The sequence below is a fragment of the Muntiacus reevesi genome, chromosome 2 (assembly GCF_963930625.1).
Source record: "Muntiacus reevesi chromosome 2, mMunRee1.1, whole genome shotgun sequence".
NCBI lineage: Eukaryota > Metazoa > Chordata > Mammalia > Artiodactyla > Cervidae > Muntiacus > Muntiacus reevesi.
In genome coordinates, this window is record NC_089250.1 from 70,678,835 (window position 1) to 70,821,435 (window position 142,601).

Here is a 142,601-nt window from a genome sequence, read left to right on the forward strand (position 1 = left end):
GCTTCCCAGGTGGCACTGAAGGAGACATTAGAGTCATGGGTTCAGTCCCTGGGTTGGGAAGAGCCCCTGGATGAGGGCATGGCAGCCCACTCCAGTATTCTAGCCTGGAGAATCCTTTGGACAGAGGAGCCCGGTGGGCTACAGTCCACAGGGTCGCCCAGAGTTGGACACGACTGAAGAGACTTTGCACACACGCATGCATGCACATAAAAACATGTGTGTGTGTGCATGTATGTAAGAATGATTATTTGTTTAGAGTAGAATTTTATACCTGGAACACTTGAGTAAGAAGGTATGAGCTGTTTAAAGTCTCCAGTAACACACTGATAAGTTGCCTGAATGAAAGATTATCGCCCATTTACACACTCAGGCCCACCTTCTTACACCCTCTCCATCAGTGAGATGAGTATGTTTAAGTCTGCTTGTTGTGGCTGCCCTTCCTTTTATAAGGTCACTTTTATTTAGCACATTTCTCTGAGTTGGTGGTAGATGGTTTCCTGCCCAAGGCGCTTCCGCATACATTACCTTTTATAACGTTAATAAATTAACTGAGGTGTCCCACAAAGCCTGGATAGGGTTTGTATGTCTGTGTTAACTTGCTTCCTGCCTGGTCCATTTTCCCATGGGTGCAATTTTCTCAAATAAAAACATGGTCAATTAGATAAAGCTGGCTAAAACAAATGAGAAATTGAAAATCGAGTTCAGAACAGGCCCAGTTCCTATTGGTTAGTTTTTCTTATTCAAAAGTAATAGATGCTCAGAACAGAAAAGCTGCCAGTATTTCAAGTTCAAATCCCCCATCCTCTGCCTTCAGAATTTCTTGATTGCTCTTCCAAAGCACCGTCTCCCAGCAGACACCCAGGCCTAGGAGCCACCTCCAAGAAACATTTTAGCCCAGAGAGACACGCCTCACCACAGACCAGGGCTCCAGGGCAAAATGTATCCCAGGCTGACCTTAGGGCCCCCAGAGCACCTGCCATGCACCCATCTGCCCAGAAGCCAGGAAAAAAAAAATCCTCAAGCTCCTTTCTCAGCTGTGAAACCTGATATCCACTCACCCGTGTATCTCCCAGGCAGCATGGTCAGCCTTTACTGGGCTTCTGCAGAGCCTGGGGCTGCTGCCATGGGCTCTGATGCAGCAGGGACACTCTCACGTTCCCTCCACTGTCGTTGTTTTCCAGTTGCTAAGTAATATCTGACTATTTATGATCCCATGGACTGCAGCACACTAGGCTCCCCTGTCCTTCACTAACTCCCAGAGTTTGCTCAAACTCATGTCCATTGAATCGGTGATGCTATCTAACCATCTCATCCTCTGTCACCCCCTTTTCCTTTTGCCTTCAGTCTTTCCCAGCATCAGGGTCTTTTCCAGTAAGTTAGCTCTTCACATCAGGTGTTGGACCTTCTGCTTCAGCATCAGTCCTTCCAATGAATAGTCAGGGTTGATCTCCTTTAGGATTGACTGATTTGATCTCCTTATGGTCCTACTCTCACATCCATACATGACTACTGGAAAAACCATAGCTTTGAATAGCTTTGACCTCCACTGGGTCTTACCCAAATGGAAAAAGGGCTAGAGCCCCATCCCAAGCCCAACCCAAAATGCCAAGGACCCTTCCAGAAGAGTCCCATTTCATTTACTTGGCTCAGAGCAAGCCACAGCCAGCCTAGAGGAAATGCCCATGGAGGACTTGTCAGTATTACCTGGATCCTTCCAGGTAACGTCCCAGGTGACAGAAATACAAAGGCCTGCCTTCTGTCTTCACAGATCTCCCAAAAGCAGACTTTTGACGTGGGCAGACAGGACTTCCTGGTGGCCCAGTGGTTAGGAATCTGGCTTCCCACGCAGGGGGCACCAGTTCCATCCCTGGTCTGGGAACTGAGATCCCGCATGCTGTGCACAGCTGCCAAAATAAACACATTTTTTTGTTTGTTTGTATTGCTTTTTTTAAACACATTTTTAAAAAGCTTTATGAAGTGGGCAGACAGCTCCCGGCCTGGGGCTGGGTGGGTGGGCAGGACTTCCGTCAGCAGTTCGGTGCATTTGCTCTGCAGCCTACTGTGGTTTTACAGGAAGTGAGGGCCGATGAGGGCTTCCCTGGTAGCTCAGCTGGTAAAGAGTCTGCCTGCGATGCAGGAAACCCCGGTTCGATTTCTGGGTCAGGGAGATCCGCTGGAGAAGGGATAGGCAACCCACTTCAGTATTCTTGAGCTTCCCTGGTAGCTCAGACGGTAAGAATTTGCCTGCAGTGCAGGAGACCTGGGTTGGGAAGATCCCCTGGAGGAGGGCATGGCAACCCACTCCAGTATTCTTGGCTGGAGAATCCCCATGGACAGAGGAGCCTGGCGGGCTACAGTCCAAGGGGTCACAAAGAGTCGGACACGACTGGACAAGTAAGCGCAGCACAGCAAAGGGCAGACGAAAGAGGCTGCCTGGGCTAAGGACTCTGCCTGGCCTCTGGAATCGACCGGACCAGCCACACAGCAGAATGTCCAGCCTGTGAAGCCATGGATGACGGATGCCTGAAACACCCGTGAATTGTGACTTAATGAAAGAGAGAGGGAGGGAGACAGGAAGAGAGAGAGCGCTGTCGGAGGCTCCCAGAGGGCACGGAAAGGAGCGCGGTGAGGGCAAGGGTGCCCGTCAACAAGTCAGGGCCTGCGCTCTGCCCCGACCAGCTGCTTCTCCGGCGCACAGAAAGCCCTTTACTTCTTTGGCTCTCAGCTTCCTTGCTCACTGGTTATTGGTAACGTTAACTTTTTTTTCCAATGTGCAATTTTCACAAGTAAAAGGATTGTCAATTAGATCAGTTCAGTTCAGTTCAGTCGCTCAGTCATGACTCTTTGGGACCCCGTGGACTGCACCACACCAGGCTTCCCCACTGCCTTCAATCTTTCCCAGCATCAGGGTCTTTTCCAGTGAGTCAGTTCTTCGCATGAGGTGGCCAAAGTATTGGAGTTTCAGCTTCAACATCAGTCCTTCCAATGAATATTCAGGACTGATTTCCTTTAGGAGGGACTGGTTGGATATCCTTGCAGTCCAAGGGACTCTCAAGAATCTTCTCCAACACCACAGTTCAAAAGTATCATTTCTTCGGTGCTCAACTTTCTTTATAGTCCAACTCTCACATCCATACATGACTACTGGAAAAACCATAGCTTTGACTAGATGGACCTTTGTTGGCAAAGTAATGTCTTTGCTTTTTAATATGCTGTCTAGGTTGGTCATAGCTTTTCTCCCAAGGAGCAAGCATCTTTTAATATCATGGCTGCTGTACCATCTGCAGTGATTTTGGAGCCCCCCAAAATAAAGTCAGCCACTGTTTCCACTCTTTCCCCATCTATTCACATGAAGTGATGGGACCGGATGCCATGATCTTAGTTTTCTGAATGTTGAGCTTTAAGTCAACTTTTTCACTCTCCTCTTTCACTTTCATCAAGAGACTCTTTAGTTCTTCTTTGCTTTCTTCCATAGGGGTGGTGTCATCTGCATATCTGAGGTTATTGATATTTCTCCTGGCAGTCTTGATTTCAGCTTGTGCTTTATCCAGTTCAGCATTTCTCATGATGTACTCTGCATATAAGTTAAATAAGCAAGGTGACAATATACAGTCAATTAGATAAAGCTGGCTAAAATAAATGAGAGGTTGAAAATCAAGTTTAGAACAGGTCCAGTTCCTGTTGGCTAGTTTTTCTTACTCAAAAGTAATAGATACTCAGAACAGGAAAAGTCAGAAGATAGAGCCAAGCAGAAAGTAGTTCATAGAGAATTCCTAGAGAACACTCATACTATCATCCATCCAGAGACCATGCTGTTGATGTCTTGTTGGGATCCTTCCAGCTAAAAAGTTTTTAATGTGTATTGGTGAATAGCCTTTGGGGGAAGAGAGTTCAGGAATAATTTTTTTTTAACATTTATTTATTTAGCTGTGCTGGGTCTCAATTGCAGCATGTGGGATCTTCAATCTTCACTGTAGCATGCCAGATGTTTACTTTTGGTATTTGGGATCTAGTTCCCTGACCAGGGATTAAACCCAAGCCCCCCGGCATTAGCAGTGTGGAGTCTTAACCCCCGGACCACTAGGGAAGTTCCCTCCCCAATCCCTGCCCCCCAACTGATGATTTAGCAAACTCCCTCTCATGGGCCATTTAGGATATTTCAGTTGTTTTACCATTACAATGAACACCATGTAGAGAGAGGCCAGATGAAAAAGAAATCGAACTTAATGAGAAAACAAGAAAAACTCAATCGGAACACCTGACAAAAACGCTTTAAAGGACACAAAAGGAGTGCACAAAAATTACCATTCACAAACAGAAAAGATTAAACCTTATTTTCAGCCATTTTAACATTTTCACTTTCAGACATTTACATTTACATCAACAAACATTTACTGGGCAGATGCTCTCATGTGCCAGACTCTATGTCAGCTGCCGTGGACCCCACCAGCAGCCCAGCCACTGTCTTCACTGAGCTTTCACGCTAGCAGGGACCCACAGGGAAATTGTTTCATGTACCAACAATAGTTTATATTTAGTCAAACGGCCTTCATGACTGACAGGCACAATGGAACCCTAAATTATCTTGGTCCTCTCACTTCCTGACTGAGCCTCCCTGCCTTCCGGGGCACTATATGTTTCAGCCTCCACCAGGGGTCTCCCCTAAACTCGTGTCCAATCCAGAGGTTGCAACTAGGTGCCTCTGAACGAAGGCCATTCAACTTCCAGGAACAAGAAGCTCCCTCTGCTTGACTCAGGCAGGAATGCTCATTTGAAACTTTTCCTTCCACTGAACTGCAACCTCCATCCCTATGACTCTGGTTGGTCCCAGAACCTCACAAAACAAGTCTGCCTTCTCCAACCTGCAGATCTAAAGAAATTGTCTTCCTCTTTCTAAAAAATAGTTCTTTAATTAATTTATAAGCACCAGGTCTTAGTTTCAGCACTCAGGACCTTTAGCTGTGGCGTGTGAACTCTTAGTTTCGGCATGTGGGGTCTAGTTCCCTGACCAGGATTGAACTTCAGGCTTCCTGTATTGGAAATGTGGACTCTTACTCCCTGGACCACCAGGGCAGTCCGTAAAGACATCTTCCTGTGAAGCAACCAATCCCACGATCTGGTGCTCAAGTCAATGCCTCACATCTGTGATGTCCTGCTCTGGCTGGAGGCACCTGCAAGCCCCCTGTTGAGTCATCAGTCAGTGCGCATGCCCAGACCTTCTAACAAAGTATCCACGAACAGATGCTCATGATATGGGGGCCGCAAGGCCCAGACCTTTGAGAACAGTCTATCTTTTGAGGATAGACTATGCTGGTGACACTAGAAAAGGTTCTGCAGCCTCAAAAGGGGGTGAGTGGAGATGGGAGAAAAGCTGGACCGACCCTGATTGAAGGACTAAACTGCTGTCCTCCTGGCAAAAAGCTTGTGAGTCTGAGAGCAGTGCCTCTCCCATTCATGCTCATCTCCTAGGGGTCTTGTTAAATTGTGGGTTTTGATTTAGCAGGTCCTGGGTAGGGCCTGGGAGTCTGCACTTCTTACAAGTTCCCAGTGATGCACTGATACTTCAGATCGGACTTTGAGTAGCAAAGCCCTAGGGCAGTGGAATCACAGTCTCCACTTTAAAAATACAGAAAGTTTGGCTTATGCCAAATCTACTGAATCAGAATCTTCTGGTCCATTTATTCAGTAGGTCGCAACATGGATTGCATGTTAGAATCATTTGAAAAGTTTTTTTAAAATGCTGATTCTGGGACTTCCCTGGTGCTCCAGTGGTTAAGACTCCATGTTTCTACTTCAGAGGGAATGGGTTTGATCCCCTGTTTAGGGAACTAAGATCTCACATGCAGTGTGGCCAAAAGTTTTTGTTTTTTTTTTTTAATGCTGATTCTGAAGATTGAGAATCATGTGACATCCCTCCCTATCTTCCTCCCTCATTCCTTCCCTTCCTTCCCTCTTTCTTGCTGCTTTAGTTTGTAAATCTCCCTCGACCCAGTTAGACTGGGGACCAGAGGCAGTGTTTCTGAGTCTTGGCTCCACATCAGAGTCACCTGAGAGCTTGACAACAGGTCCATGTCAGGGGCCCTCCCTATGGACCAATTGAATGAGAATTTCTAAGGGTTGGAACCAAGAGATTAGCATTTCACAAAGTTCCCCAGACAATTCCGGGGTGCATCCTGGGATTCTCAGTGAAAGTACAGGTTACCACATTCTCCCCCCAGACATTCAGTTCAGGTTCCAGGATGAGGTCTAGGAATCTGTATATTAAACAAGTGATGCTCACTAGATGGCAAGTTTGGGAAAGGTTAAGGTAGAAAAATGATCCCTCGGTTGGGTCAGAAAGACAGTGCTCCTGGCTATGTGACTTCTCATGGGTCAATTTGCCTCTCTGGGATTTGGATCTCCACTGATAAACCAAAGATGATAATAACTGCCTGAGGCAGGGATGGATAAGATTTGTGGATGGGTCTGCAGAATAGAGTTGTTGGAAAGTGGCTGTCACAGGCCAGGGACTTACATACCCAGCTCTGATCTGTGTTCAAGTGAGGTGGCCACAGCGTTCTGTCCAATAGAAGGTGGGCAGAGTGAGGGGTGCTCATCTGGTCTTCTGTTTTCTCTCTTCACTATCTGCCTGTTAGTGATCAATGACCATTGGATGTCAATGCCTGGGTGCTCTTTGAAGCCACCGAGGCAGATTGACTGCACTCCCTGCCTCTCTCCTCACCTGCTGCTAACTGGACCAATATGAGTGAAAAAATAAACTGCAAGTGCGTAAAGTCCCTATGACTTGGCAGTTTAGCTGTTACAGTGGCTAGTGCTACATTAACTAACACACTGCCTCCAGGATTGTGGCAAAAATTAAATTATCAAAAACAAAGGCTTCAAACTAACTGTATGAGAGTTTAACTCTGACTCACAAGTCATTTTGTTATGCCTGCCCTGTGGCTTTTTTTTTTTCAATCTACCAAAAAAATTTTAATTGAACAATTTCCCACGAACCTCTGCATTTCCAGGTCTTGAAAACCCAGAATAACTGGCAGCTGGGTTTGCATTCCCGTAAGGCAGTATAGGACGCATCTGGCCCCACAGGGTGGGACTTGTCTATGACTCGCCACAGCCTCCACCCCACCCTGTGGGTTCATACCTGGTTAACCTCATAGTTATGGCATTTATGGCATTTCTCTGATCCCTGTAGCTTCCTGAGTCAGCAGCTCCTGATGTAATAAATGTAGCCATTAGAATCATTTGCTGTTAGGATTTTTCCCAGTGAATTCCTTCAGGTGACGTCTATTAATAACTTTCAGGAGAACCATTCATCCTGCCCAGAACTTGGAAGGAAAATTTCCTGACTAATGCTTACTGGCCGAAGGATGTCGGCCACCTCCACCCCACCCACGTCTGTGACCATTTCAGCACCTGCTCCATGGAGACAGTGGCAGGAGGAGAAGAGAACTCAGGTGTATCTGGGGATCAGGTAGACCTGGAGCCCAGCATGAGCTCGGCTGGTCCCTAGATAGTGATGTGAGGTCCGGCATTTCATATTTGCTGAGCCTGTTTTCCCATTTGTCAAGTGTGGACATTAGTACTCTTCTTGTGGGATTTCTGTAAAGGGTCTGGCTACAGGACACGGAGGGGATTCCAGATGGCTCAGTGGTAAAGACTCCGACTGCCGATGCAGGAGATGCAGGTTTGATCCGTGGGTTCAGTCCCTGGGTGGGGAGGATCCCCTGGAGTATGAAATGGCAACCCACTCCAGTATTTTTGCCTGAAAAATCTCATGGACAGAGGAACCTGGCAGGCTACAGTCCATAGGGTTGCAAAGAGTCAGACACAGACCACGTTAATTCCTCTCTCTTTGAAGCCTGTAGTGTGGGAACCAAGACTAGCTTTGCTTCCAGGAGTAAAGGGAAATCCAATAGTATCTTTTTTTTTAATCGACTTTGAATTCTTTTGAAAATATAGGCATATTAATCTGTTGTAGGTGTATTAATCTGTTCTGGCTGCCTTAACAAAGCATCACAAATTGATGACTTAAAGAATAGAAATGTACTTTCTCACAGTTCTGGGAGCTGAAAGTTCAAGATCAAAGTCCCGCCAGGGTTGGTTTCTGGTGAGATCTCTCTTGTGGCTTGTCGAAGGTCACCTTCTCACTGTGTCCCCAGATGGCCTTTCCGTGGTGCTCGAGAGACGAGAGAGAGAGAGATCTGGTGTTTCTTCCTCTTAAAAGACACCAGTCCTATTAGGTATTTTGATTATTTCAATAAACGCCCCACCTCCAAATACGGTCACACTGGGGGTTAGGGCTTCAACATATGAATTTTGTGGGGATGCAAAATTCAGACAATAATGGTAGGAAAACCAGAAAATCCAATTAAGAAGGAAAAAAAAATCACTCATCATTTTCTCTTGCCCCTGTCTCCACCCACCCCAGTCTAACCACAGAACCACTTTTATTGACTATCCTTCCATGATTCATATATTTTTAAAATTAAAATTGAATTCTACATACTTTTTTGTTAACCTGCTTTTTCTTTTCTTTTTACATTTATAGTAATCTAAGCTAAATAGGAAATTTACAGTAACTTATATCATTGTAACTTGTTTTTAATTGTAACCTTCCTCGTATAATGAATATAAATTGACCCCTTGTAAGGATTTACTCATATATTTAATCCTTAATTGTCTCAATCATAATTCCATTTTCTCTGGACTTGGGTGTTTGTTAGCTTCTGGCTTTGACCTAATAATAACCCCATCCTCCTGAGCATCAGTTTCCTCATCTGTGTTATCAGGATGATAAAAATATCACCTCAACTGAGACAATAACTGTATAGTGCTTAGCGCAGTGTCTGGCACATGGAAAACCCTCAGAGCTGTTATTTAAAAAAACATGCATTATACATTAGAATCTGCCAGTAGTGGGGCCAAGTGAAATGTTTCCCTAAGACTCTCCATCTCACCGTGCCCTGAGCTCACATTCAAGCCCAGTCCATCCCTAGTCGTCATGGAAGAAGGACAGGAGTCCCATCACTAGGGAGGAAGGAACATCTAGCCTCCAATGTGGATCAATCCATTGGCATGCCAGTATGCACACTTTCAGCTTTTCCACATTTCTGGGACCCAAACTAATGTTACTTCCCTGCTTACAACTCTCCAGATGGGCTTCCCTGGTGATCCAGGGGTTAAGAATCCGTCTGCCAGTGCAGGGGACGTGGGTTCGATCCCTGGTCTGGGAGGATCTCACATGCCATGAGGCAACTAAGCCCCTGTGCCGCAAGTACTGAGCTGGGCTCTGGAGCGCACGCGCCGAAACTGCTGAAGGCCTGCAGGCCCTAGAGCCTGCGCGCTGCCAGCAAGCGAAGTCACTGCAGTGAGAAGCCTGCGAACCTCAACTAGAGAGTAGCCCTGCTCTCTCCAACTCGAGGAAGCCCGTGTGCAGCAACAAAAACCCAGAGCAGCCAAAAATAAATTTAAAAACCAACTCTCCAGTGACTCCCCTGTGCCCTCGGCATGATGTGACAAGTTCTAAAGGTGGCTGAACCGGTCTGACACGGCCTCACCTCTCACCTCTGCCCCCAGCCACATGAAAGTCCATTGGTCCCTCAGGCTCACCTAACTCTCACCTCTGGGCTCTGGCACCTGCTGCTCTCTCTCTACCTGGAGCATGCATCCCTTTCCCCATCGTCTCTTCAACAGGCTCATGTCTCCACATCCTTAGAATCTCTGCTTAGAGATCCCTGCAGAAGCCATTGGTCCTCACTTTTACCATGTCAGTGCATGCTGGCTGACCCCAGCTAGCAGCACCCACATTTGTTGCCTGAAGGCTTTTGTGGTCACTAGAGCCCACTCTGCCAACTTCAAGGCAGGCCTGAAATGCTGGGAAATTAACACTCCCTCAAGGACAAACATTTAAGCAATGACGAACTGGACTTGGTGTACAATTACAAGAGTTCTCTTCCTTTAGTGTATAATGCCAAGGTACTTTACAATGGCCTCAGAATTTTCCCATGGAAACTAAGCTCTAGACATTCACAGTGCTAACTAGCTTGATAACACACCTTCTTTGGCTGCTTTTCCTGTCTCATTTCCCCCCTTGCCTCCAGGGTTTAATTCATCTCCCAAATCAATTGCTTCTCCTTCAATTCTTGTCTCAAGGTCTGCTTTGGAGGAAACCATATCAGGAGCCTCCATCTCCTGAGAGCCTTCCCTGGCATGTCCATCATCTAGGTGGGGCAGACCCATGGTCCCTTCCCAGCTCTATCTCAACCCCATGTTCCTACCCTGGTCATAGCCCTCATCACGCTGTGCCATAATTGCCCAGGTTCCCATGGAAACACAGACAATTCACTGGGAGAGAAATCTAAATGGCTTTTAAACACTTGAGAGGATGGTCAACTCCACTCATAATTAATGAAATTCAAATGAAGAATGCCAGCTGAGAAATGCAAGTGAAAGGACAAAATTAGAAAATCATGGTTCAACCTCCAATTATTTGCTCAGTCAAGGACCATGCATGGATGAGAAACTGGATACCCCAGGTTCTGATGGAAGAGGAAAAACAGACATTTGGGGAGAGACGTGATCACCACCTTACCCTGGAGTCAGACTTGGCATAAATAATAATGGGATAGCAAGACATCATGGACCTCCTGTTTTGAGACAGGATAAATCAAACAGCAACACCCATGACATGTTGATTAAATTCTTGATGTCAAAATGTTTAACCTGAATCTAATCTATCCTAAAAAAAAAAAAAGATCTTCATGACCCAGATAATCACAATGGTGTGATCACTCACCTAGAGCCAGACATCCTGGAATGTGAAGTCAAGTGGGCCTTAGAAAGTATCACTATGAACAAAGCTAGTGGATGTGATGGAATTCCAGTTGAGCTATTTCAAATCCTGAAACATGACGCTGTGAAAGTGCTGTACTCAATATGCCAGCAAATTTGGAAAACTCAGCAGTGGCCACAGGACTGGAAAAGGTCCATTTTCATTCCAATCCTTAAGAAAGACAATGTCAAAGAATGCTCAAACTACCACACAATTGCACTCATCGCACACACTAGTAAAGTAACGCTCAAAATTCTCCAAGCCAGGCTTCAGCAATACGTGAACCGAGAACTTCCAGATGTTCAAGCTGGTTTTAGAAAACGCAGAGGAACCAGAGATCAAATTGCCAATATCCACTGGATCACTGAAAAAGCAAGAGAGTTCCAGAAAAACATCTATTTCTGCTTTACTGACTACACCAAAGCCTTCGACTGTGTGGATCACAATAAACTGTGGAAAATTCTGAAGGAGATGGGAATACCAAACCACCTGACCTGCATCTTGAGAAACCTGTATGCAGGTCAGGAAGCAACAGTTAGAACTGGACATGGAACAACAGACTGGTTCCAAACAGGGAAAGGAGTACGTCAAGGCTGTATATTGTCACCCTGCTTATTTAACTTATATGCAGAGTATATCATGAGAAACGCTGGGCTGGAAGAAGCACAAGCTGGAATTAAGATTGCCGGGAGAAATATCAATAACCTCAGATATGCAGATGACACCACCCTTATGGCAGAAAGTGAAGAGGAACTAAAAAACCTCTTGATGAAAGTGAAAGAGGAGAGTGAAAAAGTTGGCTTAAAGCTCAACATTCAGAAAACTAAGATCATGGCATCTGGTCCCATCACCTCATGGGAAATAGATGGGGAGACAGTGGAAACAGTGTCAGACTTTATTTTTTTAGGGCTCCAAAATCACTGCAGATGGTGACTGCAGCCATGAAATTAAAAGACGCTTACTCCTTGGAAGGAAAGTTATGACCAACCTAGACAGCATATTGAAAAGCAGAGACATTACTTTGCCAACAAAGGTCCGTCTGGTCAAGGCTATGATTTTTCCAGTGGTCATGTATGGATGTGAGAATTGGACTGTGAAGAAAGCTGAGTGCTGAAAAATTGATGCTTTTGAACTGTGGCGTTGGAGAAGACTCTTGAGAGTCCCTTGGACTGCAAGGAGATCCAACCAGTCCATCCTAAAGGAGATCAGTCCTGGGTTTCATTGGAAGGACTGATGATGAAGCTGAAACTCCAATACTTTGGCCACCTCATGCAAGGAGTTGACTCATTGGAAAAGACCCTGATGCTGGGAGGGATTGGGGGCAGGAGGAGAAGGGGATGACAGAGGATGAGGATGGCATCACCAGAGGATGACTGGATGGCATCACCGACTCGATGGGGATGAGTCTGAGTAAACTCTGGGAGTTTGTGATGGACAGGGAGGCCTGGCGTGCTGCAATTCATGGGGTCACAAAGAGTCGGACACGACTGAGTGACTGAACTGACTGAACTAACTGAACTGACTAGTTTAAAGAAATACAGGGGGCAGGGCAAGTGGGGGCGTACCACAAGTTAAAGGATCCTGCAATCAGGCAAATCCCAAAGTGGGACATTGTACAAGACAACCAGTCCAGTCTCTTCATGAGTCAATGTTGGGGAAGAGTGGGTAAGAACCATTCAAGATTAAGAGACTTAAGAGATGTAACAGAATTAAAACAGAACTCATTGCAAGATCCTTGATTGAAAGTAGCTATAAAGACATTCTGGTACAGCTGGAGAAATTCAAATACAGTGAGTCCCCTACATATGAACCTTCAAGTTGTAAACTTTCAAAGTTTATTCAAACACGCATCCACATGTCCAATCACATGAGCTAGTTCATATGTCTGGTGTACACTGTCACATGCGTAAATCCTCTATAAGTGGTTGCGCTTTTCCATACTTAATTGTACAGTGTTGCAGAGTACAGTATCTTTATTTCAAGCTACATTTGCAAGAGGACAGCTGCACTGAACTCCTTGCCGTGCAACAGGAGGAACTTACCAATGATGGAATCGGAGGCCCAAAGAAAGGACGAAGAGAGGCAAGAAGAAAAAGTCACTGAAGAGTCAAAGAGATCCACAATGCAGGAAATGGCAAGAGGATTTTCTTTATTTGAGGAAGCATTGTTAATTTTGAGGTATAGGACCTGAACATAGAATGAACATGTAGGTTGCAGCCGCCGTTCAGAATGCAATCTGGTGTACCGTGTCATCTCTGGTGAGAAAAAGAGAGCTACTATCCAGACATCACTGGATCGTTTTTTCAAAAAGGTAGATAGAATTGAACTCAGCGAAGAACCAGAACCTGTGTCATTGACTTCAGGCCTGAGTGAAACTACAGCTTGCCCTCCATCTCCTATTGTTGTTGGTTCTTCAGCGCTACCATCTCCCACCTCCTTCTGGTCAGTAACTCTTCTTGCCCATTCGCTTGATGCCAGCCCCATATGCCAGATGCTGTACTGAACTACTGTGCTACTACTTTTCAAGGCACTGTGCGGTAAGATCAAAAATGTTTTCTTCATTTTTTGTTTGTTTATGTGTTATTTATATGTGAAAAATACTATAAACCTTTTACAGTGTAGTAGTATATAGCCGGTTGTGTTAATAGGGTACCTAGGCTACCTTTGTTAGACTTACAAACTGGATTTATGAATATGCTCTTGGAATGGAACTCATTCATATGTAAAGGACTTACAGTCTAAGCTAGATATTAGGATCTTATTTTTAACTTTTTAAATGTGAAAATGACATTTAAAAATGACCTAGGTTAGATATAAACTAATGCTGAAGTATTTAATGAATGAAATACTATACAATTTTTTTCAAAATATCATACAATTTATTTCAAAATATCATATAATTTATTTCAAAATACTTCAAGTCCTCACTGCACCCCCCCCAATTAAACAAATGTAAAATTTTAACAATGATTCTGTCTTGGTGATTGATTCATGGGTGTTCACTGAGCTATTTTCTTTGTTGCTTCATATGTTGGAATTCTTTACAATAAAAGTCAAAAAAGAAAAGCAAATAAAAACTACAAGATATCATTTTCACCCATAGAAAATGTAAAAAAGATTTCAAAGTATGCTGTGTTGTCAAGGGTGTAGAGAAATGGGCAGTTTCATAGATCATTAGTGGGGGAATGTAAATTGGTATGGGCTTCCCTAGTCACTCAGACAGTAAAGAATCTGCCTGCAACGCAGTAGACAAGAGTTCCATTCCTGAGTCGGGAAGATCCCCTGGAGAAGGGAATGGCGGCCCACTCCAGTATCTTGCCTGGAGACTCCCATGGACAGAGGAGCCTGGCGGGCTACAGTTCATGAGGTTGCAAAGAGACTGAAACAATTTAGCACTCATGCATAAACTGGTACAGCCTCTTCAGAGGGAACTTTGGCAAAGACATACTTTGGATCCAGCAATTCCAATTCTAAAATTTATCATGTAGATTATCTTCAAACATGTGCATAAGTTTATATGAATAAGGATATTTACTGCGGCATTGTTTTTATAACAAAAGACTGGAGATAGCATATATATTCATCGGTTTATGTTGCATCCACACAGCGTGGACTGTTATAAAGTATAGGTTATACCTGTGCTGGTAGGAAAGTCTTTCCAAGATGTATTGCTAAGTGAAAAATGCAAAGAACAAACCAGTGTCTGTCTTATTACTTTGCCTCAAAAAGTGTTTTGCACATAGTGAGTACATGATTAATATTAATGTTTCTTGAGATAAATAATACATATTTCAATGTGACTGCTCTGAGTCAGGCTCTCTGTATGCATTCAGGTCAAAGATACAGATAGGGGCCCAGATTTTCCACACTGATCAGATTTCTAAGGTCTTACTCTCCTGTATTCACAGATTTTTGAATTTTCCAAGACACATCATGTCCTTTGCAAAATTAAACTGTGAACAAAACATTTTGAGGAAGAAATAAAACTTTCATAAAAAGAGAATTTGCTAAACTTCTCCGGTTAGCCAGTGGTTAAAAATCCACCTGCCAAAGAAGAGGACACATGTTTGATCCCTGGTCCGGGAAGATTTCACACGCCTACTTGGGGCAACTAAGCCCGTGTGCTACAATGACTGAAGCCTGTATGCTCTAGAGTCCATGTTCTGCAACGAGAAGCCACCACAATGAAAAGTCCTCGCATCACAACTAGAGAGTAGCCCCCACTTGCCACAACTAGAGAAACCCCAGGAGCAGAAACAAAGACCCCACACAGCCAAAAATAAATAAATTAATTAAATTTTTTAAAAAGAGAGAGAGAGATTTTGCTGAACCAGGGAGGTTGATGTGGCAACTAGAACATCGTTTCAAGGTTCTTGGCAATCAACACAAACAGGAAACTCTCAGACCACAGAACTGTTGTTATCTGGTGGAAGAAAGGACACTCGTTCCACCAGAAATATGCTAACTGATCTGGGGGTGATGGGCTCAAGGGCCCTTGGTAGCATGACCTAGGGTGGGCAGTAGAGGGCAAACTGAGAAGCTAATGTTTTTATTTGCATCTATTTGCTCAATGATAAATAAAATACAGCAAGGAAAGCAAGAATATATTAGGGAACTTTATGTAAACTTCCATGAATTTTGGGCCTCTCGGGTGGTGCTAGTGGTAAAGAACCCGCCTGCCAATGCAGGAGATGTGAGAGACTTGGGTTCAAGTTCAGGGTCAGGAAGATCCCCTGGAGGAGGGCATGGCAACCCACTCCAGTATTCTTGCCTGGCGAATTCCATGGACAGAAGAGACGTGGGCTACCATCCATGGGGTCACACAGTTGGACACGACTGAAGCGACTTAGCATGCACACACCCATGAATGTTTAGGGTAAATCATGTGACAGCAAAGCCGATACAGGGCTTCTCTAGTTATGCTTCAGTCTTCTGGGGTGAAGATGTGACCTTGGACCAATGACTTGATGCCTCTGAGCCTCACCTCCCTCACCTGGGAAAAATGATTACTGTGCAGATGAAATGAGCTGATGCATGTAGATTACTTGGGTTGATAAATGCTTGCTCTGTTGTTCTTTATATTAATGTCACATAATGACCTTATGGCTAAAATCAAAGACTGGAGCTGCTAAGCCTGGGTTTGGATCTCAACTCCACCACTTACTAGCTAGGTGACCTTGCCCAAGGTCACCTAGACCCTCTGTGCCTCAGTTTCCTCCTCTGTTTATAAAATGAAGCTAATAGGGCTATTGTGATGGTTAAATAAATGGATGGTTGAAAAGCCTTTAGGACAAGAGTCTGGACACACAGGAAGTGCTATATAAGTGTTTGTTCAATAGATCATAATGTGTTCCCTTTAACCCTTAAAGGTCCTTCTGGAGAAAAGTTAGAAAACAACAGCTTCAAAGAGAAACCAGCTATTTCCAGACTTTAATTGATAAAAGGAATGAATTCCTATAATCCCAGCGGTCCCATTTGCCTTTTAGAAGATTGAGAGGCAGAATGGGTTTGCAATGGTGGAATCTTCGGCAGGTGACTGGCCAGATTGGAGCTACTTGGAGGCATGGTCCACTTTCCTACGGCGCCTCGCGCCCTCCCACCGAGCTTGACCGAGGACTGACGGCTTTTCCGACACGGGCCGGGGGCGGGCCAAGGGGAGGAAGAGGGAATGAGCTCCCGGGATCCCCTCGCCCCTCCCCCCGCGCCCAGTGAGTAATGACATTCACGGGAAGGGAGGGAGCGCGCGAGCGAAGGAGAGGGGCAGGCTCGCGAGGCCATGTGATGCTGGGCGAGAGAGAGCCGCCGCCGCCGAAGCCTCCTGCTTTCCTCCCTCGGATTTCGGGCTGTCATGGCGACCCCCAACAACCTGACCCCCACCAACTGCAGCTGGTGGCCCATCTCGGCGCTGGAGAGCGATGCTGCGAAGCCGGCAGAGGCCCCCGACGCACCCGAAGCGGCCAGCCACGCCCATTGGCCCAAGGAGAGCCTGGTTCTGTACCACTGGACCCAGTCCTTCAGCTCGCAGAAGGTAGCCAGGAGGGAGCCGGGGAACCCGATGCGCCCCGCGGCTAGGAGACTTGGGGGAGGGGACCCGGGAGGGTTTAAAGATCTGAAGATCTGCTCAGAGACTGGAGGGTAGAATCTGCGGTTGGGGGCACCTGGAGGACGGGGGGGCCTGGAGGACGGGGGACGCTGGGCTGCCCTCCGGGGACTGGCCTTGTCTTGGGCCCCAGGAGCACCGTCCCTCATTCTAGGCACAGCCATTCTGCCTCTTTCCCTCCCAGAAAGACCCAATCTGTTGGAGGGCTGAGAAGAGAGACAAAGGCTAGAGGAAGCGAATGGGCACTGCTGGAAAGGCGGCCTGTTGGAGGGGGCGGCTGCTGCGGGGAGGGGGAGGAGAGCTTCCTGGGGTCCAGCCTCCAGCCCCAGTCCCATCGCAGGCCTGCCCTCTGCGCTGCTATCCCGATACCACAGGCCTCGGGTCAAAGCTCTCTCCCTCTCTGTCCGCCCGGGGGCCGTCTTCTGACTGGGGTTTGAAGGGTCTGACCCTAGCCCTCGCCTTATCCCCCCTAATTTTGAGCTGAGAAGCTACGAGTTAACCCATCTCCCCAAACCTCAGCTCGGCCCATATCTGTGTTTGCGGCTCTTAAAGGCACAGACAACCCCACGGCCCTTTCTCAGACTCAGGGGAGCAGGAAGGTGGTTGGGAACCAGCCCGGTGTTAAGTTATCGGGGTTCCCGCTTTCTGGGGGTGAGGTCCGAACACCGTGACTGTAAGACCCGGGCACCTCTAGGGGCGCAATCTTCAATCCTGGGCTGTCCTTTGAGGCACAAATTCAGCACCATGGCCAGGTCCCAGCAGCGGGGTCCTGGAGGAGCCTACGGGTCACCCATTGCCTGACCCTTCCACTTCTCCCTGGAAGATCCTTCTGTTCCACTCACGTATTTCCCAGATGGAGAAATGGATGCCTTAAAGAGAAATGGCCTTGGAACCAGTCTTTGGTTTGATTTTGGGGTTCAGGCTCAGTTTTCATCATCTGGAAAATGGGATGATAATAACAATTATAGCTATTTCCTCTAATTGCAACCCCTTCTCAGGGTTGCTGAGAGCGTTGTTGAAAAGGTGTTACAGCTTATAGTTTTACACTTGTTCAGTCGCTAAGTCCTGCTCTACACTGGCACTAGTCACACGTTAGCATACATTACTGTTTCAAACACAGAACACTGGGTCCCACCTCAGAGATTTTGATTCAGTAGATCTGGAGTGGGGTCAAAGATGCTGCATCCTAACAGACTACCAGGTGATGCTGATGAAGCTGGTCCACTGACTCTCCTTTGAGTAGTTTCGAGTTTAAAGTACAGACTCTGAGGCCAGACAGTCCCCAGCAGGAGAGCCATCTTCCCCAATAATTCACCATGGAGTTTTTGGCAGGTCATTTTGCCTCCCCCAAAGCCTCAGTTTTATAATCTGTAAAATGGAGCTAATGGCAGTACCTTCTACAGAAGGTTATTTGTGATGGTGAAATGAGATGATGCACAAAAAGTGCTGAGAGCAGTGCCTGGCACGAGACCAGGGCTCTGTTGATAATGATATCACTAAAGTGTTAGATAAAGAGGAGATGGAGTTAACCAAGGTCACGCGGGGACTCGTCCATAAATTATATACATGTGTGCTGAACACCTACTGCACGCCAGGCTCGATAAAGTTGCTGGGGATTTGGGAATGAGTCAGACCCACTTCCAGATGCCAGGATCTCCTCCTCCCCCAGAACCTCAGGAGCCAAGCCCCAGTGTCCAGGACTGGACAGGAAGTTGAGGGTGGCACCTCCCATCACCATTTCCCCAGGAAGCCTCCTGAGCATTTCTTATTCAGGATGAGTTCAGGGTTAAGTTGTCCCCTAAGTCAAGGATGGGGCCACCCACTGCAATCCCATTTGTGACCAAGCCTCTGACCAAGGCATTCTCCTGCCTCTCCTACCAGGGCCTTCTCCTTGCCGAGGTGCCCTTGGTGGGTTCTAGAGGCAGGGTAGCCTGGCAGAAAGCTCTTGGACTGTGCAGTCAGATGGTCCTGGCTTCTAGTTTCATCTTGGGTGCTCACCGGCTGTGTGACCTTGGACAAGTCACTTCACCTCTCTATGCCCCTATATCCTCCTCTGGAAAGGGGGACATTTGCATTTGGCTCTGCAGGATTTCTGGGGGATTCAGAGGACATGGACACGTGTTAAGTGTCAGGCACACAGCAGCAGCTTAGCATTGCCTTCTTTCCCATCAGTCCTAAAGGTCCCTGCCTGTATGCACAGCAGTTCCCAGAGGGCCCTCCCAGACATGGAAGAAGGCAGGTAAATGGCCTCTACCTGCCCCTCTGGCCTTGCATTTCAAGCTCTTGGGCACTGACATCCCAGCCCTGTCCCTGTTGCCCTTGGCCATGGACCACCTCCACCCCCACTCCCAGGAGTTCCACAGGCGAGGACTGCACAGCCCACCACTCCTCTGCTCAGAAGTCTGCAGTGGCTCCCAAGTCCCTCTGGAAAAAGCCAGAGTTGTCATAATGGCCTCAGGCCCTCCTGCAGGATCTAACCTTGCCTGGTCGTGGAACCCTCATCAATCGGGGGAAGCCTATGAACTTTTCTCAGAATAGTGTTTTTCACTGAGTAACATCAATACAAAGGAGAATTAGATTAGAAGGAAAACCAGTCCTACCAAAGTATAGTTATTGACATATTTTCCAAAACAAATTTATTACATAATAACATGTGTTTCTGTATTAACCCACCATATCACACGATCGAGTGGCAGGAGTGATAACTACTGTAATGTTGAAGTCATGACAGTTATAACTGCGGCAACTGTGAAGTGATGACAGTATCTGATTCCTAGTGGTAACAATATTGCAGGCACTGCTAACACTACCATGCTTTGTCGCCTACACTCATAATTGAAGTGAATGCTAAGTGTCAGTTTGAGATGACTGAAAATAAACCTGTAATTTTCCCATCCTAGTTCAAGGACTCCCTGATTTTATTCATAGACCCCTGGGTCTAGGAATCTCCATTAAAAACCCCTGTGCACGAGTCTTCCTGATCCCCTCTCCTCCCTCTCCCATACATCCTGCTCCAGTCACCCTGGCCATCTCATCATTTCTCAAAAATTTCAGACATCTCCACCTCAGGGCCTTTGCACGGGCTGTCCCCTCTGCCTGGAACTCTCTTCCTCAGATCACTGAACTACCCCTTCACTTCGTTCTTTGCTCAAGTGGCACCTTCTCAGAGAGGCCTGCCCTGATGGATCACTCTATTGTTTTTTTATTTGGGCCGCCCTGGGTCTTCGTTACGGTGCGTGGGCCTCTCCAGCTGTGGTGCCCCGGCTTCTTTCTTATTGCGGAGCACTGACTCTACTGAAGCAGGCACAGTAGTTGCGACACAGGCACTCTAGTGGCGTGTGGGCTTCGTTGCCCCACGGCATGTGGGATCTTAGTTCCCCATCCAGGGATCGAACCTGCATCCCCTGCACTGGTAGGTGGATTGTTAACCACTGGACCACCAGGGAAGCCCCTGGATCACCCTATTTAAAATGCCCTGGACCCCCAGTTTTCCTTACCTGGCTCTACTTTTGTCCTTTTTTTCCCAATGAACTATCTTTTGTCACACTATCTCATTTTAACTGCTCGTCTTCTGTCTGCACCCGATAGAATGTCAGCTCCCCGTGGGCGGTTACCTTTGTTTTGTCCCCCGCTGAGTTTCAAGCACTTAGAACAAGCCCTGGCACAGAGTAAGCATTCAGTAAATAAGTGCTGAAAAAGGGCTCGTGTGTAAGCTTTACGATGTTATATTAAAAGGCATTTGATTCTATAAGCCTAAAACTGCTCTAAGAAACAAAGCTTATTAATTTTTTCAAAAAAGTATTTGAGGCAAATAAACTAAGGTTCAGAGACTCCAAGTGTCTTTTACAAAGTCACCAGAGACACCAACCGAGCCCATCACCATTTGTTCAAGGGCCTGGGTGAAGGGGGACTGCCTAACCACGACAGTGAAGCACCAGCGGGTGAATTCCAGGCACCCACAGGGAGACAGTTTGCCCAGAGATGGCTGATGCCTGGTCACACTGAGTGGTGACCACCTAAGTCTGACCCAGCCTCCAAGAGGTGGAGATGGCAGATGGCCTTGATGGCTGCATGCCCTTCCCCCGGGCCTGGCTTCCTCCCACACTCTCCTCCCCCGCAGAATAGCACATGGCTGTGGCCTGCAGCACAGCTAAAGGAGAAAGTCTCCTTGGCTGCTTGCCAGCGTGACCCCGAAGCAGCTCCAAGCAGGACTGTTGTTCCTCTAAAGATAGTCCCCTCCCCAGGCAGGAGTCCCACCCTAGGCATCCTCACTGAAGTTGAAGGGCAGGGCCCTGGGAGCAGACACCCTACCAGGATGCACCGTCAAATGTCTGGACCTGCCAAGGGCAAAGGCCTGATTTAGTTTCTGTTTCCATACATCCAGAGATCCCAGCCTGACTCAGGCTGGATGGCCCGGCAGAGCCCGCCAGGATGGGCTGGAGGGGAATGGGTTGGTTGGGTTCCAGCTGAACTCCAGCTTCGACTGCCCTGAATCTCCTACAGGGCACGGGCGCCACCCATGAGCTCAAAGATACCCATATAAATGCTTTCCTTCGTGCCCACTCACACTTACACATATCCACATGGGCACACACACTCATCCACACTCGTGTACACGTGCTCACACAAGACTGGATGCTCACACTTATTTGTATCCATACCCACGCACACTCGTGCACACACATGCACAGACATTTGCTCCCTTACACAGCTGCCAGTCAGACACACGCACACACACTCATACGGCTAGACCTAATAAATACCACCCTGGTGCTCCCTCTGCCGCAGTCCCCTCCCCACCTTAGAACCAGCAGTTCCCACCCTCTGCTGAGGAGGGCAGAGCCAGCCCTGTCTCCTGCAGGATCTGAATGTAGCATCAGTTCAAAGCAGGGCCATAGGGCACTCTGAGAACAGAGTTCACCCTTTCATTTTACTAACAATTAAAAGGAGGTTCAGAGAGGGGCAGCAGTAGTTCTAAGGTCACACAGCATTGCTGTGGCAGAGCCAGGCTGAGGACCTGAGCCCCTGGCTCCCCATCCCACCCGCAGGGCCTGCTTTTGGCTGCTGCAGCAAATGAATCTGGGTGAGGGCTGGGGGCTCAAGGGCTGACTACCTCTCCCTCCCCACAGTCCAGCACACAGACGGGGTTGTTCACGTCAGCTGTGAGGGTGGGGCATGAAGCCAGGAGTGCCGGACAGGGCAGTGTGCGTGTGTGTGTGGGGGGGGGGGGGGGAGGATAACAGTGATTTTGGAACCCATGTATTAACCTCCCACACTGGCACTTTATCCTCATCATTCCACCTCAACCTTTTGCCAGCCCTGAAGGAATAGAATACATTCCTCATTTCACAGAAGCTAGGGATCAGAGAAGTCAAGCGACTTGCCCAAAGTCACATAGCAAATAAGCAGCAGAGTCAGCCTCCAAGTTCAAGTCTGTCTGCCTCCAAAACCTAGTCTAATTCAAGGAGCCAAGACACACATTACCCCTACCATATGCCAGGCACTGTTCCACAGGGACTAATTTATCTAATCCTCACAACAGCCCTCTGAGGAAATTACTCGTGAGACTTCCATTGAACAGATGAGGAAACTGAGGCACACAGATGGAGAGCTACTTGTAAAGCCAAGCCATCCAGCAATTAAGTGCTAGAGCTGGGACTTGAATTGGCACAGTCTGGCACGCAGCTCAGTGTTTTGACCATAACACCATGTTGCCTCTTCTGGGAGCTTACCTCTTGGCATCTGGGAGGAAGACTGGGGACACCCAGGATCAGGAGATACCACCTAGCTATGGATGGAGGTCATCAATGCTTTACCAGAAGAGACCTGTGCCTCTCTCCAGATGCCTTCTCTTTCTCCTCGACTGGAGTCAGAAGTAGGGAGAGCTTGTAGGTGTGGATCTTGCCATCTTTTTGCTGGGGGACCTTGGACAAGCCCAGCTTTCTCTCTGAGTCTCAGTTCACAGGGAGGGGACAGTTGGACTAGGTGGTTATTAACCATCTCCCAACTCAGAACTGTTGGGCTGGATCAGGAGCAAGCTAGCCTCAAAACTCTCCATTAGCATCTACCAGCTCCAGTCTGGGACCCTCTGAACCTTAGAGAAAGATTACAGAGAGGGCAGGTCCAGGACTCCCTGGAAGGAGCCCCTTGGGCAGAGAACACTAGTCTGGGAGTCAGGAACCTTCTAGTTTTACGTCTACTGCCAAAGTGGCTGTTTGGCTTTGAGTAAGCTAGTTGCCCTCTCTGGGCAATTTTCTCATCAAGAAAAACAGGGAGATGGTCCCTGCTCTGCCCAGCTACGGAAGGCTGCCGTGAGCATCCAACAACCAGATCAGAAGGTGTTTGGGGACAATAAAGGGCTAGGCTGATGTCAGTAAATTCTTTTCACCTCACTTTAGATTTCTCAAATCATTTGAGAAATTTTGCTCTTGATTATGACGATGATGAGAAATTCTGCAAATCTCCTGGCCAGATTCACATTGGGAGGCCAGGCTGAGAGTCCAATCCTGATAATGAGAATCATGAATTAAGTGCCTTCTATGTACCAGACACTGTGTTGGTACTATTATTAATACTTCAATTCGGCAAAAAAAAAAAAAAAAAAACCTGAAGCCCGGAAAGTGTAAGGAATTTGCCCAAACTCACACAGCAGAGCCAGAAATCCTATCCCAGCCACTTCCAACTATAACACCCAGCTCCGTAACCACAGCACTGCCCCCGGTCCCCAGGGCGGAGCTGTCTTCCTCCCTCCACCAGGCACCAGGCCCCGGGAGGTTCCCCACCCCCTCCTGCACCCCAGGGGCCCAGGAATGGGTTCCAGCAACAGGGTCCCCTCCGGTGTGTGACCTCTGACCCCTCTTCCCGCACGCCCCGCCCCACCGGGGCAGAGGGTCCCCGTGTGTCCGCCCGCCTTCCCGGCTCTGACCCTGGCGCCCGCAGGTGCGGCTGGTGATCGCCGAGAAGGGCCTGGCGTGTGAGGAGCGGGACGTGAGCCTGCCGCAGAGCGAGCACAAGGAGCCCTGGTTCATGCGGCTCAACCTGGGCGAGGAGGTGCCCGTCATCATCCACCGCGACAACATCATCAGCGACTACGACCAGATCATCGACTACGTGGAGCGCACGTTCACGGGAGGTACGGCGGCCGCGCAGGCCCAGACAGCACCCTGGAAGCTTGGAAAGCCTGGGGACCCACCCCTACCCCCGCCACCCCTGACCCAGGCCTGGTCTCCCCGACAAGGAACCACGGGCTACAGGCCGGGCTCAGATACCGCACCCCCAGGACCCGCAGATCCCCGGGGACCCCCAGTTGGAGCGCTGGGGCTGTAGCCTCCTCCCAGGAACTCAGGAGTCACAGACTCGGCTGCAGAATCTCCGAAGCCCCCCCTGGCTCGAGCAGGGCCCAGACCCCCTTCGAAGTCCCCACAGACAGGACCCAGATCTCCCAGAGAGGCCAGGGCTTGGGCAGGATCCTGAAACCCTGTAAGCATTGTCAGGACCAACAGACTCTCCGGACCCCGGAGACAGGCTCAGATATCCGAGAACTTTCCAGAGGTGAGCAGAGCCCAGCGCCTCAGAACCCCCCAAAGTCCTCCTCCTCCCCCTCCCTGTCTCCTTCCCTCCCTCTGGCCCTGCTCAAGTTCAGGAGTTCAGTCCCCATGGCAGAGGCAGGCCCAGATGCACAGTGTTTTTTGTTTTTTTTAAAATGTGAATTAGTTGCCAACATTTAAAAACCAAGGATGTTTCGGTTTCAAACATCCAGGATTCCAACTTCTCGCCAAGTCTGGCAACATTAGGCCTAGACCCCCACCTGGAAACAAGCCCGGGCAGGTGAGGAGCTGTCCCTCGAAGGACAGTCTGGTAGGGCTCCCTTGAAGAGAGGTAGGCAGGCAGGACCACACTGGGATCCCGTCTTAGCCTGGTAAGGACTTTATCTCGAGTCAAGGAAAGAGGGTGGGCCCAAGAAAGTGTTAGTCACTCAGTCATGTCCGACTCTGTTTGACTCCATTGACTGCAGCCGGCCAGACTCCTCTGTTCGTGGGATTCTCCAGGCAAGAATACTGGGGTGGGTTACCATGCCCTCCTCCAGGGGATCTTCCCGACCCAGGGATTGAACCAGCATCTCTTATATCTCCTGTATTCGCAGGCAGGTTCTTTACCACTAGCATCACCTGGGAAGTCAAGGAGAGGGCGTGGGCACCAGACCGCTGGATAATTCGCGGTTCCAGGATGCTGCGGTTGGGGGGTGTGGTGCCAGAGGCTGGCCTCTCTGGAGCAGGGGGGCGGGAGGCCCAAGACGGGGCCCTCCATCCCCTCCCCAGCCCCGCACTCTGCCCCGCAGAGCACGTGGTGGCGCTCATGCCGGAGGCGGGCAGCCCCCAGCACGCGCGGGTGCTGCAGTACCGCGAGCTGCTAGACGCGCTGCCCATGGACGCCTACACGCACGGCTGCATTCTGCACCCCGAGCTCACCACCGACTCCATGATCCCCAAGTACGCGACGGCCGAGATCCGCAGTGAGTGCCGGGCTCGGGGGGCGGGGCCGCCGGACCCTCCGGTCACGTTGGCTTAGCCCTCCTCCTCCCTGTAAACCCAACCCTCGCTCCTCCTCCTCTTCCTCCTGTTTCTGCGTCTCTTACTCACTTTCTTCCTTTTATTTCTCCTCCTTTTACTCCTTCTCTCCTCTTTCCCGTGGATCTCTCTCTCCATCCCTGTGTCTGTTTCTCTGCTCAGTTCTCTATCTCTCACTCTGGGTCTGTCTCTCTCTCTCTCTCTGACTTTCCATCTCACTCACCCTGTTTTGAACTGAACATCTCTCTTCATCTCTGGACAAGAAAGTCGCTCTTTCTTGTCCCCCTCTCCTGCCCCCTCCTCTTGTCCTGCTATCCCATACAGAGGCTATTAGGCTATAGGTCGCCCCAGAGGTTTGTCTGTCCATGGGAGCTTGGACACCTCTCCAAAGGCATCCCAGCCCCAGACACCTGGGATTGGCAACCCAGGGCATTGAGTGACATTAGGGCTGGCATCACCAAAGATGACTGCCCAGATATTGCAAGGCCCCCAGTGGAGTCTCTGATTTCTGATTCGTCCATCACCCGGTATTGTCGTAACTGCCAGCTTGAATGTGCCCACATCCTGTGTTATCCTTTCTTTTTTTTTTTTTTTTTTTCAGTACTCAGTAAATAAAGGTTGGATGAAATCAGATCATCCATCAACAACTGTTTACAGACTTTGGTCCAGGCTGTATGCAGACACCATGGTGTCCTATACACAGAGGAAGTGTGACAAGTCTAAGTAGATAATAGATGCTTGGTAAATGATCACTTCCTGTCAAGGAAACGAGGCTCATGTCTGAAGGTGAAGCAGGTTGTGGAACTTGATTTCATCCTTTTAGAGTGCCCCTGAACAAGACTCAGGATGTGTCTATATTGTCCTGTCCCCAGTGAATCAACAATATTTTTGAGGTCTTCTATGACCCAGGCTTTGGATAGGGGGCTGCAGACAGAAAGAGAATGTCACAGCTTCTACCCTCCCAGGGTCATAGTTTCCTGGAAGCAGAAAGACAGATGACCAGGAAATTACAATGCAGGACTAAGTACATTTGAACAACCTCTCAGGAGAGCAGTCTGGCACACTGTATTGAATATTAAAAGGCCCACACCTTTAGAGAGTGTCCTGCAATGACAGTTGGATGTGTGAGCCAAAGAAATATGTACAAAGATATGCATTGCAGCATAGGAGCTAATAGCAAGAAGCTGGAGATAACCTAGTTGTCCATGATCTGGGGACATGAATGCATGAATGTGTATGCGTGCTTAGTCATGTCCGACTCTTTGTGACCCTATGGACTGTAGCCCCCCAAGCTCCTCTGTCAATGGGGTTTTCCAGGCAAGAGTACTGGACAAGGTTGCCATTTCCTTCTTCAGGGGATTTTCCCAACCCAGGGATCGACCCCGAGTCTCCTGTGTCTCCTGCATTGGCAGGCAGATTATTTACCCACTGAGTCATCAGAGAAATAAACTTGTTGTCCATGATTTAGGGATTAGGTAGATAAATTCTATTTCTTACAAACAATGGAATATTGTGCAGCTGTTAAAAAATAATAGGCATATGGAATGCTCTCTAAGATGTATCAGTAAAGAGGAAGAAAGTGAAGCATCTGATGCACTATCATTTATATATGTAAAAGGGGGTCCAGTGGCTACCCAAGTGCTTGCAAACACAAAGTATATTTCTGGAAGGATGCATGAGAAGATTAAGGGAGCAGGACTAAGGGACTGAAGATTGAGAGAAGAAAGATTTACTTTTCTCTGTACATTCTTTAATATTGTTTGAATTCTTAAGCAAGTATGCATGTATAGTCTGTTCGGGACTAATTGATTTAAATTTTTCTTTTCTAGTACCAGTCAGTGTTATGATAATGGGACACAGAGGTTAGGGCTAAAGAAGATGCCCATCCCAGCCCCTGGGGTCGTGGAGGGCTTCTGGAAGGCAGTAATATTCAAGGATGACCAGGAACTGGAAAGGGAAATAAAAGAGAGAATCCTTTTGGGTGAAGGGATAAGAGAGGGCATGGTGTGAAACCGAAGGACACTTAACCTGGTTGATGTATATAGCCCAATGGGGGTAGGTGTGGTCCTGGTGTGAATCTAGGGAGTAGGACTGGCAGAATTGGAATTTTATCTGAAGAGCAGCAGAGAAACAGTGGTGGAAAGTGACAGGATCAGATTTGCATTTTATAAAAATCATTCAACAGAAAGAAGAGTGGGTGGGACATTTAAAGGGCCATGACTGTCATCTAGGTGAGCAATGATGCTGGTCTGGACTAGGTGGAAGGAGTTCCTAAGTGCTTCTGAAAGATAGAGGTGCTCCCCTATCCTGTCCTCAGTTATTTGAAGGTACCTAGAAGGCACTGGGGTGCAGAGAGGATCTCAAGGCTCCAGCCCAGCTGAGGGAGAGAGGAAGGGCCTCACAGGATGCAGAAGTCATCCTGCAGTGACCCCTCCCCCATCCCAATTAGTCAAATGTCTTTCTTTGGCCTGATCTGCCCTCCTGGGGTCTAAAGAAAGCCACATGGGCAGCCCTGGGTGACTGGCAAGAGGAGAAGATGCTGTCCTTGAACTTCAAACTCATAAAACATCAATGAGACTTAATATAGACCCATAGCTGAAAGATCTGGGAAGTGTGCTTGCTGATATCAACCCAGGAGATGGGATGGTGGACAGTGAAACCTCAGAGGGCAGAAGCTGAACAATTGCAGTCACTCATTTATTTTCTCATTCTATACCATTCATTCATTCATAAACTACTATTTTGTGCCAGGCCTGTGCTGAGTTTTAAGGGAACAGAGATGAATCAGATATATTCACTGCTCCCCAGAGACTCAGATTCCAGTGGAGGACACGTACATCCAGAGATTAGTACATTGGCATCAAAATCTCCATGTACAGCAGTACATGTTGTGCACTGCACAAGTCCAGGGGGCACTTTTCACATAGACTGCAATGTGAATAGATCTGTGCACTGGCAGCTAATTAATGTGCTTGGATTCTCTGGTGGAAATCTGCACAGCATATGCTGGAGGACAAAAAGATCTCCAAGAGGATCAGGAAGGGCTTCATAGAAGAGGTAATCTTGAGCTGGATCTGGAAGGGGAGTTTCAGGAATACAGGAGAAGGCCCTTCCAGGAAGAAGCAGTCAGAGCAAAGGCCTAGAGGTTTGGAATGATCTGGACATTCGTGGAGTATCAAGCGTTTGGAGGGGTTGAAATGTTACCATACAGGGATAGAGGCAGTTGGGGGAACTCAGTGGAAGAAGGTGGAGCTGGTAAGGGAAGAGGGGGTGATCCTGCTGCATCTTTTAAGGCAAGTTGAAGAGCTTGAACATTTTCCGAGGGCAGTGAGGAGCAATAGATGGGTTTTCAGCTGGAGTGCCATAATCAGGTATTTGTTTGAGGAGGATCTCTCTGGCAGAACCAGGAAGAAGGGCTTGGAGGGGAGAGAGTACAGGTGACCAGGGGTAGGTCACAGCATCCAGGAAAGAGGTCAGTGGGGGAAGGGGGGCCTGAATTAAAGGAGAGTCAGAAAAATGAAAGGGAGAAGTTAAATGTGAGAAAGATTAAATAGGAAAATCAACGGAAACTGTGACAAATTTGGCTTGGGGAGGAAGGAGAAGCAGAGTTGAGGACAACCCCTGGTCATCTGGGCTTCCCAGGTAGTGCTAGTGGTAAAGAACCCACCTGCCAATGCAGGAGACATAAGAGATACAGGTTTGATCCCTGGGTCAGGAAGATCCCCTGGAGGAGGGCTTGGCCACCCACTCCAGTATTCCTGCCTAAAGAACCCCATGGACAGAGGAGCCTGGCAGGCTATGGTCCATTGGGTTGCAGGGAGTAAAACAAGACTGAAGTGACTTAGCACATGCGCATGCTCAGGCATCTGGCTTGGCTTAGTGCTTCAGTCTGGGGAGTATGCGAACAAGGAGGAGGTGGAGCAGAGAAGCTGATGGGGTTGGGTGAGTGAGAATGAATTTGAGGAGCCCAAGAGATGTCCAAATGGACTTGGGGCTCAGAAGAGAAGGCAGGTCAGATTTGCACACCACCTGACCCACTATGTCTCAGGCTCACTGGCTAAGAATTCTGGAGAAATTCTACCCCACACATGTAAACTGTTCCCATGCAGGAACTTATCCCACTTAATCTTTCCATCTCCTCTTGTAAAACCTACGGCTCACAGTTAGACTTTTTAAGGTAGATTACAGGACAGTTTCTCTCACCCATTAAGAATAATTCTCATGGTGCTGCCTTGAGTTCTATCACTGACCCATGTTCCATCACTCTGGCCTTTTTGGCATCTTTAAAAAGTCAGTTTTCCCAGAAAACATGGTCAATGTGTCCCTATATCTTCAGGGAAGTTCCCTCACTAGAAGTGGACACCAAGCTCTCTTATGATTTTTCATTTGTTTAACTGAACAAGTTTTTCCTTGTGGGTTACAGTGAGTGAGCACCAGACTGATAATCAGACAGATTTAGCTTCAAAATCTCCGCTTGTTGTTTACTAGTGTGTTATGTTATTTAGCCTCTCTGAACTTGTTTCTTCACTACAGAAAGGGGTGGGGAAATGTAGTTGAAATAGGAGCTTGTCCAGGTTTAGGGTGATATTCATTTCTGGCCAAACCCTACTCATCCCCCAGAGTTGCATCCTCCTTGAGGTTTCTTGATACCTTATGCTCTAGACAGGTGGCTCTCTGGGTCCCACAGCATCCGTTCATTCTTCATTAGAGTTTGGCCATGCTGTGTCTTGTAAGGGTCTGTCTCTCCCACTAGCCTGAGCCTAAGGCAGGAAGGCGTCTCATCCATCCCTATGTCCTGGCCCGAGGTGACATAGTGTCTGCTAGTTATGCCTATTGATATTGTTATCCCAGACTAGTATTTGAGTGGGACCTATTCCAAGTTGTGTGGGGGAAGGGAAAGGAAAAGCACCAGGTGTCAGATGAATGGGACCTTTCCTATTTTCTCCCCAGGACATTTAGCCAATGCCACCACAGACCTCATGAAATTAGACCATGAAGAGGAGCACCAGCTATCTGAGCCCTACCTTTCTAAACAGAAGAAGCTCATGGTGAGTGCCCTTAGGCCTGCTCATTCCCCTCTCCCACCATCTTTTCCATGGAAGAGAAGAATTGAGAGGAGCTTGTTCTAAGTAGACATCATTTGATGACCTGAAATGGGAAAACCACCAGCTTGCTTTTCCAATCCTGTCTCCTCTGTCATATACTGGCTCTTTGACCTTGAGCAAGTCACTGTGCCCCTGGGGCCTCCCTTTCCTCATGAATTCAGTTGTATCTCTTAAGAGCAGAGCTTTGTACTGAGATTCTTGGGTAAATGTAGTATTGAGGGAATGCTTTGAGGAGAATCCAGTAAGGATGGGTTAGGAATGAAGAAGGAGCTAAGTTCACCTGACCTGGAGCTTAAAGGGTACCACAAAGTCACCTTGAACAAAGGGATAGACTTTTATACCTCTGTATTAGCCATTGGCCCAAGTATTTCTCAAGTATTTTCTGGAAACTCCTTTTTGGCCGAAAGCAATTCTCTGGAGAAGGGGCAACTGTGAGCCACTATCAACCAGTTTTTACACCCATGAAAGGGGTCTGGTCAGGACAGCTAAGCTCACCAGACTGCTGTGAGCAGCAGATGAAGATGGTTTGTAATGTTGGGGTATCCAACACACTTGAGGAATTATTTGGAGACTGGGTTTGCAGAAGGAGGTTTGGACCAAGATTCTTCCATCCCTGGTCATCTTTGCTCTATTGAAGCCAACTCAGCTCCTCTAGCTCCTGCCTGTCCTGCCCACAGGCCAAGATCTTGGAACACGACGACGTGAGCTACCTGAAGAAGATCCTGGGGGAGCTGGCCATGGTGCTGGACCAGATCGAGGCTGAGCTGGAGAAGAGGAAGCTTGAGAACGAGGGTGGGTGCCGGTTCTGGGGTAGGTGAGGGCTGGAGCTCATCCAGCCCACCCTGTCTGTGTCTCATCATCTTTTCCCCAAAGGTCTCAGAGGGCTATCCAGGTGGTTAGGATCACGGGCCATGGAGTCAGAAAACCTAGGTTTAAGTCCTAGGTTGACCACTTGCTAGGTGAATGGGCCTGGGCCAGGTGTTTCACCTCCCTGGACCTCAGTTCCCTGTCTATAAAATGGGGATAATAATAAGACCTACTTCAGAGAGATAGTGAGACATTGCATGAAATAGAAGACTGGTGTAGAGTCAGACAGAGTCAGATTAGGGTTCCAGCTTTGCTGCCTGTACTGTGCGACCTGGACAAGTTTCTTTCCCTATTGGAGCCTCAGTTTCCTCTTCTGTAAAACAGGATATGTATGCACATGCACAGTCACTTCAGTCTTATCTGACTCTTTGCAACCCCATGGACTGTAGCCTGCCAGGCTCCTCTGTCCATGGGATTCTCCAGGCAAGAAAACTGGAGTGGGTTGCCATGGCCTTCTCCAGGGAATCTTCCCAGGGATCAAACCACGTCCCCTGTGGCTCCTGCACTGCAGGTGGATTCTTTACCTCTGAACCACCAGGGAAGCCCAAAATAGGATGGTAATAGTACACTTTAAAACCCTAACTCCATCCTGTTGAACTCTTTAAATGGTGAAAAGCACTCAGCACAGTGTTTAGAACAAACTAGTTAATTACATGTGACAGCTAAAGACATGTGCATTCTTCAGATCAGAAAACTGAGGCTCAGAGAGGTAAAGTGACTTGCTCAAGGTCACACAGCTCTTTAATGGCATAGTTAGGGCAAGAACAGCTTCCATCTTGGTGGGTCCAATGTTCATCCAGCATTTCACAGCTGAGGCTCCAAGTGCAAGGCACACACAGGTACCTAAAGTCCTAAAGAGGGACATTGTCATGCATGCTGAAACCAACTGTCATGAATCTTTTCTACAAAAAAAGCACAGTATGGCTAAATGAGTAAAAAGAGTATATGTTGAGTTGGCCAAAAAGTTCGTTTGGATTCTTCCGCATGATGTTAGGGAAAAACCTGAATGAGCTTTTTGACCAACCTGATACCTCAAGAAGGAATTTTCTCATTTCTATCTGACAGGGTGCTGGAGAAGGGCTATTATGGAAGAGTGTTCAGGGGCCAGTGGACCTAGCTGGACTACATGCTGCCCATCATCGGGAAGGCTAAGCAAGACTAAGCCAAATGATGGTCACAGGGATTCCGAGAGCAGCAACAGAGCAGAGACCCAGTGTGCAAACACATGTTAAGCATCTTCTTGTGCCACATTGACTAAAGCCTCATTGGCTAAAGCAAGTGACACAGCAGAGCTAGGATTTAACGGGTGGAGGGTTGGATTCTGCCTCTTGGTGGCAGGATCAGTAAAGCCTTTGTGAAGGGGTGCGCCTGCAAGAATGGGAAGCATTTGTGGCTGTTTTTGCAGGCTACTCAGGGTGAGGTGTTCTGATTTTACTTTTAGTGGATTTTAAGGGAGACAGAAGCACAGATCACTACCACCAAGATGGTGGTGGCTAGGACTGAGGTGGTGGCCGTGGAGATGGGAAGGCATGAAAGACTGGAGAGGTATTTTGGAGATCAAAATGGGCAGGAACTTGCTGAAAGGTTGAGGGTGTGGGGGGAGGGGTGGGGAGTAAGAGGGGAGAAAGGAATCAAAGAGGACTTCTGAGGTCTTGGTCTGAGTTACTGATGATACCATTTCCTGATATGGGCAAGGGGGACCCAAGAGTTCAGTTTGGGACACAGTCAGTTTGAGATGCTTTTGCAGCACCCAAGAGGGTGTGTCACATAAGCTATTAGATATTCCAGTCTGACTTTCAAAGGAGAGGTCAGAATTTGGAGATGGAGATTTGCGAGTCTTCAGCATATACATGATATTTTTGGTTTTGTTATTTATTTATTTATTTTGGCCATGTGGCTTGTAGGATCTTAGTTCCCTGACCAGCGATTGAACCCACACCCTTGGCAGTGAAAGCATAGCGTTCTAACCACTGAACCCCCAGGGAATTCCCATATATGTTGTGATTCAAGTTATAGAATTGGATAATGTCATGTAGAGGATGGTGGAGAGAGAAAGACGCATCAAGACCTGCTTATTAGTTATTTATTGCTTATACCAAACTGTTCCCAAACTCAGCAGCTTAAACAAAAAGCTTTTGTCATATCACACATTTTTCTGTGAATCAGGAATTTTGGAGCAGCTTTGCTGAGTGGTTCTAATTTGGGGTTGCATGATGCAGGCTGCAGTCCAGCTGTTGGCTGGGGCTGCAGCACTTTGAGCTGAAGGATCGGAGATGTCTCATTCACATGGGTCTTGACTAGAGGTCCCAGTTCCTCAGTGGCTGATGGCAGGAGACCTCGGTTCCTATGTGGGCTTCATATTAGGGCTGCTTGAGTTTCTTCACAACATGGCACCTGGTTTTCCCCTGAGTGAGTGACCCCAGAGAGATAGAAGCAGCAGAAGCCACATTATCTTTTATGATCTACCCTTGAAAGTCATTCTGTCACTTCTACCACATTCTGTTCATTCAAAGCCAGTCATTAAATACAGCATATATTCAAAGGGAAGAAAATTGGGCTCCACAAAAGAGATAAGTATCAAGTAATCTTAGGCATATTTTTTCTTTTTAAGTTGAAGTATAGTTGATGCTCAACATTATATTAGTTTCAAGTAACATTATATTAGTTTCAGGCAGTTTACCTTCTGAGCCACCAGGGAAGTCAGGTTCAAGTGTACAGCATAGTAACTGAGTATTTTTACAGATTATACTCCATTAAAAGTCTTTACAGGGTAATGGCCATAATTGCCTGTGCTATACAGTATATCCTATTACATACATAGTAATTTGCATACATAGTAACTTGCATCTCTTAATCCCATACCCCTAATTTGCCCCCACACTTCCTTCTCCACTTTGGGAACCACTGGGGTTTTTTAAAGTAATTAATTAGCTGCTTTTGGATGCTCTGGGTCTTCATTGCTGCAGGTGGGCTTTCACTAGTTGCTGTGCACAGGCTTCTCACTGTGGTGGCTTCTCTTCCCTAGAGCTCGGGGGCTCTAGGGCCTGTGGGTTCAGTAGTTGTGATGCACGGACTTAATTGCTCCATGGCATGTGGGATGTTCCGGGACTAGGGATTGAACCCGTGTCCCTTGCACTGGCAGGCAGATTCTTAACCACTAGACGACCAGGGAAGTCCAACCACTAGTTTATTTTCTCTCTTCTTTATGGAAAGGCATTCTATTCTATTATTTATTTGGCTGCACTGGGTCTTAGTTGCACCATGCAGGATCTCTGATCTTCGTTACCACATGCAAGATCTTTAGTTGCTGCATGTGAACACTTAGCTGAGGCACATGAGATCTAGTTCCCTGACCAAGGATTGAACCTGGGCCCTCTGCATTGGGAGTGCAGAGACTTAGCCACTGGAACACCAGGGAAGTCCCAGGAATGGACATTCTTATAGTGACGCACATGTACATGCTTGCAAACATCTGTCTGCAGGCAAACAACAGATGCACGTGGGTGTACACTTCACTCACACGTGTGGTAACCCAGCCCACTTCATGGACACAGACACCCATGTGTGCAGCTGTCTACATGTCTACATACACAATCAGCTGCACAGATCTGAGCAGACATTCACAGAGCTAAACATACACACCATGCAGGTTGCAGACACATAGGTTCACATACAGATCCAAATCAAAATGCACCCATTGAAAGGGGATTGTGTGTCTGTAGAAATACATACAGATGTGCGTATTTGCACATAGAAAGAAGCAGCTTAATGCAATGGTTATAAGCACAGGCTCTGGAACCAGCTGGCCTGTGTTCGAATCCACACTCTGCTCTGCCACTTACTAGCTGTGTGACTTCTACTAAGTTACTTAACCTCTCTGGGCCTCAAATTCCCTCACCTGTGAAACAGGGATAATAGCACCTATATGATTGGACTGATGTGTGGATTAAGGAAATGAAACCACACTCTCCTGGTTCATCTCATGCCTCACAGACTGTGCCTTCTCGTGCACCGTCACTAGTTTCTCTCATTGCCCAATATCTAAACCTTGGCGTGTCCCACAGCTTAGTCCGTGGTCCTGTTCTCAAATCTGTCTACACTAATCCAGTGCGTACTCCGGCACTTCCATCCCTTGGTCCTTCCTCCTCTCACTGTCCCTCACCCTGATCATGATCTTACCCCTCTTCTTACACAGCAGTAATTCCCTGATCCATCATTATTAGCAGCCCCTTGTCTGCACCTCCAGCTCCCTTATCCCTCTCCTACTTCATCACACTTTGCAAAACCTCAGTTCAGTTCAGTTCAGTCGCTCAGTTGTGTCCGATTCTTTGCGACTCCATGGACTGCAGCACGCCAGGCCTCCCTGTCTATCCCAACTCCCGGAGCTTGCTCAAACTCATGTCCATCGCGTCGGTGATGCCATCCAAACATCTCACCCTCTCTTGCCCCTTCTCCTCCTGCCTTTAATCTTTCTCAGCATCAGGGTCTTTTCCAAAGAGTCAGTTCTTCGCATCAGGTGGCCAAAGTATTGGAGTTCAGCTTCAGTATCAGTCCTTCCAATGAATATTTAGGATTGATTTCCTTTAGGATGGACTGGTTTGATCTCCTTGCAGTCCAAGGGACCCTCAAGAGTCTTCTCTAACACTACAGTTCAAAGGCATCAATTCTTCGGCACTCAGGTTTCTTTATAGTCCATCTCTCGCATCCATACATGACTACTGGGAAAACCATAACTTTTACTAGATGGACCTTTGTTGGCAAAGTAATGTCTCTACTTTTTAAGATGATGTCTAGGTTGACCCCATGGACTATACAGTCCATGGAATTCTCCGGGCCAGAATACTGGAGTGGGTAGCTTTTTCCCTTCTCCAACAGACCTTCCCAACCCAGGAATCGAATTGATTTCAAAACCTCAAACCTAGTTAAACCCAACTCCCCACCTATTCAGCCTATACCCAAGAGCCTAAACATGGCTGGAGAAATGTAGAAGGATGGTGGCTGATCTTTCTTTCTTTCTTATGATTATTTATTTAACTGTGCCAAGTCTTGGTTACAACATATGTAATCTTTGGTGCCACATGTGGTATCTTTAATTGTAGCATTTGAACTCTTAGTTGTGGCATGTGGGATCTAGTTCCTTGACTAGGAATTGAACCTGGGCCCCCTGCACTGGAAATGCAGAGTCTTAGCCACTGGACCACAAGGGAAGTCCCTGGCTGGTCTCATTTTGAACTCAGGACCACTAGCCTTAGATGGCCTTCCTGGTGCCCCAGGCCTCCCACTAGGTGACGATTTATTACCTCTCCTTTCTCCTGAACCCTCCAGCTGCTTCTCCCACATCCTCACTCTCAACTCACCCCCATGCTACCCTCCCCCCAGTCTTAGTGCCCATACATACACTGTATTTTATCGATTCTAAGATGCATCTTTGTTAAATCACTTGTCAACATCCCTGAAATTGGAAGGTTTTCAGTAGTTTAATTGGCATTGCTTGTTCTCTCTCGGGTGGATATCTTACATTTGAAATTTAGAATTAGAAACTTAGATGTCTTGAAAGACAGTGCGGTACATCCTCTTGCTAACAAGGATGAATTGTTCTTGAACTAGCTAAGCCCAGTCCCTTCCCTGTGTACTGGATTTCACCCACGCTCATCCACTCGAGGACAACCACAGCAGTAATTCTCTCCACTCTCTCCTGTAGCATCTCTTCCTCTCTCGGCTCGATCATTCCCATCAACGTGTTTTTTTTTTTCTTCCAACTTATGAAAACACTCTTGACTCATCTCATAGTATCGGTGTATCCTTCCCATCACAGCAGAACTCTTTGGAGGGGGGGCTTTTGCTCAACATCTCCATTTCCCTTCCTCCGTTTCTCTCTTGGACTCTCTCCAGCCAGGCTTTCATTGTCAGCATGTCCTCCAGCTGTTCTTGTCAAGGTCAGCAGCCGCCGAATGCAGTCTCCAGTATCAGCCTCCCCTTCTGTGACCTTCCGTCAGCATCTGACCTCAGCTGAGCCCTCTCTCCCTGGCACACTTTCTTATCTTGGTTTCTAGGGCACCCCCCTTTCCTGGGTCATCTCCCACTCCATAGGCTGCTGCTTCTCATGCTGCTTTGCTGGTTGCCTCTTGTTGCCCAAGATCTCAATCGTGATGCCCCCAAAGCTCCGCTCTTGGTCTCGTTCTCAGCCCTGTCTCCACTCATGCCCTTGATGGTGCCACTAACTGTGCCTCTAACTGCAGACACATCATCTCTCCTCAGATGTCTCATTAGCATCTGGAAGGTTCCATAGTCAAGAACAAACTTTTGATCAGAGCCTTCATTACATTTTAGCTCCTCCTCCCATGAAACCATGAACCTCTTGAGGGAAGACACTGTGTCTTCACCTCTTCATGACCAGCACACATGCTCAGTCATGTCTGACTCTGCGACCCATGGAACATACCACCAGATACACGTTTAAAATGTTTTGAATTATTATTTAATTAATTCTTGACTGCATTGGGTCTTCCTTGCAGTGAATAGGCTTTATCTAGCTGCAGCAAGTAGGGGCTACTCTCCAGTTGCAGCGTGCAGGCTTCTCATGGTGGCTTCTCTTGTTGCAAAGCACAGGCTGTAGGTGCTCAGGCTTCAGCAGTTGTGGCACGCAGGCTTAGTTGCCCCGCGGCATGTGGAATCATCCCAGACTAGGGATCAAACGCATGTCCCCTGCATTGTCAAGCGAATTCTTTACCACTGAGCCACCAGGGAAGCCCAGGGCTTCAGCTTTTACTCTGACCACGACAGGCAGTCATTACAAGGCTTTGATCAGAGAGAAGGACATGATCTGACTTAAGGTTTAACAAGATTCCTCTGACTATTGTGCTGAGAATAGACTCTAGGGAGTCAAAGACAAAAGATAATTGTTATTAGGACCAGGATGGTAACAGTGGAGGTAACACCCAACTTTGGATGTTTTTTGAAAATAAAGTTGATGGGAACTTCTGCCAAAGTGTATGTGGGTGTGAAACAAAGAGAAGAATTCAATATGGCATGAGGCTTTGGGCCTGAATAACTGAATGGACAGAGGTGCTGTTACTGACGTGTGGATGAGTGTGATAGATTTGGGGTGCTGGTCAGGAATTCAGTTTTGGACTTGTCCAGTTTGAAACACCCAGTGAACAGGCAAGTAGAGCTGGAAAATAAACAGTGTGATATGTGAGTCCAGAGTTTAAATACATCTTCCTGACCTAGGAATCGAACCAGGGTCTCTTACATCTCCTCCATTGGCAGGTGGATTCTTTTACCCCTGTGCCACCTGGAAAGTCCCTAAACACATATATTTGCATTTAACAAGTCACCTGAGTTAAAAGAAAAAAATAATAGAGGAAGTATATGCATATGGCCCAAATCATGAAAGAAGTACAGAAGTGGGTGACCTTGGGGAAACACTATGGCCGGCAGACAGGAGCCAGAGGTGTAAGTGATGAGAGAGAAGGGAGTTATGGGAAGACAGAAGGTGAGCCCGCCCCACCGCCATCTTGTTTCTCTTCCACCCCAGGGCAGAAATGCGAGCTGTGGCTCTGCGGCTGTGCCTTCACCCTTGCGGATGTCCTCCTGGGAGCCACCCTGCACCGCCTCAAATTCCTGGGACTGTCCAAGAAATACTGGGAAGACGGCAGCCGGCCCAACCTGCAGTCCTTTTTCGAGAGGGTCCAGAAACGCTTTGCCTTCCGGAAAGTTCTGGGCGACATCCACACCACTCTACTGTCGGCGGTCATCCCCAACGCGTTCCGGCTGGTCAAGCGGAAACCGCCATCTTTCTTTGGGGCGTCCTTCCTCATGGGCTCCCTGGGAGGGATGGGCTACTTTGCCTACTGGTACCTCAAGAAAAAATACATCTAAAGCCAGGCCCCGGGCTTGGTGTCTGACTGTCGGTGTCTCTGTGCTGTGTGATTCCCAACGAGCTCTCGGTAACCACCGTCTCGTCTCACGAACACTTGGACAGCCCCCTCCCACCCCTTGTTCGGAGTAATTCTATAGTCAGTGTGAAAACATTCCATAGTTTAGGAGTAGATATTGCCAATGCCGTGAGTTGAGGCCACGGCTCTACTAAAGGAGAAAAAGAACGAGTAGGAAAGAGAGAGAGAGGAAAAACAAAAACACGAATGCCTTTTGTTTGTTTTGAGTCAAGGTCTCAAGATGGAACTGTGGGGACTAGTTGGGATCTGAGGTGAGTCCCAGGCCATTTCATTCACCAGGGCCCAAATTCTGGGAGGTGCTGGGGGCTCACAGGGCCTGACCCTCGCCTCCCCTTCCCTCTTGCCCAGGGAACTCTTCCACAGGACAAAGCCAACATCAAGACTCGACTCTTCTAAGCGGTACTTCCGGGTGGGGCTGGAGACCCAGAGACCCGCATGGGAGACCCCTGAAGATCGGCTTAGGGGCTTCATTCTTCTCCTGGACCTGAACTGAGTCAGCACTGGCTGAAGCCAAGGCCGTGACATCCAACCAGAGGCTGTGTCTGGACCGATGCCACAAGCACACCCTCCCATTCCTCTCTCGATTTGAGCAGAGCGCTTGACCTGGCTTTACCGGAAGTTCCTGAAGGCAGCGTCCGTCCCATCCTCCTCCTCCCACCTGGAGTTGAGTTTTCCCACCATGTGAGGTGGACTTTCAGTAAAAGCCATGTTGACCTTCTCTCGGCAGTTCAGCCCTGGCCGGAGTGTTGGGTCTGGAGATGGAGGGTCCTTGGGTCCTTCTCCTGCCTCTGCCAAAGCCATCTCCGTCAACGCCTGCCTCCCCCATCACTCTCGGGGCTTCCTCCGTGCCCCACCATGTGTTGCAGGGGGTCTCTGCATCCACGCTGCCAGCCCCGCTGCGTCTCACTTCCCTGTGCCTTTTGCATGTTGGGAAAGGGTCTGGGTGTCACTGCCCCTCATGCTTAAAAACCACTGAAAGCCCCCAATAAAGCATCCAGGAGGAGCCGCCGCTTTTCATTTCTAAACCTGAGCTGTCCATCTAGCTCTCATTTCCAGAGGTCAGGGCTAGAGGGGTAGAGACACAACATTCAGACTCTTAGTCTGACTCTCCCGACTCTGTCGCCATTTTTGACCATTTCACTTCTATAAAGAAGGAAGAAATGACTGACGGCTTTGGGGGAGCCCAAGGCTTGAGCTGGGGAGACCAAGTTTTAGCTGATATGAAAGGACAGAGAGGATATTAGAGCACCTGTCCAGTATTTTAAGGCCCAGTCGTGCAAGAGGGTCAGGTGACTTCCAATCTTGGTTCAAGGCTAAGAATTTAATTGCTGGGTCTCACCCAGCTGCAAAGGAGGCTGGGAAATGTAGTCCCTGGTTGGCCAACCTATTGCTCAGGAAGAAGAGAACAGATCATAAGGAGAAACTGAACGAGAAGAGGCACAGACAGACTTCTGGAGACACCTGTAGACTCAAAGCCTCTGAGCTCCCACCTGCCTGTTCTACATATGCAGAAATTGAAGCCTTGGATGGGCACGTGCCTGGTTTGGTCAGGATCCCACTATGAGTGAGCTAGAGAGCCAAGTGTCCTTTTCCACTCCCATTCCATCTAGGAATATTATGGAGAGAGCTAGGGTGTGGACAAGAGTCAGCATGCAAACGATTACTCAGAATCCATCCACTGCTGAACCTTCTGTGAGGTCCCTTGGAGGGATGCAGAGATGAAGAGGAGGTGGGGCTATCAGAGTTCAGTCTAGTCATGAAGACACCACCACCAGCACCAGGACTGTGGTAATGGGTGCCCCCAGTGTTTACACTGTTGAGAAGGTCTCTCCAGCATTCACAGAAAGATGCTGTTGGGCAGGACAGTAAGGGCTGCTGAAGGCTGTATTCTTCAGTTCACTGGCTGCTCACTGCCAAAGTCACAGAATCTACTGCCCAGGTCATAACAGCATATTTCCGAAGACCTATTTGGTTCTTCCCTTGCAACCTGGGCCCACATTGCCTAAAACCCTTAGTTTTCTCATCTCTAAATGGAGCTGATAACAATAACTGCCATCCTTTTGAGTCCTAACCAGGAGCTAGGAAATTCACATAAATTATTTCTAACTCTGCAAAGCATTGTTTTGCATATACATATATCTATATATATATAATGTTTATTTGGCTGCACCGGGTCCTAGTTGTGGCATGCAGGCTCTTTAGTTGCAGCATGTGGGATCTACTTCCAGGACCAGAAGTTGAACCTGGGCTCCCTGCACGGGGAGCATGGAGTCTCAGTCACTGGACCACCAGGGAAGTCCCCAACAGTTTCTCATGTTTCACTGATGAGGAAACAGCCAGCTCAGAGAGTTAGCACCCTAGGTGCAAGTGGTAGATTGGATTGTTGGATTCCCTAGTGGGTTTATGGGCTTCCCTGGTGGCTCAAGGGTAAACAAGCCACCTGCCAAGCAGGTAGACAAAAAAGACCTGGGCTTAATCCCTGGGTGGGGAAGATCCCTTGGAGAAGGAAATGGCAACCCACTCCAGTATTTTTGCCTGGGAAGTCTCAGGGACAGAGGAGCCCAGCAGGCTACAATCCATGGGGTCACAAAAGATTCAGATACCACTTAGCGACTAAACAACAAATAGGTTTATACATCCATAACCCTTGACATGTGACTTTGTAGCACCTCCCACTGTGGGTGGAGTATATTCCCTGCCCAAGGGAATTGCCCATGTGACCCGTGGGCTGTTAGTGGAAGGGTGTGATGGGAGCAGAGGCTTTAAACGTGCCATGTGGGTGCCTCAGTGTTCATCACAAGAAGAACAGGCCCCTGGTATTATATACATATTCTTAAAAATTAATTAATTAATTTTTTATACTTGGCTGCACTGGGTCTTTGTGTGCCAGCCTTCTCTATTTATGGCGAATGGGGGCTACTTTCTAGTTGCGGAGTGTGGGCTTCTCACTGCAGTGGCTTCTCTTGCTGCTCTTCTTCACGGGCTGCGCAGCTTCAGTAGCTGTAGCACGTGGATTTAGTTGCCCCGCAGCATGTGGAATCTTCCCAGACCAAGGATCAAACTGGTGTCCCTGCATTGGCAGGGGGATTCTTAACCACTGGACCACCAGCGTGATCTAGCCCCAGGTATTATAGTTACTGCATTTTTCACTTGGACCTTAGAGTGAAAGTAGAACAGACTTGAGCCCAGCCTGTGACCCGGGACCAAGTCCAGCTTGCCAGGAGCAGAGCTCACCAACTGAGGCCAGCCCATATCTGCAGAGCTGAAGCTACCTGTGAGCATTTGCTGTCACAAATCATCAGGTTTGGAGGTTGTTACTGCAATAGCTGACTAATACAGTGGCAGAGCTGGGATGAAGCCAAAGCCCTTCCTGTTTTCTCTATGGCCTAGTTGGGAGCTACAGCTGAGATAATTCACTAAAAATATCAGGCAGCAGATTTAAAAATTCACAACAAATGTTAGTTGTTACTAATTCTTATTCAATGCTGCATTTAAAAGTATTTACTTATTTGGCTGCCCTGGTCTTAGCTGTGGCACGAGGGATCTTTGATCTTCATTGCGTAATGCAGAATCTTGAGTTGCAGCATGCGGACTTTTAGTTGGGGCGTGTTGGCTCTCATTCCCTGACCAGGGATTGAACCTGGGCCCCTAGCATTGTGAGTGTGGAGTCTTAGCCACTGGACCATGGGGAAGTCCCAGTGCTGCATTTTAAAAATTATATTAAAGACACCAAGCCAGTTCAGGTTACTGGGAACATGTAGAAGTTATAGTGTCCTGGCTTCTGAGAGACAATCACCAAAGTAAATCTCTCAGCTCAACATTTTAAAGCTTATGACATATCTCCCTGTCTATGATCTCATTAAACCAGTCAAAGACCAGTGATGTAGAAAGAATCATCCCCGTTTCATAGTTGCGTAACAAGTCCAGAGAGGTAAAGCGACTTGCTTAAGGTCACACAGCTGAGGCATTGAAAGGCAGGATTTGAACAGCCTGCTTATTCTAGTTCAAGGCTTCTAATAACTCCAGGTAAGATTAAGTTTATATCCCCATCTATTCAGCCCTGCATCCCTCCCCATCCCTGGCAGATGCTCAGGAGATGCAAACTGAAGGCAAGAAGGCATGAGAATATGTAGATAGCTAGTGGGAAGTTGCTCGCAGGGATCTCATGGCGCTACTTTGTAACAACTTAGAGCCGCGGGATGGATGGGGGGCTGGGAGGGAGGGTCAAGACAGAGGGGACATAGGTATCCGTGGGTGATGTGTGCTCACTCCTTTCCAGCCCTTTGGAGCCCCCTAGACTGTAGCCTGCCAGGCTCCTCTGTTCATGGAATTTTCCAGGCAAGAATACTGGAGTGGGTAGCCATTTCCGTCTCCAGGGGATCTTCATGGCTGATTCACTTTGTTGTATGGCAGAAATCTACAGAACATTGTAAGGCAATTATCCTCCAATTAAAAAAAAATTTTTTAAAGCATGAGAAGAGTGGAGCTGGGAGAGGGTGACAGCTGCGTGCTCAGGTGGGGCCTGATGCCTTTGCTTTAGAAATTAAGATGCTAATCAGAGTAGCTCTCAGGCTACCCCACCTACGCACCTCCTGGGCACTCAGACACACACCCCGCGGGAGCGACGCCCTGGCAGAGAAGACAGGGGACGTGATAAGGCTTCCAGCCCAATCCCTCAAATAAGCAGCCTGGAAACCAGGGCCAGGCAGCCCGTAGCTTAGCTCCAAAGGGACAGCATCTCAAACACTTACTTTATGTTGCCCCAAAGGACCCCAGGGATGCATGGATGTCCTTTCCCTTCAGCTCTCCCTGAAAACACCTCTCACTCTCCCCCACCCCCTAGTTAACCCTGAAATCAGATTGCAGTCCCAGAGACTCTGCTTGTTCTAGAGATCCTGGGACATGGCCTTCCACATTTGACTTCATTTTAACTACCTCTGAGTCAATAACAATTGAAACATTGACATCTCTGGGGTTTCTTTTTCCTGATTTTAAAGTAGCTATAGTATTGATGGCACATTAGGGACTTACTGTGCTGGCACATTAGGGACTTACTGTGCACTTGAAAGACATTTATATAGTGCCTCCCTGTTCTAAGGAAGCCCTTTGTAAGCATTGATTTATTTAATCCTCACAACAACTCTACAAGTTAGGTACTTACAGAATTTCCATTTTACAGATGAGGAAACTGAGGAACTTGTTCAAGGTCACACTGCCAGTGTGTATGGCAGAAGCAGAATAATCTCCTCCTTCCTTTTCTTTCCTTCCCCCACCCCCACCCCCACCCCCCAGTATTTCATTTATTTAATTGACTGCACTGGGCCTTAGTTGCAGCCTGTGGGCTCCTTTAGGTTGTGGTCTGTGAACTCTTGGTTGCAGCATGTGGGATCTAGTTCCCTGACCAGGGGTTGAACCCAGGCCCCCTGCATTGGGAGTGCAGAGTCTCAGCCACTGGACCACCAGGCAAGCCCCCTTCTCTGCTTTTCTGCATACATTATGAACATCCTCTCTGCCTGAGCTGGGGCAGTGTTGGGGCAGGGTGGGGAAACATTCTGCCTTTGATACTTTGCACCCTTTTGGATTTGCCTGTGCCTGGCTGACTATAAACCCCCAGGGGGCAGAACAGTGTCTCTGAATTAACACTGTGCCCAGCACAGTGCCCCCTCAACTAGCGGGGCAATGAATGTTGAGTGAGGTGTGGCATTATCCCCATCTTACCCTTCACAAAGAGGCTCCAAGATTCTGACCTGACCGAGGTCACACGGCTGCAAGTTCTAGCACAGCACAAACGCAGTCTTTCTGCTTCTAGATTCCCTAAATATAATACTACTTATTCTTTGCAGTGACTGTATTATATTCCTGGTAGGTGTGTATATTAGTTGCTCAGTCATGTCCAACTCTGTGCGACCCCATGGACTGTAGCCTGCCAGCCTCCTCTGTCCATGGAATTCTCCAGGCAAGAATACTGGAGCAGGTTGCCATTTGCTTCTCCAGGGGATCCTCCTGAGTCAAGAATTGAACCTGGGTCTCCTGCATTGCAGGCAGATTCTTTACCATCTGAGGCACTAGAGAAGCCCCCTGATATAGTTACCATAATTTATTTATCTGATTGGCAACAGATAAATCTTGACAACTTTTCACTATCACAAATAGCTGCAATAAAATCTTTTCTGTTTATCTTTGCCCACCTCGGTGAGCATTCCCACAGCCTAAATCCCTAGACAGAGATTGTCGGGTCTGCACAAACTTTTGGTTTGTTTTTGCCTTTGGCCATGCTGCACAACTTGTGGGATCTCAGTTCCCCAACCAGGGACTGAACCCAGGCCGAGGCAGGGAAAATCTGGAGTTCTAACCACTAGACCATCAGGGAACTCCCAGGTCTGCAAATTTTAAGTTTGGATGCTACAAGGTTACCATGTAATCATGTGGGCCCAATGTACCATCTCCTCTCTCCTCAGGGTATGGGAGGACCTGTTTTCTGTGCTGTGTGTGTTCAATTTTAAAACTCCCCAGAGACGGCATTAGGGGTTTCTGCGACAATTTCTGAAGGTGACTATAGTGCACAGGGTTTCCCTTAACAGAACCTGCCTTCTTCTTGACAGATATTGAAATTGGTTTGATTTTGGAGACTTTTTTAAAAAAGCCTTCTGAAGTTCATTCCTCTGGGAGCCAGGTCCAGCTCTCCATGCCCAGGAAGTAGCTACGAAGCCAAGCAATCAGGTCTGAACTGCATTAGTTCTGAACTGAACTGCATTAATTGTTGATGCAGAGAAAAGCTGGGGTGTGATCAAGTGCACCCAGAGGTCAGCTCCCCCATCACTCACTGGGAAGCCAGCTGCCACCTCAGCTGAGTGGGAGTCTCTTTTCATGCTGTTTCCTTAAATAAAAGTCCTAACCCACTTGGGAGAACTTTTCATCAAGTGCAACAGAGAAAGAGAGTAGAAGAGTTGGTGAGGTTAACCAGTCTGTGCCCACCATTTATCAGATATGGAAATTGAGACCCAGAGATGTTGAGTGACTCGGTCAAGGTCACACAGAAGAGCAGAAAAAGCAGTGGGGGAAGCCAGCTCAAAGCAGGCGTTTGTATTTCTAGCTGAGTGCTCTTGAGAGTGCAGCAGGGTGCATCCAGGATCCCCACTGACATTCTTTAGTCTGCCATGTTTCATGCTGTTGCTCTTGACCATTAGGGGAAAGTTAGGTCTCTTGAGAAAGAGCCCTCTGAATGAAAGTCACAGCAATGCAGGCCTGCGCCTTTGTGTGCTGTTCTCAGGTCCCTGGATTCTGTTCTCAACTGTTTGACCGTTTCCCCATCCTTCAAGACCCGAAAGAACTAGGTTCTGGGGAAATCTCCCAGGATCCTGCAGGGTAGCTGGTGGTCCCCTGCTGTGTCGCCAGGCCCTGCCCTTGGCCAGCGCTCGGAACACTTGATGGTGGCTGTTGGCTCATCAGACATCTTCTCCATGAGTGAAAATTTCTCAGATGCAAAGATGTAGCAAATTCACCTTTGCAACCCCAGCACACACCTCAAGCTCTGAAGGGACGAACTTTGGACCACAAGCTTCAGAAGGCAGGGACTTTATTATCCTGCCCCAGCTCCTGGCTCACAGGATAAACTCAAGAAGGGTTTGGTGCTGCTGAGGGCATTTGAACTGGGAAGTTCTGCCGTAGGAGGAGCGTCAAACCCTGGAGCCCTTGAACTTTCTACAGACACTGCGTGGCGGTGCCAAGCGGGTCAGGCTGACAAAGGAGTAGGTGCTAAAAGGTACAGAAAGTTCTCACAGGCTACAGGCCTCCAGAGTGAGAAGGAGTTTTCACAGATGACCTCGTGTGAGTCAACTTTGTAACTGCCCTTTGTGTTACTTCTGTGAGGCTTAGCCTTCCTCCTACTGCCAAGAAAACTGCTTGCAAATCTGGCAGATACAGACATCAGGGCGCTGAGACACGGATGTGGCACAGAGGCAAGGAGTAAAACAGGCTAAGAAACACATACACGGCAACCCATCCTTAGTTTCCAGGGTTGAGGAGAAAATAATTCAGAGTGACGACAGCCTTGAAATTCCCTATCTGTGATGAGGGGCTCCACAAAAAATTACCCTCCTTTCGTAAAGCGGGCTGAGCTCTCCTGGTTCTGGAATTAGGGGTTGTGGAAAAGAACACACAAAACGCAGCAATGTGGGGTTTTCATTATCTCCAGTTTACTTCATTTGCCTGTTTACACACACGATCTGTGTGTATACAAAAACAGTGGCAAGAGTCATTCACTAAATACAAACTGGTACTCAGACTATGACAGATGCATGTGGAAAACGAGGTGCCAGTGAATGAACCTCAACACAGAGGCAAAACTAGCACGGCGGTGTTCTGTGATTGCAGATGCCCTCGGAAGCCTCTTGTTCAGCACCGGGGGAACAGACACTTTTCAAAAGACGAGGCTATTTCAACAGGACACCCAGAGCCTGAATGGCACTCCAAAGAAGATGCTGGTCTCCCTGCCTTCTCTAGAGGAGCCAAAAAGTCCTCAAGGCGTAATCAAGAAAAAGGAAGCAGGGGGATGGTCACCTGCTCTGCCCATGTGCTGGGCATTTTACCTTCATCATTTCCCTTCATCCCGACAGGACCACCTCCATTTCACAGATGGAGAAATTGAGGCATGCCCACGGTCAGACAGCTCTCCGTGGTGGTGGTGCTGAGATCTGGACCCACCTCTCACACCTGCCCAAACCCCAATGCTTTCAGCCTTGCCATGTTATGTCCCATACGGATGGAGAGCATGTCCCCCAGCGACAGGCAAAGGTGGTAAGACTGAGCAGGAAGTGGAGGGAGACTGATGACTCGACAAGATTCGGCAATGGACGCGTGCCATGGAGTTAATGTATGGCTGAGCTTGAATCAGACCTGCAGGAGAGAGATGTCTGGAGATTTACGTGGGACAAACAAGTATCCGGCGTCACCTTGTCTGTTGCCTTTCAGTGCTGAACGTGACACTTCAGAGAGATTTCGATCCCTTCAACAAGCCCCTGCCACCTATCTTACCCCCTCGGCCGCCCCTGGTTTACAGACGAAGCTCCAGAGAGCAAAACCATTCTCCAGGGGCACCATGGCGACACCTCCAGAATCTCACTGCCAGGCGCTTCTGCCGCCTCTGGGTGCAATGCGTCACACCTCACATTTTGATCAATACAGGATAACCTGTGGCCGGATGAGATACGTATTTTAAATACATCTTTTAAATACATCTTTGTAAGCAATATGTTTTACACTGAAGATTTCCCAGACATCAAGCTCCTAGCAACCTAAACTTGAGTTAAACCAGTCAAGTGCTTATCAGTTAATGCTATTACGAGGCTTGATTGGGGGCAAAGAGTATAGGAGAAGCTTCCAGGATGATTATCCAAAATGCAAGGGGCTGGGTATGAAAGGCTTACGGAGACACTGAGAGTGGAAGGGGTATCTTATCACAGCACTAACTGTGTCTTTGCAGGGCAGACGAAAGAGAGTATCTAACCCTTTCCAGCATTCTCACAGTGAAGGCCGCAGGAGGACAAGGCTGGAAATTGAGAATGCTGCAAATGGGAAAGAAAAAGTCAAGTTCAAGGGCAGAGGAACAGACCCTGGTTTGGTGTGGTTTTGGTGGTAGTCCAATTAAGAAGAGGGAGGGGTCAAAGTCAAGTCACCATTTAACAGGGACGTTCTTGCAAAGAAGTTGGCTTCTTGCCCTCAGAAGCAAGGGAAGACACCTTCCTCCACTTCTGACTTATCATAATCTCGTCTAAACGGGTAAAAATGCTCTAGGCCATAGCAGCAGACAGAAGACGTATTATCACACGACTCTGAAACACTGTTCAGTCTAACACCACTGATGCGTGGTCAGGAGAGTTTCAGTGCAAATAGGCATTTTGCAAAATTACTCTGACTCAGCTTAAAATTCAACAAGTTATTCAAATGTCTGCTTCCCAGTTTGATCCTTAACCAAGAAAACAGCCCCGCAAGCTTGAATAAATGCCATAAAGCCAAGAGTGTTTTAGTGTTCTTAAAAACCCTCAAGGCACTCGACATGTGTGCCAAAGTGCAACACTGGAGTCGTGAGTTATTTTTGGAAGTTCTGTCAACAAAGAACAAATACCATGGTTGTTATTAAAAACTATAAAGCATTCACTCAAAACAGAAGGGGAGGGGAGATAACCTTATTGCTTCAAAAACCAATATATACTAGAGGACACAGACAGAAAATTATCAGTGTTCGTTACATAAAAAGTATCCAATACTCCGTGGCAGAGGCACTCAAGTGTGACTATTTTGGTAGTCAATCACAAGTCAGTTGAAGTATTTGACACTCCACAGATAGAGCAAATACTAGAACCAGAGTGTGTCTTTTAGGCGGTTGGTAGTTGATATATATAAAGAACCCTGCTGGAAATAAATGCTTATGCAAAACTGACCAGAGGGCATGGTTGTTGACTAATAGCATCAGCAGCCCTTGACACAGAAGACAGCTAAGAATCAGGGAGCGAGTGACGCAGCAGGGGAGTCCCCCACCTCAATTCAGCCACCCCAGAGAGGCCTTCCTGATTCTGCCCTCTCGCTGAGCCTCAGCTCGCCATCCAGGGACAAAAGAGATGTAACAGATTAAGGTCAAGTCTTGCCAGGGACGCAAAGTGCCTGACTGGGGATGGCGGTGCTTGTGACACAGCATGATGTCGCCAAGAACTGTCTGGGGCCTGGCCCAGCTCCCCAGACTCCACCACCGCACCCCCACCCCAAAACTGCCCGGTAAGCTTCCTTCCCGAAGCGGGATCGATCATTTAGTCAAACAATTAAGGAGAAAAAGAAACGGAAAAACCTTTTAGCCCCGGTCCTGCCCTCATCCCTTTTGTTTCTCTTTTATTTCTTATAAGTGTCTTGCTTCAAATTCAAACTGGAGCTCTGGGGAGGAAGTCCTGGAGAAAAGGATTTCAGATACCAACAGCCGTACGTCCCATACCAGCCCAGCAGACCGAAGAGGGTGCCAAACACCTTCTGGGACAAGTTGTGGAAGTAGATGGCCGTGCAGAGAAACATCCACACCCAGATGAAGGTCAGGAAGCCCAGGGCCACCACCAGGGTGGTGATGGCCGCGTGGAGACAGTGGCTTCGGTCCGTCTTCACCTCGTGCAGCACGGCCATCTCCTCCACAATCATGAGGGCACAGAAGGTCAGCAGGAAGGAGTGGCCTGAGATGTCGAAGCCGTGCCAAAAGCCGCCTTCCCCGTGACACTGCTGCTTGCTCTGGTGCTCCTTTCTCTCCCCCTCCAGGGTGGGCGACTGGTAGCAGCTGCCCGTGTAGTGCTCGATGTTGGAGAAGATGGCTGTGCAGACGTACCAGATGGCCGTGCCCACGAGCAGGGTGCTCAGCCGCCGCAGGACCAGGCCGGCCTTGCCCGTCAGGTGGTAGTTGGTGAGGGCAATGAAAGGCAGGAGGAGGCAGAAGGTCCAGCCCCAGGCCACTTTGACAAAATACCTGGTAGAGGAGGAAAGCGGAGGTGAAGACCGGGAATGTGGCGGAGAGGCCTGTGTCACGTCCCAGGACTCAGGACTCATGAGCAGGGAAAAAGGCAAGAGGCGATAAAAGCTAGAGACGACAACTTCACCTATTTGAGTGCATGAACTATGAATACCTCAAAGAAAGTGAAAGCGTTAGTTGCTCAGTCGCGTCCAACTCTTGACGATCCCGTGGACTGTAGCCCACCAGGCTCCTCTGTCCATGGAATTCTCCAGGCAAGAATACCGGAGTGAGTAGCCATTCCCTTCTCCAGGGGATCTTCCCAGCCCAGGGAATCTCCAGGGGATCTTCCCAATCAAACCTGGGTCTCCCACACTGCAGGCAGATTCTTTACCATCTAAGCCACCAAGGAAGCCATTAACACCTAATCTTCACACAACTCTATGAGGGAGGTACTGCTATTATCCCCACTTTATGGATAAGAAAACTTTACCCGTACAGAGATACAAACACAGAGCACAGAGAAGCATCATGCCCAAAGCTGGGGTCATCGGTGGTGGAGCTGGGGTTCAAATCCAGGGCCTACTATCTTAAGAACTATGTTATTTGCTCAGGAAAGTAATTACAGACCTTTCACGCACATCCACTTTCCCACAGAACACCCAGCTACCCTGTGAGGAAAGTGTCATTAGCCCCATATTATAGATAAAGCATAGTTTGGTAACTTGCCCAGGATCACACTCACACGACCAGCAAGCCCAAGTGAAACCAAGATTCGGCCAGCCCCCAAACCCATGTTTTTCTATACCAAGGCTTTTTCCTATGTGGCAGAAATGATCAAACAGAAGCTTGGTTTCAGGCTAGAAGACCCAGGTTCCAATCCTGACTCTGACTTAATCACCACACTTCTCCAGGTTTTCGTTTCCTCAACTGTTAAATAGAACTGAGGGGATGAAATGACCTTTAAAATCCCTTTCAGAGCCAATGATTCACTAGGTCCCTTTGATTAATTATCGCGTTGACCAGGAAATTCATTCAAGTTTTTCTGTAACATTTTGGCCAACACAATAACTAGCACAGAGGGATGGAACAAAACACCAGAATTCATGGAAACTCTCAAATGACAGGAACTCGTCTACCAGGCTGCTGGGCACCCAGCTCACCCAGACCAGATTAAGCAAGCAGCTGCCTTGCCTGCCACCCCTGAGTTCAGCAAAGGTGGATGACCTGGATACCAGGTGCAGTCAAGACACATGCAAGTGACACCTGGGGCCAGGACCACTCTCATAATCTAGTCTCAGCCCAGCGTCCACGAGTGGGTGAGGAAGGAAGGTGGGCCAGAGACAGTAAGACTCTTTCTTGGGTCCCAAAGCTTCCTCAGACAATACCCAAGTGCCTGTCATGAAAGTTTTCCCTGGGACTGACATGCGAGGATCTGGCTAGAGTCAAGACCTGACAGGTATGTGAGGAAGCTGCTGGAGAAAGAAAACTAGGGTTTTAAGTAGAAGAGCAAAGTTGGACTGATTCTTGCGAGATACTGCAGACACTGTAATTCCAAAGAAGAATGGAAGCTAACATCAAGGGAGAAGTTTTATCTTTCAGAGTTTCCCTTCACTATAAATCAGTGTTTGAGTCAAAAACTTAAAATCCAAGAGGTTTAAAAAAAGAAGAAAAGGACTTCCTTGGTCATCCAATGGTTAAGACTCCACATTTCCAATGCGAGGGCGTGGGTTCAATCCCTGGTGGGGGAACAAGCATCCCACATGCCTCAGGACACGGCCAGAAAATAAATAAATTAAAAGAAAAAAAGGAGCAGGTGGGTGGACTTAAGGAGAAGTCTCAAAGAGCTCAGTTGGAATTGCATTCCTGGGCCACTGCCATGAACTTTGAGTAGCTGAGAAGATCCAAGCAGATCCAGGGGAAAGGTCATAGACTGTAGGGTTCCACTCCCGGGTGATTATCTTGGACCGCGGGGCGGGGGTGGGGGGGGTTGTCACAGGCTAGGACAGGCTTTCAAAGGTGGGGGGGCGGGAAGGAAGGGGTGTTGGGGAAAGAAGGCAGGTCTACTTGCCCCACCCAAGTGTGATGGGATTCCGTCACCAGCTGAGGGGGATACAGGGCTTAGGGCAGAGGCTCTGGATCTGACACTGGCAGGCAGGAGGGAGGTGGCATCTCCCCTAGAGCAGGGGCCAACTCCCAATCCTGAGGGGAGGCACGGGGAGCAGCCACAGAGGCTGGTTCATGCCCCCTTCCCATCTCCCAGCTCTACACACACAGAGATACACGCACCCTGCCCGTCACCCCTGCCCAGTCAAACTCAGACTGTCTGCTCTGGATGTGCAAACGCGACTTGCCAGTGACACTAGCCATCTCAGGGTCCCCTCATCGCGACACGCGTGTAGACACAGCTGCCACGATGCGGAGAAGGACCTCCCCTTCCAATGACCCGTCCATCAGAGCAGCTAAGCCCCGGCTTTCTGGGCAAGCCGACAGTGATGGCTACGGCGCGGGCAGGAGAGGACCCGCGGCGCACTCACACGTTGAGGACGTTGCGCTTGTTGCTGAGATAGCTCTCGGGCAGCGGAGAGAGCTCCTTGAGGAGGGAGCCTGCCAGCATAGAGGCCGCCAGAGCCCAGGGCAGGTATCGCCGCACTGCCGATCGCACCAGCGTCCCCCGTAGGACCCACGCGCAGCGCTCCAGGTGCTCCATGCCGAACCTCGTCGGCCACCGTCCGCCTCCGCGTACCCTCTCGGCCACCGTCTCGCCCTTCAGCTGGGCCGGCGCCGCCGCCTCCCTTTGGGCGCATGCGCGCCGCTCGAAGGTCCCGCCCTGAGGGGCGTCGGGCTTTGGAACCCGTGCGCTCCCCCTCCTGGCCACCTGCAGCCTCTGCAGCGCGCCTGTCTCCGAATTGCTCATCCCTCTTTTTTGTTGTCCCTGGAGAAGGAAATGGCAACCCACTCCAGTATTCTTGCCTGAAGAATCCCATGGACAGAGGAGCCTAGCGTGCTGTAGGCCAGGGGGTCACAAAGAGTTGGACACAACTGAGTGACTGACACTTTTTTCTATCTGCCTAAAATAATCCTCTGTCCCTAAACCAAGGGTAGCCACTGCACTTTGGGGAACACCTGTCTGATTTATGCCAATAATAGGCTGATATTTAAAATCTCTCATGCAGAGAGTCAATAAAATAATAAAGGTATTAATTCCTTAAAATTGTCTCAAGATGATTTTCCATCTGTAAACTGCATTGATCTGATGATAGTTTTTATATATCAAGATATCTCTGCGTCTTTAAAAAACTAGATTTAAGAAAGCAAATGTGGGACTTCCCTGGTGACCCAATGGTTAAGAATCCACCTCCCAGTGCAGGGGACATGGGTTCAAGATCTGGTCTGGGAACTAAGATCCCACATGAACCCGAGGTAACTAAGTCCCATGCCACAACTAGAGAGAAGTCCTCACGCTGCAATGAAAGATCCCCAAGTGCCCCAGCTAAGACCCAACACGGGCCTAAAATGAATACATACTTTCGTAAAAAAAAAAGATGTTTACATTTCCAGTAATCATAGATGGATGTGAGAGAAGGCTGAACATCAAAAAATTGATGCTTTCAAACTGTGGTGCTAGAGAAGACTCTTGAGAGTCCCTTGGACAGCAAGGAGATCCAACCAGTCAATTCTAAAGGAAATCAACCCTGGATTTCAGGATTGAATCAATATTCATTGGAAAGATGGATGCTGAAGCTTAAGCCCCAGTACTTTGGCCACCTGATGTGAAGAGCCAACTCATTGGAAAAGACCCTGATGCTGGGAAAGATTGAGGGCGTGAAGAGAAAGGGACGACAGAGGATGAGATGATTGGATGGCATCACCGACTCAATGGACGTGAGTTTGAGCAAGCTCTGAGAGATAGTGAAGGACAGGGAAGCCTGCCGTGCTGCAGTTCATGGGGTTGCAAAGAGTCGGACATGACTTAGCAACAGTAGTGATTATACAGTCACTAATTTGGCTTTTCATAATTGGGGATGAAAACCACACAGCCGGAAAGATGTTAATTGTGAAGGCAGCTTGTAAATAGTATCTGAAACGATCTCTATCTCCTGCAGATTGTCAGTTGCTCAATTATTGTCACTTTCTAGAACAAGCTGCATGATGGTTAGGAACAGAGAGATACACTGGGCATTATAAGCTAAGTGGTCCCTCCTGGTGAAAATCCAGATGTTGATCCCCCATCTCAAGAGAAAGGGAAAGGGTTCTTCTGGGTGACAAAAACTGTAGACATCACCCAGAGGAACTAGCAAAAAATTTACCGCCTGTAAATTTCAGGATTGGTATTCCTCTAGAAAGGAAATGGGTTTGTTCCAATTGAGACTTTGCAGCTTCATCCCTGAAGATTTTCAAAGACAGGGTTAAACCCAGACCTGAAAAATGGTAGGTCTCTAGAGAATTTTTCTTGTTTTCGTTAAACTTCAACCTACAATAAGAAATACATATTCATGTTGTAAGTCTCGCTGTGTGCGTATGAGAACAAATTGTTAAATTTTCAGAACTTTTGCAAGTTGATTGTTAAAGCCATCTTTAAAAATCACAATGTATACATGAACAATTAAATGCATAATAAATATTCAAAAGTCATCATTCCCTAATTATTTTACTCTATTTTATTACTATCCACGCCCCTTAGGTTGCTTATATGTCTTGTATGTTACGGTGCAAATTCGCCAACTGTGTGTTCGTCGGCATCAATTTGTAGCTTGAAACCAGCTCTGGTGGGAGTGTTTACATTAAGAGAAATGGCAAATACTGTAAATCAGGGCTTTATTTGGTGTATTGAGTGTTTATTGATTGTCTGGACTGAGATGAAACTCCATTTGTCAAAACATGGTTAAACTGAAACATGAGGTTGGCTGTGGAGACAAGAGACCAGTAAACATCAAGAAAAGCATTCTAGAAGAAGCAGTTCACTATACGGAATTTAGAGTGAAGAGTATTTGCATATTTTATTATTTTAAAATTATATGCCACATTCTTTATATTAAGAGAAATTTATTATACTTTTATGTATGTAGAAACATCCCCAGTGGCTCAGCAGTAAAGAATCTGCCTGCAAGGCAGGCGACACAGGAGACAAGAGTTTGATCCCTGGGTCAGGAAGATCTCCTGGAAGACAAAATGGCAACCCACTCCAGTATTCTTGCCTGGAGAAACCCCATGGAGAGGGGAGCCTGGTGGGCTGCAGTCCATGGGGGTCACAAAGAATTGGACATGACTGAAGTGATTAAGTTAACAGCACAACACAATACTTAACATTTTCCCTTAGAGAGAGGGTTGCTAAACATTTGTCAACACATCACTGGTTGTGATCCAGTACACACATATGTAGCATAAGTGACTATGTTTGTTAATAAGCATATAGATATAGCTGTAAATATAGCTTCATGACAGTTCATGACAGAGTTTGCCTCTACTGTGTGAGGCACACCGATAGTTTCTATTCAATTATAAATTGAATTTTTAAAATATGCTGGTCATGACCCACTGAATTGATTTTACAGCTCACTAATAGGTGTGGATCTGTAATTTGAGAAACACTTCCTTAGAAGATTCCAGAGCATTGGAGGACCATGCCCTACTCTTCCCTACCAGGAGGTAATGGAAAAGTACAAACATCAAGGCTTTGCCCTGCCTAAGACTGAGTGGTATCACCTAATTTGTTGGGTTTCAGTCCTTCATTTATTTATTCAAGAATAAATAAATAACTTGTTTGACTTATATGGCCTCAGACCTCAAGCAACTTCACCTTGTGAAGCTGATCATCATTAATTTATTCAGCAAACAACACTTATGAACTATTTGCCATGCACCAAGCATTGGGCTAGATGTTAAGACCTCTGATGTTTTGGATGGACGAGTGTCCTTAATAACTATAGATTCATCTTTTAAAAAACAACATTTTTCAAACCTGAGGCAAGACAAAGCTGAGCCATCTTATCAAAACCAGAAAGTAAGGAAGTCATAACCTACCAAGGACTGCTAAGGTCATTTCAGGAGGACGCAGAAGCCAATTAGAAAAGGTCCCACAGGCCAAAGACGGGACAACTTGAGCCTAAATAAAAGTATTAACTGCACTGGATGGAAACACACACATTTGTTTAGGAGCTTTTTTTCTGGTTGTGCTGTGAGGCATGTGGAATCTGAGTTCCCTGACCAGGGATCGAACCTGGAACCTGTGCCCCCTGCATTGGAAGCATGAAGTCTTAACCACTGGACTTTCAGGGATGTCCCAAAGGTTCATAATGTGCTTTAAAATTAGTAACTATCGGAAAAAAAATAAAAAAGAGTAATGGCTACCTTTGGAGAAATCAGCTCTCATTATTTTGACAGCTATTAAATAAAAGGAAATAATCAAGCATTTTTCCTGCCACTCTTATGGGAATAAAGTCAATGAATAGCCAGGGAGCCAGTGAATTTCTTGCTAAAGAAATATCTCAGCAAGTAAATGAAGGAACAACAGAATCAGACATGAAAGTTTAAAATGTTCATTTGAAATATTGGTGAGACAGATTTATTCTTTATAAAAAGTCAGCTTGCGGATATTCATAAAAAGAAAAGTTTAATACAAATACATACTTGAAAGCACTTTCAAATAAATCTCTACAAATCCATCTCATAAGTTTTCAAAATTTAAAATCAGATTATCATAATTGTGACCTTTGCTCAGAATTTTATATTTTAGGTTTTTTGCTGTCAGATTTTATTAAGCACATGGCTTCATGTTTACTATAGAAATGAAGAGAAAAAAAAAAGAAATGGAGAACTAGAATAAAAAATATGTCTGCTACAAAAAAAAAGTAGCTTTTTCTTGCTGAATGCAAAATGCAATTTCATAAGCAAGCTCCACATGTACGTCACTTGCTGCAAGAGTTTGGAGACTATAGAATTTATCTTGGCATCTAAGTCTCCCTTGGACAGATAAACAGTCTGCTCTTTGAATTTTTTGAAAATCACATTTATTTGTCTTTTTATTTTGATGGCAGTTTGAGTTCTTTGAAAAATGTAAAATTACTAAATCTGTGAATGGTTGTGTGGGAATCTTCTGAGGCTATAACTGGACTTTGGCCAGCCTGAACATGAATATATGTGCACTAAAGATTAAATAAAAGGAAATGTGGGGACTTCCCTGATGGTGCAGTGGTTAGGAATCTGCCTGCCAGTGCAGGGGACATGGGTTCAATCCCTGGTCCGAGAAGATCCCACATTCAGCGGAGCAACAAAGTCTGTGATCTGTGTCCCACGACTACTCAGCCCTTCCTCTAGAGCCTCAGGGTCACAATTACTGAGCCCGTGTGCTGCAGCTTCTGAAGCCTGAGGTCTGCAATATGAGAAGCCACCGAAGTGAGAAGCCCAGGCACTCCAACGAGAGAGTAGCCCTGGCTCTCCACAACTGGAGAAAGCCCTCATGCGGCAATGAAGACCCGGCACACCCAAAAAGGAGAAAGTGTGAGATTTTCCTGGTGGTCCAGAGGCCAAGACTCCATACTCCCAACGCAGGGGGCCCAGGTTCAATCTCTGGTCAGGGAACTAGATCCCACGTGCCGCAGCTAAGAGTTCACGGGCAGCAATGAAAGCTCCTGCATGCTGCAACCAAGACCTGCCACAGCCAAATAAATAAATAAATGCAAGCTTTGATTGCCTTCCCATATGGAATTTTTCTGCTTTATAACCATATTACATTATAATGCCACAGACTCATAAGGTTAAATTCTACTGGGGTAGAATAACAACAAAAAGTGAGTGTTTCCACTGGAAAAGAGATCTTTATTTTGACAATGATCTTGGTCAGTTTTAAAAGTAAATTGGCCTGTATTACTTGATTTAATGCAAAAAGCAGGAGGTTTTAATGGATTAGGAGTATCATCAACGAGTCTTTTAAAAATGTACTTTATAAAAAATGTATTTTATAATTTACTTAATTATTTTCTGTCTTTTCTACTTGCTTACCAGCCCTAGAAGGTAGGGAGCATTGCCTGTTTTGTTCACTAATGCATCCCAAGCATTAAAACTATATCTGGCACCTACTAAGCACTCAAAAAATTTTATTTTGTTACATGAAGAATAATTATTAATATGTGAATATAAAGGAAATTATTTTAAAATTTAAATTGTTTCCTTATAAACAGAAGAGAAACAGCAGAAAGTAATAATGATAAATTTTTTAATCTTTTTTTTTTTTTTTTTTACTAATAAGGGGTTCCCAAGATGATAAATCGCTGTGAGAGGGGTTTCTGGTCCATAAAACCTTGAAAGAAGTAGCAAAAAAATGAGAAGGGGTTAAGTAGAGGATGCTCGGGGGCATGAGGAGAAGACCCTGTAGAGTCAGGGAAGGGTCAGGGAAGAATTCTTAGAAGAGAGGATTTCTGTCCAAGCTGGGGTTGGAAGGACTGGCCAGAGGGTGGCCAGAGGAACAGTGGGAAGCAGTCATTCCAGGAAGAGCAACCAGCAGGTGCTTTTTTGTTGGCTGGTGTGCCTGAAATAATTCATTCCTGGTGTGGTGGGGAGAGCAGTAGACAGCCCAGTAATTCTCCCAGCGGGCAGACCTCTGTCCACAGCTCCTGGCCAGAGGGCAGAAGTATTCCTCCCCAGCGGCCAGTCCCTTCCTTCTGAGCTCTCCTCTGCAATGCCTCCCTCATTCCGAACCTCTGGCCACATCTCTTTCTGGCTGGAGGGGACGGCTAGCCACTGCCTAGGGTGAGGCAGCTGAGCAAAGCCAGCAGCTGCCAGAGGCCAGGCTGCCTGACTGCCAAACTGGGAGGGGGCTGGATCCACTGGCTGCGCCCCCAGCACACACACGCCCAGCCTCTGGGACTGCCTGGGCACAGGGTCAGGAGAGCTGGCACCGCAGGGCAGCGATCTGGCTTTGCTCATCTTCGGGCCACGGGGAGAGAGGCAGGAGAGCCGGCCAACAGCCCCAGCAGCCCTGAGTACCTGCCTGCTTTCCCTCTGGCCACTGCATCCTGCATGCCCCAGGACCCTGCTCTCTGAAACAGTCACCGGGCTGAGGCTTGGAAAGTGTTAGTCGCTCAGTCGTGTCCAACTCTCTGCAACCCCATGGACGGTAGCCCGCCAGGCTTCTCTGTCCAGGGGATTCTCCAGGCAAGAACACTGAAGTGGGTTGCCATTTCCTTCTCCAGGGGATCGACCCAGGGATCAAACCTGAGTCTCCTGCATTGACAGGAGGGTTCATTACCATCTGAACCACCAGGGAATCCCAAGTTTTGGAAGCAGGGCTTTCTGATTGGTTTGGTTTGGTTTGGTTTTTTATTTGTTTTTGCCTGAAAGAGCATTGGTAAAATAAGGGGATGGGGGAAAGGCAAAAAATGACTATTCCAGTGTCAGTATAGCAGTTACCTGTGGGACCGAGGGAGGCCGTTGGGATCAGAGGGTTTTGGGGGTGTAGACAAAGTTCTGGTTCTTTACCTGGGGAGAGTCACAGAGATACTTGCTTTAAAAATATTCATTAAACTATATGTTTATATTTTATACATCTCATACATTTGTTATATTTCACAATTTAAGAAATAGTATTTTTTTTTTTTTAAAGAGAACACCAAATTGGGAATAAAATGCCTAGGTTCTGAGAAGAATGAGTGTTTTGAAACTTTTTCTTCCTCCAGTCTTCCCATCCAAAGTATAGCAAAGAATTCAGATGTACCTACATCATAGTTTAATGCCTCTATTCTTAAAGTTGAGTTAAACATGAATTAAAATAGTCTCCTTTACTAGTTTAAACATTTAGCTAGTTGTTTTGTTTTTGTTTTCTATGGAAGTGACATTGATTTATAACATACTGAGCCTTGACCAGGGGCCAGGCACTGTGCTAAATGCTTCACTGTACTTAACTCCTCTCTTGCTTCACACAACAGGTAGGTATTGGGATCACTCTAGTCTACAGATGGAAACACCAAGGCACAGAGAAGCTAAGTAATTTAGCCAAGGTCACACAGCTAGCAATCCTGAAGAGCTGGGATTCAAACTAGGGTCAGTGCGCTCAAGGGGCAAAGAGCTTAACCTCTGGCCCATACTGCCTCCCAGATCTGACCTTACCTGACTGCTAAAATAACAGCCACATAGTCACAACACTGCAAATTTTACAGTTGGTAGGGTTTAGAGGTCATGGTGGCCAGTAGCTAAGACTCCCTGCTTCCAATGCAGGGGGCCTGGATTTGATCCCTGGTCAGGGAACTAGATCCCACCTGCCTCAAGGAAGACCAGGTGCTGCCAAATAAAGAATTTTTTTTTTTTTTAAAGAATACAGTCAGACAGGCATGGGTTCAAGTCTAAACTCACAATTTATTACCTCTATAACTAGTCATTTCTCTCTCACAAGAAAAATGAGGACGGTACTCTACCACCTTTGTTGCCAGGATAAGTAAGTGAAACCTTATTTGCCAGGTATGAAGTACACAGTAGGCACACAATAGATGATCACCTCTAAAGTTAAACTGCTCGTGTTTGGTGGTGGCTCACCGCTTAGGAAACAGACAAGGCCAAGTGTCGCTGTCCGCATTTATCAGATGGGAGATCTGGCTCAGTTCCGGTACCACCAAGGGGTGAGGAGTCCCCGAGGGTCCACCGGTCCCTTACCGGCCCCGCCCGGTCGAATTCTCCGGGTCTGGCGTCTGATGTGGCCGCCTGGCCCCCGCCGCGCTCCGCAGGAATGTGGGGCGCGAGCTCTGGCGGCGAGGAGGGGGCGCTGACGCTGAGGCTTTTCCGCTCCAGCTGCGCGGACGGGCGACACAGCAAATTCCGCGGCCACACCTGGCCGTGCAGCTGTCCAGGCTGGGCCGGGAGGAGGATTCCCCAGTCCTCCGGCCGCAGGCCCCCGAGGGCACGGCCTTGACCGCTAGCGATCAGGGGTGCGGGGAACGCCGAACACTCCCGCCGGGTTAAGCGCGCTGGACCAGCCGGGTTCTCCAGCTGCTCCTCTTCACCTGGCCTGTAGGGAAGGAGGCTAGTCCTCTCTGACACCGGGGAGGATGGGGGGGTTCCCCGGCCGAGCCCCGGAAAACACCCTGCTGAGAATGCTGACTGGGAGGAGGAGGATGGAGGACCCCTCAGGGGCACCTTTCTGGTTTCAGGATTCTGGGGGTCGGTGGGCAGTCAGATGCTAAGAGATCATAGTGGGAGGACGTGCTCCCATTTCCCCGAAACCTAGGCCATCCTCTCCTCTTCCTGTGTCCCCCCAACGCCTATCCCCAGTGGGGCACCAGGGCTGGGCCCAGGGCAAAGCCAAGGTGAAACTGAGGTCCTCAGTTCTGCAGCTGGGGTGGCATTCAAGGCCTCCCAGCAGCACAAACAGCCTCTGCTCACCTCTGCCCCCGCCTCTGGGCCGCCTCGTACCCCTCTGTCCCCTCTCTGTGCATGCCTGCTAAGTCGCCTCAGTCGTGTCCGACTCTGTGAGTCGGACCCACGGACTGTAGCCCGCCAGGCTCCTCTGTCCACGGAATTCTCCAGGCAAGAATACTGGAGTGGGTTGCTATGCCCTCCTCCAGAGGATTTTCCCAGCCCAGGGATCGAACCTGTGTCCCTTCCGTCTCCTGCATTGGCAGGCAGGTTCTTCACCACTAGTGCCCCCTCCAGTCCTCCCTAACCTGCCTTTTCTCAGTTCCTCAAATGAACCAAATGCCCTCCAGCCTCAGAGCCTTTGCCCATGCTGTCCCCCCTCCTTGTACTGCTGTCCCCCTGGCTCACCCCTATGTCCCAGGCTCACCCTCCCCTCATTTTTCATTTTTCTATTGTCTGCTTAATCACCATATTTTACTAAGATTATGACTGAGTGTCTTTAGAATTCTTGGGCCACGGCTCTCCTACACAAAGTTCAGAATCCACTTGCCAATTTCCTCCAATAACCTTGCTGGAATTTCCACTGGGATTGTAGCAAATTTAATCTGGTGAGAACGGACAACACCTATGAGCTTCCTATAATGACATGCTGTGAGTCATCAAGGATACAGAGACAAATCATGCAGCTCCTTCCCTCAATAAGCTTCTTTTGCTCCTGGTCTTCCTTTCTATTTCATTTCATCTCATGAGAGAAGATCTTATTGGGCCCATTTTGCAGATCAGAAAACTGAGACCCAGAGAAATTACATGACCTGCCCTGGGTCCTGCGGTGAGGAAGTGGTGGAGCCAAGACCCCCACCCAGTCAGTCTGACTCACAAATCTGCCCAAGCCAATTTGGTCTATGGGTTTGGTTTGTGTGTGTCTCTGTGTGTATAAAAGTAAGGTGTGTTTTCACACACACCCAGAGTTGAAAACCATCTATTTAAAGATGGATGTGCTGTGAGGTTGAGTAGGAATGCAGGTATGTCTGCTCTGTGGGGTTGTGACTTCTCTTTTTGATGTTGGGGTCTTTGACTGTGTGTGTAAAGTGCTGGGGGTTTGGGTGGGTGTACTGGGAAGGATATGTCTGTGTATTGGGTAGGGAGTGTGTGTTGGGGAGACAAAATTGGGATACTTCTGTTGGTATGTGTGTGTGTTTTCTTATTTTGGATTTTAATTTGACACTTGTTGAAAGAACTCTTTGAAATTAAACAAAGGCTTTTAAAACCATCTATAACTCAGTTTTTATTTAAGGTGTAACTTGTGTGTGTGCTCAGTTGCTCAGTCCTGTCTGACTCTTCGCAACCTCATGGACTGTAGCCTGCCAGGCTCCTCTGTCCATGGAATTTTCCAGGCAATAATACTAGAGTGGGTTGCCATTTCCTTCTCCAGGGCTTCTTCCTGACCCAGGGATTAAACCTGTGTCTCCTGCATTGGCAGGTGGACTCTTTATCACTGCGCCATCTGGGAAGACCAAGGTGTAACTTATGGTGTTCAAATCTTAAGTGTACAGCTTGATGAACTTTTATATACATTTATCGAGCTTCCCGGGCCTGGGGAAGAGGTGAGCTGGGGCTACTCTCTTCTTGTGGCTTCTGTTGGTGCAGAGCACGACTCTAAAGTGTGCAGGCTTCAGTCGCTGCATCTCGGGGTAGAGCACGGGCTGAGTTGCCCTGTGGCAAGTGAGATCTTCCAAGACCAGGGACTGAACCCATGTCCCCCTGCATTGGCAGGCAGATTCTTAACCACTGGACCATCAGGGAAGTCTTCTAGCTTTGCCCATTCTTGAGCATTTTGTCAATGGAGTCACGTGGTGTTTGCTTGGGCAGGTTAATAGCTAACACTGAACAAACTTGCTTTGTGTGTTGACACTTCCTGTATCTCACTGAATTTATCATAATAGCCAAATAATTTAGTGCCTGTTTATTGTTCCCATTATACAGATGGGGAAACTGAAACTCAGAGACTTGCCTCGGGTCACCCAGACCAAGGTCACTCATCTGAGGTCACAACTCTGGTCCTTGCCACTCCTAAACCATCCTGCCTCACTCTGGTAACCACCGAAGAGGTGACATGACTTATAGGGTACAAACAGAAGACCTGGGAGCCCAGAGGTGCTTCTGGGTGTACTTTAGTTATTTTCTGAGAAGTCAGTGTTGTCAGATCTCCCCAACACCCCCCACTGCTGGATCGGGAACCACCCACCACTGGCAGCCCGGCCACAGCAGAGCTGCAGAGACACACCAACCACAAGGGTTGAGTCCTGGCTCCCAGAGTTACTTGCTATGTGACTATCAGGAAGCTACCTCCTTTTTTGAACCTCACATCCTCAACTGTTGAAAGAAGGCTAAAATCCTCATGCAGGGTTAGGACAGTAACAGATGGAAAGTGTCATTGTATAAATTACCTTTTAAATTAGCCTCTGTATTGAATAATAAAACTTAAGTACAGAAAGTCACATATAACCAACATGGGACCCAATAGTGTGAACCTCTTGTAACCACCAGTCAGATCAAGAAAGAGGAGCCCCTTAAATGTCCCACCTCAATCACAACTTGACTTCTATATTTCTTTGTGCACACTCAAGTGTGCATCCCTCAACAGTAGAGTCCATAAAATATTTGCCCATATAAAATAATGTAGGAAAAAATAAAATAAAATAAAATAATGTAGGGACTTCCTTGATGGTCCAGTGGCTAAGACTCCACGCTCCCAATGCAGGAGGTCCAGATTCAATCTCTGGTCGGGGAATTAGATCCCACAGGCTGTAACCAAGAGTTCCCATGCCACAAGGAACTTTGAAGATCCCATGTGCAGGCAAATAAATCAATAAGAATAAACATTTTTTAAAAAGTCTATCTTTTGTCTATCTACTGACTTCCACCTCCATTTCTTTCATTTTCTCAATTGTCTTTTAGAAGAACTTGGAACATTTGACCAAAGAGTTTTGAAGAGTGTGGATCACCATTCCTATCTTTCACATGTGTTCGCCTCCCTCCCAGTTCCCTCTTTCCCTTGTTTGGACTTGGAGTGACACAGATCTGGATTGAAGTTTTGAGTCTGCCAATTACTGTGTGTCCTTGGACAAGTCACTCACCCACTCTGAACCTATTTCCTCAGCTGGCAAATGAAGGGGTGATCTGGAAGATCTCTAAAGACATTCTAACTTTCTTAGTCTCCTCTCTCAAGCACCAGGCTCCTATTCCACAGTTTCTTCTTTTTAATCTCTCTTTTAAAATTAAAGTATAGTTCATGTACAATATGATATAAATTCATGAACAATATAGTGATTCACAATTTTTAAAGATTATACTCCATTTATAGTTATTAGAAAATTTTGGCCATATTCCTTGTGTTTACAACACGGGCTTTCTTTCATTGTGTATCTGCATTGGGAGTGTGGAGTCTTAACCACTGAACCACCAGGGAATTCCCTACACAGACTCTTCTTAAAAGCAGCTTTATTGTCTGAAAAGAACACTGGGGTAAGAATCGGAGACCTGGCACTGGAATCCAGTTTCCACTGGGACTAGCTGTGTGAACTTGGACAAGGTACTGAACCTCTCGGAGTTTCCACTTCTTCGTCTGGTGAGTGGAGATTCTGAACCCTAATCCATAAAACTGGAGCAAAACGTAAATGATCTCGGACCCCTATAGCACTTAGTGCTTGGCACCTGGAAAAAAGATGAAATGTTAGTCGCTCAGTTGTGTCCAACTCTTTGTGACCCCACGGACTGTAGCCCACCAGGCTCCTCTGTCCATGGGATTCTCCAGGCAAAAATACTGGAGTGGGTAGCCATTCCCTTCTCCAGGGGATCTTTGCGACCCAGGGATGGAACCCTGGTCTCCTGCACTGCAGGCAGATTCTTTATCGTCTGAGCCACCAGGGAAGCCCATCTAGTATGTGCTAAATAAATGTTGACTGTTATTGTTGTTATTATTATCAGCAATTATAGCTAACATTTACTGACTGCTTACTCAGGCCTTATGTCACGTGTATCAGTTCATTTAATCCTCACAACAACTCCACAAGGCAGCCTTATTTTATAGGTGAGACACCAAGGCGCAGAAAGGTTAAGTAACTTGCCCATGGTCACACAGCTAGTAAGCCATGAACCTAGGCTGCCTGGATCCAGAGTCAGCAGTGTCAGTCACTGAGATGTACTGCCTCAAATACTACTGCTACCTAGAAGAATTTCCCCTTCACTTGCCCAGGACCAGAGAGAATTCCAGTAGGGGTGAAGATGAGGCAATAGCTGAATCCAGTCTGACAAAATCCAGGGGTGAGTAAAGTTCTTACCCTGAAGTGACATCCCAGTCCAGGACATTCATCTGGGCCATCCCTGATTATTTCCTGCCTTCACCCCTAACATTTTTATCCACTGGCAACCTGCTGTAGTCATGTACAGATGGACAAGTTGGATCATAAAGAAGGCTGAGTGCCAAAGAATTGATGCTTTTGAGTTCCGGTGCTGCAGAAGACTCTTGAGAGTCCCTTGGACAGAAAGGAGATCAAACCAGCCAATCCTACAGGAAATCAACCCTGAATGTTCATCAGAAAGACAGTTGCTGAGGTGAAGTTCCAATACTTTGGCCACCTGAAGCAAACAGCCGATTTGTCAGAAAAAAAACCCTGATGCTGGGAAGAGTTGAAGGCAAAAGGAGAAAAGGGTGGCAAAGGATGAGATGGTTAGGTGGCATCACCGACTCAATGAATATGAATTTGAGCAAACTCTGGGAGACAGTGAAGGAAAGAGGAGTCTAGCATACTGCAGTTCATGAGGTCAGAAAGAGTTAGACATGACTTGGCAACTAAACAACACCAACCTGTCAAAGTGAACCTGGGAAAAGGTTTAGTCAACAGCAAGGAAGGTCCTACCTGGTGGATTGGCCAGGGGGTGTTTCTGTATGTTTGCTACCAGTGTTATTTTCTGGGTTGTTCTGGATGTGTGAACATGTTGGGTGGGAGATAGTGATTTTTTTTTTTCCACACTGCGAGACATGTGAAATCTTAGTTCCCCAACCAGGGATCGAACCTACATCCCCTGCATTGGAAGCGCAGTCTTAAGCACTGGACCATCAGGGAAGTCCCAGGAGATGGTGATTTTGTATATGTGGTTGGACTGCAAGGCTGTGCCTTCTTCCTCAGATGTCTGTCTGTCTGTCTGTCTCTTTGAAGAGGCAGTGGGACTAGCCTGGCCTATCCCACCTCTGCCCTCCGCCTGCTGTGAGACCCCAGGCCAACAACTCACTTCTGTGTGCCTGTTTCCTCACGTATAGAGAAATGGTTATGATGACAATAATAATACCGACCTGATAGGGTTGGTCTGAAGATTGAATGGTCTCATCGAGGTCAAGTGCTTGAAATGGTCTGAGCACTGAGAAAAGAACAAGTACATGCCGCTTATATGTATTAACATGATCAAGTGTGTAAAGGGTGGGTTTCTGTTTATTTATGGAAGGGCACCTGAGGTCATCTGACAGCAAGAATCTAAGGGACTGGGGGAACCAGCTGTCTCATATTTGTGGGAGGAGGGTATGTGTGCATGTATATGTGCATGTGTGTGTGGTGTGAGCACAGTGGATGCACGTGCATTCTGTAAAATGGGTGAGAATGTTCACTGCCAGAACCCCAGTTAGCAAACAAACAGGCCCTAGGACAAGTCACTGAAGCTCTCTGTCCTCGTCTGTCCATGGGCGGGGTTGCTGCCTCAAAGGCAGCTGCAAGGACCAAGTGAGTCATGGATGTAAAGCCCTGGATCATTGCAAGTGGCCAGGACATGGAAGAGGTTGGTATTCAGCGCTCAGAGAGAGTGGGGCACACACTCAGGGGTCATCAGTGCCAAAGCTGTTTGTGTCCGCCTCCTCTGCCGCCTGGTATATCACGGATCTCAGCAGAAAAGCCCTAAGTCCAGTTGCTCCAATGGCCCGGAGAAGGATAGAGACTTGCCCCAGGACACTCAGCCTACTGGAGGCAGAGAATGGAGCTGGATCAGAGCCAGTGCCTCTTGCCCTTCTGGCGTGATGAGAAAGCCACATAGCGGTCAGAGTCAGCAGCCCCCACCCCCCTGCCTCTGTGTGCCCCGCCTCCCCCAGCATCCAGCAGTCAGCCTGGGCTGGGGGAATCTTCCCCGATGGGGAAGCTTTGGCAGCAGGCACTGTCTGGGCTGCCGAGGCTGAGGCTGGGCGGCTGCCTGGGGCGGGAATTCCATGTGTCTGGGGAGGACCGCACTTCGGGTAGCCCCATCCCAGTTCCCAGCCCTGCATCGTCACCTGGGCCAGGGCTCAGCTTGGCACTGGAGGCTGGGTTCTGCCTGGAACTGCTCAGAAAGGTCTCTGGAAGTGGAAGCTGAAGATTACAAGCGCTTCAACTTTGGTTTTTTAATGGAACACCTTTCTGGTAAGTCTGTCCCTTCCCATTGCAAAAGCATCACGTGTTATTTGCAGAGAATACAAGGAATCAGAGAAGAGAAAATGAAATTCTTTGTCAACAATGAAGTACAGCAACTCAGAGATCAGAGGGGTTCTGTCAAAACACACACACACGCACATACACATCCCTGAATATGCATATGACATAGAAATCATCAGGAAGATGCGCTTGTATGTGTGTGCTTGCACATTCATAACATACAAGCACATGCACACTCATGCAAGTACACACGCAGGTACAGACATCTGCATGGTCATGCACGTGTCCATACCTCCGTATGTGACACACAAGCCCTCACGTGTGTGTCTGCATGTTCTTGTACACCTATAACAAACACACATACCCTCATAAGCACACGCACGCACACCTAAAGAGCACACACTCAGTGCTCCGCCAGTTCAATCGGACGTGAATTCATCTAATCCTGGCATCAGGGTTGTAAGGAAAGAACCATTATTTCTCCCATTTTCCAGATAAAGCACAAGTGGTTAAGTAATCTACCCAAGGACACCAGTGAGCACAAAAAGGCATTATTTTTAGAAGAAAGAACCACCAAAAAAAAAACCTCAAAAACAAAATAATGCGGATTCGAATCCATATCCACTGGCTTAATTAATTAGGCTGCATGGTGCCATGTTTGAGTGGCCTTGCAGCAAATATTCTAATATTCTCATAGGGCTTTTCCCCTCTATGCCTCTATATTTGATTTGGTTACAGAAATGACATCCTTTTTACCTACTAGCAGGACCCTCCCTGGGGTCAGTCTTGGACAGGCTAGCGTGACTTTAAACTGTTCCTTCACTTCTTTGGAGGTTTTTCATCTAAAATGGGCAGCGATCGTATCTGCTTCTGAGGGTTTGGCTGAGCTTGTATACATCGAGCTCAGCATTCAAGTTCAGCCAGGCTCATTAGATGGGGCCGTATGAAAACTGCCAACTCTGGGGCTGGAGGGCTTTGTGGAGAAAACAGAAAAACACTTTCTGGATGCAAGGTGGCCGTAATATGTGGGGTCTGGAAGGCAGAGAAAAGTCTCCGGGTCTGAGGTCTCCTGAGGAGAGGTGGTATTTCGTCCAGGAATCCCTGCCTTGACCGCACCCCCATCCTGACCGGCAGCTCAGCCCCGGCCTCCTTGCACTTCAGGTGGAACAGCGGAGGGAGGAGAGAAAAGGCCACGGTCTGGCAGGCGGAGCTTCGAGCCTGGCCAGGCTGGAAGGGGAGGGGGCTGGGGGGCTGGGACGTCAGATGCCATCAGCTCCTGGCGGACCGCTTAAGTCGCTGTGCGGCAGGCGGGCTGGGCGTCTGCAGAGGTCCTCTGCCTCCTCGGCCGCCTCCTGCCGCCAGCCTGGGCTGCCCATCCTGGGTACGCACCCCTGGGGAGCCTGCCGCCTTGCCTCCCGGACCCCTCTCTCTGGTTCTCTTCTCAGCATTTCTTTCTCCATCTTCTCTGTTCTTTTTCCCCTCTTTCTCTCTCTCTGTCTCTCCCATGTTCCTTCTCTTTTTGCCCCAGTGTTGTGTCTCTTTCTCTCTGTATCTTTCTTTTTTGTCTCATAGCTCTTTCCTGGATCTCTTTCTATCAGTGACCTTTTTGTCTCCCTCACGTACTTTTTCTCTGTTTCTTGATTTTCTTTCTGTCTGCCTCTTTCAGCCTCTTCCTTCTTTCTGTGTCTTGCAAGAGTTTGGGCAAGCTCTGGGAGCTGGTGATGGACAGGGAAGCCTGGCGCGCTGCAGTTCCTGGGGTCGCAAAGAGTCGGACACGACTGAGCGACTGAACTGAACTAAACTCCATCCTGAAACTGCAGCCTCAGGGGAGGTGGGCGCTGCCCCTCTGAGGGCACCGACAGAGCCCATGTGGAGTGAGATTGGTGCAGAGGGTATCCAGTCTGGGCAGGTTTGAGGTCTGCTTCCTGGGCTGGTGGGATGGAACTCCGGCTTTGGAGTGTTGTCTCACTTCCGGGCCTGGTCTGGATTCAGCCACTCTCTGGGCATTTCTTTAATTTTTCTTTCTTTTTTTAAAAAAAATATTGATTTACTTATTTGGCTGCACCGGATCTTAGTTGAGGCACACAGGGTCTTTAGTTGTGGCCTGCATGCAAACTCTTAGTTGCAGCATGTAGGATCTAGTTCCCTGACCAGGGATTGAACCTGGGCCCCCTGCATGGGACCTCAGAGGCTTGCCACTGGATCCCCAGGGAAGTCCCTGTCTGGGCATTTCTTCCCACTGCCCCATCCACTCAGTCCATGAGGTGGGAAGGATGGAGTGTTGCTCCCCGCCACCAGAGCTGTGTTGGGAGGTCTGCGTCAAGCTCCCAGTAGTTAGCATCCTCTGGGGTGGGAATGCTGGGGAGCACTCAGAGTTTGGTGCCCTCATGACCACCCCCTCCAGGCAGCCAGCTCTGACTTCACGAGGCCAGACGTTGACCCCCTCCAGCCAGCTATGCCCCCGCTGCCCAGTACTGTGGGCCTGGCAGGTCTGCTCTTCTGGGCAGGCCAGACAATGAACGCCTTGATGCCCAATGCCACGCTGGCACTGGCTCAGACCAAGGGCACAGTTGTGAGGCCCCCAAGTGGCCTGGGGGTGCCCCGGTACCGGCGGAAGCGCCACATCTCTGCCCGGGACATGAGTGCCTTATTGGATTATCACAACCACATCCGGGCCAGCGTGCACCCACCTGCTGCCAACATGGAGTATATGGTGAGTCCCCACACTCTGCCAGTGCCCCCTCTGGCAAACGCCAGTCCACTCAGTGTGCCCTGGAAGGGCTGGACCATTCATGAGTCTAGCCTCTAGCCAGTATCTGGGATCTGGGCCCTGTGAAGTCTGCCCATTTTACAGATGAGAAAACTAAGGCTTTATATAGGTCCTTTCTGCAGGCAGGAGCAGAGGACTGCGATTTATGACCCATCCTCTGTGCGCCAGGCACTTACATAGAACCCTCTTCCTTCAAGGTAGGATTTATCTGCATTTTCCAAATACGAAAATCAAGAAGCCGAGAATTAATTTGCTGAAGGTCACTCACTTGGGATTACACCCCAGTTCTGCCAGCTGCTAAGGCTGTTGTCTTAACTAACACAATGCCTTTTCCAAGAATTCTGGCCTCCTGCTGGGGACCCGCAGAGGGTGGGTGGCTGGAGATTTCCCTGCCATTGTCTCTTTGCCCCAGGGGTTTGATGACACTCCCAGTCTGTCCACAAGTCTCTGGAGGTTGAATTGGGAGAGATGAGAATTGGTTCCTGAGGTGGGGGTGGAGGGCACAGGCTTGGGGAGAAACAGCAGCTGACCAGCAAAGGCTGGGATGTCTTCCTTCAAAAAGGCAGAGTGGAGGGTGGGTGGAGAAGGGGGTGTCTCACCCCAGCCCCCTACAGCCTGACTCCGGAGGGGAGGAGGGAACCTTTTTCATTATCGCAGCCCCTCCTCCAGGACCATTGTCCCAAACTAGCCTGTAGAGATAGGCCTCCAGCTCACCTACAGATTACCTTAGGAAAAAGGATTGTCAGCCACCCCTGTAAGACAGATACCTGCTCGCTTAACTGCCTGCAAACACTTGTACTTTTGCAATGTGTTCATTCACTTATGTAGCATCTCCTGCTTGGAGTTAGACACCACTGCTAAGCCCTGTGGACATTGCTGAGAACAGGATGGACACGGTCTTATCCTTCACAGAGCTTCCATTTCAGTGGGCATGATAAAAAACAAAGATCAACCGCAACATTTATGTAGAATACGACATCAGGTGTAATAAGGTGTTGGGAGGGGTGGGGATGGGAGCCCAAATGGCAGGCAGCTAAAGGTGGGAGAGCCATTTATTTGTTCATTAACTGACTCATCCATTGATTAACACAGTGGCTGGCACGTAGAAGGCCCTCCAGTTTTCAAACAATGACACATTTATTGAGCACCAGGCCTGCATGCAAGGCCCTCCCTGCAACAGGTGTTTGATTGTTGCATGTATTGTGGAAGAGAGAGAGCTAGACAGTTCCACCAGGAGGGGCCCCGGGGAGGGTCAGTGAGTGTGGGTTAGAGGTTTGCATGCCGCTACTGCAGCTGACCCCTTTGCAGCTTGAAGAAAACATTCCTCTGCTTTCTCTAAGAATGGATGAGTCTCACAACCCCGGGGAGATGTCTGGACCCTTCTTTGGGAGTCCCCATTGCTTCACTAGCTGGCTTCAGCCCACAGGACAGCTATCTTGCTAAACATCCCTTGCTCAAGGAGCCCTTTCTCTCTATGGCTCCAAGAAAGACCAGGTTCCGTTTCACATTCTCACACCAGCCAACTGTAATGATTGCTTAATGTCTCATTTCCTTGCTAGACTGTGAGTCCTTGTTCAATATTTGCTAAATGAACAGATGAAATGAAGGAACAAATAATATCTCAGAATCTCAGGAAGTCAGAGTGGAAGGGAACTAGTATTTTTTCTTAAGTGATCCTTTTTTGAGAAATAAAACTTGGGGCATTCATAGATTGGAAAATTAAGAAGCCGTTACAGAGGAGAGGAGGGTATTCTCTGCATGCTGATGTGGAATCATTGCTAAGATAAAGCTATCTGGTTAAATAAAAACAGCAAGGTGCCAAATAGAATGTCTGGCGCTCTGTCATCTGTCAAAAAAAATCACATTTATATATATACATATGTTGTTGTTCCCTGGTGGCTCAGTTGGTAAAGAGTCTGTCTGCAATTTGGGAGACCTGGGTTCAATCCCTGGGTTGGGAAGATCCCCTGGAGAAGGAAATGGCAACCCACTCCAGTATTCTTGCCTGGAGAATTCCGTGGAGAGAGGAGCCTGGCGGGCTACAGTCCATGGGGTCACAAAGAGTAGGACACGACTGAGTGACTAACACCTTAGTTGCTAAGTCATGTCTGACTCTCTTGTGACCCCATGGACTGTAGCCTGCTAGGCTCTACTGTCCATGGGATTTTCCAGTTGAGAACATTGGAGTGGGTTGCTATTTCCATCTCCAGGAAGGATTATATGTGTATATATATAATATATAATTATTATATTTACATAATACATATTTATGTATATATTAACACAATATATGGTATATAATTACATATATTACACACATTATATGATATATAATTGCATATATTTACATATAAACATATATGTAATGTTTATATTATATAAACATTACATTATACATATATGTTTATATATGTATATATAATATGCTTATGGGTGTAGAATACTTCTGCAACCGGACTCAGGAAACTCACGATGATGGTTACCTGCAGGGTCAGGGTGGCTGGAGGAACTAGTATAAGATGAAGATGAAAGAATCTCCACTTCTCCTCCTTTCAACAGCTTACATGTTAAACGTGTGCATGCTTTCACTATTACAAACACACACACCTTGAAGCTAAAAAATTTAATGTTAAACACATTTTCAAATTTTGATAAATAGAAAATCCATTCTCTTCCTATAATCCTGGGCTCAGTCACTTCTAGGGATTGCTGGGAGCTCCCAGGCCAATCCCTGGGACCCCCCACCCCTCAGAGCCAGGAACCCCAAGCTTGAAGTCCAGTGAAGGAAAAAGGGCATCGGGCTAAGAGTCAGAAGGCTAGGTGTAGATCTCAGCTCTCGTGTGGACTTGCTATTGACCTTGAAGTCACAGGCCTTCTCTAAGGCTCAGTTTTCTCATTAATCAAGTGGATTTATTGCAGGGCTCCCAGGAGATGGAAGAGTCATGATACCATGTATATTTGCATTTCTAGACACTACTGAGATGGTTGTGGTTTTCCTCCCGCGGGGAATTTCATGACCTTTCTGCTTTCCCAGGTCTGGGATGAGCGGCTGGCTAGGTCGGCTGAGGCCTGGGCCTCCCAGTGCATTTGGGCCCACGGGCCCTCACAGCTGATGAGATACGTGGGCCAGAACCTGTCTGTCCATTCTGGCAGGTGAGTGAGCCCTCCCTTCACCCCGTCACTTCACTGCCCTTCTTTCACTCCGTCACTCAACAAGCTCGCCGAGCACACAGCCTGAGTTTCTTCCATCACCTCTGCCTTCCCAGGTACCGCTCGGTGGTGGATCTTGTGAAGTCTTGGTCAGAGGAGAAGCGGCATTACTTGTTTCCAGCCCCGAAGGACTGTACCCCGCACTGCCCCTGGCGCTGCAGTGGTCCCGTCTGCTCCCACTATACCCAGGTACTCCTTTGTAGGGATGAAGGGCTGGTGGGAAAAATAGAATGTGGTGGACAGCAAGTAGAAAAAAAGCATAGGCCTGTACAGACTTCCTTTTATATAGTGAGCCTGTTCCTCTATATACAATGAACTGAGCTGAACTGGATCTTATTTTGAGTGTCTTAGCTCAGTGGACCATGTTGTTTGACCCCAAAATGGAGATGTGTGGTCCGACAAGTTCAAGAGGGCCTTTGATTTCAATAGGTCCTAACATTCCCAATATTTTTTCTATTTTCTAAGGCTGTGCTATCTTAAAAAAGAAATGCCAAATAAGATTACCCAAAAATCGTAGTATATTTTGAGTGCTCATATCGAGATGTTACCACTTATTGTACATAAAAATACAATGCAGTATAATGTTATAAGAAACAGGATCAATGGTAGGACAAATGTTTTATTTTGGAGACCTGCCAATTTCTCTGTGACTTATTTGCAGTAAATGTCAAAAACTGAAGATAGAGACCCCCTAGGAAATGTTAGGTTTAAACTAAATGTCCTTCCTGACATCCACGAGATTTTATTATCTCCATTTAACCAAAGGAGAAACTAGGCTCAGAGTGGTTAAGTGACTTGGTCAAAGTCACACAGCTTTTGATATTGAGAAACTGACCTAAGGCTGTTTAACTTCAAAGTTTGTGTTCTAATCTCCAACACAACAATGATTTTCAAGCATTGTTCACCAGGGAGAAAAAAAGAAAGAAATCTAATTGAACACTATAGAAAACACTAGCATATATCATTCTATATGATAAGATTAAATATTAGTTCATAAAACTTTTTTGCAACGGGGTAGGGGTATGTGTGTGTGTGTGTGTGTTGGTCCACTGGGTAACAATACAAAACTGTTTTCCCTACTGTTGATTGTAGTAAAAAATAAAGTTTGGGAAACATTATATTAATAGTACCATATGCCTCCATCCTCTCACTTTTGAGAGAGATGCCTCCCCCAGGAAAACCTCAGCTAATGCATCCACCCTGAACTGAGCAAGCGTACGAAGCTTCCAGGCCCAGGTCCTTCTCACAGCCTCCCTTGCCTTTGTCCTCCCCTCTCAGATGGTGTGGGCATCTTCCAATCGGCTGGGCTGTGCCGTCCACACCTGTGGCAGCATCCGTGTCTGGGGCAGCACCTGGCGCCAGGCTGTGTACCTGGTCTGCAACTATGCCATTAAGTGAGTGCAGCTCTGAGGCCGAGGGGACTCTGGGGCAGGAGGGTGGATCACGAGGTGGGGTGGGCAGGATTCTCAGCGGAGGAAGGCACACAGGACACCTTGCCCTCCTCTCTTCTAAAAAACCCGAACACCATACAGTTTGGTACTTTTAGAGAGTTGATCGAGAATCCTCTTTCTTTACTCAAGCTCCACAGTCAACTGGGAAATAGACAGAGGACCAAGGCAGGTGCTTAGTGGATAGGCAGTCTCCTTGATGAAGCCAGTAGTGGAGAATGTGTTTTAGATCTGCCAGCCAAGTGGGCTTGCAAAGAGCTTGCTGTTGACTTAGACCTTCACCTCCATTAACAAGCAACACTGGACAACCAGAGGCCTCTTCTAAGTGTAGTGCCGGCCCCTTTAACTTCCCACAAGAAGCAGAGCAACCAAGGACACATGCTCCCTGCAGGCAGGCAGATCCCATAGGAAAGAAAGGAAGGATGCAGTGAGGATGCTCAGCTGCTTCTTCCAGACTCTCGAATCAGCTAGGTGGGAGAGAGGTCAAAAGTCTTTGAGAGCAGGAAATAGACCTGATTCATTTTGACATCCTTTTACTACAGTGATTTCAAACCCTTCGTTGTTTTTTTTTTTTTTTTTTGAGGGAAAGCAGAACTTTCCCTCAAGTGGTTAAATTAAACAAAAAAAGAATGACTTTTATTCCATCATCTCCTGGTGTCTGCACCACCCACATTCCCTGCCCCTAAACTTCCAGGAGCACCTTTTGAAAACTGTGGACTCACAGCATCTGACACAAATCCTGATGCCCACTAAAAGTCTTTGTTGAATGAATGAATGAATGAACCCATATGAAACCAGAAATGCACTTTTCTAAGCACTTTGGCTGACTTTACTTATTGTCATTCAGCCATCACTTTTGGAGGAGTAAGATTCCATTTCTGCCTACAAAGAGTGTTTGATGTGTGAGAAAATAAGGCACTGGAACTTGAGCGATCACTAACACTACAAGCTAGTGGTAAGATTATTAGGCTGCCCCGAGCAAGATCCTGGGGAACTGATTTTAGGCCTTGAGGTGGATGAAGAGGGAGAAAAGAGAACTCTGTGGGTGGGATGGAGAAGAGAGCTGTGGGAAGAACCGGTGTGTAAGCTGGATCCATGTGCCACTAGAGCAGTCTGGAAAGTGAAATTCACTCAGTTGTGTCCAACTCTTTGCGACCCCATGGACTATACAGTCCATGGAATTCTCCAGGCCAGAATACTGGAGTGGGTAGCCTTTCCCTTCTCCAGAGGATCTTCCCAACCCAGGGATCGAACCCAGGTCCCTTGCATTGCAGGCGGAATCTTTACCAGCTGAGCTCTTAGGGGAGCCTGAGCATTCTGGAAGGCCTGACCCAAGCTGTAGTTGTGACTCATAAGCCAGAGTCCAACAAAGTACAGCCTACAGCCAAAATCCAACCTGCTGCCTATTTTTATAAATAAACTTTTATTGAAACATGGCCACGACATTTGTTCGCATATCCCCTAGGGCTGCTTTCATGCAATAAAGACATTTGGCCCCCAAAGCCTAAAATATTTACTATCTGGCCCTTTACATAAAAAGTTTGCAAACTCCTGCACAGGCAATGGGAAACCACTAAAAGTTCTTGAGCAGGAGAATGATGGGATGAAGGTTTGTTTTGTTTGTTTGGCCGTGCCTCGAGGCTTGTGGGATTTTAGTTCCCTGACCAGGAATCAAACACAGCCCCCTGGAAGTGAAAGCGCCAAATCTTAACCACTGGATGTCCAGGGAATTCCTGATTTGTTCTCTTTTTAAAAAACTGCTTAATTGAGATATAATTCACATACCATACAGTTTATCCATTTGAAATGTAAAACTTAATGGGTTTTTAGTGTTTTACATTATTCATTTTTTTCAATCTTGGTAAAATACATATATAGAAAACATAAAATTTGCCGTTTTAGTCATTTTTAAGTACTGTATACTATTTCGTGGCATTAATTGCATTCATAGTGTTGTACAACCATAACCTCTATTTCCAAAATGTTTTCATCACCCCAAAGAGAAACCGTTACTTTTAAGCAATAGCTTCCTATCCCCCCACCTCCCCAAATCCATTGAGAAGATTAACTTCATAGCAGCTAGGATGGTTTTTGGATAAGACTGTCCATGAAAAATAAATGTACAGCAGAGGCCACAAAGAGGCTTCACAGGCATGTCCCCCATGGTTGAATTACACCCAGTATCTAATTATTCTAGTTCTTATTTGCATATCACCTTGTAAGTTACAGGTCCTTCCCACATAGCTCAGTTGGTAAAGAATCTGCCTGCAATGTGGCAGACCTGGGTTCAATTCCTGGGTCAGGAAGCTCCCCTGGAGAAGGAAATGGCAACCTACTCCAGTATTCTTGCCTGGAGAATCCTATGGACAGAGGAGCCTGGCGGGCTACAGTCCATGGGATCCCAAGAAAGATAGTGCTATCTTTCTCTCTTTGTAAGTTACAAAGTGTTTTCGCATAATTTTTATGGACACCATTTCATTAACTTATTCAGAGGATAAAATCAAGGCTCAAGAAATGAGGTAGTTTAGGGACTAAACTACCCTGGTGGTCCCTGGGTAAGAGGTTAAGTGGTTAAGTGGTCCAGTGGTTAAGACTTCATCTTCCAATGCAGTGGGTGCGGGTTTGATCCCTGGTTGGGGCCAAAATACCGAAACATAAAACAGAAGCAATAATGTAATAAATTCAATAAAGACTTTAAAAATAGCCCACATTAAAAAAAAAATCTTAAAAAGAAAAGAAATGAGATGGTTTATTCTGTCACCAGCTGGCAGAACCAGGATCAGAACACAGGCCTGCCTGTTGGGGATGGGAGGGAGGGATTTCTGGGTTTGTGGTGGGGGGACGGTGGTGGGCGGTGGCTGGGGTGGGGTGGTTGTGTGGAAGGATTAAAAAAAAATCGCACTTCCTGGGGAACTGCTTATCTGCCAAGCCAGGTGCTTGGATACGCTCATTCCTGTGTGGGAGGAATGTCTTCTCTTGGTTTTAGAGATGAAGAAACTGAGGCTTGCAGTTGTGACCTGGTTACAGGGCCAGTCAGCGGCCCTGCTGCTATTTGAAAGCCTGTGTGAAGGTAGCTCATGTAACTGTCCCCCACCCCGCCTCCCTGGGACCTCTTCTCTTCCAGGGGTAACTGGATCGGCGAGGCACCGTACAAGACGGGCAGGCCGTGTTCCGCCTGCCCCCCCATCTACCAAGGCAGCTGCAGCAGCAACATGTGCTTCTCGAGACACAAGTCCAACAAACTCCTGTGGTTCTGAATTTTCCCTGGGCTCTGGCAGGCCTCCAGCTGGGCCTGATGCTCCAAGAGACCCTTCCCCAAGACGGGGTCAAGGAATACTCTTTTAAGGACGTGAGTTGGGCTCACTCCATCAGCCTGAATCTTCCCTCCTGCTTCCATTTCCTAAACGTGCAGCATGTGCCAGAAGAAAACAGCCTCCTTGCTTTCCTTCTTACCTGTTACATCTTTTTCTCCTCCGGACTCCGGGAAAGAGGCCTGCATCCTCAACTGACTCAGTTCTCAGAGAGCCAGGGCTGGAAGAAGCAGTGGCAGCAGCTTTTGGACTCTCAGGCCTCCAACCCGCAAGTCTTTGTGTATCCAATAAACTACCATCATTCATTCAATAATAGCCAACCAGCTTCTGGGCCGTCTTTGCAGACCAGTGGTCTCCCTCTCTGATTTGGGACCATTTCAGTTCCAAGCTTTTACAAAACACCTGTAGCTAGCTTGTGGACACCCCACCCCCGGTGTACGTTGCTGAAGCCACCGCAGTGTCCAGGCACCCTTTCCACAGCTTTCACTGAGGCTTTGCGAAAGGCCATGACTTACTGAAGCTGCGCGGCTTGTCTGGGAAGGCACCCAGCCTGAAGCTCAGGCTCTGACATCTCCTTCAGGCTGTTCTAGACACCTCTCTGAAAGCTCAGAGCTGACCGGCTAAAAGCAAAGCTCGCCTGAGGGAATTCTCTCTTTTAAGATTTTTTTTTCTTCCTGTGGCTCTCTCTGTCTGTCTCTCCTTTCTTTATTTCTCCCACAGAATCTCATTCTCATTCCCAGAAACCTTTTCTCCTCTCCCCACCCCACCCAGTTATCAAAACACACAAAAGACCTTTTGTCTTTAGAGATAGTAAAATCTCGCCCTCAGACCTTGCCCTCCAACTGGGGCCCACTCCCTGCCTGGCTGGAGAGAGCCTCATTCAAAGACCCAGATGGAAAACAAGCCCCTTTTCACAGTCCCTACATGATCCTGGATGGAATGAGTATTCGTCCCTCTTGGACATTACCGCCTCGACTACAACCTGTACCTGTGTCTCCAACATCACCTTCCTCCGCCCTCAATAAAGTTCTTTGAGATCTGGTGCAGTGGCTCTTTCTGGTTCCCCTTCTGGGTCCTCAGGAGGGTCAAAGAGGAGAGAAGGAAATGGAGCAGAGGAGATGGGGTCAGGGGAAACCAGCTCAAGAAGAAGGCCAAGAGGGCTTCCTTGATGGTCCAGTGGTTAAGACTCCGAGCTCGCAAGGCAGGTAACCCTGGTTCGATCCCCGGTCAGGGAACTAGATCCCGCATGCTGCAGTGAAGAGCCTGTACTGCAACCGATACCCGGCACAGCCAAATAAATAAAGGAGGCCAGGTGCCAACAGCCCCTCGGCTCCTGCTTTGCACCAAGTACATCAGTTAGATCACAGGGGCAGGCGTCTGACGTCTCACTCCACTTTACAACTAAGAAAAATGAGACTTATCAGAAGTGCCCATTTCCAAATGCTGGAGATGCATGAAATAAGAAAAACAAGGACGCGGTTCTGAGTTCATTATTCTCAGATTATATTCTTCCTAAGGTTTTTTGGAAGGGAGAGTATTAAAATATCCTTTCATGTATCACACAGTGATGATAATGAATGTTAGATTTCCTTAAAAATTACTAACATCCTTATATGGCAGGTGGGGGAAGGACTTGCCAATCTTACGTCAAATTCCCAAAATGTTCTGGAAAAAGTTTTTTAGATTTAAAAAAGTTTATTTATTTAGCTGCACCAGCTCTTAGTTGTGGCATGTGAGATCTTTAGTTGAGTCATTTGGGATCTAGTTCCCTGACCAGAAGTTGAACAGAGGCCCCCGGCCCTGGAAGTGTGGAATCTTAGCCACTCCACTACCAGGGAAAACCTTGTTTTGGAAATTTAAGTGGCAGGTGACCCTCCGGATTCCATGGCATGTATAAGGTCGCAGAGCTAGTAAGGAGCAGATATGGGATTTGAATTCAGCTCCCTCCGATCCCAATGCATATGCTCTTCTGAGAGTCCCACTTTGCCTTCCTATATCCTGAGTTAACAGGATAACCAAAGTAATCACCACTGGCATTTATGAGCTGCTGAGAACATAATCTCATAGAATTATCCTACTATGTATTGATCTTATGCCCATTTTATAGACATAAAAACTGAGGCCATAGAAGTTGGGTCTGAATATGCTCTGTACGACTGCAATGCCCAGTGTCACTCTCTTGCCTCTCAGCTAAGAAGGGAGAAACCCAGGGACTGGACAAAGTTAGAGATGATGAGGGGCTTCCCTGGTGACTCAGTTGGTAAAGAATCCACCTGCAATGCAAGAGACCCAGGTTCGATCCCTGGGTCAGGAAGATCCCTTGGAGAAGGAAAGGGCTACCCACTCCAGCATTCTTGCCTGGGAAAGCCCACGGATAGAGGAGCCTAGTGGGCTATAGTCCATGTGGTTGCAGAGAGTCAGATACGACTTAGTGACTAAACAATATTCCAGATGTCTTCCTGGATCCCCCATTTCTGAAACTGTCTCTGAGAAGATCCCAGGTCAAAGAAGGAATGAACCAGGTGGGCATGCTTGTGATCATCAAGCCTTGGCCCCTACAGATGTGGCAATGAAGACTCGGGTAGTTCCCTAGTTTGGCTAAGCCGCTGTTCCAACTGAAGTTGGGAACTTTTTCTTTTTTAATTGAAGGACAATTGTTTTACAGAATTTTGTTGTTTTCTGTCAAACCTCAACATGAATCAGCCATAAGTATACACATATCCCCTCCCTTTCGAACCTCTCTCCCATCTCCTGCCCCATCCCACCCCTCCAGATTGATACAGGGCCCCTGTTTGAATTTCCTGAGCCTACAGCAAATCCCCATTGGCTATCTATTTTACGTATGGTAATGCAAGTTTCCATGTTACCTTTTCCATACATCTCACCCTCTCCTCCCCTCTTGAAGTTGGGAACTTTTGCTGCAAGAAATCTGAGACAGTTCTTAAACCTCCGTAATATTTTATGCTTTTTGAAAATCATTCCCCAGTCTCATCTGAGTGCTCATTTGTACATTCACCAGCCAAGAGAGTTAAGAGCATGGACTCTGAAACCAGAATGCCTCAGTACAAATTTAACACAAAGTGGCTGAGTGTGCTTGGGTAAGTCAAGATTTTAACGCCTCAGTCTCACCTGTAAATGGGGACATAAATTGTATCTGCTCATGAGGTTCTTCAAAGCATGAAATGAATGAATATGTAGAAAGCATCTGGGACAGTACCTGGCACTAGTGTAGACAGTTGATTTAAAAGTTCAATGTCAAGGGACTTCCCTGGTTATTCAGTGGCTAAGATTCCCTGGTCACAATGCAAGGAGCCCCGGTTCAATCCCTGGTCAGGGAACTAGATCCCACATGCCACAACTAAAGATCAAAGATTCTGCATGCCGCACCTAAAACCTGATACAGCCAAATAAATAGCTTTTTAAAAGTTCAACGTCAAGAGGAAGGAGATGTTGTCACTGAGATGGGAAAGTAAACTACGGAGGGAAGTTTTTTGTTTTTTTTAAATAAAAGACATATGACAGTACATTTACATATTGATAGGATTCTGCCACTATAAATTTGACCTACTGATATACTCCCACATCTGACATTTGAAGTTTATGAAGACATTCACTGTAGTGGCAAAAGCCTGGAGACAACCTAAGTGTCCAGGAACAGAAGACTAGAAAAATCACTTATGGGACATCCACACAATACATAACCACCCAAAGAATGAGGTGGGTATGCTGGTGTGGAGGTAGCCCTTAGAGACCAAGAAGTTGATGGAAGAGTGTGGTTCATATGTTCCCATGTATTTACATGCATTTACCATGTGTGTATGTCCAAATCGGCTTGGGTTGCCATAACAAAATACCGTGGACTGGGTGGCTCAACCAAGAGAACAAAATTTCCCCAGTTCTAGTGGCTAGAAGTGTGAGTTCAGGATGCTAGCATAGTTGGATTCTGGTGAGATCTTCCTTCTTGACTTGCAGACAACTACCTTCTCACTGTATCTGCACAGGTGGGGGAGGAGAGGGGTGCACTCTCATGTCTCTTCTTTTTTTAAAAAAAAATTTTTTTTGGTCAAGCTGCACAGTATGTGGGATCTTAGTTCCCTGACCAGGGATCAAACCTGCAGCCTCTGCTTTGGAAGCACAGAGTCTTAACTAGTGGACTGCCAGGGAAGTCCTCACATGTCTCTTCTTATAAGAGCATTAACCCTATTGAATCAGGATCCTACTAATTTAACCTTAATTACCTTCATGAATATTCATTTAAAGGACTGATGCTGAAGCTGAAACTCCAATACTTTGGCCACCTGATGCGAAGCACTGACTCATTGGAAAAGACCCTGATGCTGGGAAAGATTGAAGGTGGGAGGAGAAGGGGACGACAGAGGATGAGATGGTTGGATAGCATCACCTACTCGATGGACATGAGGTTGAGTAAGCTCCAGAAGTTGGTGATGGACAGGGAAGCCTGGTGTGCTGCAGTCCATGGGGTCGTAAAGAGTCGGACACGACTGAGTGAGTGAACTGAACTGAACTGAACATCCATAAAGGCTCTGTCTTCATATACAATCACACTGGCAGTTAGATCTTCAACATATGAATTTGAGGGAACACTTTTCTGTGCAAAGCAGTGTCTATGTGTATAATTTCTGGATATATATACAAGAGTTTTTTTTAAAGTGCAATAGAGGGACTTTTTGTGGTTATGATTCCAGGCTCCCAATGCCAAGGGCCTGGGGTTCAATCCCTGATTAGGGAACTAGATCCCGCATGCCTCACCTAAGACCTAACCCAAACCCAGTGCAGCCAAATAAATCATAAAGTGAAAGTCGATAAGTCGTGCCTGACTCTTTAAAAAAGAAAAGTTCAATAGAGTGAGATGTAGGAAGTAAGACTGGAGAAAGGCTTTTATTTTTCATTATATGCTGTTCATACAATTTTCTTTTTTTTTTTTTAGTTCATTTTATTACATCGGCGGGCCCAAGGCAGAGTCTCCTCTTAGCCAAGGACCTACAATTTTCATTTTTAACACATGAATGTACTAATGGCTTCATTTATAAAACTAGTGTAAAGCAAATAAAAGCCAAAAGAAAGCTTATATCACCTGCTTAAATTAAAAAAGACTGACAACAGCTGGGACTTTGCTGGTGGTCCAGTGGTTAAGACTCTGAGCTTCCAAGCCAGGGGCATGGGTTCAATCCCTGGTCAGGGAACTAAGATCCCACTGACCATTTGGTGCAGTCAAAAAAAAAAAAAAAAAGATTGAGAGTGACGAACGGTGATAAGGAAATGGAGTAAAAAGGGAGCTCTCTCAGCCTGCTGCAGTAATGGAAAATGGTATGACCACTATAGACAATAGGTTTGGAATTTCTTATAAATTAAACACACACACACACACACATCATAATAACCAGCAATTCTTCTCCTAGAAATTTAACCAAGAGAAATGAAAACATATGTGTAAAAGAAGACTTGTCCATGAATGTACATCCCTGCTTAATTCATAATTGTCTCAAACAGGCGATAACCACAAAGTCCATTATCAAGTGACTGGGTGAATAAATTTCTGTATATCTACTCAATGGAATACTACTTAGCAAGAAAAAAGGGCCAGGACACTGGTGAAACTCACAAATATACTGAGCAAAAAAGCCAGACACAAGAGTAAATGCCATTCTAGAACAGACAAATGCCATTCTAGAAAAGGCAAATCTAACGTAGTGTGACGGAAAGCAGATCAGCAGTTGCCTGGAATGGGAGGTGCTAGGGGGATTAATTGCAGAGGAAAAACAGGGACCTTTAGGGGGAGGTGGAAATGTTCTGTCTCTTGATTAAGGTTATAGTTACATAAGAATATACGTTTGTCAAAACTCATAAAAGTGTACACCTAAAATTTTATTATATATAGGTTATACCTCAATGAAGTTGATTTTTAAAGTCTAAAGAGGGAGAGGTTGAATATATAAGAGGACTTACATGGTCATGTGGGGCTCCTGGGCAGTGGGAAGAGGGAGGGTGTGGACCCATGTGGATCAGGAGGGAAAGAGGTGAGCAAAGTGCAAACAGGTGAATTTTTGTGGGGAATTGAGGATGGTCCAAGTTGAAGGCTCCTATTTTCTCTATGAAGAAGGGAAAGCCTCAGCCTCCTGAGAATGAGATGGACAATTTCTGAGGCGAGAAAAGGTCTGAAGTAGAGGTAGAAAATGGAAAAGCCAGGAGAATGGAAACAGGATAGAATTTCCAGGCAGTGTGGAGGGACCCATCAAAGTTCATGATTATGAATCTCTGGTGGGCCCATCTGTCCGTCTATGTGATTTTTTATTTTTCCAACAGTGATCAGCGGCTGGCGTGTAGGCATGAAGAAAGCAATGTACATAGGCTTGTCCAGGGTTGGGCTTTTGTCAGATGGTTAGAAGGAAAGGACCTGAGACAGAAGTAAAAGAGAAACTAAGATGGACTGTGGGCTACAAACTTGACAGGAGGGAGTGAAGACAGGAAGGTGCCACAGGGAGGGAGGAAACAGAAGGAAGAAAGGACTGGATATACACCAGAGTCCATCAGTAGGGGGTGGGAGTTCCCGTTGAGGTGACTGAGTGAGTATACTGGAAAAAAGAGACTGTGGACAGAGAGAAATAGATCAATTATCTGTTTTATTTATTTAGTCAATATTTTTTTAAAATGTATTTATGTATCTATCTACTTGGCTGTGTCAGGCATTAGTTGTGGCATGCAGGATTGTTTTCTACTTGGAGCATGTGACCTCTTAGTTGCTGCATATGGGATCTGGTTCCCTGATCAGAAATTGAACCCAGGACCCCTGCAATGGGAGAATGGATTTTAACCACTGGACCTCAATTAGCTATTTTAGAAGTGAAGCAACACGTGAGGTAGGTGTTACTATGGGAAAATGAAATACTGTACCCAAATCCATACAGCAAGATAATGATGATGGAGCTGGGGTTTTCTGATCCTAAGTCCCACGTTTTCCTGCCTCTCATTTGAGCACCCCCAACATGATGAAGACCTTGAACTCAGGATCCCAAGTCAAGCTGTGAACCCCAACATTGTAATAAAAGAAATGGGGCTATTGCCCCCAAAAGCCAGATGGTAGCCTACTGTGTAGGACAGCTAAGATGTAAGCTGGCTCTGCATTTCAAGACCAGAAAGCAGATTTGGGCAGTAGACTGCGTTTTGTGAGGCAAAGGAGACCCATGGACCAGTGGAAGGAGCAGGCAGAGTGCCTCCGCCCCATAGGCCTGGAGGCAGACCTGTGTTACCCCATTCCTCTTAGCACTCACCATCTGTAATAATATCTTTAAAAATATATTTATTTAGTTATTATTTATTTGGCTTTGCTGAGTCTTAGTTGCAGCATGTGGGCACTAGGACCCTGACCTGGGATTGAACTCAGGCACCTTGCGTTGGGAATGTGGAGTCTTCACCAGTGGAGCACCAGGAAAGTCCCTGAATAGTATATCTTTAATGTTATTTAATTGATGCCCATCTCCTCCATTAGTCCACAATTCCATGGGTTCAGGGATGATGTCTCTTGGCTCATTTCTATATCACTGGAGTCTAGCACAGAGCTCAGTATACAGTAGGCACTCAAAAAATATACATTAGATAGTGAAGAGATCGTGGGTTGTCATTCTAACTCCTCTTTGTACCAGCTGGGAGACTCCGGGCAAGTAACTTTTTCCTCCGCCTCAATTTCCTCATCCTAAATTTTAATTTAAATGTGGCAATGCCTGTATGTAACTCTCAGCATCCAGTAGGTGCTCAATAAATACACTCCCCCCAGCTTCCTCCTTTTCTCCTCTACCCCTCCCTCCGGCCTCTTGCCACACCCATTGTTTGGAGCCATAAAACCCAACCCAGGTTGGACTCTCACCTCCTCATCCCCTCCTGGTCAGTCCTTTCCCTTAAGTTAGGGGTGAAGGGATTGGTATCCCCCATATTCTGGCTTCAAGAGCCTCCCAACCCCAAAGGGCTAGACTGGGGCCCTAGTGGACCTCGGGTCTGGCCAGGTTGTCGTTGCCATGGCAACAATGACAGTCCCCAGCCGCAGGTTCCCTAAGTGACTGGTTACTCTTTAACGTATCCACCCACCTTGGGTGATTAGAAGAATCAATAAGATAACCGGGCGGTGGCAGCTGGCTGCACTCACTGCCTTCCTGGTGGACTGGCTCTCGCGGCTGCCGCTGTGTGCCTGGGGCCCCGGCTCCTCCATGCACCCGGGTCTCCGGCTGGGTGGGCTCGGCCATGGTCAGCGTGAACGCGCCCCTCGGGGCTCCGGTGGAGAGTCCCTATGGTGAGTGGGATCTGTAGCTGGTGCTTAGGGGAAGACTGGGCGTGGTGGGACCACCCTTAAGTTTGGGGGAGCATGGGATGGCCCTCTGTGTGTTTCCTAGGGCCCCCAAGACCCTAAAGGGCTTCTCCAGAATGGCAGGAAGCCCCCGGGAGGCGAGTGACCTCTTGACTAAGCTCCTAAACCGAGGCCTGGCGTATCCATGTGTGGGAAGCGCTCGGAGGGGCCGCGGGAGCCCCGGGGAAGGGGCTCGGCTCACTTAGCCCGCCCAGAGAGACTGCCTTCCTAGGGATGCATCCCGCAGTATTTCTGAAATTCCACTAAACGTGGAGCTAAAGCATTGTCCCCGCTTTGAAGCCCGCAGAGAGGCTTGCGGGAGCTCGGCCTCCGAGCTGGCTTCGGATCAAGGTGGGATGCGACCCAAGGGGAGTGTTGGCTGGCCCCGAGGGCCATCTGCTCTGGATCATTCTGCAAGGGAAAGCCATAGAAAGCAACGCACAGGGCGGGGCAGTGGAAAACGGAAATCATCTTTGCTGTAAGTGTGTGACTTAGATGCGGGATGAGGGGAGAGTGTGTCCGCTGACGGTGAAGGGCAGGGGACTTTAATGTTCGGCGTGTAACTCCAAAATCGGAGGTAACCTCAAATGTCCGGCAGTAGCGGATGGGTAAATAAAACTTGGTGCCTCTTTAGGATGAAATATTATCCCTTTGCTGAAGAAAAAAAAAAAATCCAGATTTGTGTACAGATAGGGAAGGACCTTCAAGTGCATTATGTGAAAAAAAAAAAGTAAGCTGAAGAGCCTATAGCATATGACATTTCTGATAACAGAACAGATATACGCATATGTATGTAAGGACACGTTTGTGTTTGTGTAGAAAATTAGCGGAAGGATACAAAGAAACCTGTAACAGAACTTTGTTTTTCGGAGGAAGGAAGTTCGGGTAAACGTTTGTTTTCACTGTTTTTGCACATTTTGGATTTTCAAAAAGTAGGTGAATTTTACAAGCTGATTCAATCACACGCACGTGCAGAGCTTGGCCTCTGAAACTCCAGTAGATTTTGACTCTTGCTCCGTGACTTTATACAAATTGCTCATCATTTCTGGGCCTTGGCTGCCTTCTCGCTGAAGTGGACAGAGGGTGTTTTAGGGACTTCCTGCAGGTCTAAACGAAGGCGAGGGTGTGAGCCCTCCCGCTAAGCCCTCGTCTCCTCGTACATCCTAAGGACAGTTAGGGTGAGCTGAGAGAAGATGGCCAAGGAATCGGGGACTGTTCTCTTGCCTGGTCCAAGGGAATCTTCGCCCTTTGACCCATCACCCAGCAGCAGTCTGAGATGCAGTGGAAATAGCTGAGGCTGAGGAACCAAAAAAACCACCTGGGGACCTATCCCGCAGGGCTGTGTGACCTTGGGCAAGTGACTTCCCATCTTTCAATCTATTTCCTCATCTGTAAAATGGAGAGAACAGGACCTATCACACAGGAGGTGGTGGCTAGAAGAGATTGCACAGCTAAAGGGCTGGGCATGCCTGAGGGGCTTCATTCAAGGTTAAAACACAGTTATGAGACTTGGCTGATCCTGTGGCTGGAGGAAGACTCATAGTCTCCCAAATGGTCAGACAAGGATGGATGGATGGATGGGTGGGTGGCTGGCTGGCTGGATGGATGGATGGATGTTCTACTCCTGTTACTGCACTTAATTCTCAAAACACTTGTCTCAGATAAATAACACTATTATGTCTAAGGATAGAAGTGAAAACTAATGTTTAGAATTGTTTTTAAAAAATCATGACTCCAGACCTGACATCGTCCATTTGTCCTGAACCCTCTCAGCTCAGCCACAGGTATAGCTGGGCAGAGAAAGGAGGGCTCCCATGCCCAGGTTTGCAGCATGCATCAACAAGAGAATACTGCTGTCCTGCAAAAGATTGGGCATTTGCTGATGTGTGTATTTGTGTGTGTGTGTGACATTGACCAAAAGACCTGGCTTTTTAGATAAATCTGGGTTAGATTCTGGATTTGCCTCCGCCTCCCCCCCATCCCCCCAAGCTGTGTAACCTACCTTTTTTCTGAGTCTCAGACATTTCTTTTGTAAACTAAATGTGGGCAGTCTGCTGTGAAGCTCTGGGAAAGATGCACTTACTGATTTTAAAAACAAAAAAGTACTTTGAATAAAATCCTTTCTTTTGAAAGTCTCCATTGGGGATAATAATAGTCTCTAAAGGTTGCAATCACAAAGGTAAGTTGCTGAGTAAGCAACATTGTTCACCGCAGAACTTTGGGAGAGGTGATGGAGGGCAAGGCAGTGGTTAGGATCACAGGAATGAATGAATCTACAAGTGCTTAGAATAGCACCTGACCCAGAATAAGCATGAAATCAATCCCAAATGCTGTCTTACATTTTTGAACCTTAGTAGGATAGTTGGTCACCCCCCCCCCCAATTTTATTTATTTATTTTTGGCTATGCTGGGTCTTCTTTACTGTGTGTGGGCTTTCTCTAGTTGCAGCAAGCAGGGGCTACTCTCCATTGCAATGTGCGATCTTCTCATTGAGGTGGCTTCTCTTGTGGAACACAGGCTTCAGTCATTGTGGCTTAGTTACTCCAAGGTATGTGGAATCTTTCTGGACCAAGGATTGAACCCATGTCCCCTGCATTGGCAGGCGAATTCTTAACCACTGGACCACCAGGGAAGTCCCAGTAGGAGAGTCTTTAATGAACTGTCTTTGGTGTGGTGGTCCTAAGCGAACTTGACCCTTCCCTGGCCTTAAAATGCATCCACAGCACACTGGATTCTATTCTGTAGTTCTCATCACTGATCAAGTCACTGTGTGTGCACCGTGGCGTCTGTCTCCCCTACTCGACTATAAACGCCATGAGGCCACGGACCTCAGTGCTTCGTTCATCCTTGCCTGTCTCACATGGTGACTGGCACAGAATAAGTGCTCAGTAAGTAATCAATTGGGCTTCCCCGATGGCTCAGCGTTTAAGAATCTGCCTGCAATGCAGGAGCCTCAGGAGACATGGGTTCAATCCCTGGGTCAGGAAGATCCCTGGAGAAGGGCATGGCAACCCACTCCAGTATTCTTGCCTGGAGAATCCCATGTACAGAGGAGCCTAGCAGGATACAGTACATGGGGTCACAAAGAGCCAGACACGACTGAAGTGATGCAGGCACGCACAAGTCATCATTTGTTGGATGAATGAACTGATGGAAAATCTAAGAAATAGCCCTAGGACAATGGTCAGCAATGTCAACCAGGTCCACGCTCCTCCCTTCCCTCTTCCCTGCCTTCCTCACTGTTGGCTTTTGGTTCTTGGTTTGTCCCGTTATAGACCTAAGGTGGCTGTCACAGCATCAGAGATCATGTCTGCACTTGAGCTGGAAGGGGTCTGTCTGAAGCTGGAAGGGGTTTTTCTTGAAGCCCGATTTTCCCCCAAAGCAAAAGTTTCCCGAAAATCTCCCAGCAGACTTCCTTAGTTCAAAGAAAGTTGGGAAGTGTCTAGTGGAAAGAAATGAGAAAGCCAGCACAGGCTTAGACCAAGGATGGTTTTTTTCTTGGGGTCTGATACAATGTTGCTGCAAACCAAATTGGAGTTCCCTTGTAATTGGTTTCTCAGCTTCAACACTACTGATATTTTGGCTTGGATAACTCTTTGTTGTAAAGAGACTTGTGCACTGTAGGCTGTTTAGCTGCTTTCCTGGCTTCAACTCACTAGATGCTAGGAGCATGCTGCCTGTCAGTTGTGCCAACCAAAAATGTCTCCTGCCATTTCCAAATGTGTCCTGGGCACATGTAACACCAGTGTTACAAGGAAGCAGAAATAGCAGCTGATTCGGATCTGCCAGAGATGAATGTGGCAGTGACTGTGAATGTGGCTGTGACTTGTGTGGTAGTATTTGTTTTGGGTATCAGCATCTAGCTCAGTGCCAAATTTGAGGCTGCCCTTAGCAACTGTGAGGATAAGATGCTATGTCTCTATGCTAACCTCACTCCTGGTTTCATTATTTTCCTACCCTTGTTTTGCTTTCAGCAAGCTTCCCTTAATGATTTATTTTGGCCCTTTGGGACTTTGTCATTCTTGTAAGCATTTCAAATCTCCTTGAGGGCCAGGTCTGTATTTGTCTGATCTTCTTATACCCCCGGTTAGCACAGGACTGGGGCCCCATGTAGATTATGATAGATGTTTACTTAATGAATAAATGAGAAAGTGGATGAATGAATAGATAAATGAATAAATGGATACCTGGATGGGTAGTTAGGTAGATGCTTTGATGAACCAATGTGATAGGCTAGTGAATGGACGGATGGATGGATGGATGGGCATAATATGGAGAGACGGATGGATGGGCATAATATGGATAGACAGATAAATGAATGGGACAAATGAATAAATAACAGGGAATATGGGCAGGTGGGTAGGTGGATGAATGGAATAATGAATAGATGTGATGGATGGGTAAATGGGTATGGTAGATGGTGGATGAATGGAAAGAATGGAGAGATATGTGGGTGGATGTGGTAAATAGATGAATAAATAACTAGAAAGGTACATGGATGGATGGATGGATGAAGGAGATGATGGGTGGGTGGGTAGATGAAAAGATAGATGGATATATAGATGGACGAGGTGGGCTGTGTTGGGGTAGCAGTATCTGCAAGTAAAGAGACCGACAGTGACTGGCCACTGGTCAATAATCCTCCTTCACGGCAGTAGGCCTAGTTCCTTTGACTAATGGCATCAGTCTCAGGCCAGATTAGAGGCTGTTGTCAGAGGAGATAACAATTGATTAAGTGACTCTCCCACTTAAAGCTGTGTGATGCCCGACACTTTGCTCAGCTCTCTGATCATCAATTTCTTCATCAACCAAGTGAACTTTGGTTGTTGTGAAGACTCCATGAGCTCATGAAGAAGAAAAGGTATCATAAACTATAAAATGCTTTGTCTCCCTGAAGGGTTAATGAGCCCAAAGATGGGTAGAACCCCAGATGCTGGCTGGCTACAGGACTATATCTGATACCAAACATGGCTGTTTCCACCCTTCATTCCCTAAATATATTCTCCCCTCCCTTCCTGTTTTTCTCCCCATGTTATCTTCCTGTCCAACCTCAATTTGATTTCAGCCCCTCTGGTTCAATGGTTTACAAATCTTCCTGCTTATGGGAAACTTTCTTTTCTTTTTCTTTGCCGTGCAGTGTGGCCAGAGGGATCTTAGTTCCCTGACCAGGGATGGAACCCGTGCCCCCTGCAGTGGAAGTATGGAGCCCTAACCACTGGACCACCAGGGAAGCCCCTGGAAAAATTTCTTAAGCTGACACCTTGGGGCTCCATTTCAGACCTGGTAAATCAGAATCTCCTGGAAAGAGTTCCAAGAACTTTTAAATTTTTGTTATATTCCTTAAGTGATTTTGGGTGTTGGGTCAGCTAGAGTTTGGAAACCATGGCTTTGTTTTGTCCCTTTTTATAAAGAGAGGATATGGATACTCAGAGAGCATCTATCTCCATCCAGAAGGCTCCTGCTCACTCATTCATTCCTTCAACAAATGACTCCTCGGGCTTATGGTATGCAAGGCATTCTGCTAAGCACTGAGGTAATGTAGGAGACTATAAAGTGTGGCTTCAGATTTTGGGGAGTGTCTGGTTTGGGGGGTGGTGGTGGTAAACAGATGATCCAGCAGCAATCAAAAACAGAGTGCCATAACAGGGGTGAATAGGGCACCCTGGGAGCACAGGGGTCTTAGGAAGAGGAAGGGGTCAGGCGCCTCTTGACCGTGGAGGAGGGAACTGAGATCTAAGCTGAAACCTGAAGGTTCAGCAGGAGTCAGCCGGGAGGAGAGAGGGAAGGGGACAGCAGAGGCACAGACCCAGAGCCTGGCCATACACAGCACTTATTTTACCTAACATTTGACTGCAGCTAATTCCACCCTTTATTCACAGTATCTTGGGATTTTTCTGATTGTTTCACAAATGATTTTTCTTGTTCCTAAAGACTGGGGAATGCATGCTCAGTCATGTCCGACTCTTAGTGACTCTGTGGACAGTAGTTTGCCAGGCCCCTCTGTCCATGGAACTCTCTAGGCAAGAATACTGGAGTGGGTAGCATTCTGTCCTCCCGGGCATCTTCCCCACCCAGGGATCGAACCCATCTTTCATGTCTCCTGCATTGGCAGGCAGATTCTTTACCACTGCGCCACTTGGGAAGCTCCACATATATAATTCCTAGAGTACAATCCAATAGTCTTTATTAGACATTACGGATGAGCAGAACAAATCTATTTGTAGTTTAGAAAGAAATGTTCAGACCATTTTTGGAATTTGAATATAAAATATGCCCTTTAAAATCATAGAAAACCAAAAAAAAAAATAAATAAAATCATACAAAACCATTTTGTTCTATGATTTAAAAAATCCTAAAGTATCTCTAGAAGATAAATTTTATGTATCTAATATTTCATGTTTATTAGAATTGATTATTTCAATATTAAACTGTAAAAAATTAAGAGAAATGTTTTCTAATTTTTAAAAAAAAGAAATTACAGACCAGCAGTATCTATGCTATTAGGGACACCGAATCTGTTCATATACCCTCACTGTGCAGGATACAATAATTTCGGACCTCTGATGTTCACATGATTAATTGATTTCTTTCATTTTCATTTCTTACTTTTTCTCTGAGTAAAAATGTACTGTTGAAAAATATGTTTATTGAAGTATATTGTTCACACAGCAAAGAGCATGAATAATAAATCACAAATAGGTTAATGAAATTTAATAAGGATGACTACTTTTTTTATAATGAAGTAAAATAGAATAGAAAAACAGCCTAGTGCATCTCATGTATAGGAGATTTTGTGTGTGTGAAACTTTTGTTCTTTTCTACATGCTTCTGGATATGCGTGTGTGATCGTGATAATACCAACCATTCATAGATCACATACTAGGGCTTTCCACATATTAACGCCTTATCTTCACAATAACTCTGTGAGGGAGGGGCTTTTATTGCCCTTCCCCTTTTATAGATGAGTAAATGGAGGCATAGAGAGGTTGAGTCACTCGGGGAAAGTGACAGATGCCTTAAGAGGTGACGTTGATTGAGGTTCCAGACCAGGCAGGAAGACTCCAGAGTCTGTGTTTTGACTACCACCTTTATTGCCACTGTATATAAAGTATGTGATGTAAAATGTGTTACTTACTAAGAGTCATGGTCAAAAGGGTTTAAAGTCACTGGACAGAATGTTCCCAAATGTTCTTTATAGATCTAAAAATAGCATATTTTTTCCTTAAGTGTCCCCACAGGGAACAAGGGCTGATTTTGGGTAGTACATGGACAAACACTTTCAAATCTTGTTATTTTTACCGCATGTTAGAAACATGTATAACTAGCATACTAAAGCACTACTATAAAATATTATTTAAAAGATTAATGTACATCTTCAAAAGAAAGAAAACTATCAAGTAAATAATTATAGATAAGTGAAATAGATGTGATGGGCAGATATAATAAAAATCATAAAAGGAATGAAAATGTTTGGGGCTTTGGGGTCAAATACTGAACTTGGTATCAGAAGGCTTGGATATGGGTCTTGGTCTATTCATTCTCTAGCTCTGGTTTATTTTTTCTCTTTCTTTTTTAAATTTTTATTTTATACTGGAGTATGGTTGACTTACAATGTTGTGTTAGTTTCAGGTGTAGCACAAAGAGATTCAGTTATATGTATATATATATATATATATATATATATATATATAATAGGATATTATAGAGTATTGAGTAGAATTCCCTGTGCTATCTAGTAGGGCTTTGTTGATTATTGTATCTCACATATAGCATGTAGGATGGACCAGGCACTGTTTTAAACACTTCATAAAAATTACTTCCTTTAATCCTTACAACTGCCCACTGAGTAGGTGCTGTCATCATACCCACTGCTCAGAAGAGGTAACCAAGGCTCAAAGAGATTACGTAACCTACCCACCCAGACTACCAGAGGCAGAGCTAGGATTCAAACCCAGGCATTACATTAGTAAGGACAACACGAGCTGGTATGATAAACAAACCCAAGATGTCAGAAGAATTTATCTTTTTCATACAGGGACGCAGGTTCCTTCCTTGTTTGGAAGATGGATTTTATTTTAACTATCTTACTGTGATAGGTAGAATTTCCTTTGTCATTCTGGCCTCCAGGTCCTCCTCTGAAAAATAGGATTAGTAGTGCTGTTTCTGCTTACCTCTCAGGGCAGCTCTGTAGATCAGGGGATGGGTCCAAGGGTCTTCTGCAAACTGCAACCAAGTCCAGTGGATTTCAGTGTTAGTAACATTATTAAGTTGGCCAACACCTACCTTTCAGTGCTACTGTAAAGACTGAGATATTGCATATATTGCATGGAACATATACGGACTCCGTCAGCTGTGAGCAGTAGTAATAATAGGCAGCAGTTGTTCAGTTGTCAAGTCGTGTCCAACTCTGCAACCCCATGGACTGCAGCACTCCAGGCCTGGCAAATGAAACAATGCATATTAACTTACCTCCAAACTGGGAAATACTTTATAGCATCTTTCCTATTAGCAAATTAACCCACAACATCTGGAAGTGAAAAATCAAGAAGTATAGCCACGATATTTAGAAATACAAAGGAAAACACCAGGAGCAGGGAAAACCGAGCTAAGATATTGTGTTGGCCAAAAAAATTCCTTCAGGTTTTTCCATAACATCTTACAGGAAAATCTGAACTTTTTGGCCAACCCAGTAGTTGCAAGTGGTTGCCCTTGAGCTGTGGGGAATCAGGTTCAGGAAAGAGTGGGTGGGTAACTACTGGTATTTATATCAAATACTTTTTAGAAGTATTTGATTTTTTCAATTGTGTACCTATAACTATGCTAATAAATTTTTTGAAACTATTTTAAAATTTAATTTAATTTAAAAAATTTATTTTTTTTGGCTGGGTCATGCTGCATGTGAGATCTTCGTTCCCCAACAAGGGTTCAAACCCATGCCACCTGCAGTAGGAGTGTGGAATCTTAACCACTGGACTGCCAGGGAAGTCCCAGAACAATTTTTAAATTAAAGAGGAAAAGGGAATAATTAAGCACTTTCAAATATCCTCAACTGTACTTTAAAACAAGAGTCCTGGGACAGAAAGTCACAGAAGGAAAATGCAGAGTTAAAGTTAGAAGTTCAGGATCCAGTTGCATTTAAAATCTCTGCTGAACACTGTCTAATTGTTCTGTGTCACGCTAAAAAGCTGAGTGCTTTTCTCTCACCTCAAGGGCCCCCTAGAAGCCACATGCCCTTCTGTTGGCCTCCGCCGTCTTTCTCCCTTTTGCTCACTCCACTTCAGCCCCCTTGGGCCCTCCTAGGATCCTCCAATCACACCAAGCACATTCCTGCCCCAGGGCCTTTGTACTTGCTGCTCCTTCTGCCAGGGCTTCCCAGGTGGCTCAGTGGCAAAGAATCCATCTGCCAAACAGGAGTCATGGGTTCCATCCCCAGGTTGGGAAGTTTCCCTGGAGAAGGGAATGGCAACCCACTCCAGTATTCTTACCTGAGAAATCCCACGGAATGAGGAGTCTGGTGGGCTACAGTCCACGGGGTCACAAAGACAGGACAACAGCAACAACTGCCAGGAGCACCCTTTCTCCAGATCTTCCCAAAATTGATGTCTTCTTGTTTTTCTTTTCTTTTCCCACCACTGGGCAAGATCTTTGTTGTGACACTTGGACTTTTTCTAGCTACAGCCCTCGAGGGCTTCTTTTGTGATGGTGCACGGGCTTAGCTGCCCTGAGGCATGTGGAACCTTAAGTTTCCCAACCAAAGATCGAACCCACGTCCCCTACATTGGAAGGTGGATCCTTAACCACTGGATGGCCAGGGAACTCCCCTAGTGTGGTTCTTAGCTCAATGTCCCCTACTCAGAGTGGCCTTCCTTGACCACCCCACCTCAGACGGCCCCTCCTGCCGTCATCATCATCAATCTTGTTATCGTCGACAGCCCTGGAATTGTGGATTCACCTCTCTGTTTATCATCTGTCTCCTCCACTACAATGGAAGTTCCATTAGGACAGGGAATCTGGCTGCCTTGCGACGTCCTCAGCATGTAGAACAGCGCTTGGCACACAGTAGGCGCTCCATAAATATTTGTGGAATGAACAGAGTCAGAGGGGGACAGCTGAGTCAGTGTGCTGAGGGGCCGGGTGGGCCAGGAAGCTGCAAGCCCCTGCCGGGGCCGGCCCTGAGTAAACAGCCCCCGCTCGCCCAGACAGCCGCCTGTTTGACAACTGTCTGCCACCGGCCCGGCCCAGCCAGGCCCGTCACACAGCCAAGGCCCCAGGACTCCCTGGGACAAGCAGTAGAGGCAGCCACGCCTCAGGGAGAGCTCGTGTGAAGGAACAGGTCAAAAAGTTACCCAAACAGGCACGAGGAAAGTCAGAGGAGGTGGTGGGACACACGGCAGCTGGCCCTTCCTGGGGCAGAGCCGGGAGGAGTGGGAGGGAGGCCCTGGCACGCCCTCTGGGCAGTTTCCCGGGCAGGGCCTGGCCACCGGAACCCAGTTCTGGTCGCGGCTCTGGTCCTGACTTGCACAAGGACCTCAGACACTTGCCACCTCTGGGCCTCGGTTTCCTCTCCTGTAAATAAGAGACTGGAGGCTGGTCGGTGGTTTTCAAGCTTCAGGGAAAAAAAAATAATAAGGCAACGGCATTCTTTCTTTAAGCAAAATCTTACTGGAAGCCAGTTTGCGGGAATTGCACAAAGGAGGCCCTCGGTTTAAAATGTGGGGCTGCAGAATGCTGCCCGCCCCACATCCCCTGGCCCTTCAAAGCAGCCCCAGGGTGAAAACCACCAAATCTCCTCGGTCTCTGAGGTCCACAGTGACAGTCTTGTCATTAAACCTACCTCCAAAAAAAAACAAAAAAACAAAAAAAAACCTACCTCCAGGTTCAAGTCAGACATTGGCATCTTGGGTGATCTACACCTTTCGGAGCCTTGGTTTCCTTCTCTAAATCTGGTGTCTTAAACAGTACCTCCTTCACAGTATCGATGGTCAGCCCGGAACCTGGCACCTAGCAAATTCTCAATAGGAAGAGTGAGAAACCAATGCTGGTTATTAACAGAAGTAGCAGGAATGACCCAAAGGACCAGTTCTTTGTGTCTACTGTAACCCCTCTGAACCTCAGTTTCCTCCTCTGTAAAACGTGGCCAAAAGTTTAAAGGAGATCAGAGATTGAGATCCAGACCACCCAGTTTTGTTTGGTGTTTATTTAAAACTTCAATTGACTGCTAACCTTTAAAAACCCCAACTCCCAGCCTCTTTCAAAAACTTGGAAGCTTTAGCAACACTGAACCCCCATAACCATGAGACAAAAAGTCCACTGGAGCTAATTTAGGCTTCCACTAGTTTGCCACAGTCCCCACTATTCCTTAGTGTCTCTACATTAAAATTATATTAATAAACATGAGCCATTATTTTTGCTGTGTTTTCTTATAGGAAAGTGTGAAATTTGCTTATTCTCTATCTGCTCCAATGTCTCTACTGGACATTTAGGATACTTGAGTTTGGGACCCCCTGATTGCTATGACTAAGGGGCAACTCAGTATTTGTGAGCGCAATTTCCTGTTTCATAGATTTACCTTTTTTGTTTGTTTGTTTTATTTACCATTTTTTTATTTTATTATTTTTTTTATTTACCATTTTTTAATGGGACTACTAGAACGTTGTAAACTACATATCATTTGTAATTATAATTATTGTATATATGCAATTATATATAATTATAATTTGTAATTTGTGGGCCACATTCCATTTCTGTTGGACGCTGCAGCTCTAGCCCCTCAATTTCTATTAATACAGCAGCTAACTCATCCTGCCTCCGTTTCCCATTCTGAATAGACCCGTTCAAGCCAGCCATCCCTGGCTGGGTCTTCTCCCCAGTTCCCAGTTTTCTCTGGTGTCCTCACCCTTGTTGCTTGCCGGTCGGGGGCGGGGTGGGGGCTCTAGAATTCAAAACTTGTCTTCTAGAATTCTACACTTGGGAAATCTCATCTCCCAGCCCCCACGGGCAGCCATTGTGTTCTCTTTATCAGACTTTCACATAAAACAATAGTCAATTTGAAACTTAATTACACACCCATTCTTCTCTCTCCAGCCTGTGAATTTACCTCCAAATCCTGTGATTTGGGGGGGAGGATTGGGGGGGGGAGACAGGATTATTTTTTTCCCCTTCTCTACAGCAATTCATAGTTTTTCTAGAGATAAGGTGGAGTGAATAGGGGGGAGGGACACAGGGCCTTCTACAGGGAAAGCTCTGATTTTGTTTCTGGAGGAGATAATATCCTCCGAGGACTCCTCTGAGACGAGAGAATTTGGAAGGACTTAGGGGGCCGGGAGGAAAAGGAATCTCACAGTGATGAAGACCCCCTTCCAATGGGGAGGTCTTATTCGGTAGTAGCTGAGAATTTGTGCTGCAGACTCAGGAAGACTTGGGTGAGAGCTCTGTAAGCTGTGTGACATTGGACACGTGACTTTTACACTCTGACCCTCAGTCTCCCCATCTATAAAATGAGGATAAGAACAGTTCTATTTTAGCACAATGCTTTGGACAAACATTCCATAAATGCTAGCGATCATCATACCTTTTGCAAAAGGGCCTATGTTGGTATGTGGAGTAGATTTAATTCCTTTTTATTTCACTTGTATGCATTTTTGTAATTCTTCTACCATGAATTTGCTTCAGTTAAATCATAAAAAGTTAATTGAGCAAAAAGGAATAAAATTGAGTGGAAATGTCATTCTAAGGCTGGGCTCCAATGTGGGGTTTTAGAGCTGGGAACAAGGAAGGGAATCTTAGAGTCTAAACTTCGCACACCCTTTTACTATTTTAATAAACAGAGACCCCAAGATGGAAGGTGATTTGGCAAGTCAGTGGCAGAGGCAACACTAGAACAGTGAATCTGAGGATTGGAAGGAAACTGGGAGGTAACTAGGTCAGCCTTTCCCAAGGCGAAACCACTCAGATTGGGAGGATTCTATCCTAAGATGTTTGAAAATATACCAGCTCATAAGTGTTAGTCGCTCAATCATGTCCAACTCTTTGCGACCCCCACAAACTGTAGCCCGCCAGCTTCCTCTGCCCATGAGATTTTCCAAGCAAGAATGCTGGAGCGGGCAGTTATTCCCTTCTTCAGGGGATCTCCCCAGCCCAGGGATCGAACCTGGGTCTCCTGCATTGCAGGCAGATTCTTTACTGTCTGAACCACCAGGGCTGGCTTGGAAAGCTGTATAAATTTCAGTATCAGAGAACCTCTCAGAGCCCTTAACACAGGACAATGAATGCCTTGGGCATTCCAAGAGAAGCCTTCATTGTGTTCACATTAATTCATCACTGAGCCCCCTTGAAGACATCAACACCTAGAAAGCTCTCTCTGTCTCACCACAGAGACATTTTATAGCTTAATACATTCCTAGATTTAAGAAAAAATATATTAATATTTTAAATATTATGATTTTAACAAGTACATTACTGATCGTTTCTGCTATATAGAAAGACAGTTAATTTTTTTTTTTTTGGCTGTGCCCCATGGCCTATGGGGTCTTAGTTCTCCAACCAGGGATTGAACCCACGCCCCCTATAATGGGAACGCAGCATCCTGACCACTTGACTGCCAGGGAATTCCCTTGAAAGATCGTTAATTTTTTTCACTATCTTTCTCCTTTAAAAAAATTTGTAATATTTCCTAATATTGCAAAAAAGTAGAATAATACTGTGAACATGGATGTACCCATCACTCAGTTTTGTCAAATCCTACATACATGGCCATATTTTCATGAGATTCATTTTTTTCATTGTTTTAATGATATGAATCCCCCTGCCCCTGCCACCTATATGCCTCCCTGAGCCCTTGCTTGTTGACAGAGTTGACCCCTGTCAACTTTTGCTGTGCATCATTGCTAAGCATGATTTTTCTTTTTTCTTTTTCAACTTTGGCCACACAGCTTGGCACACGGGGATCTTTCTTTAGTTCCCTGGCAAGGGATCAAACCCATGCTCCTGTATTGGGAGCACAGTCTTAACCACTGGCCTACCAGGGAAGTATCATAGACAAGTTTTAATGCTTTTACTCTACATGGCTACAATGCTACATATATATGGCATTATTTTGCTTATCTGGAAAAGTTATTCAAACGTTGTATGTATCCTTCAGCAACTTCCTTTTATTTCTGGATCTTCCCATACATCTACAGGCAGCACTAGGGCACTCACTGAAAATGCTGTGAATGAACATCCCAAAGTATATTTATTCCAGTTTTGGATGATGGAGTTGTTTCCAGTTTTTCACTATTTTAAGCAATGCTACAAAGAACATCCTTATATCTGTGGGTGAAATTTTCTCTAGGATCATGTGTAGGGTTGGAATTTCTGGATTTCAGGCAATGAGCATCTTTACTTTGATGAGATGTTGATAAACTGGTCAGTCTTGCCCACCAACTACCACTCTGGGTCCGTAGCAGCTAGGAGTTTTAGTTGCTTTGCATCTTCATCTGCACTTGACTCTGAAAGATGATGGATGGAAAATGAGAATTTGCATTTCCCATATAGCTGGAGAAGGAAAAGTTCCTTTTGCCATTTGAATGTGCCTGTTTCTACCCCTTGCCCATTTTCCTATTGGATTATCTACCTTAACTATTTTAAGGGATTATGAATTCTTGATACAAATGCTCTTTCCAGTTGTATTAGTGGAAACTACCTTTAATCTGTCTATCGCTCATCTTTTCACTTTCTTTAGAGTATCTTTATTGTACAGAAGTTTACAGTTGTAGTTAATTTTGGTTAAATTCTAAATAAAGTCAGTACATTTACTAACCTTTTCCTTTATGCTGTGTGCTGTTTTGTTTTTTTGCACTGCCTTGAGATCATTAAGATATTCTGCTACATGTTTTCTATAATTTTTAAATTCATTTCTTATACGTAGGTCTTTATTCCTTAGGAATTGATTTTGTGAGCTATACGAAATAGAGATGCCATTATATTTTTCTTCATGTGGATAACCAGTTGGTTCAGACCATTTATTGACTTGGACACCCTTTCTTGACTGCTCTGCAATGCCACTGCTTTTTTAAGCGTTAATTGTTTTACATTAAAATTTTTTTATTTTATAGTGGAGTGTAGCTGATTATCAACGTGTATTACTTTCAGATGTACAGCAAGGTGAGTCAGTTATACATCGTGTATCTTTTTAAAGTTCATTTTTTAATTGGAGGATGCCCTTTACAATGCTGTGTTAGTTTCTGCCCTACAAAGTCAGTATCTATTCTTTTTCAAATTCTTTTCCCATTTAGGTTACTGCAGAATACTGAGCAGAGTTACCTGTGCTATACATTAGGTCCTGGTTGGTTATACAATGCCACTGTTTTTGTCTTTCATTTTTGAACACACGTAGCTCCCATTTCTAGGCTCTCTATACTGTTCCACTTATCTCTAGTAGTCACTTTCAAACAATGAGGAAAAAAAAGATTCGTGAATCTACAATCATACTAAAACAAAACACTTGATTTTTATTAGAAGTCGAAAAAAGAAATAGTTAAAATTATTTAATAATATTTTATTCACTCCAGTATAGCTGAAATATTATTTCAGTTATCTTAATCAATCAAAAATAACTAATGAGGTATTTTTCTTCTTTCATGTACTAGGTCTTCCAAATACAACCCATATTTTACACATACAGCCCATCTCAATTTGAACTAACCAGATTTCAAATGTTCAGTGGCCGCATGTGGCTAGTGGTTATCATATTGGACAGTGAAGCTCTGGCTTTATGTAGCAGCAGTTCCTAACCTTTTTGGCACTAGCGACCAGTTTCATGGAAGACAATTTTTCCATGGACTTGGGGTGGGGGGATGGTTTTAGGATGATTCAAGCGCATTACATTTATCATGAATTTTATTTCTAATCTAATGCCACTGCTGATCTGACAGGAGGTACTGGTCTTTGGCCTGGAGGTTGTGGACCCCTACATAGAGCATGCTCTCCTCATATTATAATTGTTTTTTAAAAAATGACCTTGTCTATTCTGTTTGCTCATTCATATAAATTTTAAGATGAGACTGAACAGGACAGAACAAAGTTTGGAGACCAATGGCTTATTTGTCTCCACTGGATTTCAATAAAGGCAACTACTATATTTTGAGAGTTTGCAATTTTCCAAGTACAGTGCCAAAGGTCTTTGTCCTTTTGGCCTTCTAACTGAAATTACATTGAACTTATTGATTAATTTGGGAAGAATCAACATCTCTGCATAATGAAGCTATTAACCTATAAAACTAGTCAGTTATTTTTACCAGCAAGATGGGTTTCTTTGGGAGCAGCAAAGAAGTGCAATTGAGACATGCAATTATGGCAAATCACATGGAAGTCTCATAAAGCAAAGAAGAAAGTCTTCTATAGAGAAGAAGGGGAAGTTGGGATGGGCTCTTCTAAATAGTCCCTTGGAAAGTGGAAACTGGAAGTATAGTGGCTTTCCATTGGCTGAGTTGTGACAGTTTCTCATTGGCTACACTGTTGCCAGGCAAGGAGAAAAGCTTTCTTCCTCCTATAGTAAAGTAGTGAGTGTCACTTCCTTCCAGAAATGTAAGGTGTATCTCTTCCTGTTGGGATCTGTAGCATAAGAGTATGTACATGAGAGCTCCCCCTTCTGGCCTTCTGACTTCATTTTAATGAGGTTTCCCTTTACTAATTTTTTAAAATCCTTCTGACCATGATACATGTGTGCTTTTATTTTTTTAAATAAAGTTCAATAATTTTAATACATAAAGATCTTTTGTTAGATTAATCCTATTGCTCTTGCTATCATAAATACTTTTAAAAATGGAATCTTGTTGATATTAGTGTATACAAACCAACTGCTTTTTTTTTTTTAAACCAACTGCTTTTGACATACTGAAAATGTATCCAGCAATTGTATTAAATTCTCTTAGTAGATGTTTTAATTTCCTGCTTATTGCATCTCTTGGACTTCTAGTAAAATATCAAATAGAAATAGAGTATTTCAAATAGGGTTTACTTTGTCTTTGAGTAGCTGAGCCACAAAATAGCAGTAGAAGATTTTTCCTCAGGTTATGAAAGTCCAGAGGTAGGCAGTTTAAGGTTAGTATGGTGGCTCTTCCCCATAGCAGTCCTCAGGAACCGGTGTTCCTTCCATCCTCACGAGGTCTTCATCCTCATGGTCCAGAATGGCTGCCAGAGATCCAGCCACACAGCCATGTTACAGGCAGAAAGATGGAGCAAGAGACAGAGAAGGAAAAGAAATAAATGCATGTTTCACATGCCTCTTTCCCCCACAACTTTACTGGAAGTTCCCACATTACATTTCTGATTATACTTCATCAGCCAGAACATATTCACATAATCTCCCCTAACTTTAAGGAAAGTTTGAGATAAGTTTTTTTGAGGGGGCATCCCTATATTCAAATGAAAATTGAAGGTTATGTTACAAAGCAAGACAAGGAGACAGTATAACACAGGACAGTTAACTTGCAGCCTCTGCCGCAGTGGACAGCCTTGTTTTATTCTTGACGTTTATAAGGGATACTTTGCCCCTTTTAAGTATATCTGCTTTAGGGTTTTGGTAGGTAAGTTTTACTGGTTTTTTTTAAAGTTTGTTCTAAATAAGCTAGACGTTTTGCTCATTTTTTAATCGCAATGTTGAATTGTCTTAATTGCTTTTTGGCATCTACTAAGATAATCACTTTTTTTCTCTTTTAGTTTGTTGATTTATTAATATTCTAATGTTAAGCCATTTTTGCATTCCTGAAATTAAACCTAAATTTTTCAGGATGAAATACATATATTTTATACATTGAAGAAATTTTTAAAAATTGTGGTAAAATATTTACAACATAAAACTTGCTATTTTGGCCATTTTTAAATGTACAATTTTGAGGCAGCAAGTACATTCACATTGTTATACAACCTTTACCACCATCCATCTCCTGAATTTTTTAACCTGTCTCCATTAGATAATAACTCTCCATAGCCCCCTCCCAGGTGGCTTCCCGAATAGCTCAGCTGGTAAAGCATCTGCCTACAATATGGGAGACCTGGGTTCAATTCCTGGGTTGGGAGGTTCCCCTGGAGAAGGAAGTGGCAACCCACTCCAGTATTCTTGCCTGGAGAATCCTATGGACAGAGGAGCCTGGCAGATTACAGTTCATGGGACTGCAATATCCAACCAATCAATCCTAAAGGAAGTCAGTCCTGAATATTCACTGGAAGGACTGATGCTGAAGCTGAAGCTCCAATACTTGGGCCACCTGATGTGAAGAACCGACTCATTGGAAAAGACCCTGATGCTGGGAAAGATTGAAGGCGGGAGGAGAAGGGGACAAGGATGAGATGGTTGGATGGCATCACTGATGCAATGGACATGAGTTTGAGCAAGCTCCGGGAGTTGGTGATGGACAGGGAGGTCTGGCGTGCTGCAGTCCATGGGATCAAAAATAGTCAGACACACTGAGTGACTGAACTGAACTGAACTGACTTTCCTCCCCCCAACTCCTAGCAACTGCTCTTCTACTCTATGAAGTTGACTACTCAAAGTACCCTTATAAATGGAGTAATGCAGCACTTGTCTTTTTGTGTTTGGCTTACTTCACTTTATGAAGAGTTCTCAGGGTTCATCCATGTTGTAGCATTTATCAGAATTTCCTTCATCTTTAAGGCTGAATAATATTCCACCATATATATAAATTCTGGTTTTCATCGACACTTGTGTTGCTTCTGCCTGTGTGTGTGTGTGTGTGTGTTCCTTTCTCAGTCGTGTCCAACTCTTTGCAACCCCATGGACTGTACTTTCCAGGCTCCTTTGTCCACAGAATTCTCCAGGCAAGAATACTGGAGTGGGTTGCCATCACCTTTCCCAGATCTTCCCAATGCAGGGATTGAACCTAGGTCTTTTGCATTGCAGGCAGATTCTTTATCATTTGAGCCACCAGAGAAGCCTATTGTGAATAGTGTTGCCGTGAAATGGTGTAAAAATGTCTTCCAGGTTTTGCTTTCAATTATTTTGGGTATATACCCAGAAGTTGTATTGCTGGATCATACGGTAATTCTATTTTTAATTTTTAAAGGAACTGTTATAGTGCTTTCTTTAGTGGCTGCATTATTTTCTCACCAGCAGTGAGAAAGTGTTCTAATTTCTCCACATCCTTACCAATGCTTATTATCTTTTTTTTTTCTCATATCCATCCTAATAGGTGTGAAGTGGTATCTTATTCTAGTTTTGATTTGCATTTCACTAATAATTAGAATTTGCAGATGACTCAGCAGGTAAAGAATTCTACAATGCAGGAGATGCATTGTAGATGAGATGAGGGCTCAGTCCCTGAATTGGGAAGATCCCCTGGAGGACATTATGGCCACCCACTCCAGTATTCTTGCCTGGATAATCCCATGGACAGAGAAGCCTGGTGGGCTGCAGTCCATGGGGTCACAAAGAGTTGGACACAACTGAACAAGCAAGCAAGCAATGATTAGTGATGTTGAGCATACTTTCATATGCTTCTTGGTCATTTGTATGTTTTGGAATAATGTCTATTTAAATCCTTTGCGTATTTTAAAATCAAGTTTTGTTGTTGCACTATAGGAATTCTTTATATATTCTGAATATTAACCACTTATCAGACAGGATTTACAAATATTTTCCTTCATTTCATGGGTTGCCTTTTCACTTTCTTAATAATGTCCTTTGGCACACAAAATTCTTCATTTCAATGCAGTTCAGTTTATCTATTTTTTCTTTTGTTACCTGTGCTTTTGGTGTTATCTCCAAGAAATCATTGCTAAATCCAACATCATGAATATTTCTTCCTGTTTTCTTCTAGAAGTTTTACCATTTTAACTCTTACACTTAAGTCTTTAACCCATTTTGTGTTAATTCTTTTATATATGTAAACTAGGGTCCAGGTTTATTTTTTTCACATGTGAATATCCAGTTTTTCCAACATGAATTTGGTTTTGATCACAGTTTAAGGCTTTTGCACCTGGGAAATGCTACTTGGATTCAACCTTTGATCCATTGGAAGAATCCTCACCATCCTCACCATCCTCCCTGACGGTCATTTAGCTTGGGTTTGTCACTTCTAGTGACAGATCACTCACTACTTAATGAAGCAACTTTTCCCCAGGTGGTGCCATTGTATCCAGTAGAAAAATGTTCTTCATTTTAACCACAAATCTTCCTTCCTGTATGATCCATCTTTTGGTCCTAACCTGTCTTGTGGAGCTCTAAGAACAGTGAGCATCCTTTTCCAAAGGAAAGTACTTTGTATTCAGTAAATAACACAGTAGCGTGGTGGGCAACCATGTACTGGGTTTATGTGGTTTATCACATTTATTCCACAAAGCCATCTTGAAGACGTCCTCTTAATGATTCCTTTTTCACAGATGAAACAAATAAGGTTTGAAGAACTTATTTTCACAGGGTAGAACAGTTATGAAAACAGAACCATTAATATTTCAAAAGCAGTAGCCTTGACCACTCTGATACACTGCCCCTCTCCTCTTCCCCAAGTCAGCCCAGAACTTTTTTGGTTTTGTTTGCTTTCTTTTTGTTTGTGGGAGTGGGGTGTTGACTGCACCACCCAGCATTCTCTTGAGGATCTTAGTTCCCACACCAGGGATCCAATGTGCCTCCCTGCAGTGGAAGTGCAGAGTCTTAACCACTGAACCACAGGGAAGTCACAATCCAGAACTCCTTTGGATCGTCAATTATTGGTTTTCTTAACCTGTCCCACCTTAGGAAAATGTTGTGTTTCTATTAAAATTGAAGTCAAACACAATCGTTTGTGTATGGTCGGTGTATACAGAGGGCTTCTTAGCTCATTTCACCAGAGCACTATAGATTGACGAATGGCACATGAGACCGGGTTAGAGGTTTGGGCTGCTGCAGCCAAGTAAAACCACTGGAGCTTTGTCATGTTACTTGTTGCTAAGGGAGCTCCCTCCCTTCCACACTTTCCAGGTGACTGTTGTGGGGACAAGGTTGACTGTGGTGGAGATGAGAAAACAATAAAAATTTGAGAAACCGTTGGAGGTGGCAAGAACTGGATTTTCTCATGAGTTGATGTAGGGATGGGAGGATTTTGACTTGAATACTGAGGTGGGGAGTGATGGACAATGACAATTAACGAAGGTATTGTTATTGTTATTTTTTAAAGATTGAGGAAGGGAAAGTGAATTGACCTACTTCACAAAGCCAGGAAACATCCAATTCAGGTGTATTTAACTCCAAAGGTCAAGCTTTTCTCACTCTCCACACATTAATTTTTATAACGGGGGAGGATACTTAATGATATGTTATCATTAGATATTAAGATAAAGAAACGACCCTGAAAGCAAATATGGCCTTCCACATAGAGCCTCCACAAAGTCTAGGACCCTCATTAAAGGCGCTTGCCTGTTGGGACCGGATATTGGGAATACAAATTAGGCGAACGGTGTAATGGATTAGAGCGCGAAACCGGCCTTAGGGAACCAGTTTTTAAATACTGCGTCCTGATTGGTGCAGTGACCACGTGCTGGTGTGTGAGTGGAGGAAAGTTTGCTTGCCTCGTAAATAGAACCCCAGAGGATTGGGTCCAGCTGTCTTTCGCCGAGTTTGGCGAGTCCTAGTCCTTCTGGGCCTGTGATTGGTGGGATTGTAGTGCGACGTCGGCTGTGATTGGTGAAGCCCGTGCGTTGTTTGAAGTTTCTGTTAGCCAGTTCCTGCGTTGACCACTAGGGGGAGCCCGGGACACGCCAAGCGCGGCGCTGCGGAGCGTCTAGGCGGCTTCCTCCCCGAAGCCCCCGGGCTCAGCGCCGCGCAGGTTCTACCCTGCGCCCCGGGGGCCATCGGGGGCGGAGGTGGGAGGATGGCGTCGGGGCTCCCCGCTCCGGCCCAGGTGGCCGCGCTTCTCTGTACGGCCCTTTGGCCCCTTCCCCTGTCTCTTAGCCCCGCAGAGGACTTTGACTGGCCGAAGGGGTAGGGCTGCGGGTTCGCGAAGGTTTGTGAGGGCCCAGATCCAAATTGCAGAATTGAGTCTGTCAGGTGAGCCCCGGCTGCGCTGTTAGCTCGCCTCAGAGCCCTTCTCTCAAGTTTAACAGCCTCCACTCCCTTTATGACCCTCGGAAGGCTTTTCCTAGGTAGCCTTTCACTGGAGCTTAGACTTGTCCCTTGAAGGTCAAGGTCACTAGCTTGGCGATCACCCAATACACAGAAGGCTCCTACCATCCCCAGGTGCTATCCACACTGTGCTGTTTCATTGTCTTCACCGCACTCAACTCATGTTTGAAATTCTCTTTCATTTACTTCCTTCTGTCTCCACCGCACCTCCCCACCAGGATGTAAGTTCCATGAGGGAGAAAATAAGGTGGCCAGATCCAATGTAGAAGGCACAGTTATGTTTGAAATGGAGGATAAAACAACTGAAGTTTTAAAGTATGAATATATATATAAATATGTCCCCTGTGTTAGTTGGTACATACTTGTACTAAACGAGTTATTCACTGTTTATCTGAAATTCAAATTTAATTGGGCCTCCTGTGTTTTTACTTGTTAATTCAGAAGCCCTGTCGGGGAGGGATCTTAACTGTTCCCTGTGTCACCTCTAGCACCCACGATAGTGCATATAGAGTGTGCTGAATAAATGTCAAATGATTGGATGGGCAAATTTCTTCATTCACTCATCTATTCATCCAACCCATTATATTAACTGCCAGCTGGGTTCTGGGACTTATAAGGGCAAAATGAGACATAGTCCAGTGGAGGAGGCAGACAAATAAACAGTAACCACCATGTGATTGAGCTGTGATGATATAAAGTAATAGGGGCTGTGGGAGCACCAAGGGGAGCCCTGACTTGTCTAAGCCAGCAGGACTGCCTGGAGGAAGATGACCTAGGTGGGACTTGGAGGATGAGGAGGTGAAGAGAGTGGTGTGACAGCTGCTCCAGGCGGAGGTGTGATGTGTGCAAAGGCCAGAGATAAGTCAGGGGCTGTGGGGTTCTGAAAGCTGCAGTGGCTGGAGTGGAGGGCAGAAGTGCAGTGTGGAAGGAGCAGTCAGAAAGAGGTAAGAAGGAGACTCAGTTACTGAGCATCAGTACCCACTAGTCAGGTACCACAGTGATTGTACCTATTATATAGATGAGGAAACTGAGGCTAGGAGAGGGGAAATGCCTAGTCTGGGTTTATAGTCTGAGTGGGAAATGCCTAGCTTCAAGCTCAGCTCTGACAGATTCTGAAGCCTGACTCTTCTAGAAAAGGTTCAGGGTTAAGGATTATAAGTCCAACTGGAGAATGAAGAAGCTGAGGCCCAGAAAGGTGACAGGGCTCTCCCTGTGAAGGTGGCTCCATCCAGTTTAACCGGAGAGCACTGAGATAGTACAGCGAGGGGTATGGAGTGGGACAAGGGCGTTCAGGCCGCTGTGTCTCCCGTTTCTGTTTGGGTTGAGTCTCTAGGAATCCCTTACTGAGCCCTTGGCTAATTCCTTGCATGGGTCCCAGGCTGGTCTGCAGTTTCCATGGAGACTGCCTCCATCCATCCCTGAAATCTCATTGTGACCAGTATTAAGAGATTAACTCTGCCCGGCGGCCCTCACAGGGTCTTGAGTGCCAGAGTGGCTGCGGGAGCTCCCTTAAGGATGAAGAGGTTGCCTGCTGTGTGCGACCCCATAACACCAGGAGGAGGATGTCAGACTGGGGCCAGGGCTTCCCCCGGGACCCCTCAGGTATGATCCTGACTCCACATCTACCTGCAGAGGAGGCTGAGGTGGTGGGAGACAGACACAGGGCCAAGGGGAGGAGTATAGATTTTGGAGCAGGGTAGAGATGCTGTCACCTCAGCCCCCAACCCAGGAAGGCCCAGAGCCTTGACAGGCAGACCCTATTCTGATCAAGGCAAGATTCAAATTCCTTCAACAAGGCAAGGGGAGCCTCACAGGGTCTTTTTTATTTTTTTTAATACCTTGCAGTTTACAGTCCTTATTTTTCATTTTATTTTTTGGCTGCACCTCGAGGTATGTGGATCCTCTCCAGGGATTGAACCCACAGCTCCTGCCGTGGAAGCCCAGAGTCTTAGCCACTGGATCACTAAAGGAAGTCCACCTCACAGAGTCTTTTAGGGGTGTTTTAAGGCTACCTGAAGACCAGCTTCCTAATCTGCTTCATTTTGCTTTAGGGAAACTGAGGCACAGAATAGGAAAGTAACTTGTCCAAAGTCAGGCAGTCAGTGAACTGAAGCAGGTCAGGAATCCAGAGGGAGCCCTGGGGTTGCCTGAGCAGAAAACATTTGGTTCAAATGTCATTGCCCCCTCTACCGTGAATCCCAGATCCTGCTTCCTGACCTCTAGGCATGACGTCCCCTCAGCCTCCTCTCCCCTGGGCCTGTCCCATCAGCCGGGCTTCCCTTCCCTCCCCACCTGCCCCCCTCCTCCTGCCTCCCCCAGCGCCTGCAGTCTGAGGTTGCCAGAATGTCCCTGGCAGGCTCCACTCCACTGGAGGGCATGGCCACCAGGCCCGAACTGTCCCGTGCAGGGGGCATCTGCGCACTGGGTCACTATCTGGATGACCTTGGACGTTTTTTGTCCCACACTCCAGCCCCTCTGTGACTTTAGGACCTGGACAAGGTGGGGGGCCGTGAGAACCCGTCCTTATCCCATCTCCTCTTGCCAGGCCTGGGTTGGAGAAATTTAGGCCTGGCTCCAAAGCTGTCTGGGCCAGGCTTCCTGGAAGGCCACACTGGGGCAGGAAAGCAAACACTGACTCTGGAGCCAAGTAGCCATAGGTCAAATGCTCTTGACTCAGCATTGTGAGCCTCAGTTTCCTCACCTGTGAAAGGGGGCAACAACCCTTCCGTCCTCAAAGCTCGTTCTCATTTGCTATGGGAAAATCTCCAGGTTATACTGGTAAATGAACAAAGTGAGATGCAGAACAGTTTAAGAGGTGGGAGGTGATGTCACATGATCTTATATGTTAGCCGTGGACAGGAGGCAGGGGTGGACTCTAGTTTCCTCAAGTGCACCTTTAAATAAAATTATGTATTTATTTATTTATCTGGCTGTACTGGATCTTAGTTGTAGCATGTGGGAGTCTAGTTCTCCCACTAAGGATTGAACCTGGACCCTCTGCTTTGGGAGCAAAGTGTCTTAGCCACTGGACCACCAGAGAAGTCCCTGCACCTTTTATTTTGTTTTGATTTTTGAGTCATGTGAACGTAGTACCAATTAAAAAAGAAATTTACTTTTTCTTAAGCAGATTGGGGAAAATATCAAACCGTAAGATCAATCGCTCATACTTCAGTAACATTTTGGCTAATGTCATATTATTGACAACATGAAGACCCATGAACTAGAACCAGACCCTGAGTCTCTGAATCCTCGACCTAGAAAGGCCCTTGATTTTAAGCCAATTTCATTTTGCCAATAGCAAATTAATAGTCATCAATACCAAGAATCAGGAGCTCCCTACAGGCCCTCCACAGTGACAAGCACTGTCTGAATAGCATCTCGTTGAATTGGTATTCTGACTTTATGAGGAAGCTATCATGTTCCCATTCTACAGATGGGGAAATGGAGCCTCATTGCAGTTGCAACCAGGAGGTTGTAGAGCTTGGATACACATCTAGGCTTTTCCAGCTCCAGAATTTTAAGCCCTCCTACGATGGGTGTCAATCTTGGCTGCATATCAGGATCACCTGGGGACTTTAAAAAATACTCAGAGCCAGCACCCACTCACCCCTAGATTCGATCACTGGACTGTGACAGGATCTGGGCATCAGTATTCTTTAAAGGTTCCAGGTGATTCTAATTCACCATCAGGGTTGAATCTCTGCTTTATGCTAGACAGCTTTTCAAATGGGAAACCGAGGGCCAGGAGGGAAATGACCTTGCTCAAGGTCACATAGTAGCTGGAAACAGAACTACAGCAGGGCTCACATGGAGATTTTTTGAAAATGAGTGAGTGGTGCGCCACCCCTGGGCAGACAGATCTCCACGGGCAGCTGGCTTGGTAAGTGGAACATGGTTGGATTTCCACCTCCACTTGCTCCCTTACCCAGAGAACCTTTGTGCAGTGAGCAACCTGTGCAACTGTACACAGCAACTGTGGCCTGAGTCTCGGGGTCCCAAACACTTCAACTCAGTTGCCTCCAGGCAGATCCCTGTAGCCCTTCAGAACAAGGATGGAGGAGACCAAGCATGGTTCCTGGGATGAGAGTTCATCCCTCACCTGAATACCAGGACCTGCACCCTTCAGACCCATCAAGAGCTGGGCAGGCCCCATGCAACTCCCAAAGTCACTTCTGCATATAAAGTCAGGAATTCATACCCAGGAGGGAGGAAGGTACACAGGACAGAAACAGCCTCAGCTCAGAAGTCACAAGCCACCTGCCAGAAGGCAGCCTGCAGGGAGGCCCCGCCCACACAGACCCAAGTCCTCCTGGCTTCCTTCCTGATCATTCTCTAGACCACACTCTCTATACTACCTCTTGAGCCTTGCAGACAGAATCTCCCATAATGCCCTGCTCTCCAACCAGAGTGGCTTCCATGCCCTTTCACCCTCACCCACCATGTTCTCCAATTCTGGAAGTTTCCTCTGCTTAGGATGCCACCTCCTCCAGGAAGCCCTCTCTGACTACTCTAGCCCAGAGATAGGTCTTCTTTCTGCCTCCTTCCAGTCCTCACAATCCATACACACAGCCCACATGTGCCTTGGGATGGAGCTTATTTTATCATCACACTGGCCACTTTTCATTGAGCATTTACCGTGTGCCAGCCCTGGAAGGGCAGGGTGGCTTGGAGATTAGGAGAACAGACTCTGGAGCCAGACTGCTTAGGTTGGAATCCCAGCTTCTTAGAAGCTGTGTGAACTCTGGCATATGATTCAATCTCTCTGTACCCTGGGTCTATAAGATGGTGATTAAAAACTTGGCTTTACATTGCAGAGTGGTTATGAGGATTGATGAGTTAATACGTACATGTGTGTGTGCTAAGTTGCTTTGGTTGTGTCCAATTCAGTGTGACCTTATGGACTGCAGCCAGCCATGCTTCTTTATCCATGGGATTCTCCAGACAAGAACACTGGAGTGGGTTGCCATGTCCTCCTTCAGGGGATCTTTCCAACTCAGGGACTGAACCCATGTCTCTTATGTCTTCTACATTGGCAGGCAGATTCTTTACCACTAGAGCCACCTGGGAAGCCTGTTAATACGTGAAACGCCCTCAAAACAGCTTTGTAAATGTTGACCATGGTTGTCATAGAGTAGATCCCACTCCATTTCATCCTCACTACAACCTTGTGAGTTAGATACCATTGTTCCCAATTTACAGATGAGAAAACTGAGACCCAGAGAGGTCAAGAGAGTCAGGGCAGGGCTCTGCATCTATTTCTATGGCCCGAATCCTTCAGAGAGAGGATGTGGCTGGCATGGGGTATAACTTTGAGCCTCTGGTTTGCAGCTCATGACTGCTTCTCAGAGGGCCCACAGGACTCTAGGCCAGGTGACACCCTCATCCCCACCCTTCCTCCCTGACTCAGACCTCCCAGTGGCTCTCAGGCACCACTGTGCTTACAGCCAGCCCTGGGAGGGAGGGTAAACAGCGAAGAAGGGCCTTTCAGTGCCATTTTGTTCGCTAACATCCAGGATACATCCCTGAGTACCAGAGAGAGCTCTTGCCTGCTCTAGCCTAGCTGGAGACCCTGGATGACTTTATATTCCTGGACAAGTCACTTCCCCACTCGGCCTCCATCTCCTCATCTGTAAGATGAGGCTGAACTGGTGGCTTTCTGATTCTCATTATTCACAGCTGGCTCCACTTTGAAATGAAATATTAAGGACCAGTGTTCGTAGGCAGACTAGGCAGACACGGGGTGAAGTAGGGCCTGGGCATAGACTCCCTTGGCTCCCAGGACCTCAGAACCCATCTGAAAGACCCCAGGCCGCATCCTCCGAAGGGCTCCCTTGGCTCTGACACCGCAGGATTCCAGAATCGCAGCTCAAAGCCACCGCTTCGCATCCCTGTTTGGAAAACTCTCCCCCCCACCTTGCCCCCTCCAGCTGCTTTTATCTCTGTTTGGTAACACAGCAAATTTGCTCAGGACCCAGAGCAGGGGAAACAAGCAGACTGTTGACTCTTGAGCAAAACCTCCCCTTTGGAGAGCAGCAGAGGTGGCTCTGGCTGTGCGTGGGGAGGCTGATGGCCTCTTGCATAACCCAGCGTCCTCCTGCCCACCCAGGCCTTTTGCTTTGCAGGGTTAGGGGTGAGGCAAACCGCAAACTCATGCCCAGTTAATTTTTTAAGGCAAAATCAACAGGCTCAGCAATGATTAGCGAGTAGGTAAGTTGGTCTTAATCATGCTGAGGAGAAGGAGGAAGGAGGCTTCCAGGGGCCCAAGGATGGGGCTTAGTTATCAGTTAACCACATAAATGTTTCCTTCCAAGCCCACTGGCCTTCAGCCCTCAGCTTCCTCCTCTTCCTCTCGGAAATATTGAGTTGACCAAAAAGTTCATTTGGGTTTTTTCATAACATCTGACAGAAAAACCCAAACGAACTTTTCTGCCCACCCAGTACTTCCAGGGCATCCCAGCAAGTGGCCATCAGTCCTTGAGGGATCAGACCTCCCACCCTCTGGGGTCTGTAGGAGGCACTGCCAGGACCCTGGAGTGAAGCAAAGGGCTCCTTGTGGGGCTTGTGGTCTTGTTAAGACCGAGCTCCCCCCAGCCCCAACCCCGCTGCCTCTGCATGATCTTCAGCATGTGTCCTCCATCCTCAGGGCTCAGTGAGGGGCCCTGGGTCTGTTCAACGGCTGCCACTCCCCTGGGGGCCTCAGTTTCTCCATCTGCCAAATGGGTGGGTTGGCTGCGACACCCTGTCCAGTCTTGAAGTTCTGTGACTGGGTTAAACCAACATGGCCTGTGCTCAGGACAAGGAGAGTGGGATGAGCTGTGGTTTTAGGGAGTATGAGGGGGAGAAAAGAAGCCAGGAACAGGGAGGGGGCCTACCTGGTATCTGCTGTTGGTACCAGCCAGTGACAGATCCCAGCTCCAGGAAGAGGGCTGTCCTCTCAGGTGGGAGGCATGGGTCCCTGTGGGGTGGGCTAGGGCTGCAGGCATGACCTGACAGACCCCGGTTGGTGCCCCGAGGCCTCGAGAGCTGCCAAAGGAAGCCGAAAGGCCACACTGGGCCCTGCTGGCTGCCCAGACTGGAGTTTGGTCAGTGTTTGGGGACCTATATTGTGAGAAAGTTAGGACTTTGTCCACAAACTGGAATTTGAAATTTCAAAGGGGCGAGACTGAAGGGCCCTACCCCAGAGTGGAGATGGCTCTTGGCTTCTTTCCCCCACGACTTTTGTTCTCTGTCTTGATAAGTCCCTGGTTCCCTGCACCGCTCCCTGGGTGATGGGTGGGGGAGGAGAGGCTGGAGACGGTGGGGGCGTGAGCACCCAGGGGCCGTGAAGATGCCTGGTGGCCGTGGGATGCCTCTGAACTGGCGTGTGCACCAGGACAGGCTCCTCGGCTTCGCAGACCCCCGAGTGCTCCAGCAGTAACGTGACGATGGGACCACTAGCCTCCAGCGCTCAGAAGTTCGAGATTCTTTCTGGGAGGGAGCAAGGAGTAGGTGAAGCCCTCAAGCTCTGGAGTCAGACTGGGGTTCCAGTTACAGCCCCTCCTCTTTACATCAGGTTGGCCTTGGGCAAGAGGCTTCACCTCTTTGAGCCTCAGTTGTGTCCACTACAAAGTGGGACAGATCAGCCGAGAAGAGTGGAAGGGTCTTAGCACCAGGCCTAGCGTGGAATCTTCCTGGAAACATTATTGTCATTGAAAAGAAAAATGCTGTGGTCCAGAATGGCAGCTCCCTTAACTTCTGTCCGCAACATTGTCTTGAGCAGCCTGCCCACCACCCCTCCTCCCCAACCCCTGGCTGCCCGGGGCACTGCTCACAAAATGCCCTGCTTCTCCTTCCTGAGGCTCCTGCTTCTCCATCTATGACAAGAAGGAGTGGGACCTTTGCCAAGTGAGCTCTGAGGCCTGTTTTCCCCTGGGATCTGGGACATGTTGAGCTTGGTGGGGGGGGGGCGGTGCCGAAATAAAGAAAGGCTGCAGAGTTGATGGCAAAGAGGCCAGGGTTTGCTCAGGGCTGGGCCAGCTGTCCCTGGAGTTCTCCTGTGTGGGGGTCCCTATTCCAGCTGACTCTGTAGCCAAGGTCAAGGAATCAGTCCCAGCAGTCTCTGCTATTCGCTGTGTGCCTACACTCGGTCATTTCATACCCACACCATCCCCCGGGGAATAGGTACAAGCCCTCTGGTGCCAAAAGTAAGGTTGAGAAAGCTGGAGCCCGAGGTCGCAGTTTGGGCAGTTGGCAGGGCCTGAGGGTTTTGTTTTTGTTTTTATTTGACTGTGCCCAGTCTCCGCGGCGGCACGTGGGCTCTTCGATCTTCGTTGCGGCATGCGGACTCTTTAGCTGCGGCAGTGCCTGACTTTTGACCCAGCTCTTTCTGATTTCAAGGTCCACGGTTTATCCTTTAGGGGTGGGATGGGGGTGGGGGTGGGGAAAGGGCTAAGAACTTTATAGTTTTATCCCATCTCATCTTCACAACAAATTTCAAGTTTGGCTCATTTTACAGAAGGAGAAACTGAGGCTTGGAAATAATGACTTGCCAGAGACCACAAAGTTGGTAGATCTTAGAGGTGGCCAGTTGTTTATATGAGGGATGTGTATCTAGAAGATACTGTTTGGGATCAGCTGAGGATGGGCTTCCCTGGTAGCTCAGCTGGTAAGAATCTACCTGCAATGCAGGAGACCCCGGTTCGATTTCTGGGTTGAGGAGTTACCCTGGAGAAGGGATAGGCTACCCACTCCCGTATTCTTGGGCTTCCCTGCTGGCTCAGCTAGTAAAGAATCTGCCTGCAATGCGGGAGACCTGGGTTCAATCCCTGGTTTGGGAAGATCTCCTGGAGAAGGGAATGGCTACCCACTCCAGTATTCTGGCCTGGAGAATTCCATGGGCTGTATAGTCCATGGGGTCTCAAAGACTCAGACACGACTGAGTGACTTTCACTTTCACCTTTTCAAGGCTGGGGTGAGTGGTGTATGTAATAGATTACGCAAGTTCCAGTTTACGGGTGGGTAGATTTACTTATGCGGTAGGTCGTGATTGGTGGGACATGGATGGGGTATGAAATAGTTTTCTGGAATGTACCTCATAGGCAGTGGATCACCTGTGTTGTGTGTTTGGTAAAACACCTGTGTCCCTGTGTGTGGAGTAACTTACGGTGTACAGGCTGCCCACCCGGTAACAGACATGCATGTGGCATGGCTGTCTCTATTGATCATAGACTTTATTTAATCTAAGATGCTGTCTACCGAGATCAAAGATTTGTTATTTTTATTATGGATTAAACTTTGACATTCCAGCGATCCCAGCCCACTTTTGGAAATAGGGAACTGCTCCCCTTAGACTGGATGAGACGTCCTATGTGTCGGTTTGTGAGAGGAGTAAGTGTGTGTGGCCTGTCACAGGTGTCAGACAGGTGACAAGACCCAGAGGCAGCCCTAGGTAACCCCTCCTAGGACTGTCCCTCCTTCTCCTCTATGTTTATCCCTTAGTTGGGTCTCCTGCCCAAAGCTCTTGGAACCAGGCTCAGACGTCCTTGGAGGAACATGGGAGGAATCCACCAGGAGCTGAAGTCTTTTCCATCGGCCCTTATGGAATCTCTGTCCCTCCTTCCCTCCCTCAAGGTCTTGTACTTATCAACAAACAACTGGGCCAGCATCTTCACCCCACTTTACAGATGGGAAAGTTGAGGCCCTTAGAGAGACGTGATTTAAACAAAGTTATCCAAATAGTGACAGAGCTAGTTCGTAAATTACCAGGTTCTGCCATCAGTGGGATTCTCCAGGCAAGAATACTGGCGTGGGTTGCCATTCCCTTCTCCAGGGGACCTTCCCCACGCAGGGATCGAACCCAGGTCTCCTGCATGGCAGGCAGATTCTTTACCATCTGAGGCACCAGGGAAGGCCCTAAACTTGGTCTCCTAATGCCAAATCCAGCCTCTCTTCTCCAGAACAATGGCTGCCCCCAACTTCCCACCCTAATTATCTAAGCTTCAGGGGGAAGATGGAGGGAGGAGAACAAGGCTACACAGGCCGGAGAAAGGGCTTCTAATAGTTGGAAGAGTGTGAGGAGGAGGCTTCCACACGCCCCTCAAGCACAAGCCGCCTCTCCCTCCGATGTGCCCATTCATTAATTCACTCACCGTTTCACTCATTCAGTCCTTTGCTCACTAATCCACCATTTCACTCACTGATTCATTTCAGTCTTTCAGTAATTCACCCACTCATCAATTCACTCATTCACGTATTAACACACCCTGTCTGTAATTCACCCACTCTTTTTTTTAAAATATTTATTGACTTAGCTGCATCGGGTCTTACCTGCATCACGCAGGGTCTTTTGTTATGGTGCATGGACTCTAGTTGAGGCACTCAGGTTTAGTAGTTGAGGTGCAGGCTTAGTTGCTTCAAAGCATGTGGGGTCTAGTTTCCCGACCAGGGCTTGAGCCCGAGTCTCCTGCTTTGCAAGGTGGATTTTAACCACTGGACCACCAGGGAAGTCCCTCACCCACTCGTTAATTCACTCCTTCATTAATTCACCCACCCACTCACTCATTAATGCCCTCTTTCACTAATTCACCCACCCTTGCCCTTATTACCAAATTCCTCTGCCTGGCCCTTCCCGCCAATAAAGGAGGACAAGCTCCCAGGCCTCCAGAATCGTAGGTCCTTCTCCCCAGACCTACACTTTCCACCTCTACCTTGAGACCTTATTTCCCCAGCTAGATCGGGAGCTCTTGCCCGTGTCTGTGTAGCGGGCAGTGAGGGCTGGAGGGGGTGAGAAGACAAGCGTGAGCCATGAGTTGAAGGCCACAAGATCAGCAGGGCCCAGTCCCTAACAAAAATGCAGGCCCCTTGTTAAGGAGCCTGAGAGTGGCGGTACTCTGCCCAAGAGTGCACTGCTTGGGTGGGTGCCCACGAAGCCCACTCTGGAGAGAGGAGAGAAACAGGGGAGATATGAAAGGGAGGCCAAGAGGGTGGGGGTGGAGGGAAATGGATGCTTGTTTGGTGTTTTCCTAACGCCAACTCATTTAATACTCAGACCACCCTTTGAAGTTGATTGTGCATTTTCCTGCAAGAGGAAACTGAGGCTCAGAGAGGAGAATCATTTACCCAGAGTCAAGATTAGTAGGTGGTAGGCGCCTGAACGTTAATCCGGGTCTAAGGGGCTATAAGCCTCCCTTCTTCCCTGGGGGTTAGGGGAGGCAGGGGGCGGGGGCGGGGGGCAGCTGGAGGAGGTGACAAGGAAAGAGGTGATAGAGTCTGGGCCTGAGCACCTGGGCACTGCGGGGCTGGTGGTGCCCGGAGTGGGGTCCCGGGGAGCAGGGGAGGGGACCTAGACAGGGGTCTGGTCCTCTCAGTCCTTCCTGCCCCCAGGGAAGGCAGGAAACCGGAAGGGACCTCCTAGAACGAGGATCTAGAAGACTGGTATGTGGGGCCTGGGACCACGCTTCTGATTCACGAGCATGAGGCGGCGTTTTCTCTGCAGGAGCACTGAGGGTCGGAGTCAATGATTTGGGAAGTCCCTGAGTTAGGGCGTCTTGGAGGTGGGTTGTCAGTGTCTGGGGGCGCGTGTCAATATCAGCATGACTCGGGGTGACAGTGACTCGGAGAGTGGCTGAGTCAGGGTCCAGTGAGTGCTGGAGAGGCAGCGTGTGTCTGTCGTCTCACAGGACTGGTAATACGGTATTGGGGCGTTAGGGCCCCCCATCTGTTGTAAGAGCACCCCAGTGTCAGCCAGAAACTAACAGACAGCCAAATCCCCGGGGCCCCGCCCAGCCGGTCCATCAAGGGGGGAGCTGATTAACCATTAACCCCCACCCCTCCCCAGCAGAGCCTCCACCCCTGCGCAGAGGCTAGGCCCGGACTCCCGGCAGACCCTCCCAGAGGACGGTTTGAAACGCAGGAAGGCAGAGAGGGCGCCTGGGAGGAGGCGGTGGGAGGGCGGAGGGCGGAGGCCGGGGCTCGGCCCGGAGCCTTCGGGGTGGGCATCCTGGGCAGGGCAGGTGGCCGAGGCGGGGAGAGGGAGGATGCGCCTCTCCAAAACCCTTGTCGACATGGACATGGCCGACTACAGTGCCGCGCTGGACCCAGCCTACACCACCCTGGAGTTTGAGAACGTGCAGGTGTTGACGATGGGCAATGGTAGGTGGGGGCAGGTGTACCCAGGTACCGGAGCGAGTCTGCCGCACTGGGTTTGGGGCTGGGGGGAGAGTGGTGGGTGAGCACGGTGCTCCTGTAGGTGAGAGCTCAGCGTTACCAGGTGAAGTCGATGTGCCCAGGTACAGTGACCAGAAGCCTTCAGGGTGGCGGGGGGGTCTGCCAGGGCCAGTCTGCAGCAAAAGCAGGCCCCGGGTGTTCCTGCCAGGCCCTCGCAGTCCCTGTGACCGAAGCCGTCGCCGTGCAGCGTGTCACCGGGAGCGGGGACTTCATGGTGAGCGTCCTCTCGGCGTCCAGCCCCGGTCATTGGGCCCAACGGGATCCCTGCTTGAACCCCTTGGGCTGAGGTCCAGAGAGATGGAAAGGTTATGTCCCATCCCCAGAGACGGTGGATGGAGACGTGACCATGTTTCAGGGTGTCTTTGGGACTTTCCTGGGGTGAACGCCCCACTTTGAGAAAATGGAGTTCTCAGGGAGGTTTTGCTAAATGAGACGAGGATCAACAGTGCGCATGCGCACGTGCATGGTGTGTGTGTGTGTGTGTGTGTGTGTGTGTGTGTATACGTGCACACACACACAAGCACACTGGTGTGTGATTCTAAGCTCCTGTTGGCATGGGTGCTTGAGTTTCCATGTACACACGTGGGCAAGTGGTGGACTTTGTTGAAATGTATGTCTGCAGGAATCCATTTGCATGTTTGTGTTCACTGGTCTGTGTGTGCACGTGTTCTCCGTCTATTTCTAGTTGCATTTCTTCTCTGAGTGGGTCCGTGTTTGTTGTTATCTCTAGGGATGTCTGTGTTTATCTTGCTTATGTCCGTAAGTGGCAGTGAATGTGTGTACAGTAAGCGGCAGTGAGTGTGTATACGGTAAGCAGTGATTAGTGTGTGTACAGTAAGTGGCAATGAGTGCATATCCAGTCAGCAGCAGTGAGTGTGTGTCCCTGTGTCTGTGGACGTTTGCACGCATGAGCTCTGGACTTGGATTGGTTTGTGTGTCCTGGGTTTCCCGGACGTATGTCCAGCTTGGGCATCCTGTCTTGTGCCCCTGTTTGTACCTGCTTTTGAACGTGTGCACATCCGTGTCCTGGGGGGTCAGCACTCTCCAGCACTCATGTGATATGCCATTGCCGTTTGACACACGCAAGTCACATCAGCAACACGTCCATTTGTCTCTGAACGGATTGCGTTGCCTGTTTGTCTCCCCAGGTTTGCACATCCACTCCCGTTATCACCGAGAGCACATCTGAAGGGGTGGGGGGAGTTTTCTACAGGAAGGTGGGGGGAGGGAGGAGGCTTGGAAGGCCGGACACCGGGACCTGAGCGGTCGCAGGGCAGCCTCAGAGGAGGGGGGCAGCTCACCTGCCTTCCTTCCCCGGCTCGGCAGCCTTAGCCGAGCTCTGTAGCACTTGAGTCAGCTCAGCTCAGCCAGAGAGAGGTGTCTGCCCTGCCCGTGGCCAGTGGGCACGATCCGTGGTCAGTCTCACCATCTGCTCGCCTTCCCCTGCCATTCACTCACTGTGTGACCTTGGGCATGTCACCTCCCCACTACTTGCTCCTTCTGCAAAATGGGCTTAGTCACTCCAGGCCTGCTGGCTTTCAGGAGTGTCCAGGGATCACGTGAGGGAGCTGAGGGGAAAACATGTAGGCAATGGTAAACAAGAAGCTGCTGCACTAGGCGGGGTATGTGTGACCCCAGAGAGACGGCATGTAAGACACCTGACCACCATCTAGCCCCCCATCATCCGTTCAGAGTGGGTGCCTCCAGCTCCTAGGAAGTGTGTATTCCCGAGGCAGGGGCTTACCCGATGTCTTGAAGATGGGGCAGCTCTAGCTCTGGAGCCAGAAAGATCAGGGCTCAAATTCTGGTGTCCATCCTTCCTACCAGTGTAAACTTATGAAGTCATTTGCCTCTGAGCCTCAGTTTTCTCATCTGTAAAATGGGAATAAATCATAGTGCCTGCCTCCCAGGGCTAACCAGAGGATCCCATACTATAAGGCACCTGAGGGCTTACTGGTCACTGGTCCTGCGCCCTCCATGAGTCAGGTCAGGAACTCAGCATCTTTGAGAAGGGTCTACATTCCACATTAGAGTTTGAAGTGGGCCAGAAAGTTGGGGTGATGTTTTGCATATGTGCTACATTGGTAGCTCAAAGGTTCCAAGCTCCCTACCCACCTCCCATTCCTGGTTCAGAAGGAGCAGGGGGTGCTTGTTTATCAGAGGCTCCAACAGACACCCCAAGAGGACAGCACTGGATGCCTGGACCGTAAATCCGACTCCTCTACTTAGCAGCAGTGTGATGACTCTGGGCAGATCCTGTCCTTTCTGAGCCTTGATGTTCTCACCTGGAGAATGGGCACCATCACCTGACCCTGGGGAGTAGAATGAACTACTTGGCAGCACCCAGCCTATCCTGCCCAGGATGTGTGAGCCCTTCCCCCAGTCTCCGCTTGAGTTGTGGGGTCAGCTCTCCCGGTGGTTGGAGGAGGCAAGACTGGAGGAGAAAGGGCACCAATGCAGCTTAACAATTATCCTCGTCTCTAGGAATAATTCACCAAGTGGAGGGGGCCGTGCTCCTGGGCACCCTCAGAGGCGACGAGATGTTCAGCCAGGACATGACAGAAATGAGATGTGGCAGGGTGTCTGCTTGTGCACGGAGGCTGGAAATCATCTGCTCCCAGAGTCTTCTTCTGCAGAAAAGTTTTTATTTTACAAACACTGATATAGTGCTTCTTACCTGCCAAGCACTTCACATATATTGATTCACTGAACCTTCATAACAGCCCTAGAGATTATTATGTGCCCCATTTCACAAGCGGAGAAGGCAATGGCAACTCACTCCCTGGAGAAGACCAGGGACAGGGCAGCCCTGTGGGCTGCCGTCTATGGAGTCGGACAGAGTTGGACACGACTGAAGCGACTTAGCAACAGCAGCAGCATTTCACAAGTGAGGAAATGAAGGCACTGAGAAATACATAAATGTGGCCAAGGTCCCATGGCTAAGAAGTGGGCAGACTCAGATATAAACTGGGCAGAAGGGCTAGAGAGATTATGCTCTTAACCACAGCACTATATCCCTGTCCAGTGCTTAGCTAGATGTTCCCTAGGAGCCCTCGAGCGGATTCAGGGTGAAAACACGTGTGTGTGTGTGTGTGTGTGTGTGTGTGTGTGTGTGTGTGTGACTTTGTGTGGTATGTGTCTGCAAGCATTTTTCTGGGGAGATGGTTCACAGTATCATCTTCTCTAAGAGGTCTATCCTTGGCGGAAGAGTTGCTTACAAAAACGAGGGTTCAGCTATGGAAATATAAGATAAAATTGAAAACAACTGAACCAGTCAATCTGCTCTTTTTTGCAATTAGGGAAACTGAGGCCCAGGGGAAACTGAAGCAAGGAAAAGGAACTTGCCCAAGGTCACAGACAACTTAGAGGCGGCACTATTCCCCAAGACCACAGCCACCTGCCTCGTATCCCCTCCTCACAGAGATGCAGCAGTTGTGTTTTCTTTTTTTTGACCCCACAGTATGTGGGAATCTTACTTCCCTGACCAGGGATCAAACCCACTCCCCTTGCACTAGAAGTGCAGAGTCTTAACCACTGGACCACCAGGGAAGTCCCAATGCAGTAGCTTTTGTTATGGGGTGCCCAGATCCTTGCTATGATCCTCCCAGGAGGGCAAACAAGCCACTGTCCTTGATGTATGTCTTCCTGTTTCCTGGCAGAATTTGCAAGCCCCCTGAGTACCAAGCTGAGACTCACCCAGCCTTGGCCACTCAGTGAGAAATAGGACTTGGTTCTGGAGATGATGGGGGAATATTTGCCCCTCTCATAGCCCCCTCTGCCCAGCCAGTCAGGGTCCACAACTGTTGGACACATCCTAGGAGACAGCCAGTTTCTTCATTCCTTCCCAGAGAAAGCTGAGGCTAGCGATTGCCACCACGGGGAGGAGCAGACCCTCCTTAAACAACTCTACGAAGTCAGTGTCACAACCATCCCTAAGTTATAGATGCAAAGTGGGAGTTCCAAAACAGCAAGGAGTGCTCACTTCGGCAGCACATATGCCAAAACAGCAAGGAACTTGCCCAAGTTCTTTGAAGGGGGGGTCAGTAGCACTTGGGTCTAGCTGAGGCCGAAGCCCTTTAAAGATCCCCACAAAGCTCACATCTGTTTCTGAATCTAAACCACCAGGAGAGCAGGGTTTCCGAGAGGTGACTTTCTGCCCCTCTTGCATCCTCACTCTTTGCTTTTCCGGCGCAGACACATCCCCATCAGAGGGTGCCAACCTCAATGCACCCAACAGCCTGGGAGTCAGCGCCCTGTGCGCCATCTGCGGGGACCGGGCCACGGGCAAACACTACGGTGCCTCGAGCTGTGACGGCTGCAAGGGCTTCTTCCGGAGAAGCGTGAGGAAGAACCACATGTACTCCTGCAGGTGAGGAACCTCGATTTCTCCATCCGGGAAATGGGTGCACGTGGGCTGATGTTCCCCCAGGTCTGTCTTCTCCCTGGGTAGGTCTCAGAGCCATCTGCCCCTCAAGGCCTTCAAGCCTCTGATTTCTTCACCCTTGCAGATCCAGATGGGAATGTCTATTCTAGACAGCCCTTTATTGAGCACTTTCTATGTGCCAGGCACCATATTGAGTTTTTGCCTGTATTAACTGCTCCTGGAAGCGCATTGTGATTTTTCCCATTTAGCAAATGGGAACCTCTGAGGCTTAGGATCAAGTCTCTTCTGACACCGCAGAGGGTGAGGCCCATCCCCCAACCTGGCGCTTTTTCTGGGGTGGATTAGGGGTTGGCCCCAGGCCTTTCCACTTCTCTCAAGGCCTTGGAGAGTCGTCCTTCAGAAGCATCTCCCCTTCTGGGTAACAACAATAATAAAATAATAGCAGCTGTAGTTACAAGTTCTTACCATGAACAGACACTGCATTGAGCCCCATTTGGGTAATTATCTCATTTTCACCTGTCAACATCCCTCTGTGGAGGTTACTATTATTATCTCATTTTATAGATGAGGAAGCTGTGGCTTGGAGAGGACTGGGAATTTGCCCAAGGTCACCCAGCTTGAATCAACGGCAGAGCCCGGGGGTGACAGGGCACCACCCGGAACCACGGCGGCGCTTGCCTGCCTCTACTCCATATCCCCCTCCAGAAGGTGGCTTATGTGGACCAAGTACTGAAACTGATTCACAGCCAGCAGCCCACTCTGGGCTCTGGGGTTTTAATAAGATGCATGGGAAATAGCAGTGCCTCTACTCGTAGCTGAGTGATCTGAGGCCACATGTCCACTCTCTGAGCCTGTTTCCTCATGTTTAGGGGGTCAGGGTTGGGCTCTGAGAGTCCACAGGGCCTTTTCAGCTCCTGGTTGGTTAGCTGGAGGACTCCTGGGATGACAGGTTTGAGCAGGGAGCCTGGAGGTCAACCAGATGGCCAGGATTCTAGTTGCGCCCTGGGAGAAGGAGGGCTGTCCTTTCTTCCTCCAACCACCCCAAGCCCTCCCCAGGTTTAGCCGGCAGTGTGTGGTGGACAAAGACAAGAGGAACCAGTGCCGCTACTGCAGGCTCAAGAAGTGCTTCCGGGCTGGCATGAAGAAGGAAGGTGAGCCTCGGCCCCTCCTGCCACCCCCCCCTGCCCCACCCGCGCCCACAAGCTCCTGACAGCCATTTACAACCATGGCCACAACTTTATGACTCAGTGACAGACCCAGGTGACTGGCTAATGGCTGAGAGGAGGGAGGGCCTGAAGATCTGACCATAGGGAGGGGCTGGGCTTGGTCTTGAGAAAGATTCCAAGAGATAAGCTCCTACTTTCAGCTACTCGGGTTCCCAGCACCACCTCGCCTGCCTACCTTCACCACCACAAGGCAGCCAGGTTGGGTGTTTTTTCTTTTGTTTTTTTTAACGTGATTTTATTTTTTCATTTTTTGGCCGCACTCCTCAGCATGTGGAATCTTAGTTCCCTGACCAGGGATTGAACCTGCACCCCTTGCAGTGGAGACACAGAGTCTTAACCACTGGACCACCTGGAAGTCCCTGGGTGTTTTTGCTTAGTATACTATTCCAAGCATCAGGAAAAAACGTAGAGAATGGCATGATGAACTTCCATGGCCCCATGACTAGACTCAGCAAATGTGAACGGGGACGTGGCGGGGCTCTATCCCCCATCTTCCTGTTCCAGGGTCAAGTGCCCCAGTTCCTTAGTCTTCGTTCTTGGGTATCACATGACCCAGCGTCCTCAGGCTCTAGAGAAATGGAACAAGGCATCAGACTCGTTCTGGGTGGAGGAGGCTGGGAGTGCTGGGGCACAGCATTTATTAGAGTGTCTCCTGCCTCCTGACACCAGTAGCTGGGCTTTTCCACCTAGCTGGGCTTTTCCACAATGGATAGTTCTTTTCATTATCATGACAGCCCTGCAGGGTGCTATTATCACCCCCACTTTTCATAGACAGGGGAACTGATGCCCAGAATGGGTCAACAGCTTGAGCCAAAGGCCCCCCCAGTTGGTCAAAGCAAGCTCCGAAGTTTGAACCCCCAGCTTTGGTCTTGAGCTCAGTGTGGTTTGGATGATACCTCAATGCTGCCTGCTATGCCCTCCGGATTCTAGGAATGTTTGGAAGTTTTCTAGCCCAAGCTCAGGAAACAAACATCTTTTAGCTGCTTCTCTGAGTAACTTGAGTCCATTTTTAAATCTGTCTCTTTCTCTGCTGAACACACCTTTCCCAGCCCTGAGACTGGCTCCCAGCCCTTCACTTCCAGCCCACAGCTGCGGTACACTAGCCAAAACCCTTGGTCAAGTTCTGTACAAACACATAGCTGCTCCACCCGACCCCCAGCAAGATCCTGGGACCCAGCCTTCCCCCAGCCAACTGGGAAGGGGGATAACTTGGCTTTGGCAGTCTCCCCTCCCTGACTCTGCCTCTGAGCCCCTGTTTCTCTGCCCACCTCCTGGGAAATATCCTCTGGGTCTCATCCATATAGGGCCCTGAGAGTTTATGACCCCTGCTGCCAAACCTGGGCTATGACCCTCAGGAACACACCATGATGCTCGCAACACCACAATTCTCTCATCTGGACCTCAGTGGTTCTCAAGAGCAAGGAGAACCTTTTTCAAAGGGCAGATGCCTCCCAGCTCTCCCCCACCCAGTTTTCAATGGGATTGACCACTCTCACCTTGAACAACTTTGTCGAATGAGAAATGTTATGAATGAGGGACTTTCCTGGCTGTCTAGTGGTTAAGACTCTGTGCTTCCACCACAGGAAGCGAGGGTTCAATCCCTCATCGGGCAACTACTATCCCGCATTCAACAGGCCATGGCCACCGAAAAAGAAAATAAATAAATAAAAGAGATGTCATGAATGGGAATATGAGGCATGTGTGAACAGCTAGGGCCTTTCCTGGTGGCTCAGCGGTAAAGTGTCTGCCTGCAGTGCAGAAGATGCAGGAGACCCCGGTTCAATCCCTGGGTTGGGAAGATCCCTTGGAGGAAGGCATGGCAACCTATTCCAGTATTCTAGCTTGGAGAATCCCATGGACAGAGGAGCCTGGCGAGCTTATAGTCCATGGGGTCACAAAGTCGGACACGACTGAAGCAAGTGGGCACACACGTGAATAGCTAGAGGCAAGGAAACAATTGAGAGCTACAGTCTAAGAGTCAAACAGTTTAGGGTTCTACCAGCCAGTGATTCTATCAGGTCAACAGCCTAAGATTTTATGTTTGAGAGAATGAATCTCTGGTGTTAAAATTCCAAGCCTTGTGATAGGTGGGAGGGAGAAAGGTTGCCAGCTCACCTGAGCAGACGGCTACCTTCCTAGGTTGTAGGTAGCCTGTTCCTGCATCTCACTGTTCTTTATAGGTGTCTCCTATCAAACATTCAGAGTCACTTTCGTGTGTGTTACTTCAGTGGAGTTTCTGCCCCAACTGGGCTTCAGTGTTCACATCTATAAAATCACCGGGGTGGATAATGAACCCTTCCAGCTCTGTCAGTCTTGCTGTATGCCCACTGATCTACCTGTGCACGTACACACTGCCCACCAGGACGTGTGTGTTTGTTCCCTGGTCCTCCCACTGAACTCTGCAGAGACGGCAGGCCCAGGGCAGCGAGGGTCCCCAGCCATTCTACCTTGGCTTAGCCTTGAAAATAGCCAGTTGCTTCTTATCTTGGAGAAGGTGGCATTATGCCAGGAGGAGAGGAGAATCAGCTAATGGCAAGTGCGTGTGGGCTGTAGGAAAGGCTGGTGGTTATTTGCATGCTTGGGTTAACCAGAAGATCATGACATATGCAGTGGGCTCAGCTGCTTTGAGAGCAGGCCAGGGTAGCAAAGGGTTCCATTGCCATTGTGGTCAAGTTCTGGGAAGTAAGGGCACGACTAGCTCTTGTTGTTATTGTTCATTTAACAAATGAACTTAACAAGTCATGTCCAACTCTTTGCGACCCCATGGATTGCAACACGCTAGGCTTCCCTGTCCTTCACTGTCTCCTGAAGTTTGCTCAAACTTATGTCCATTGAGTCGGTGATGCCGTCCAACCATCTCATCCTCTGTCGTCCCCTTCTCCTCCTGCCCTCAGTCTTTCCCAGCATCAGGGTCTCTTCCAATTAGTCAGCTCTTTGCATTAGGTGGCCAAAGTATTGGAGCTTCAGTATCAGTCCTTCCAATCAGTATTCAGAGTTGATTTCCTTTAGGATTGACTGGTTTCACTAGCTCTACCTAAGTTTTATAGTCCCAAAACCCCTCCTTGGCTTATTGGGAGGTTCTCAGAGCCAAGAGAGATTCTCAATGGAAGCCCCAGGGATTGGGAGAGTTGGGACAAGTTTTTATTTCCCTTCCTTGATGGCCCTAGGAGAATCTGGGAATTAGAACTCCAAAGTTGTCTCTGAGGACAAGAAAACATGGATTGTAAATATAGCATTCATAGACCAGTTGGGTGTATAGGAGGTCATCAAATCTCTCCATTTTACAGATGGGGAAGTTGAGACCAGAGAGGTGATATGATTGGGTCAAGTGCAGAGGAAGTCAGGACTAGACCTCGGGCTCCCCAGAGCTGAGTAGACACCAAATTCCTTGGATGAGAACTAGGACTGATGGCCTTGGGAAGCACCTGGATTTGGTCAAGTCTCCTGAAACTTCCTCTCAACCACAGAGAAGGGCTCTGAATCTCAAAGTCTTGTGAGTTTGGCCAGAGGATATTCCATGGTGTCCAAGTGGGTTAAAGAACGGAGACTCTGGGAAGAAATCTGGGGGTCAGTGGGCCCAACGGCAGGTCCCACATTCTTTCCTATAAACCTATACCTACCTGAGCCTGAGCTGTCAGACCCAGGACAAATGTCTGACTCTCGACATTGGAAATTCAGCCCAGGAAATAGGGTCAGGGATGCAGGTGGTACAAGCTGGCAGTAGGCCAGGGGCCCACAGATGGGCCCTTCCTGGGATCCCCGGCCCAGCACCCCCTCCCCACACCCCCACTCAGGGGTTCTCTCGGAAGACAAGCTCGTCCTCTCCGCCTCTGCCCAGGGCCGGTTAATATTCAATAGAAGTTACATTTAGGTCCCCGACCCTGCTAATACTGAGCAAACATTTGGAAAACATCATTCCGTGACTGAGCTCGCGCCGGGCACTGATAACGCCGGCCTAACCTTGAGGAGCCCAATCCCCAGCTGCTGACAGCAGCCCTTTTCTTAGGCCCGCCGCCACTTGGCGCCCTGGTGGGTGCGGGCTGGCAGCCGCCGGAGGGGTGTCGTGGGCGGGACGGGACCCGGGCAGGGGAGCGCTGCTGGGAGCTGACCCCCTGTCCAGGGTGGTGGGTCTGGGAAGAGGAGTTTTCTTACCTTGGGACTTCTGTTACACCCCACTAACTCTGGGTTCCCTTTACACTATCTGGCTTTTTAAAATATTTTTTGCCATTCCACGTGGCTTGTGGGATCTTTAGTTCCCTGACCAAGGATCGAACTTACGCCCCCTGCATTGGAACTGCAGTCTTAGCCCCTGGACTTCCAGGAAAGTCCTACACTAGTTGACTTCCGTTCTCTGATTTCAATGATGTTTGAAATCAAGAGAGGGTTGAAGAGCAAAATGTCAATGTTCCATTGAGAAATGGGGCATAGATTGCACCCGAGAATCAAAGCTTGTCTTCTGCACCTTCTTTCGGCCACTCAATGAATATTTATTGAGCACCCATTGCGCGCCAGGGTTCTAGTTGCTGGGGCTACAGCAGTGGATGGAAGAGAAGATATTCTGGCTTTCTGGAGCTTTCTTTCTCTGACAGAGACAGAGAGTGAAGAAAGGACAGAGAACAAGTACCAAGAAGAAAAATAAAACAGGAGAAAGGGGCAGAACCTGCAGGAGGGATATCCCCATCAGACAGGGTGGTCAGAGAGGGTGTTTCTGAGAGGTGACATTTGCAAGGAGACATGAGTAAAGAGAGCGGGAGAAGTTTAGTTGTGGGGGATGGGGTGTGGGTGCAGGGAGAATTCCAGGCAGTGGGAACAGCAGTGGCGAAGACTTTGGAGAGTGGCTGAGTGAGTCCCAGGAACGGCTGGGAGGCAGGTTTGATAGAGAGAGTAAAAGTGAGATGGGGGAGATAGGACCACCATGAGGAAGGGTGACCTGACTCCAGATATGATGGGGAGGTCCTGGGTTTCCGCAGTGGAGGGATGTGACCTGAGTTGGGTTTTAGGGGATCCCTTTGTCTTCCGAGAGGTGCACAGACTGCAGGGGTAAGGCTGGAAGCAAAGCAGGCCGAGAGGAGGGTCTGAATTCCCTCAGGACCCAGCCCAGAGTGGGAGCTGCCAGTGGGTTTGCACAGATTACTGACAGCATTTGGAGTGTGTGTGTGTGTGGTGGTGGCGGGGTGGTGGGCAGGTGAGAGAAAGAGACATATAGCGAGGTCCCCAGACTGGGAGGAAGAATAAGGCTGCCTGTTCCTGAGATGGGAAAGACCAAGAGGAGCAGGTCTGGGAAAGAAGCTTACAGATGGGGAAACTGAGGCCCAGAGAAAGGGTGTGGCCCCCACCAGCACACGGAGACTGAGAGGTGAATCCCGCCAGGAACCCAGGTCTCCTGCAGCCTCGTCCTCCCTTCTTAGAGCTTCAACCAAGGACTCCCAGACTCCAGGGGTCTGTCAGGGCGGCAGAAGGACCATCCTACATCTTAGACCAAGACTGACCCAGGTGGAGGTGCAAGGGGGTGTGGGGCCCAGGTAGACAGAGGCCCCAGATCTGAGTTCCTGGGAGGGGAGCCCCATGGTGGAGCAGGAGGGAGCCAGAGCTTTCACGAGCTGTCTCTGAGAAGGTTAGCCTAGAGCACATGCGCTTCCTGCTGATGACTGAGACCCCAGGGCAGGTGGGGCCTCCAGACGCGCTTGTCCAGGCTTCTGCCTCTGTACTCGGGGGTCCCTGGGCCATCTCCATCACCCAGAGCGATTCATTTTGCTTGTCTTAACCACTTTCACATGGAAAGGAAGGGACCCTTTTCTAAAACACAGCTTGAAAGCCTGTCATCAAGACAGATCTCCTGCTCAAAATTCAAGACCCACCTGAAGCCCTCTGCCAAGTCATCACAGCCTTGCTTGCCTCCCATGATGGGTAGATCACTCCTCAAGCCGTCCTGTTGTGTGAGGAGCAGTGGTGGTGCTGGGAAAGTTCTCCCACAGGCTGGCTTAGGAGCCGTTGACCCCCATCCCCACACGCTGACCTGGGCTATGTGGCCTGGACACTCTCCCTCCTGCCCCCAACTCCCACCTCCGAGTGCGTTCCCTTTGTTCCTGGACAGCCCTGCAGGACAGCCCTCCAGGCTCACTTCTCTCCCCTTGTCCTTCAGCCACCCCTCCTGCCATGGGACCCCTCTCCTCCCGCTCACTCGCTCTGCCTCCTCACAGCTGTCCAGAATGAACGGGACCGGATCAGCACTCGCCGGTCCAGCTACGAGGACAGCAGCCTGCCCTCCATCAACGCGCTCCTGCAGGCCGAGGTCCTGTCCCAGCAGGTGGGGAGCCTCCCCCACCCACCTGGGGCCTCCTCATCCCAAGGAGGAATCTCAACTCCACCCCTTTCCTCCCCACCCGGGCCTCAGAGCAGCAGACGGGAGGGCCCTCGGACATCACGAAGGGAAACAGTCCAGGGTCACACAGCCCATTTAGTAGCAAAGACTCAAACCCTGGTGGCTCCGACGGTAAAGAATCCGCCTGCAGTTGCCTGGGTTCCACCCCTGGGTTAGGAAGATCCCCTGGAGGAGACATGGCAACCCACTCCAGTATTCTAGGGAGTTCATGGAGATCTCCCATGGACAGAGGAGCCTGGTGGGCTGCAGTCCATGGGGTCGCTGCCAGTCGAGCATGACTGAGTGACGAGGCACAGCACAAACCCGCAGCTGGCACCTGGCGGCCCCGTGGGGCCTGCACTGCGCAGGCCAAGCCATCTCCACTCTCACCGAGGGTCTGAGATGGGCTTCGCCCCGAGAGAAGAGAGGAGTGGGCAGGCGGGCAGAGTAGCACACTGGGGCTCAGCCAGTCCCCCTTGCTGTGTGACCTTAGGCGAGTCGCTGGGCCTCTCTGGGCAGTGGTTTCTGCACCTTCCGAAGAGGATGGGGACTTTTGCCCTGCTTCTCCTCCAGGGCCGACAGGTGTTTTTAGGCTTCAAAGGAGCCGGTGGAGGAGGAGGTAGGGGGCAAGCAGCAGATGAAGGCCCAGAGGGCCTGCTTGGCATCCTCCCTTTCCCTTTCCAGTTTCCCCGGAGCGTCCTTCAGAGCTGAGAAGGCGCCCACAGTCCAGCTCCTCTTTCCCAGGCAGGGAAGCTCTCTGGGGGTGGGGTTCTCTGCAGGGGACAGAGTATATGGAGGGGATATCCACCCCAGCATTTTCCTCCGCCTCTCCTAGATCACCTCCCCTGTCTCCGGAATCAACGGCGACATTCGGGCGAAGAAGATCGCCAGCATCGCGGATGTGTGTGAGTCCATGAAAGAGCAGCTGCTGGTGCTCGTCGAGTGGGCCAAGTATATCCCAGCCTTCTGTGAGCTCCCCCTGGATGACCAGGTGAGGATGGACACGGTCTGCAGGGAGTGCGGGCCCTGGGTAGGTGGGTCCTGCTGCTCCCCATCCCACCGGATATGGCCTTGGACTGGTTCGATTTATTTCACAAACGCGTAGTGCTCATGTGTGCATGGAGCTGTTTAAATCACTTTACAAATGTTAGCTCATTTAATCCTTCTGACAACCCCAGGGAAGGTAAGTGCTATTATGACCATCACATAGGTGAGGAAACTGGGGACATAGAGAGGTTAAATAACTTGCTGAAGGTCACACAGCTAGTATCCAACACAGCTGGTATTAGAACAAGCAGGGAGGCTTCAAAGTCCAGGCCCATAGCCTCTGCACCGCTACATCCGACAGCTCTCCCAGGTAGGATGTGGGTAGGGGCTCAGGGGCAGGGCTTAAGCCATGACTCTAATAAAGATTCTCTGTGTGATCTTGGACAAATTACTTCCTCTCCCCGAGCCTCCGTTTTCTCATCTGTAAAGTATGAATTGTAATATCCCCTTCAGAAAGCTGTTGGGAGGATAGAGAACATTACCATTTAAAAAGCGTCAGTGGTGTAACAGGACACCTACACAGTCCTGGCCTCCCTAAATGTCAGTTTCTTCCTTGTATCCCACCAAGATGGATTTTCATTCAGCATGTTATTCCCCAAACTACCTTCTTTGAAATACAAAAAATGTCTTGGGGGAAAAGCTGGGGCTGAGGGATGGGACGCTGAGGACAATCGAGTTCCTGAGCACTTGATCAGGGTGCCCCCCGAGGCCTCTGCAGACATTTTCTTTGTTTGGGAAAAAGGAGCTGAACTGGGTCATCAACTCAGCTCCTATGGAAGCTGGGCAGCACCAATGGACAGTGTTCCAGATTCCGGCTCCTGGTACATTTGCTTCTCTGTTTTATAATTCTGCACAGAAGATTGGCAACATGTGTTGGCCTCTTAAAGTTTCTGAAAAGTCCTCAGGCAAGGCAGCTGTTGAACCTTGGGAAGCCAGGGCTTCTCAAAGTCCTCTGGTGCCCAGGCGCTTCTGGAATGCATTTGCATCACATGGTGGAACACACTGTGAAAACCCTGGCTTGGCTGGTCCTCACCCTCACACGGGGGTCAGATCGGATGCCTTCTCACACAGATTCCTCGCTGCTTCAGGAGGGATGACAAGGCAGGGATCTTGGCCAGGCTGCCCTGGCCTTCTTCCCTGCTCCTCGTGTTCTGGCCCCGGTCCCCTCTGCTGGAGAGGCTCCATTAATGTTTAATCCCTCCTGTTCCTTCCCAGGGGCTCAGCAGGACAACAAGATTCCCCCCACAAGCTGAGCAATTGTTAACCTCCATTTCCCACCCAATCCTCCCTGGCTGGGGCTCAGAGCATTCTCAGAGAGCAGTGATGGGTGGCCAGTAACACAGAATAATCATTAACATCACCACCCACCACCTGCCCACCCCCAGAATGGTCATGTTAGGGGGCTGGACCCAGGGCCAGGAGGGTTCCCAGCTCCCCATTCATAGTGTATAAGGAGCTTATCTTGCCTGTGATGGGTGGGGCACAGCTAGGAGAACTCGGGGATGTTGTCCGTCAAGATTGCCCCAGGAACCAAGTGTGTTTGCTTCTTGGTTTGTTTTGGGCATCGACCCATTGAAACCTAGAAGGCTGGGTAGCATTGGATAAGGGGATGGAGGGTTGGAGAGAAAGAGAGATTTGCGCAAGGTCACAGAACAAGACAGCCACAGGGTTCGACTCTAGGTCTTCTGTCTCTCGATCGCAGAGACACTGCAGTAAGTGACGAAAGTCCTGCATGGTGCCTGGAGTGTAGGAAGTGCTTGATAATCAGCATGCTTTGGTCTCCTTTTGTCTTGGTCATGGAAAGGGAGTTCTCCCCCTCCTCCAAGGCTGTTTGCCATTCCCCCGCTTTTCCTGTCGTCACCAGGCGTCATCCTGGGGGTTCACATGTAAGGACCTTGCCGCAACAGGGGCTCAATCTGGGAGGATGTTAAATAGACTGACTCATCCATTCACCTGTCCCTTCGTCTTTCATTCGAACAAATATTTATTGAATGCCTACTATGTGCCAGGTGCCCTCCTTGCCTTAGAACAACCTCATGTCCTTAGCGAGGCCTTTTATGATTTACCCCATTGCTCTTCATCACATGAGCCTCATCTTCCTTTCTTCTTCCCCTCCTTCCTTCCATCCATTTATTTCTTCTTTCTTTCTCCCTCCCTTCCTCTCTCCTTCCTTCCTTCTTTCTCCTCCTCCCTCCTTCCTTTCTTTTCACTATTGTGTCCCCAGACAAGCATCCGACACTTGTGGTTGTCATTCAGTCTCTCAGTCGGGTCCCAGTCTGGGGTGAGACCCCATGGATTATAGCACACCAGACTTCCCTGTCCTTCGCTAACTCCTGGAGTTTGCTCAAACTCATGTCCATCGAGTTGGTGATGCCATCCAACCATCTGATCCTCTGTTGCCCCCTTCTTGTCCTGCCCTCAATATTTCCCAGCATCAGGGTCTTTTCCAATGAGTCGGTTCTTCTCATCAGGTGGCTACAGTATTGAAGCGTTAGCTTCAGCGTTAGTCCTTCCAATGAATATTCAGGACTGATTTCCTTTAGGATGGACTGGTTGGATCTCCTTGCAGTCCAAGGGACTCTCAAGAGTCTTCCTCAGCGCCACAGTTCTAAAGCATCAATTCTTCAGCACTCAGCCTTCTTTATGGTTCAACTCTCACATCCATACATGACCACTGGAAAAACCATAGCTTTGACCAGAAAGATCTTTATTGGCAAAGTGATGTCTGACACTTAGTAGGCACTAACATCTGTCTGATGACTGTAAGAATGAGCAATCCAATGAATTAATGCATAAAAGCATTTTTGCTTCCTAGTTTAGTCTGCTAAAGAATTTCCAAACTCCCTAACCCAACCTTGCAGATAAAATCCTTGAGGTTAAAAAAAAAAAAATCCTGAGGCTACCAGCCTGCTACCATTTGACCAGTCCCATCCTTGGTCCTCATGCAAGCACTGGAGCAGGTGGTTCTGAAAAGGCAGGTGATGCCCTCCTGTGGGCTGGCAGGGCTCCCACCTACCAGACTCCAGACTCAGACTTCAATCCTCCAAGTCTTCTCTGTCCTCTCTGCAGGGAAGGGGTTGGTCAAGCGGATCCCTGGCCAAGGACCAGTGCTCACACCCTTTGCCTTGGGAACCAGCATCCATGTCCAGATTCTTACAACAGAATCTAGAATCTTCTAGCTTCAAGTGGGTGGATGCTCTAGAGATCTCTTGGAGCAGTGATTTCCCAAACACAACCATGTGTCAGAATCAACTGAGGAGTTTATTAATTTCAGATCCCTTGGGTCCACCCCAGACAAAGAGAGTCAGTGCCTTGGGTAGTAAGGCCTAAGAATGTGTGTTTTACAAAACACCCTTCATCATGTTACATAGCTGATCCATGAGCAGGAATTCAGAACCCCCAAAAAAGCTCTAAAAGTTTTAGAACTTTTTGGGTTTGTAGACCCTCTTGAGAGTCTGATGAAAGCCTTTAAGTCTCTGCTAACACACACACACACAGAGTGTTGTTACAGTTTTACCAGGCACACAGACAACAGAAGAGGCCCAGAGGGGAGCAGCAGTTTACCCCAAATGCAGCAGTCCAAGGGCAGAGTTGGCATGTGGTGTCCCGGCTCTGAGCACAGGTTGCTTCCCCTTTCAGGGGTAAGCCGAAGCTTTTCCATGTTTCTAGTTTTATCAGTTATGAGAGGAAGGCGGCAGTTTTCTGATGCCCATCTTATCATTCAGACAGGTAAAGGCAAGCGGAACACTAATGCTGACTTGCTCAGGGTCATTGGCTGGCAGCAGCCTCCCCAGGGGTGTAGGTGCCTTCCCAGGCATGCGGACACCGGACGCCATGCCCTCTCTCTTCCAGGTGGCCCTGCTCAGAGCCCACGCCGGCGAGCACCTGCTGCTCGGAGCCACCAAGCGCTCCATGGTGTTCAAGGATGTTCTGCTTCTAGGTGAGGATGCTGTCTGCCCAGCCAGGGCTCTGCAGGGGCATGCCTAGCGTGAAGCGCACCCGGGCATGGGAGATTTCCATGGTGGTGTGCAGAGTGTGGGAGGCAGATCAAGAATGGTCTTGTCCTCAGTATTCTCAACTGGATACCCGATTCAGATGCAAGGAAATGTGGACTCAAGGAATTAAATTCCCCAGCATTCACGTTACAGCACAGTCAGGCTTAGCCCTGGGATAACCTGTGCATTCAGATGCACTTTCTGGAGAGGGAGCAAAAGGCAGCCAGGAATGGCACAAACCCCCAGTCTGTGTCGCCTATGCCTTCATAACATGTTTGTTTATTACTCTAACTTCTTATATAGGGCACACCGTGGGTCCTAGTCTGAGTACTTTACAAATACTAACTCCTCTAGTACAACGACCCAATGAGATAAGCTCTACAGTTTATTCCCATTTTACAGGTGGAAAAACCGAGGCACAGAAAGTAATTTATCCAGATAGATCTGGCTAGTCAGTCGAAAAAGCAAGATTCAGCCCAGGTGGTCAAATTCCAGACCTGAGCCCTTACCCTTGGTGCTTTTATGCCTCCCAAGCCGCCCTTGAATGTCATCAGTCTTGTGGTCTGTTGTCGCCATTAAAGAATGGAGCTTGGGTGCTATGAAAGGGGTCCTGAGAAGTCAGGCTCTGGGCCCAGGCCAATGCCTGCAAGTCACTCATTCCTTTAATCTGGGCCTTGGCTTCCTCATCTGTAAGATGGGCGTGACAGTCCCCACCAGCCCCTCCTCCCATGGGCAGCCGCTGCATTTATAACCGCAAACAGCAAAAGCTGGAGGAGAGAGGTACTCCCCGGTGCTTCCCATCCCCTCTCCTTCCCAACCCACCCAGGCAATGACTACATCGTCCCTCGGCACTGCCCGGAGCTGGCGGAGATGAGTCGGGTGTCCGTGCGTATCCTCGATGAGTTGGTGCTGCCCTTTCAAGAGCTGCAGATTGACGACAACGAGTACGCCTGCCTCAAAGCCATCATCTTCTTTGACCCAGGTACAGCTCACTCCTCCCACCCTCCCCTGATGCCCCAGACCCTCTGTCAAACTGCTCCCACTGGGTTACGAACCCCGAGTTTGCCACCTCATCTCTCTAGTATGACAATCAGGAGAAGACATCTTTATCAGCTCCATTTAACAGATGCGGAAAATCGAGGCTCAAATGACTGATGTGATGATGGGGCACACTGACTCCAGAGGCTTGGTGTTTTTCTTTCCCATCTTACCCTTCTTTCCCTTCCTCTCTGCTTTCTGTTCCTTACCTACTACCATCCTCTTTTTCTTTCCCTCAAAAAAAATTTTCATCAAAATAATATCTGCACATACTTAAAATGAAAATAGTCCTCCCCACTCTACTTTTCCTGTCCAAAGCCTACTCCCCAGGAGGAAGCATTTCTGACTCTTTATACTGTTTCTTTTTATTGCCACCTCTCCAGCTCTAAATAAAATGCTAACCTTTCTACTTCTTGATTTATCCATTTTAGAACATATTTTTTCCTCCTATGATAGTTGAGAATTGTATTTTTCCCTATCACCACTCCATCTTTTCTCTCCCATCATCCTAATACATTTTTCTTGCTATTTCAGTGTCTCTACTGATTGCCTCTATAATGTTCAGCGCTTATGCTTTTATTTCTTGTTCCATCAACTGTCGGCAGTATCTCCTAACCTTTCATTAGCAGGATAAAGTTAATGTATTTGCATTCTCCCTCTTCCATCTACCGACCTTCCACCCATTTTCACACATTTTTTTTAAGATTTTTTCAATGTGGACCATTTATAAAGTCTTTATGGAATTTGTTACAATATTGCATCCGTTCTATGTTTTGGTATTTGGCTGCAAGGCGTGTGGGATCTTACTCCCAGACCAGGGATCAAACCCACACCCCCTGCCTTGAAAGAGGAAATCCCCACCACTGGGCCCCCATACAACATTTTTGTTGTTGTGATTTTATGAAAAACCTGTTTTCATTTCATGATGTCAAGATGGACGCCCGGGCTCCAAAGCTTCCTTGCTTTCTTCTGTCCTTCCATGTTAGAGAGGTCCTACCTTGTGCCAGGCACCGTCCTTAGCGCCAAGCCTTCTCTGAATGGAGATTGAGTCTAGTAAGCACAGTGAGGAAGTGGAAATGAGCACTGTGTATGGAGCACTCACTAAGGCTCTTGTTGATTTCACTCGTTACTTGCCACATGGTATCTGTGAGGTAGGAATTGCTATTATCTCCATTTTACAGATAAGAAAATTGAGTCACAGGGAGATTGATAGACTTGCCCCAGGTCACAGAACTAGGAAATGGCAGAGCTTGGATTTGAACTTCAGACTCTTCAGCTCTCAGGCCCATGTTCCTACCTATCACACGCTATTCCTGGTTTCTTGAGGGGATAAGATTTCTAGTTGCAGTTTCCTCCAGAGCATGGCCCAGGCTGTGTACCCTTGGTGCTTGGCGTGGGGCTGGATGACGGTATCTGCTCAGTCAAATGTGCAGGATTACTGATGCTGAGTCAGGGTCAGCAGCCTGGCCTGGAGGGGCTGGTGACCTAGGTCAGGGCCGGGCATGTGGGTGGTGCTCAATAAATGTTTATTGACTGAATGATAGAATGCACAAATGTGGCTCAGGAGAGAGAGAGCCATACGTTGGAAATGTGGGTGAAATTATCTTTCTGCTGCTTACTTTATCCATAAAAGAGACTATAGATGTCTTCCATGAAGGTTGAGATTAACTATTGAATAACCACTTCAATTACTTTCCCGGTTAAGAATCTAAAATATATCCATCGCTTTTTTTTTTCATTCATTCACCCTTCCATCCATGTACCCATTCCTTCATCTAGTTATCTGTTCAACAAATATTGACAATGCATGGTGCTAGGTGGTGGGTTTAAAAGATGCATGTATTCTGTATAGAGATCACAGTCTAGCAGAAGAGACATTCCATCCTGTGTGCTCAGTGGTGACGAAAGAGCCACAGAAGTCTGGGGACCCCATGAACACCCAGAGTGCAGACCTGGTAGGGTGGAATGGAGAAGGCATCCCGGAGGAAGTGTGATCTAAGCTGAGACCCCAAGACTACACAGGCAAGGGAGCAGGCCAGCGGGGAGACTGATGAGGCAGCAGGAGAAGCAGTGCTGAGGCCTGGATGGTGGGGCTTCTTTTTTTTTTCCTTTTTGGCTGAATCATGAGACATGTGGAATCTTAATTCCCTGACCAGGGATTGAACCAGCATCCATTGCATTGGAAAGTGGAGTGTTAACCACTGGACTGCCAGTGGGACCTTAACTGGGAATCAGGAGCCCTAATTCCACATCATGGATCTGCCAACAAGTGGTTTTGTGGTCTGGGCCAAGTCCTCTCCTTTTTGTGTGCCTTGGTTTCCCCATCTGTAAGATGAGAAGGTTACAAGGTGCCCTCTTGGGAGTGTTCCTGAAGTCTTGCCCCAGCACTGCTAGGATTTCCTAGGTGCCCTTGGGTCTAGGTCTCCCATCAGAGCCCCCGGAGTAAGGGGACA

At 47.7% G+C, this 142,601-nt stretch overlaps 4 protein-coding genes and 1 long non-coding RNA gene across 6 annotated transcripts in view; 3 read left to right on the top strand and 2 right to left on the bottom strand.

The window, feature by feature from the left end:
* The first annotated feature begins 16,656 nt into the window (after positions 1-16,656).
* GDAP1L1 (ganglioside induced differentiation associated protein 1 like 1) lies at positions 16,657-39,351 on the top strand. The gene is made up of 6 exons (XM_065919781.1): positions 16,657-16,859; positions 23,871-24,063; positions 25,270-25,443; positions 30,449-30,546; positions 31,281-31,395; positions 39,008-39,351. Exons 1-6 carry the CDS (start codon positions 16,680-16,682, stop codon positions 39,349-39,351), a joined length of 1,104 nt encoding a protein of 367 aa, XP_065775853.1. The 5' UTR covers positions 16,657-16,679.
* Positions 39,352-47,601: 8,250 nt separating this feature from the next.
* FITM2 (fat storage inducing transmembrane protein 2) lies at positions 47,602-53,685 on the bottom strand. The gene is made up of 2 exons (XM_065922040.1): positions 53,445-53,685; positions 47,602-50,925 (listed from the first exon to the last, which is right to left on the bottom strand). The coding sequence occupies exons 1-2, from the start codon at positions 53,615-53,617 to the stop codon at positions 50,310-50,312; spliced, it is 789 nt and encodes a 262-aa protein (XP_065778112.1). The 5' UTR covers positions 53,618-53,685; the 3' UTR covers positions 47,602-50,309.
* Positions 53,686-65,671: 11,986 nt separating this feature from the next.
* Positions 65,672-116,951, bottom strand: LOC136158003 (uncharacterized). Its single transcript, XR_010661300.1, has 5 exons — positions 116,766-116,951; positions 98,668-98,808; positions 95,878-96,020; positions 67,604-67,661; positions 65,672-65,964 (listed from the first exon to the last, which is right to left on the bottom strand). It is a non-coding gene; the product is annotated as an uncharacterized lncRNA (long non-coding RNA).
* Positions 71,158-79,644, top strand: R3HDML (R3H domain containing like). The gene is made up of 5 exons (XM_065919782.1): positions 71,158-71,415; positions 74,507-74,625; positions 74,739-74,871; positions 75,961-76,076; positions 79,255-79,644. The coding sequence occupies exons 1-5, from the start codon at positions 71,158-71,160 to the stop codon at positions 79,385-79,387; spliced, it is 759 nt and encodes a 252-aa protein (XP_065775854.1). The 3' UTR covers positions 79,388-79,644.
* A 4,825-nt stretch (positions 116,952-121,776) lies between the features above and the next one.
* The window catches only part of HNF4A (hepatocyte nuclear factor 4 alpha), a 26,675-nt gene continuing 5,850 nt past the window's right edge, over positions 121,777-142,601 (top strand). For both annotated transcript variants that reach the window (XM_065922041.1, XM_065922042.1), the window contains exons 1-7: positions 121,777-122,022; positions 126,292-126,466; positions 127,538-127,632; positions 133,908-134,014; positions 134,904-135,059; positions 138,968-139,055; positions 139,937-140,092. In XM_065922041.1, coding sequence (XP_065778113.1) covers positions 121,908-122,022; positions 126,292-126,466; positions 127,538-127,632; positions 133,908-134,014; positions 134,904-135,059; positions 138,968-139,055; positions 139,937-140,092 — 892 coding nt within the window. In that variant the 5' untranslated portion in view covers positions 121,777-121,907. The remainder of the gene's footprint in view (positions 122,023-126,291; positions 126,467-127,537; positions 127,633-133,907; positions 134,015-134,903; positions 135,060-138,967; positions 139,056-139,936; positions 140,093-142,601) is intronic.

What these genes read in the sequence shown, in the direction of transcription:
- FITM2 (XM_065922040.1), bottom strand. Translation starts at nt 53,617, where the DNA reads ATGGAGCACCTGGAGCGCTGCGCGTGGGTCCTACGGGGGACGCTGGTG. An exon ending in AAGCGCAACGTCCTCAACGT is followed by an intron (nt 50,926 to 53,444) that starts GTGAGTGCGCCG and finishes CTCCTCTACCAG; the next exon opens with GTATTTTGTCAAAGTGGCCT.
- GDAP1L1 (XM_065919781.1), top strand. Translation starts at nt 16,680, where the DNA reads ATGGCGACCCCCAACAACCTGACCCCCACCAACTGCAGCTGGTGGCCC. An exon ending in GGAGCGCACGTTCACGGGAG is followed by an intron (nt 24,064 to 25,269) that starts GTACGGCGGCCG and finishes TCTGCCCCGCAG; the next exon opens with AGCACGTGGTGGCGCTCATG. An exon ending in CGCGACGGCCGAGATCCGCA is followed by an intron (nt 25,444 to 30,448) that starts GTGAGTGCCGGG and finishes TTTTCTCCCCAG; the next exon opens with GACATTTAGCCAATGCCACC.
- R3HDML (XM_065919782.1), top strand. Translation starts at nt 71,158, where the DNA reads ATGCCCCCGCTGCCCAGTACTGTGGGCCTGGCAGGTCTGCTCTTCTGG. An exon ending in CTGCCAACATGGAGTATATG is followed by an intron (nt 71,416 to 74,506) that starts GTGAGTCCCCAC and finishes CTGCTTTCCCAG; the next exon opens with GTCTGGGATGAGCGGCTGGC. An exon ending in TCTGCTCCCACTATACCCAG is followed by an intron (nt 74,872 to 75,960) that starts GTACTCCTTTGT and finishes CTCCCCTCTCAG; the next exon opens with ATGGTGTGGGCATCTTCCAA.